At 43.2% G+C, this 144,179-nt stretch overlaps 1 protein-coding gene across 3 annotated transcripts; it reads right to left on the bottom strand.

Moving 5' to 3' along the window:
* Window positions 1-29,308: 29,308 nt before the first annotated feature.
* Window positions 29,309-140,181, bottom strand: MBOAT1 (membrane bound O-acyltransferase domain containing 1). 3 transcript variants are annotated; one of them, XM_027524803.1, is made up of 13 exons: window positions 139,782-140,102; window positions 81,899-82,044; window positions 80,961-81,038; window positions 71,779-71,874; window positions 61,276-61,331; window positions 59,042-59,096; window positions 56,964-57,147; window positions 54,710-54,902; window positions 47,742-47,845; window positions 45,315-45,379; window positions 43,238-43,370; window positions 40,412-40,563; window positions 30,475-30,656 (listed from the first exon to the last, which is right to left on the bottom strand). In XM_027524803.1, exons 1-13 carry the CDS (start codon window positions 139,866-139,868, stop codon window positions 30,533-30,535), a joined length of 1,473 nt encoding a protein of 490 aa, XP_027380604.1. In that variant the 5' UTR covers window positions 139,869-140,102; the 3' UTR covers window positions 30,475-30,532. The 3 variants fall into 3 exon arrangements, with proteins under 3 accessions (XP_027380605.1, XP_027380606.1, XP_027380604.1); XM_027524804.1 differs by lacking the exon at window positions 71,779-71,874 and having other exon boundaries at window positions 29,309-30,656; window positions 139,782-140,103; XM_027524805.1 differs by lacking the exons at window positions 80,961-81,038; window positions 81,899-82,044 and having other exon boundaries at window positions 29,309-30,656; window positions 139,782-140,181.
* Between the last annotated feature and the right edge of the window lie 3,998 nt (window positions 140,182-144,179).

The raw sequence follows: 144,179 nt of genomic DNA, 5'->3' as shown, positions 1-144,179 counted from the left end.
TGTTTCCATGCGTTGACTATTAGAAATAATGCTTCAGTGAATAAGGAAGTGCAGATATCTCTTTGGAATAGTGATTTCATTTCCTATAATTATATACCCAAATGTGGAATTGCTGGATTATATGGTAGCTCTGGACATGGAACAACAGACTGGTTCCAAATAGGAAAAGGAGTATGTCAAGGCTGTATATTGTCACCCTGCTTATTTAACTTATATGCACAGTACATCATGAGAAACGCTGGGCTGGATGAAGCACAAGCTGGAATCAAGATTGCCAGGAGAAATATGAATAACCTCAGATATGCAGATGACACCACCCTTATGACAGAAAGTGAAGAAGAACTAAAGAGCCTCTTGATGAAAGTGAAAAAGGAGAGTGAAAAAGTTGGCTTAAAGCTCAACATTCAGAAAACTAAGATCATGGCATACCAGTCCCATGACTTCATGGCAGACAGATGGGGAAATAGTGGCTGATTTTATTTTTGGGGGCTCCAAAATTACTGCAGATGAAATTAAAAGATCACTGCAGGCATGAGATTAAAAGACCACTTACTCCTTGGAAGGAAAGTTATGACCAACCTAGACAGCATATTAAAAAGCAGAGACATTACTTTGCCTACAAAGGTCTGGATAGTCAAGGCTATGGTTTTTCCAGTGGTCATGTATGGATGTGAGAGTTGGACTATAAAGAAAGCTGAGTGCCAAAGAATTGATGCTTTTGAACTGTGGTGTTGGAGAAGACTCTTGAGAGTCCCTTGGACTGTAAGAAGATCCAACCAGTCCATCCTAAAGGAGATCAGTCCTGAGTGTTCATTGGAAGGACCGATGTTGACACTGAAACTCCAGTACTTTGGCCACCTGATGCGAAGAGCTGACTCATTTGAAAAGACCCTGATGCTGGGGAAGACTGAAGGCAGGAGGAGAAGGGTATAGAGGATGAGATGGTTGGATGGCATCACCAACTTAATGGACATGAGTTTGGGTAAACTCCGGGAGTTGGTGATGGACAGGGAGGCCTGGCGTGCTGTAGTCCATGGGGTCGCAAAGAGTCTGACACGACTGAGCGACTGAATTGAACTGATGGTAGCTCTACTTTTAAGATTTTTAGAAACCTCCATACTGTTTTCCACAGTGGCTGAGCCAACTTACATTTCTACCAAGAGTGCACAAGGATTCCCTTCTCTTGACATTTTTGCCAACACTTGCAATCTCCTATCTTGTTTTTTATTTTTTTCAAGTGACCTTCAAACAGGTAGAAGTGATATCTCATTGCTGTCTTCCTTGATTTGCATTTCCCTGGTGATTAGTAATGTTGAGTATATTTTTACATACCTGTTGGCAATTTGTATGTCTTCTTTGAAAAAAACGTCTAATTCCTCTGCCCATTTTGTAACTCACATTGCTTACTTTGATGCTGTTAACTTGTTCTTTATATATTTGGACATTAACCCTTTATCAGATATATGATTTGCCAATGTTTTCTCCCATTCCATGGGTTGCCTTTTTGTTTGATGATTTCCTTTGCTGTGCAGAAGCTTTTTAACTTAATATTATCCTACTTGTTTATTTTTGCTTTTGTTGTCTTTATTTTTGGTGTCAACTCTAAAGGATCCTTACCAAGGCCAATGTCAAGGAGCTTACCCTCAAAATTCCTTCTGGGAGTTTATGGTTTCAGACCTTATAGTCAAGTCTTTAATGCATTTTGAGTTAATTTCTGTGTGTAGTGTAAGAGATTCTTTTCATTCTTCATCATTCATTCCATTTCATTCTTTTACATGTGACTGTCTACTTTTCCCAATACCGTTTATTGGAGAGACAATTCTTTCCCCATTCTATATTCTTGGGCCTTTGTTCTAAATTTCTTGACCATATATGCATAAGTTTTCTTGAGGCTTTCTCTATTCTGCTTCATTTGATCTTCGTGTTTGTTTATATGACAACAGCATACTGTTTTGATGAGTATGATGAAGTGTGATGCCTCCAGCTTTGTTCTTTTTTCTTAAGATTGCTTTGGCTCTTGGGGGTCTTTTGTGATTCCATAAGAATTTTAGGACCATTTGTTCTGTTTCTATGAAAAATGCCATTGGAATTTGCATTGAATCTGTATATTGCTTTGGGTAGTATAGACATTTTAACAGTGTTAAACTTTTCAGTCTTTGAGTATGGAATATCTTTCCATTTATTTGTGTCTTCTTCAGGTTCTTTCATTAATATCTTAGAATTTTCAGTGTACAGGTCTTTCACCTCCTTGGTTAAATTTATTCTTATATTTTCTTCTATTTGATGCAGTTTTAAGTGGGGGTGTTTTCTTAATTTCCTTATCTGATAGTTCATTATTAGTGTATAGAAACACAACTTTTTTGTACATTGATTTTGTATCCTTTATTGAATTTGTTTATTAGTTCTAAGAGCTTTTTTTGGTGGAGTCTTTAGAGTTTTCTATGTATAATGTTATCTGCAAATAGTGACGGTTTCACTTCTGCCTTTCTAATGTGGATGATTTTATTTATTTTCCTTGCCTAAGTGCTCTGGCTAGAACTTCTAATACAAAGTTTAATAAAAGTGGGGTGTGGGCATCTTTGTCTTATTCCTGATGTTAGAGGAAAGCTTTCAGCTTTGCACAATTAAGTCTGATGTTAGCTCTGGGCTTGTCATATATGGCCTTTACCATGTGAAGGTACCTTCCCTCTATAACTCTGTTTGTTGAAAGTTTTTACAATAAATGCATGTTAAATTGTGTCAAATGCTTTTTCTGCACCTGCTGAGATGATCATGGCTTTTTATCCTTCATTGTGTTAACATGGTGTTTCACATTGACTAATTACAGGTGCCGAGCCTGCCTTGAAGCCCTGGGATAAATCCCATTTGATCGTGATGTCTAATTCTTTTAACGTGCTATTGAATTAGGTTTGCTAATACTTTCTGAGGATTTTTGCACCCATGTTCATCAGGGATATTAGCCTGTAATTTTCCTTGTCGGCTTCCCTTCTGGTTTTAGTATCAGGATAATGATGGTCTTATAAAATATATTTGTAAGTGTCCCCTCCTTTTCCACTTTCTGGAAGATTTTGAGAAGGACTGGTATTAATTCTTCTTTAAGTGTTTGGTAGATTTCGCCAGCAAAGCCATCAGGACCTAGACTTTTGTTTGTTGAAAGTTTTGATTACTAGTAAGTGAGTCTGGGTGAACTCTGGGAGTTGGGGATGGACAGGGAGGCCTGGCGTGCTGTGAGTCATGCCGTCTCGAAGAATTGGACACGACTGAGCAACTGAACTGAAGGAGATTTAATCACTAATCAGTTTGTTCAGATTTTCTGTTTCTTCCTGATTGAGTCTTGATAATCACGATGCTGTGATCACTGACCTAGAGCCAGACATCCTGGAATGTGAAGTCAAGTGGGCCTTAGAAAGCATCACTACGAACAAAGCTAGTGGAGGTGATAGAATTCCAGTTGAGCTATTCCAAATCCTGAAAGATGATGCTGTAAAAGTGCTGCACTCAACATGCCAGCAAATTTGGAAAACTCAGCAGTGGCCACAGGACTGGAAGAGGTCGGTTTTCATTCCAATCCCAAAGAAAGGCAATGCCAAAGAATGCTCAAACTACCGCACAATTGCACTCATCTCACACGCTAGTAAAGTAATGATCAAAATTCCCTAAGCTAGGCTTCAGCAATATGTGAACCGTGAACTTCCAGATGTTCAAACTGGTTTTAGAAAAGGTAGAGGAACCAGAGATCAAATTGCCAACATCTGCTGGATTATCGAAAAAGCGAGAGAGTTCCAGAAAAACATCTATTTCTGCTTTATTGACTATGCCAAATCCTTTGACTGTGTGGATCACAATAAACCGTGGAAAATTCTGAAAGAGATGGGAATACCAGACCACCTGATCTGCCTCTTGAGAAATCTGTATGCAAGTCAGGAAGCAACAGTTAGAACAGGACATGGAACAACAGACTGGTTCCAAATAGGAAAAGGAGTATGTCAAGGCTGTATATTGTCACCCATATGCAGAGTACATCATAAGAAATGCTGGACTGGAAGAAACACAAGCTGGAATCAAGATTGCCAGGAGAAATATCAATAACCTCAGATATGCAGATGACACCACCCTTATGGCAGAAAGTGAAGAAGAACTCAAAAGCCTCTTGATGAAAGTGCAAGAGGAGAGTGAAAAAGTTGGCTTAAAGCTCAACATTCAGAAAACAAAGATCATGGCATCCGGTCCCATCACTTCATGGGAAATAGATGGGGAAACAGTGGAAACAGTGTCAGACTTTATTTTTCTGGGCTCCAAAATCACTGCAGATGGTGACTGCAGCCATGAAATTAAAAGGCGATTACTCCTTGGAAGGAAAGTTATGACCAACCTAGACAGCATATTCAAAAGCAGAGACATTACTTTGCCAACAAAGGTCCGTCTAGTCAAGGCTATGGTTTTTCCTGTGGTCGTGTATGGATGTGAGAGTTGGACTGTGAAGAAGGCTGAGCACCGAAGAATTGATGCTTTTGAACTGTGGTGTTGGAGAAGACTCTTGAGAGTCCCTTGGACTGCAAGGAGATCCAACCATCTCCTTCAGTCCATTCTGAAGGATATCAGTCCTGGGATTTCTTTGGAAGGAATGATGCTAAAGCTGAAACTCCAGTACTTTGGCCACCTCATGTGAAGAGTTGACCCATTGGAAAAGACTCTGATGCTGGGAGGGATTGGGGGCAAGAGGAGAAGGGGACGACAGAGGATGAGATGGCTGGATGGCATCACTGACTCGATGGATGTGAGTCTGAGTGAACTCCGGGAGTTGGTGATGGACAGGGAGGCCTGGTGTGCTGCGATTCATGGGGTTGCAAAGAGTTGGACATGACTGAGCGACTGATCTGATCTGATCTGATCTGAGGCTGTATGTTTCTAGGAATGTATCCATTTCTTCTGTATTGTCCAATTTGTTGGCGTACACTTTCCACAGCAGTCTCTAATGATCCTTTGTACTTGTGTGGCATTATAAGGCTTTTTTAAGTCATGAGTAGATATGGAAGGTTTCCATTTGCTTTTTATGCATCTGTTAAAATAATCAGTATTTTTTTTCTCCTTTATTCTGTAAGCATGTTAATCACACTGATTAGTTATTGAATACTGGATCAAATCAACATTCTCAAATATAACAATATGAGCAAGATTTATTATCTTTTTATATATTGTTCAATGCACTCTATTAATATTTTGTTAAGGATTTTTGAGTGGACTCAACTATAGTTTTTCCTATAATGTTTGTTATGTTTTGGTATCAAGATTATTTAGGCATTGGAAATTACCTTTTTGTCATTTCCTAATCTCTGAAAGAGTTTTTAAAGTTTACCACTAACTCCTTTTTAAATGTTTGGTAAAATTCAGCAATGAGAATTCTGAGCATAAATTTTCTTTATGGGAAGCTTGTTAATTATATGGGCTTTCCTTGTGGCTCAACTGGTAAAGAATCTGCCTGCAATGTGGGAGACCTGGGTTTGATCCCTGAGTTGGGAAGATCCCCTGGAGAAGGGATAGGCTACCCACTCCAGTATTCTGGCCTGGAGAATTCCATCTACTGTATAGTCCATGGGGTCTCAAAGAGTTTGACAAATAGTTACAGCATTGTTCGGATATTTCTGTTTCTTCTTGGATCCAGTTTAGTCAGTCACCACTAATAATGTATTGAGGAAAGTCACCACTAATAATAAGGAAGGTGTCAATCTTATCTAACTTACCTAACTTTAATAGATAAGTTTAAAGCTGTTCATAATACACATAAAGTCTTACAGCAGGATCTATAGTGTTGTTTCCTTTTTGATTCCTGATATTAGTTGCCTTTTCTGCCTGTTTTCAATCAGTCTATGGTAGAGTTTATGAATTGGCATCAGTCCTTTCCAAGAACCAACTTTTAGCTTTATTGACCTTTTTAAATAATGGGGACATTTAAACATTTGTTATTTGTGTATTTGTTTTTGGTTGTGCTGGGTCTTTCTTGCTGTGCAGGCTTTTCTCTAGTTGCCCTGAGTGGGGGCTGCTCTCTAATTGCAGTGTGCAGGCTTCTCACTGCGCTGGTTTCTCTTGCCGCAGAGCACAGGCTCCAGAGCACTCAGGCTTCAGTCGTTGCAGCACGTAGGCTCCGGAGTTGGGGCTCGCAGGCTCCAGAGCACAGTCGCAGCAGTGCTGGCCCATGGGCTTAGTTGCCCCGTGGCAAGTGGGATCTTCATGGACCAGGGATCGAACTCATGTCTCCTACACTGGCGAGTGAATTCTTCACCACTGAGAAACCAGGGAAGCCCTGATCTTTTTTTGATTGTTTTCTGTTTCTTTTTTTCTCTTTCATTTCCTTCTTCCTACTTTTTTTTTTTTGGTGGTGGTGGGGGGCTGCTATTTAAGCTTTTTTTTATTCTGACTTGTTGAGATGAATTCTTAGGTCATTTATTTTTAGATCTTGTTCTTTTCATTTAAAGCTACAGACTTGAGGCATGGTTTTCACTGCGTTCCCTTCATCTGTTGTAGCAGTAATGCCTATGTAGTTCTACATGCATAAGCCTGTATTTTATCACTTATTTTAAAAATATTGGAACTACTTTTATTTACATCGCATCATAAGTCTCTAAACGATTTCTTTTAAGCTATATCCACCTAGTCATTTAATAAAAATGGGGTGAGACGCTTTCAGCTTCCTGTTATCTGGAGGACAGAGGAGAAATAGGTGCACGCCTGCCGGTGCTTTTCCTTTGATCACACCTTCAGTCTCACTCTCCTACCCAAATCCAAGCCCTTGGAGTTATTTTTCAGCAGGATTTTCCAATCTCTGCTTTCTCTGAATTCTTACAGTATTCGATTTCCATCTTACTCATTGTGACACTTGCTAATAAGTATCTTCCAGTGTTACTTGTTTCAGGTGTGTGTTTTAAATTAGTCTGTTGTGATAGGTAGAGATTCTAGATCTTCAAATGTATTTTGTGCTTCCCTTACCACATTGCATGGTGCCAAACATGCGACTCACAGTCCTATCACCAGATACAGGAAGAGCCAGGGAAATTGACAGGGGCGTGGCCAACGGCCACCCACGTGCTCTCAGACTCACCTTTCTTGGGAGTGCAGCAGCTGCTTGTTGCAATCCCCCTGCATCTCTGCTGGGGACCCTCTCTCCCTGCTGAGCATGTCTGGCCAGTTTGCAGGACCTGCCAGGCTGCTGGGGAGTGGTCCCAGTGACAAACGAGAGTTAGTCCTTCAGTACTTCAATCTCCTGTTCTTGGGTAGGAGAACTCTGGGGTATGTTGTCCACTGTCTCCAGGGTCCCCAGCAGACTGAGCTCCAGTTGCCCACAGTGCTCATCCACTAATGAGTGCATCCGATATTAGATTTCGTCCCTCCCCTGTCTCACTTCCCCATTCCAAGTCCTTCCTGTTATCACTTCCCAAACAAATTGCTGTTGCTCAGCGTGACATCCCCGGCTCAAGGAAGGTCTGTTTCTCGGTAGACACACCCCAAGGCCATCTGTGGCCTTTCTGCCTTTCGAAAGGGATCATCCTCATTTGGAAATTTACAAGGTTTCAAAAACAAATTCTAGCGACAGTTAATTCAAGCTAATAGCACGAGAAGAGTTTATGAGACAATTTGTGAAATGAACGGACACAGTTTGGTGACTCCAGACCTGAGCCCAGGAGGACGGCCCAGGGTTCCAGTGTCAACCCCATCACTCACTGCATGTTTGCCCACAGGAAGGTCATTCAGTTTTTTCAGATCTCAGGTTCCTAACTTAAAAATGGATAGTAACAACTCATTCCAGTAACCTCATATTCTTGGTTTGGGAAGCAAAGGAGAGAATGTATGGGAATGGGTTTTTATGAACTGTCAATTACAAATAATACATGAAGTAAAATGGAATTGTTGTCTTTTCTCATGAGGTACTGAAAGTATTCTGGTAATGTTTAGAAAACTAATTGCAAGAAATAAAAAGTGGGAAAGAGGTGGGGGAAGGAAAGAACAAATTTGCCCAAAATATGTGTTGCTTCCTGATATTTTTCCCTCTGACAGTGAGGCATAAACTTGATTTGGGAATTTTATCCAAGTGCCTTGTAATGTTGAGGAACAAATGAGGTGGGAAGGGAGACCGAGAAAGATCGATCCACTTGCTGCATTGCTCGTCCTAGTAATCCTGGGCCCGAGGGGCAGGTGCCCCTGACCTACCTGTGAGAGCATGTCTATCAGACACAGAGGAGATCTAAATGCTTGCCAAAATATTTACCTGTTTCTTTCTAAATTAAGAAACTTGCCTAACTGCCCTCACTATAATACTGAATATCAGTGATAAAAGAGAATGCATAAAATGCTTCTATTAATATTTTCCTTTCAAAACTGGCCACCTAGCACTTATTATCCAGGGAACAAAACACTTCCAAGTTATAGGCCAAAAATAAGTTAGGCCAGACCAGTACAACCACAGGCTGGAGAGCTTAATCCTCGAAACAGGGACTCATTAGGGTGTAAAGGAAAATATCAAATTGCAGACCATTAGAAGCAATCTTCCTACTCAGTTCGTTTAACACTCATCTTGTACAGATGAGAAAATTGACATCCAAAGAGCTTAGATAGCCCTATGTCCCAATAACTTATTTCCACTATATCATCATTTCAGAAATCAGCTAGCTTAATAATTCACATTATGACTGAACTCATGTTTAACCTCTGCAATCTGACTGGTACTCTACATAAGAGGAAAAGTCCTGAGTTGGCCCACTCATTCCACATTCACACAGCAAATAAAAAGCAGAACATGTCTTAAAGCTATTTGCCCACAACATCTAAGCTTCTTTGAGTCCATACATCCTCTTGTTTTTAAGATAAGCAGAAGTCTGGGTAGATTTGACCCTACTGGAAGAGTCATTAAAAATCTGACATTTACTCTGAAAGATTTTCATTTACTGTTTAAAAGGAACATCAGAGGTTAAAGTGGAAATTGCTATGTATTCACACAGTGAGTGAAAGAATGTATGAATGAACCTTAAAGAACTGAAGAACAGATGAACGAATGCTTGGATTTTTAGTTGTCTGAGTTGCTTGCAATTACCTTAACTGTCCACAAGATGTCACTACTTCACCCCACTTTAGAAAAGCCATCCACATTCAAGAATTTTTGATCTTTTGGACACAGATGATTTCTCTCTTGTAATTGAAAGAAGCTCCGTCATTTCTAATACCTTTGGCTGCTTCCTTGTTTTCTCTTAAATCTACTGTGAAAGAGTCTGCAAAAATGTAGATGTTAATTAAGGCCTGAGACTGAATGGGCTAATGCTGGGAATCTTTAACCAAGAAGTCACCCTCTCAGGAGATTCCCAGGCTGCTCCAAGCCCTTCATCTGCTCAGCTGCAAGGCTCTCATCAGCACTTTTTTGTAATTCTACCAGCCTCAGTCCTTTGGACTCACAAAACAGTGATTTAGCAACACCCAAAAGATGGCACCTTGGGGTTTTAAATTGTGCTTCCTTCTTGAAATATTCCCTCTACTTTCCCTTACCAGGACTGAAGTTCCAATGACTAGTGAGTTATGTGTCATCTATTTATACAGCACACTCATAATTCAGATCAGACTTGTCCTGTGTTCACTGGGTTTTTTTTCCCCCTATATAATTAGAACCCAGTTTGCAAATCATTATTTCAAGTTTTTAAAAGTTTTAAACAGACCACACATACGTTAACCAGGCTTACAATTTCCACTTCAGCTATACTGAGCATTGACAAACCTTAAGTTTATTTTAAATACTTTATTATTCATATGAAATTTATTGGTACAAAAAGTGCTTGCAGATTGCAGATTCTTTAAAGGTCCCATCGTGTTTCAAAGTTGTGAACTTTATTAGTGCTCACTACTGAGACTCTTTCTCCTAATCTCTCTTTTAAAGCTGAAATTGAGATGAATAATCTTCAGTAATGGGGGATTCCCTGGTGGCTTAGCAGTAAAGAATCTGCCTGCCAAGGCGGGGGACACAGGTTAGATCCCTGGGTTGGGAAGATCCCCTGGAGACAGGAATGGCAAGCCATTCCAATATTCTTGCCTGGAAAGTCCCGTGGACAGAGGAGCCTGGCAGGCTACAGTCCATGGGGTCGCAAAAGAGTTGGACACGACTTAGTGACTAAACACCAATAAATCTTCACTAATGGCAGTTCATGTCTGGCCACCCTGAGAAGGCAGTGAACTCATTTCATTTAAAAAAAAAAAACTTCTGCTTAGTAGTGTTCAGAAGAGGAGTCCACTTTATAGAACAAGAAAGCTGTTTTGCTTTAAAGGCCCATATCTCCTCCACAAACACATCCTACTTACTGAGGAGCTCAGTGGGGGTCACTTGGCAGGCAGTGGGTTAAAAGTCTCAGAGAAGTTGGCCTCAGCCTCTGTGGGCTGATGAGCTGTGGGGTAAGTCAAAGTAATTTCAGACTAATAATAATTAAGAGTTCAGTTAGTAATTAATTTACCTTTTAGAAAATTATGAGCCAAGTTCAAGCCCACCCCCATTATGGCCTCACTGGTTTTCATTCCTCAAAGTGTTTACTGGAGCAGAGGAGGAAGGCATGGAGGATTTAGCGGCTTGTAGACCTGCTCACATTGTAAAGTTAAATAATACACAGAATTCCAAGCTCCAAAAGAAGTCTTGGGCTTTTGTACAAATCAGTGCCTATAAGAAGAAGAATAAGAAAAGTATTTTATAACTACAGAAGAAAATAGGAATATAATAAAATATCAACAGGTACTGGGATTTATGGCTGCTTTATTCTTTTTATGAATTTTAAAAATTCTGGGAGGAATATTTTTAACAAAGCAACAACCAATAGCCAACAATTAGGCTGTTTTTCAAAACTATGACACATTCACCCACAGAAGAGTATGCAGCCATTTAAAACAACTTTTAAGAAGTTTCTATAATAACATGGAGATATGTGAGATATGTTCAGATGTTTCTGAAAAGTCAGATGTGGGGGCACAGAGTTACTCTGATGGGCTGTGTACAGAAGATGATAGTGGCCGCCCCCAGGAACTGAAACAGGACTACTGAGGACAGAGTATTTTTTCACAATGATCAGATTGCCACAGAATAAAATTTGGTAACACCAAATCTGATGAGAATGTGGACAAAGAACTGCCAAACCCTGCAGTTCAGTTCAGTCGCTCAGTCGTGTCCAGCTTTTTTCGACCCCATGGACTGCAGCACGCCAGGCCTCCCTGTCCATCACCAACTCCCGGAGTTTACCCAAATTCATGTCCATTGAGTCGGTGATGCCATCCAACCATCTCATCCTCTGTCGTCCCCTTCTCCTCCTGCCCTCAATCTTTCCCAGCATCAGGGTCTTTTCCAATGAGTCAGCTCTTTGCATCAGGTGGCCAAAGTATTGGAGTTTCAGCTTCAACCTCAGTCCTTCCAGTGAACACTCAGGACTGATCTCCTTTAGGATGGACTGCAGGGTTAGGGGGAAATTCCTGTAACCATTTGGAGACCAATAACATACAGGCAAGCTCTAGGTCCATTTGTTCTTGCAATTCCACGTCCCTGCTTCTACCTTATCACCCCCGTGTACACAGAGAACTATGAAAGGATGTTCACCTCGCTTCGTTTATTACCATGGAAACACTGGGACTAGCCTGAAGGTCTGTGATGGGCAGAATCGTGGCCTCCCCAAATTCTTAAGTAAAGTCTAATCCCAGTACCTCAGAATGTAACTTATTGTATTTGGAAATAGGGTCCTTAAAGACATATTAATAGTTAAGTTGAAGTTATTGTGGCTGGGCTCTAATCCAATATGATTGTTGTCCTTTTAAGAGGAGATTAGAACACAGACCAATGCTGAAGCGGAAGCTCCAATACTTTGGCCACCTGATTGCAATAAGCCAACTCACTGGGAAAACCCTGATGCTGGCGAAGATTGAGGGCAAGAGGAGAAGGGGGTGACAGAGAATGAGATGGTTGGATGGCATCACTGACTCAATGGGTGTGAGTTTGAGCAAACTCCGGCAGTGGATGAAGTACAGGGAAGCCTGGCATGCTGCAGTCCCCAGGGTTGCAAAGAGACGGACACAACTGAGCGATTGAACAACAGCAGCAGAGCACAGACACAGAGAGAGAAGCCCCTGTGAAGATGGAGGGAGAAGACGGCTGTCTGCCAGGAAGGGTGGGAGACCGCAGAAGGTCCACTCTGCCGACACCTTGATCTCAAACTTCTGGTTTTGACTGTAAGACACACACTTTCTGTTGTTTAAGCCACGGGGATGGTGGGACTCTGATGGCAGCCCAAGCAGCTGAAGACAAAGCCCAACAGCAAGGGATGGATACATGAAGACTTGGTTATGCAGGAAACAAAAGCACTAACCACACAAATTGTAAAAGATGAAGATTCCAGCGACATGGAGCCCAGTGAGTGAACAGCCCCCAGGGACTTGGTTCCAGCAATGGTGACCTTACCCCTACGGGAACCCCAGAGGCCAGAAAAGCTTGGTCTTGCACCCTATTCAAGGGGAAGCCTGGGCGCTCAGAGACAAGGGAACTTGTTGCCTTTGGTTGTGACTAGTGCTGTTTACAGGAAAGTGAAAGTAGTCGTTAGTCATGTCTGACTCTCTGCTACCCCATGGACTGTGGCCCACCAGACTCCTCTGTCTATGGAATTCTCCAGGGAGGAATACTGGAGTGGGTTGCCATTCCCTTCTCCAGGGGGTCTTCCCCATCCAGGGATCGAACTCCATCTCCAAGGGCCGTTTCTAGGGCTGGTCTCTAAATGCAGGGGCCAGAGCCCCAAACCCAACCCACCTCTCCAGGCAGCCCCTCACCCTAGGGAATCAATCCTGCCAGAGGGGATGGAATCCATTCCTTCCCTCATTAGTTCAATGAACCATTGACTCCAGACCCTGTGAGTCAGCGCCTTGCTAGGCAGGAAGACATAAACACAGCATGGAGTTGTCAGGCAGCGGGCAGTCAGGTTGGGGAACAGACAAAGGAAACCAGGTCACTCGGGACACAGTGTCATTGGGTGTCTCTGAGAAGAATGCAGAGGCCCATGGAGGGTGACGACCAGTGAAAGAGCAACCAGCATCTGTTTTCTTGGCTGGAAAGGCCTGTCTTTTTTTTTTTTTTTTTTGCTTTGGGAAGTGCCCACTCAAAAAGGGCAAGTCCTCTGATGGTGACAGTCCAAGATACAGATCAGGTCACTCGGGAAGGGGTGGGCTTTCTGCTGTCCATAGTAGGAGACGACAGAAAGTTTGCTGCAGAGAACGGGCCTGATGGTCCATCCAGAAAGTTTCTCTGGGAGCGGCTTGGAGAAGGATGGGAGGGAGAAGGAGCCTGGTGACCCAGCAGGAAAGTTCTCCCAGCTTTTGAGGTTTTTCTGGGCCAGCACACCCACAGACGGTTGCACCCTGGGACTGCAGCTGGCAATGCTGAAAGGTCGTTTTGCCTGTGAAACACAAGACAATGGACAGAAAGGAGGCCTGCAATGAGTGGATGATTGTAGCTGGCAACTGCTTAGACCGTGTATATTTGAATGTCAAAAGTGCTTACTCCGGATGAATTTGCTTTGGGAACAAAAGAGGCCATTTGATCCGTTGGGCTATGTGGATCTAGAAAGGCATAGAAGGAAAAAAAAATGCTGTACTGTCCAGAAAAGTGCTCCCTGTCTGCCTCCATTGGCTGGGTCAGCAGTTCTGGAAAGACTGTGAGGTGGCTCAGAAGCTGATGTTAGGCCACAGCACGTGGAGGGCCAGCTGGTACCCAGAAGATGCAGATGTTCAGGTCCGTGGAAGCAGGACCAATGCTCACCTGTACTGTCTTAGGCCTTCCAGGGGCGTGTTCGTCCGAGGAATGGTCATAGAAAACTAAGATCGCTCCTCCAAGTCCTGTTTGTCCATGCAATGCGCAGAGCTGGGTGTCTGTTGGGGAGGAAGTGTGAACTTGTGGGACTTACAAGCTCTACTGGAACAAGAGAATTTGCTTCTACCCTCAAATCTGCTACAGGAGAGCTTCATGATGCCTCAGGCAGGTCATGAAACTCCCTGGGAATTACCTCAGATGTAATAGTCATAATAAACCAGTAACTCCCAACCCAGGAGTACTGTTTCCTGAGCACACCTCCAAACCAGCTGAACCAAAAGATCTGGGGGCTCCTCCTGGAGTCTGTTTGTAGCCAAGTGTCTGTTAAGGTGTCTGTTCCCTGCATATCTCTGAGGATCTCTCACTTCATAAGAAACGAGTTTCTAAGTACAAGGGTAACAGGAAGCCCCCCTGCCCCCCAGTAATTTAGGGGGTTCTCATGGACTTAGGTCGCTTCTGGGCTTTTCTTGCTCTAAGCTCTATGTCTACTGCATTTTCTGTCTATCCTCTTCTCTCCTCCCAACACCAGCCCCAAGTGAAGCACAAGGGATTCCCCCTTTCTTTAAACTGAAAAGTGTCCCTAGCTATGGCAGTAAGAGACGAACCTTCCAGAACAGCCCAACAATTCTGCTCTGTTCTTAAATGTCACCCTGATCAGTCAACCCTCTGGGAATTCCTCTTCTCAGGTCCCAAATGTCTGCTGCCTCATTCTTCTGCTCCCAAGCAGGGACGGCTAATCCCCCCAAAGTTCTGTTCCTTTCTCCAGCAAAGTAGTTTTTTTCCCCACAACATACATCGGGTCCAAAGGTCTAGGCCAACCTTTGCATATTTCACGTTAAACAAAATGTCTTGTAGCAGTAGCAGCACAAGCACAGACAGAAGCTTCAAAGTGCCTTCTGTCTCTCTTTTTAATATTTATTTATTTGACTCTGCCAGATCATTTTTTTCAGGGTAAAGTCTCTTTATTATAATATTGCAAATATTTTTTAAATCCATAAATTATTTTAATAAACATGTCAGTAATACTAGTCACTAATTTTTACTAAGTACTTACTGAACACTAGCCACTATTCAGAGCATTTTATGTATTCTCTTATTTTATTTCATGATAACCTAGTTGCTGTTCAGTTGCTAAGTTGTATCTGACTCCACGACACCACGTGGACTGAGCATGCCAGGCTTCCCAGTCCTTCACTATGTCCTAGAGTTTACTCAAACTCATGTCCACTGAGTCGGTGATGTCATCCAGTCATCTCATCCTCTCTCGCCCCCTTCTCCTCCTGCCCTCAATCTTTCCCAGAAACAGGGTATTTTTTAATGAGTCAGCTATTTGCATCAGGTGGCCAAAGTATTGGAGCTTCAGCCTCAGTCCTTCCAGTGAGTATTCGGGGTTGATTTCTCTTAGAATTATTGACTGGTTTGATCACCTTGCAGTCCAAGGGACTCTCAAGAGTGTTCTCCAGCACCACAATTCGAAAGCGTGATGACCTACTAAGGAGATCCAGTTGTTATTCCCATCTGATAGATGAGTAACCTGAAGCCCAGAGAGGTTAAGCAGCTTGCCGAGAGTCGTTCAGTCAGTATAGAGTTGTGCCAGATCTTAGTTGCAGGACGTGGGATCTTCAGTCTTCAATATTGTGCAGCATGTGGGATCTAGTTCCCTGACCAGGGATCGAACTCAGGCCCCTGCACTGGAAGCACGAGTCTTAGCCACTGGACCACCAGGGCAGTCCCTCAGTGTGCCGTCTCTTGACCAGAGTCCAGTGATTTGGTGTGGTTCCCACTCTACCAGTTTACTCCTTCCCTTCTAACCCACAGGGGCTTCCCTTGTGGCTCAGCTGGTAAAAAATCTGCCTGCAGTGCAGGAGACCTGGGTTTGATCCCTGGGTTGGGAAGATCCCCTGGAGAAGGGAAAGGCCATCCACTCCAGTATTCTGGCCTGGAGAACTTCATGGACTGTATAGTCCGTGAGGGTCACAAAGAGTCAGACCAGACTGAGCGACTCTCACTTTTCTAATCCATACAGACTGAGAGCAGAGCAAGGTTTCCATTAGCCTCCACTGATAGGATTTCTGCTGCTCCCTTAGATGGTCGCAGTCACTGTTTTTCTGTCAACAGCAGATCCATCCTTCCCATCCTGCCTCTTTAGCAGGATGTCCAAGAGACAGGGCCAGCCTACCTGCATTCAGAAACCACTGGACCAGGCAACTTGTAGAGTTACTTTCAGCAATAAATTTTTTTGTTAAAGGGATTGTTCACAAGGAGGCAGGATGACTTCAGAGTTACCTGGACCAGGATCCAAGCCCCAGCTCACCGACTTGAACAAGCTGGGTGACCTGGGGCAAGTTACTTAGTCTCTAAGCCCTGGCTTCCACCATAAAAATATCCTGGCCGAGGATATGAATGGCAAGTTTCCAGGCTGTATTAAGTAATGAATGTGAAAGGAATTGCCGGTAACTGCTAGTTTTCTTCCTCTCAGCATATGGGAGGTAGCCTCACATATGTTTTAGATTTTTTTAATGCTATTTTTTAAATTGAAGTACACTTGATTTATAATGTCATCTTCATTTCTGTGCAGCAAATTGATTTTTACATATTTAAACATTCTTTTTTGATATTGTTTCCCATTATGGTTTATCAAAGGATATTGAATATAGTTCTCTGTGCTATATAGTAGGACCTTGTTTATCCATTCTGTATATTTCAGCTTACATCTGCTAATCCTAGCCTCCCACTCCGCCCCTGCGCAACCCCCTCCTGTAGCAACCTCAGAGCTGTCCTCTATGTTTATGAGTCTGCTTCTGTTGTGTAGATAGCTTCACGTGTGTCATATTTTAGATTCCACGTATAAGGGATGTGATACGGTGTTTGTCTTTCTAACTTACTTCAGTTCGTATGATAATCTCTAGCTGCATCCATGTTGCTGCAGATGCCATCATTTCGTTCTTTTTTATGGCTGAGTAGTATTCCGTTGTGTATACACACCACATCTTCTTTATCCACTCCTCTGTCAATGGCCATTGAGGTTGCTTCCATGTCTTGGTTATTGCGAATTGTGCTGCTGTGCATACAGGATGCACATTATGTTTTTGAATTAGAGATTTGTCTGGATAGATGCTCAGAAGTGGGGTTGCTGGATCCTATGGTAGCTCTATTTTTAGCTTTCTGATGAGCCTCCATACCGTTTTCCATAGTGGCTGCACCAACTAAAATTCCTACCAACAGAGTAGGAGGTCCCCTTTTCTCCACATCCTGTCCAGTATTTGTATTTGTAGTTTTTTAGTTTAGGGGTGGGGTTACATTTATTTATTTTTGACTGAACCACACAGCATGTGGGATCTTAGTTCCCTAACCAGGGATCAAGCCAGTGCTCCCTGCATTGGGAGCATGGAGCCTTAACCACTGGACCATCAGGGAAGTCCCTGTAGAGTTTTTAATGATGGCCATTTTGACTGGAATGAAGTGGTACCTCACAGTAGTTTTGTTTGCATTTCTCTAATAATTAGAGATGTTGAGCATATTTCCATGTGCCTATTGGCCATATGCATTTCTTCTTTGGATACATGTCTGTCTAGGTCTTCTGAACCCTTTTTTTTAATGGTTATTTTGTTGCTGTTGTTGAATTGTATGAACTGTTTGTATATTTGGAAATTAAGCCTTTGTCAGTTGCATCATTTGCAAATATTTTTTCCCATTCTGTAGGTTGTCTTTTGTTTTGCTCATGGTTTCCTTTGCTGTGCAAAAGCTCGTAAGTGTGGTTAGATCTCATTTGTTTATTTTTGTCCTAAGAAAACATCGTATGATTTATGTGAGGAAATGTCTTGCCTATGAGATCTTCCAGGAGTTTTATGGTGTCGTGTCTTATGTTTAAGTCTTTCAGCCATTTTGAGTTTATTTCTGTGTCTGGTGAGAGTGTTCTAATGTCCATGTGACATTAGAGAGTGTTCCAATTTACATGTGGCTGTTCAACTTTCCCAACACGACTAAGGGAAGAGAGTGTCTTTTCCCATTGTAGAGTCTTGCCTTTGTTGAAGATTGACTGTGGGTATGTGGGTTTATTTCTGGGCTTTCTATTCTGTTCTCTTGGTCAGTATGTCTGTTTTCGTATCAATACTATGCTGTTTTGGTCACTGTGGCTTTGTAGTTTCTGAAGTCTGGGAGGGTATGCCTCCTATTTTATTCTTTTTCTTTAGGATTGCTTTAGCAATTCTGTGTCTTTTATGGTTTCATATAAATTTTAGGATTATTCTAGTTCTGTGAAAAATGTCATGGTTAACTTGATAGGGCTCACATTAAATCTGCAGATTGCTTGGGTAGTATGGTCATTTTAACAATACTAATTCTTCTAATCCAAGAGCATGAGGTATCTTTCCATTTCTTTGAATCATCTTAAGTTTCCTTTATTAATGTTTTATAGTTTTCAACATGTACATCTTTCACCTCCTTTGTCAGGTTTATTCCTAAGTATTTTACTTTTGGGGGGTGTGATTTAAATTTTTTTTTTAACATTGTCTTTCTGATATTTCATTGTTAAAGAAATGCAACTGATTTCCATATGTTAATCTTGTATCCTGCTACCTTGCTGAATTCATTTCAGTTCTAGTAGTCTTTATGTGGTGTCCTTAGGGTTTTCTCTATATTGTATCACATCATCTGCATATAATGACAATTTTACCTCTTCCCTTCCAATTTGGATCTTTTCTTTCTTTTTCCTGATAGCCTTGGCTAAGACTAGTGGGAAGACTTTCAGCTTTTCACTGTTGAATGTTGTATTGGCTGTGCATTTGCCATAAATAGCTTTTATTATGTTGAGATATGTTCCATCTGTGCCCACTTTGGTGAGTTTATCATTAATGGGTGCTGAATTTTGTCAGCTGCTTTTTTTGCATCTGCTGAGATGATCATGTAGGCTTTGTCTTTTGTCTATGGCATACCACATTGATTTGTGTATGTTGAAGCAAACTTGTGAACTTGGGTTGAATTCCACTTGGTCATGGTGTATGATCTTTTTTATGTTATTGGATTCAGTTTGATAATATTTTGTTGAGAATTTTTCAATCTATATTCATCAAAGATATTGGCCTGAAATTTTCTCTTTTGGTTCTCTTTGTCTGGTATTGGTATCAGGGTGATGGTGGCTTCATAGAGTGTCTTTGGGAGTTTTCCCTCTTCAATTTTTTGGAAGGATTTGAGAAGGTTCAGTATAGGTTCTTCTTTGTGTGTTTGGTAGACTTCATCTGTGAAGCCATCTGGTCCCAGACTTTTGTTTGTAGGGAGTTTTAAAATTACAGATTCTATTTCACTTCATGATTGGTCTGTTCAAATTATCTATTTCTTCTTGATTCAATTTTGGTGGGCTGTAGAAACTTCTCCATTTCTTCGAGGCTGTCTAATTTGTTGGCATATTATTGTTAAATAGTTATTCATAGCATTCCCTTACGGCTCTTTGTATATCTGTGGTATTGGTTGTTTATGTCCTCTTTTCATTTCTTATTTTGTTTCTTTGGGCTCTCATTTCTTCTCAGCAAATGTGGTGAGAGGTTTGTCAATCTTATTTAGCCTTTCAAAGAACTAGCTCTTGGATTTATTGAGTTTAAAATTTTTTTCTATTGCTTTTAAAGTCTCTATTTATTTCCTCTCTGATATGTTTTGTTTGTTCATTCTCTAATTCTTTTAGGTGGTAGGTTAGGTTGCTTGAGATTTTTCTTGTTTTTTGAGGAAAGCTTGTATTACTGTGAACTTCCCTCTAAGAATTGCTTTTACTGCAACTCATAAATTTTGCACAGTTGTGTTTTCATTGTCACTTGTCTCAAGGTATTTTTACATTTCCTCTTTGATTTCATCACTGACCACTGATATTTTAGTGACATATATTATTAGTCTCCGTGTAATCACTATCTTCTCATTTCTTTTCCTGTGGTTAATTTTTAGTTTCATGTCATTGTTAGAAAAGATGCTTGAGATAATTTCTATAATTTTAAATTTGGTGAGGCTTGTTTTCTGCCCTAATATGTGGTTAATCCTAGAGAATGTTCCATGTGCACTTGAATATGTATTCTGGGGGTTTTTTTTGGATGTAATGTCCTGAATATATCATTTAAGTCTAACTGTTCTATTGTATCATGTGGGATCTCTGTTGCACTACTGCTTTGCAGTCTAGAAGATCTGCCCATTGATGTGAGTGGGGTGTAAAAATCTCCTGCTGTTACAGTAGTCCTGTCAATTTCTCCCTTTATGTCTGTTAGTGTTTGTTTTATGTAACTGAGTGCTCCTGTACTGGGTGCATATATGTTGATAAGTGTAAAATCCTCTCCTTGCATTGACCCTTTTATCATTCTATAGTGTCCTTCTTTATCTTTAGGATCGTTGTTTTAAAGTCTATTTTGTTTAAGTATTGCAACCCCTACTTTCTTGTCATTTCCATTTGCATGAAATATCTTTTTCCATCCCCTCACTTTGAATCCATGTGCACCCTCTGCCCTAAAGTGAGTCTCTTGTCAGCTGTTTCTTTTTTATCCAGTCCTCCCGCCACTCATGTCTTTTGATTGGACCATTTAGCCCATTGGCATATAAGGTAACTATTGATAGATACGTATTTATTGCAATGTTAAACCTTGTTTTCCCCTTGATTTTATATTTATTTTTTGTCCCTTTATTTTTCCTTTTGTGGCTTGATGATTTTCTTTTGTAGTATGCTTCTGTTCTCTTCTTTTTGGTTATTCTCTGAATCTGTTGTATGTTTTTGATTTGTGGTTACCTTGTTTTTCAGGCATGTGAACTGCTTCCTGTATCTACTTGGTAGTCACATAGGCTCAAACATGTTCTGCTAAGTCACTTCAGTCGTGTCCAACTCTGTGCGACCCCATAGATGGCAGCCTACCAGGCTCCCCTGTCCCTGGGATTCTCCAGGCAAGAATACTGGAATGGGTTGCCATTTCCTTCTCCAGTGCATGAAGGTGAAAAGTGAAAGTGAAGTTGCTCAGTCCTGTCCGACTCTGAGCAACCCCATGGACTGCAGCCTACAGGGCTCCTCCATCCATGGGATTTTCCAGGCAAGAGTACTGGAGTGGGGTGCCATCGCCTTCTCCACAAACATGTTCTAGGAAGTGAAAAAAAAATCTACATTTTCTTACTCTCCTCTCCTGTACTTTGTGATTTTGATGTCCTATTTTATATCTTCACATTCATCTTTTTGCTGTTCATTGTGGTTATCATCACTTTTATATATATATATATAAATTTTAATCTGTGTACTGGCTTATTTGGGCTTCCCAGATGACACTAGTAGTAAAGAACCCGCCTGCCAATGCAGGAGACATAAAAGATGTGGGTTCGATCCCTGGGTGGGAAGATCCCCTGGAGGGGAGGGCATGGCAGCCCACTTCAGTATTCTTGCCTGGAGAATTACATGGACAGAGGAGCCTGGTGGGCTACAGTCCACAGGGTTGTAAAGAGTCATGCTCTACTGAAGCAACTTAGCACACTCTGGGTTATTTAGGTGACTTGCTTTCCAATTGTGATTTTCTCTTCCTAATAGATGCTTACTTCTTTTCTATTTAGAGAAACACTTCCAATATTTCTTTTAGGATAGGTTTAGTATTGCTGTCCCATCACTTCATGGCAAATAGATGGGGAAACAATGGAAACAGTGAGAGACTTTATTTTGGGGGAGGCTCCAAAATCACTGCAAATAGTGACTGCAGCCATGAAATGAAAAGACACTCGTTCCTTGGAAGAAAAGCTATTACCAACCTAAGCAACATATTAAAAAAGAGAGACATTACTTTGCCAACAAAGGTCCGTTTAGTTAAAGCTATGTTTTTTCCAGTAGTCATGTATGGATATGAGAGTTGCACTATAAAGAAAGTTGAACACTGAAGAATTGATGCTTTTGAACTGTGGTGTTGGAGAAGAGCCTTGAGAGTCCCTTGGACTGCAAGGAGATCCCAAAGGTCCATCCTAAAGGAAACCAGTCCTGAATATTCATTGGAAAGACTGATGCCGAAGCTGAAACTCCAATACTTTGGCCACCTGATGTGAAGAACTGACTCATTGGAAGAGACCAGATGCTGGGAAAGATTGAAGGTAGGAGAAGGGGATGACAGAGGATGAGACGGCTGGATGGCATCACCAACTCAACGGACATGAGTTTGAGCAAGCTTCAGGAGTTGGTGATGGACAGGGAAGCCTGGCGCACTGCAGTCCATGGGGTCACAAAGAGTCCGACGCGACTGAGCGACTGAAGTATTGCTGTATTCTTTTAGTTTTTGCTTGTCCAAGAAATTCTCTCTCCTTCTATTCTAAATTATAATCTTGCTAGGTAGAGTATCCTAGGCTGTAGATTTTCCCCTTTCAGGGCTTTGAATATATCTTGCCACTCCCTTTCTGGCCTGCAAATGTTTCTGGAGAGAAACCAGCTTGACAGCCTTATGTGGGTGGGGGGGGGGGTGGTTTCCCTTGTAATTAACTCTTTCTCTTCTGCCTTTAGCATCCTCTCTTTAACATTTGCCATTTTTATTATAATATGTCTTGGTGTAGGTCTGTTTTGGCTTATTTTGTTTGGGACCCTCTGTGCTTCTTGTATCTGGATATGTTTTCTTCTTTAGGTTTGGGAAGTTTTCAGCCATAATTTCCTCAAATACATTTTCAATACCTGTTTCTCTTTCTTCACCTACTGGAATGCCTCTTATATATAGTTTGGCACACTTTATCCCATAGGTGTCTTATATTGCTTTCATTTAAAAAAATTTATTTTATATTGGAGTATCATTGCTTAACAATGTTGTGTTAGTTTCTGGCGTACAGCAAAGTGATTCAATTATACATACACAAGTATCTATTATTTTGCAAATTCTTCTCCCATTTAGGTTACAGAATATTGAGCAGAGTTCCCTGTGCTATACAGTAGGTCCTTGTTGGTTATCCATTTTAAATATAGCAGTGTGTACATGCCCATCTCAAACTCCCAGTATCTCTCTTTCCTTCACCTTCCCATCTGGTAACCATAATTTTTTCTCCAAGTGTAAGTCTGTTTTGTAAATAAGTTAATTTATATAATTTTGCTTTTTTTTAAATTTGGCTTTCTGTCTACAGTCCTGAATGGGTGACTTCCAATATTCTATCTTCCAGGTCACTTATTTGTTCTTCTGCATTAATCATCCTGCTATTCATTGTCTTTAGCTCAGCTTTCATCTTGGCAAATGAATTTTCTAATTTTCCTTGGTTCCTCTTTATAGTTTCCAGTTTCATTTTACAGTTCCTCTGCATTTCTGTCAATCATCTTTCTTAACTCCTTCAGTGTCTTCATTATCTCCTTTTTGAAATCAGTGTCTGTTAGTCTGAAGAGGTCTGTTTCATTGTTTTTTTTTAGGGGAATTCTCTTGGTCTTTTAACTGGGAGTGGCTCTTCCGTTTCTTTATTTTGCTTGTATTTCTCTTATTCTGTGAGTTTAGGAAAAACAATTATCTTACTGTGGTCTTACAAGGTTATTTATATGTGGGAACACCCCTATGTAGCTTGTGCGGGTTTAATGTATTTGGGGTGAGGGCTGTGTTTAGTGTGGACGCTTGTCTCTTTTCTTGGCATGTGCTGGCCATCTTCCCCTTGATAGGGAGTATGCAGATGAGGCAACTGGTCCCCTGTCCTGGGGTTCTTGGCCGCAGGGGTAGCTAATGCATGCCCGCAGAGCACGTGATGGGGTCAGCAGCAGCTCCTCTCCTGGAGCCTGAGGGGTGGCAGGGACAGCAGCTTGCAATCATTCCTGGAGCTCCTGCTGCTGCTGCTAAGTCGCTTCAGTCGTGTCCGACTCTGCGCGGCCCCATAGACGGCAGCCCACCAGGCCCCACTGTCCCTGGGATTCTCCAGGCAAGAACACTGGAGTGGGTTGCCATTTCCTCCAATGCATGAAAGTGAAAAGTGAATAGCCTAACATAAGTTTAGGGATTAGACAAAGCTGACTGAAGCGACTTAGCAGCAGCAGGAGGGCTGAGCCTTCTCTCAGCAAACACCCTTCCTCCTGGGCCTCAGCACATCACTCACTGAGCCTAGAACTTTCCTGAAGATCTTTCGGGGTTGGGGGCTGGCTTAGCCACCCCACGACCTCTATGGGCAACGGGGAATGCACGGTCTGCTCCTTTGGACCGTCACTGCAATAACTGGTACTGGTTTGTTGCAAAGGCAGCATCCAATTTCAGAACAAGGGCAGGCTTTACTTCACCCAGACAAGAGGCTGCTGAGGGGTGCTGTTGCTCTCCTGGGGAACCTTCAGGCGCCAAGAGATGAGGTGGCTCTGAACTTACAGGAAAACAAGGACACAGCAACCAGTCACTGTGCGGTTGAGAATGCTGGGATCCCTCCAACCTCCAGCACATGCTCCGGATCTTGTCTTTCTGGTCCCACTGTGAGCTCTTCGAGGGCAGAGAATGGGTCTTCAGCATCTTTTACCTGCATCCTTTATGTGGCCAGACCTGACATTTGATAAATAAGCAAATGCAATAGTTAATGGATGGTGGGGGTGGTGGTGGGTTCAGACTATGTATACTGCCTACCTAAGTGATTATTTCACATAATGCGCTTTCAGAATTCCCTGAAAACACATGCCCTTATTTCAAAAACTAATTCTGACAAGTAGAAAAGATGTTTCCCAGCACAAAAATGACTCCATCAAAACTGTCAAACCCAACGATGCATTAAACTAATGCATTCAATCCTTCCTTCATTCAACAAACACTTACTGAATCTTCATTACATGTCCCGCACTATGCCAAGGGCTGGAGACAAGAAGAGAAATAAGATACAGTCTCTCACAAAGCTGGGCATCAACCACTTCTTTATCAACTTCCTATTGTGGTTGTAATGTGCGGCCAGTGTGGAGAAGGGTGTACAGAATGGACCTCTGCTCACTGCCTTGAGCCTACACAGTCCAGGGGGCACACCCACAACCTGTCCTGGGACCACCCACCAATTTCTCTTTTCTCCTCCCAATTCCTGCCTTTTTCTCTCTTAGCCTGTCAAAATCTCAGGCTGAAGTACTTACTGAGTCTTTGCAACTACTGAATAATGTTTATGTTCTGTATGGCAACCTTAAAACTAAAATAGAAGTAACTGAAAGATTCTTTAAAGTTTTATAATTTTCAAAAGTTTCGCACGCATGACTTCATATAATCCCATAATAACCCCTTTTCTATCCTATTCCTGTGTTGACTCTCCCTTCCCTCTCCCCACTGGTAATCACTAGTCTGTTCTCTGTATCTATGAGTCGGCTGCTTTTCTGTTTTATTCACTAGCTTGTTGTATATTTTAGGTTCCACGTATAAGGGATATCATTCAGTATTTATCTTTCTCTGACTTATTTCACTTCACATAGTGCCAAGTTCCTCCATGGTACTACAAATGGCAAAATTCCCATTCTTTTTATGGCTGAGTGGCGTTCCATTGTGTGTGTGCATGTTCTCTATGTATGTGTGTGTACACTGTATCTTTATCCATTCATCTGATAATGGACACTTAGGTTGCTCCCATACCTTAGTAATTATAAGTAAGGTTGCTAGGAACAAAAGATTGCATGTTTCTTTTCAAATTAGTGTTTGGGGGCTTTTTTGAATATACATCCAGAAGTGGAATTATTAGATCATATGGTAGTTCTATTTTTAGTTTTTAGAAGGATCTTCATACTGTTTTCCACAGAAGCTTCTCCAATTTACATTCCTACCAACGGTATATGAGGGCTCCCTTATCTTCACATATCTTCACATTCTTACCCACATTTGTTATTTGTGTTCTTTTTGATAGCCATTCTGACTAGCATGAGGTTGATTATCTCACTGTGGTTTTGATTCTCATTTCAGTGATGACTAGATCTAGCCTTTAGAAAAAAAAAACAAAACCCTAAAATGTATTTCTTTTAAACCTAAAACTCATCAACTCAACACATACTTATTAAATATATAATACATTTAGGATACCTTGAAACTCTTTGTTAAGTTGCTCAGTCATGCCTGACTCTCTGTGATCCCAAGGACTGCAGCACACCAGGCTTCCTTGTCTTTCGCAATCTCCTGGAGTTTGCTCAAACTCGTGTTCATTGAGTCGGTGACGCTATCTAACTGTCTCATGCTCTGCAACCCCCTTCTCCTGCCCTCAATCTTCCCCAGCATCAGGGTCTTTTCTAATGAGTTGGCTCTTTGCATCAGGTGGCCAAAGTGTTCGTGCTTCACCATCGGTCCTTCCAATGAATATTCAGAGTTGATTTCCTTTAGGATTGACTGGTTGGATATCCTTGCAGTCCAAGGGACTCTCAAGAGTCTTTTCCAGCACCACGTTTAAAAGCATCAATTCTTCGATGCTCAGTCTTCTTTATGGTCCACTCTCACATCCATACATGACTACTGGAAAAACCATAGCTTTGACTATATGAACCTTTGTTGGCAAAAGTGATATCTCTGCTTTTTAATACACTGCTTAGGTTTGTCATAACTTTTCCTCCAAGGAGCAAGTGTCTTTTAATTTCATGTGCAGTTACCATCTGCAGTGATTTTGGAGCCCGAGAAAATAAAAGTCTCTCACTGTTTCCATTGCTTCCCCATCTATTTGCCATGAAGGGATGGGACCAGATGTCATGATCTTCATCTTATGAATGTTGAATTTTTTTTTCAGGCAAGAAAAAGAAATTTGTTAGAGGGTAAACGAGAGGGTGACTGGCCCTTAAGGAGAAGAATGTTGAGTTTTAAGCCAGCTTTCACTCTCCTCTTTCACTTTCATCAAGAGGCTCTTTAGTTCCTCTTCGATTTCTGGCATAAAGGTGGTGTCATCTGCATACCTGAGGTTATTGATATTTCTCCTGGCAATCTTGATTCCAGATTGAGTTTCATCCAGCCCGGCATTTCACATGATGTACTCTGCATATAAGTTAAATAAGCAGGGTGACAATATACAGCCTTGACATTCTCCTTTCCCAATTTGGAACCAGTCTGTTGTTCCATGTCCGCTTCTAACTTGCTTCTTGACCTTCATACAGGTTTCTCAGAAGGCAGGTAAGGTAGTCTGGTATTCCCATCTGTTTAAGAATTTTCCACAGTCTGTTGTGATCCATTTAGTCAAGGCTTTCGCATAAACCTTCACATAGTAAACAAAGCAGAAGTAAATGTTTTTCTAGTATGCTCTTGCTTTTTCTATGATCCAACAGATGTTGGCAATTTGATCTCTGGTTCTTGTCTTTTCTAAATTCAATTTGTACATCGGGAAGTCCTCTGTTCATGTACTAATGAAGCTTAGCTTTAAGGATTTTGAGCATTATCTTGCTAGCATGTGAAATGAGCACAATCGTGCGGTAGTTTGAACATTCTTTGGCATTGCCCTTCTTTGGGATTGGAATGAAAAATGGCCTTTTCTAGTCCTGTGACCACTGCTGAGTTTTCCAAATTTGCTGGCATATTGAGTGCAGCACTTTCACAGCATCATCTTTCAGGATTTGAAATAGCTCAACTGGAATTCCATCACCTCCACTAGCTTTGTTCATAGTGACGCTTCCTAAGGTCCACTTGACTTCACACTCCAGCATGTCCTGGCTCTAGGTGAGTGGTCACAGCATTGTAGTTATCTGGGTCATGAAGATCTTTTTTGTACAGTTCTTCTGTGTATTCTTCCCCCCCTCTTCTTAATATCTTCTGCTTGTGTTAGGTCCATACCATTTCTGTCCTTTATTGTGCCCATCTTTGCATGAAATGTTTCCTTGGTATCTGATTTTCTTGAAGAGATCTCTAGTTTTTCCAGTTCTGTTGTTTTCTTCTTTCTTTGCATTGTTCATTTAAGAAGGTGAACTCTCTCCTTTGCCTTTCGCTTATCTTCTTTTCTCAGCTATTTGTAAGGCCTCCTCAGACAACCATTTTGCCTTGTTGCACTTCTTTTTCTTGAAGATGGTTTTCCATAGTTCTTCAGGCACTTGATCAGATCTAATCCCTTGAATCTATTTGTCACTTCCACTGTATAATCACAAAGGGTTTGATTTAGGTCATACCTAAAAACTAGGAACTCTACGGCGATAGAAACAGTCCTCATCTTCTATCTAAATATGGGTCCTAAATTGAAATTTTTTTCTATGGGTAAATGTTCTTGGGGGGCGCGGGGGGGGGGGGGAGGTATGAATCACTCTTCAATGTGTTATCCTTTTATTACTGAGTAAAGCCTCATAGTATCAAAAACTTGTCCCAGGATCTAGCACTGTCTGACACAGACAATCTATAAGCCCAGTCCATAGTCTTGACTTTATTCTATAATGAATAGTTGATTCTGGGTGGGTCACTTAGGGGACCAGTGGTCCCCACTTGCCTAGGACTCAGGGGTTGGCAGAGTCCCTGCAAAGCAGAGAGACGATAAACTCTCCTCTCACCACCAAAGTTCTTCTCTCAGAAATGAAGACACTTAAAATACAGTGAAACCTAGACATAAATCACATTGCAAGTTCAAGGATTTCATTGTAAGATGGATTATTCCACACACTCCATGCCAATGGTGATATAGACCATTTTTGCTAGTGTACAAGATTATGCATTTTGGTCTTGTACCTCAAAATATTCCTGTTGGAGGCAGACTGACAGATGTTAGGCACCTACCTTTTTCCCCTGCATCCACTAAGATTCCTTTCAGGACACTAAGAAGGGTTGCTAGAAGATTGAAAGAAATGTTTAGTCACTCAGTCGTGTCCAACTCTTTGCGACCCCATGGACTGTAGCCCACCAGGTTCCTCTGTGCATGGGATTCTCCAGGCAAGAATACTGGAGTGGGTTGCCATTCCCTTTGCCAGGGGATCTTGCTGATCCAGGGATCAAAACCAGATCTCCTGCATTGCAGGCAGATTCTTTATCATCTGAGCCACCAGGGAAGTCCCAGAAGTTACCTGGTTAAATTGGCGTGAGCTTCCTACCCTGGCCCAAATGTGCTACTTCTTAACTTCCACTGTCTCACATCAGGACTAGAGCTTAGGCTCTGAGCAGCACAGGGCCACCCTGGACTCTTTAAGGAACAAGAACATCATTTCACATTTCATTGTCCAAAGAGAAGCACCAGCATGGAAAGATCCCATGGCCAGCACCCTTCCTGGGACCACCGTGAATTCCAATCGTAGCTCAACCATGACGTCTGTGACTATGGGGCAGGTAGCAACCATCTTCCTGACTGTTTGCTCATCTATAACAGGAAGTTAATCCTATCTGCACTTAGGGGGATGAAGATCAGAAATCCAACCAAAAACCAAAACCACCCAAGCACTTGACATAAAGTATAGATGGAGCACATCATGCTCAAATTTTAAGCAAGTAAGACCTTTAAGTTTGTACACATTTGTTCACACACACACACATGCAAAATGCACACACACGCTTCAGAATGGCAAGATGCTACTGACACAATACGCAATGTTTTTCAGAAATATTTCCTTTATATAGAAATACAGTATTCATTTAGTAAGAAACTTTTTACCATTTTATTTGAACAAATTCTCTCCTCCCAAGGGTTTTGATTGAAAATACATCATAGCATGTTTTATCATTATTATTTTCCATAACATTTAATACCACATTTCCTTCTCCCACATAGAATATCACCTAGCAGAAGTTTCCCAAAGGAGCCATAGCACATTCATGACAAAGACAGGAAAGAAAAGAAAACCATTTTAAATCTGCTTTCAGGCAGGATGATTCAACTCAAACAATGTCAAATTTAATCAGCTTTGAAACTGAAAAATGGAAACCAGCCCAAGTGAACACCATGGCCATGATCATGAACACTCCCAAGATGTGAGGGAAGAGGAGAGAAATGTCTGCCTTTTCTTCCCAAACTTCAATGTAACTTTATTTTTTAAAAAATTACAAAAAGGTATCCTCCTGCCTTCATAGTGTGAAATTTGGGTGTTTTCTCAGGACCATGTGTGGGTAAGTGGAAGGCATGTACTTGTGCAATGGGGAACTGTAACCCCTCTGAGACCTCTTTGTACCTGGACAGGAGACTTTCTGATTTTCAATCTTGGCTCATTGCAGAAGAAGGTTACATCCCTCGGGGGCGGGGGAAGAAAACACAGCCGCCTTCAGGGCACATGCCTGACTTCAAGTCCATACAGGTGTCCGTTCACGTTGGTGATCTTGGCACATCGAGTTTTCAGTATTCTGCAGACCTCCCTTCACACAGTTCCTCCCCGGAAGTCTTCTGAGTGTAGTTAATGTGTTTGAGAACAGTAATGTCACAAGTCAAAGGATTGGGGGCTTCCCAAGGCACAGCCATCTTGGGTGTATTCTGGAAGACAAGTCATCTCAGCTTCCCCTTCTCACTTTGGGAGCAGACATTCAGGTTCCCAATATTCAGATTTCAGGGGCTGGAGATCATGCCAGAAAAACAAAGACCCAGATGCCCAGAATGCATTGTCTCTGCAAGTTCTGGCACTTTCTCCACATACCTCCATGCCACTAAAATGTCCTATAAAATATGAAATCAACTGGGCATGGCTGATTTAATGGTACAAAAAGGCTTTATAAAAATACTCCCTGCACTTAAAAAACAAAAACAAGAAAAAAATGCATGTAAACATCGCCTCTAAGTCACTGGAGAACTCTGGAGTCTTTATCTTGTCTGTCCAATGATTTGCAGTCTTAAGTGTTCAGCATTTTTTTTTTTTTGGTGGAGGTATCAATCCATTTTTTTATTAAGAGAGTTCAGAGTCTGAGGCCACCTTTGATTATGAGCTTGTGGTTTGATTGGCAGGAATAGAATGATCAGGAGACTGATGATGTGTAAGTAAAAGTACATAGACCTAGGAAGAAACATACACGTATTTCAAATGAGGATATACAAGGGAAATGTCACATGAAGCAATTACATCCTCCTTTGGCGCTGGCAGACCTAACCGCCCTCAGGCTTGCCTTGATCTACTCCACAGATAACTCCCTACAGTGGCTGAGCAGGCCAAGGATGGACCAAAACCTCAGAGCTGGGCAGAGCAAATGAACTAGCCCGTCTGCAGACAGACACGTGGTAATATCCCACTGATGTTATAAGCAGATCAAGAGCATTAACCCCACAGCTAGAAACTCACCATATTAAAAGTATAAGGATGCATGGAATGCAAATTTAAGCCCTACCCTATGCTCCCCTAACACAAAAGCAACTGACACTTTAGCCAATGTGCTCCACTAAGTGTCAGGGGTTCTTGTAGACATTATGAGCCCAAAGAGTCCAGATTTCAAAAGCCTACCCCATGACTCAATAATTTTCATCCAAACTAGAACACGTTTTGCTTTTGAGGTCTGTGGACTCACAGCCTAAGTGTGGGACTGGGCACAGTGCAGATGTTCAATAAATCTGTACACATCAATGAATGAAGTAATCAGGAACAGCTTTTATATGATTGCTGTATATCCATTTGGAAAAACTGAACTTTCCGTTTCTCCAAGGCTTTTTGAAGAGCAGAAGAAAATAATGTTAAGGGGCAGGAGACCCACAACTGATTTACATCTCATCTCCCAGCTTCTGTGATAATAAGGTCGGGTCAACAGAATAGTCAAGAGCTCCAGCAGAAGCAAGCATACCTTTTCTTCTTTCAATAAGTATGTAGTATGTGTGTGCGCTCCGCTGCTCAGTCATCTTTGAGACCCCATGGACTGTAGCCCACCAGGCTCCTCTGTCCATGGAATTTTTCAGGCAAGAATACTGGAGTGGGTTGCCATTTCCTCCTCCAGGGGATCTTCCCGACCCAGGGATCAAACCCGCATCTCCTGCATCACAGGGGATTCTTTACCACTGATCTACTGGGGAAACCCACCTAGAATGTAGGAAGGATTAAACTGGGATCTACAAAAACACACAGACTCCATCCCTTCTTCTGGGAATGGAAAAGACCAGTACAGACAGAATAGTAGCAATCTGGCCAGCAGAGGGGTGAACAGCCACAGGTGAGTGGTCATCTGACTTACTATTTAAACCAGGACATTATTGAGAGTGAAAAACGGTTCAACAAGGAAACACTGGCTCTGCAAGTATAAACTGGGATTCTCACATCTCACAGGCACATCTGCTGCTACTGCTAAGTCACTTCAGTTGTGTCCGACTCTGTGTGACCCCATAGACGGCAGCCCACCAGGCTCCCCCATCCCTGGGATTCTCCAGGCAAGAACACTGGAGTGGGTTGCCATTTCCTTCTCCAATGCATGAAAGTGAAAAGTGAAAGTGAAGTCACTCAGTCGTGTCTGACTCTTCTCGACCCCATGGACTGCAGCCCACCAGGCTCCTCCATCCATGGGATTTTCCAGGCAAGAGGACTGGAGTGGGGTGCCATTGCCTTCTCTGAGGCACATCTGAGGCATAGGCCATTCCAGCTTTCAAAGTCTGCTCTCCTAAAACAGACTTTGTTTTTACCTTTTGCCTGAATCATTTACATGTGGTCAAATCTACCCTGAAGCCGTTGTTAGATTACAATCAAGTATTCTGGAAGTCAAGGGGTTAAAATTTCCTTTGCAACCTCCCAGGAAGGTTTAGTAACCTATTTTGACATTCCATACCTCTCTCCAGTGTTAAAGAACCCTTCATCTTTTTTATTATGGAAGAACTCAGTTAACATTTGTATAGTGTTCTGGCACTGAACTAGGTGTCCAGATATACAGATGAATAGGGCACAGTCCTCCTCTCAAGGAGCTTGCTATCTACAGAAACTCCTACACAAATTCTAACATTCTTATACACTGAATTTAGTAAGCATTATCTAGTTAAAGACAACTTAGATTTTGCTTTTGAAAATGATTTCAGAGAAGGGTTCTGCTCCTAGACTAAATATTTCTGTCCTCCTTGAATACATATGTTGAAACCCCAACTTCCAATGTGATGGTATTGGAAGAAGTAGCCTTAGGGAGGTGATTTGTTTTAGAAGAGGCCATGAGGGTGGGGTCCCCATGATTAGTGTGTTTATTAGAAAATAACAGGAAATAGAGTGTGAGCTGTCTCTGTATCCTTCTCACTGTCCCTCAACCCATCTTTTTCGCTGTCCCTGTCTCCATCAGTCTCTCTCTCTGCTATGTGAGGACACAGCAAGAAGGAAGACTTCTGCAAGCCAGAAAGAGCTCTCATTGGAAACCAAATCTGCTGGCACCTTGATCTTGACCTTCCCAACTTCCGCTACTGTAAAGGAAAAAAAAAGTCTGTTGTTTTAAGTCACCTAGTCTATAGTATTTAGTCATAGAAGCCTGAACTAAGACAACTTCATTCTTTTTTTTTATTGGATTATAGTTGATTTACAATGTGTTAGTTTCAAATGTGTGAAAAAGTGATTCAGTTATACATATATTCATTCTTATTCTGTCCTTATATAGATTATCACAGAATATTGAGTAGAGTTCCTTGGGCCATATAGTAGGTCCTTGTTGGTTACCTATCTTATATATAGTAGTATGTGTTCGTTAACCCCAAGCCCCTGATTTAGCCTCCATACCCCCACATTACCCCTTTGGTAACCATAAGTTTGTTTTCAATATCTGTAAGTCTGTTTCGACTTCATAATAAGTCCATAAGTTCATTTGTATCATTTTTTAAAAATCAGATTCCACATGTGGGGGATATGGTATTTGCCTTTGTCTGGCTTATTTCACTGAGTATGACGATCTCTAGGTCCGTCCATGTTGCTGCAAATGGCATTATTCCATTCTTTTTTTTTTTTACAAATGAAAAGAACTGACCACCACTGTATTCCATTCTTTTTATGGGTGAGTAATGTGCTTAGTTGCTCATTATGTCTGACTCTTTGCAACCCCATGGAGTATAGTCCACCAGGCTCCTCTGTCCATGGGGATTCTCCAGGCACAAACACTGGAGTGGGTTGCCATGCCCTCCTCGGAAGTGTGTGTGTGTGTGTGTGTACCACATCTTCTTTATCCATTCATCTGTTGATGGACGTTTGTGTTGCTTCCATATCTTGGCTACTGTAAACAGTGCTGCAACACACATTAGGGTTCCTTCCTCTGCAATTTTTTGGGGAGAGTTTCAGAAGGATTGTTGTTAACTCCTCTCTAAATGTTTGACAGAATTTGCCTGTGAAGTCATCTGGTCTTGAACTTTTATTTGTTGGAAGATTTTTAATCACTGTTTCCATTTCAGTACTTGAAATTGAACAGGTTTGTTTTCTTTCCTCCTGGTTCAGTCTTGGAAGGTTGCACCTTTCTAAGAATTTAGCCATTTCTTCTAGGTTGTCCATTTTATTGGCATATAGTTGTTTGTGTGGAGAAGGCAATGTACCCCACTCCAGTACTCTTGCCTGGAAAATCCCATGGATGGAGGAGCCTGGTAGGCTGCAGTCCATGGGGTCGCTAAGAGTTGAACACGACTGAGCGACTTCACTTTCCCTTTTCACTTTCATGCATTGGAGAAGGAAATGGCAACCCACTCCAGTGCTCTTGCCTGGAGAATCCCGGGGACAGGGGAGCCTGGTGGGCTGCCGTCTCTGGGGTTGCACAGAGTCGGACACGACTGAAGCAACTTAGCAGCATCAGTTGTTTGTAGTACTCTTTTAAGATCCTTTATATTTCTGTAGTGTCAATTTAACTTCTCCTTTTTCATTCCTGATTTTATTGATTTGAGTTCTCTCCCTGTTATTCTTGATGAGTCTGGCTAACATTCATCAATCTTGTTTACATTCTTAAAGAAAAAGCTTTTAGTTTTTTTCCATTATTCATCTCTATTTCTGCTCTGATCTTATTTCTTTCCTTCTACTAACTGAATTTTGTCTGTCATCTTTCTATGCTTTAGGCCTGAGGATCATAGCTTCTCTTCTCATGTCTGCCCTCTAGTGGCTGACTTTGGTCCTGAGGTTTGTGCAGGTTTCCTTGTGGGTGGAGCTGGGTCTTGTCATTCAGGTGGTCAGGATCTTGTCAGTTCAGTTGTGTTCGACTCTGCGACCCCATGGACTGCAGCACGCCAGGCTTCCGTGTCCATCACCAACTCCCAGGGCTTGCTCAAACTCATGTCCATCGAGTCAGTGATACCATTCGACTCATCATTGGATGGCATCCTCTGTCGTCCCCTTCTCTTCCTACCTTCAATCTCTGCCAGCATCAGGGTCTTTCCCAATGAGTCAGTTCTTCGCATCAGGTGGCCAAAGTATTTCAGCTTCAACATCAGTCCTTCCAAAGAATATTCAGGACTGATTTCCTCTAGGATGGACTGGTGGATCTCCTTGCAGTCCAAGGGACTCTCAAGAGTCTTCTCCAACAGCACAGTTCAAAAGCATCAGTTCTTCAGTGCTCAGTTTTCTTCACAGTCCAACTCTCACATCCATACATGACTACTGGAAAAACCATAGCTTTGACTACATGGACCTTTGTTGGCAAAGTGATGTCTCTGCTTTTTAATATGCTGTCTAGGTTAGTCATAGCTTTTCTTCCAAAGAGCAAGTGTCTTTTAATTTCATGGCTGCAGTCACCACCTGCAGTGATTTTGGAGCCGAAGAAATAAAGTCTGTCACTGTTTCCATTGTTTCCCCATCTGTTTTCCATGAAGTCACATTCATTTTTTGAATGTCGAGTTTTAAGCCAGCTTTTTCAGTCTCCTCTTTCACTTTCATCAAGAGGCTCTTTAGTTCCTCTTCACTTTCTGCCATAAGGGTGGTGCTTTCTGCATATCTGAGGTTATTGATATTTCTCCCAGCAATCTTGATTCCAGCATGTGCTTCATCCAGCCCAGCGTTTCTCATGATGTACTCTGCATATAAGTTAAATAAGCAGGTGACAATATACATCTTGACATGCTCCTTTCCCAGTTGGGAACCAGTCCATTTTTCCATATTTGGTTCTAACTGTTGCTTCATTACCTGCATACAGGTTTCTCAGGAGGCAGGTAAAGTGGTCTGGCATTGGTTAGCATTGTGTCAAGGGGTGTGTTTAGAGGTGGCTGTGTGGCTGAGACTTCCCTGGTGGCTCAGACGGTAAAGAATCTGCCTGCAGTTCAGGAGACTGGGGTTCCATCCCTGGGTCGTGAAGATCCCCTGGAGAAGAGAATGGCAACCCACTCCAGTATTCTTGCCTGGAGAATCCCATGGACAGAGCAGTCTATAACCTTGGCGGGCTACAGTCCACGGACTTGGAAAGGGTCGGACAACTGAGAGCCTCACATAAGGACCAGGTGGCCTCAGTATGGCTGCTGACGGGCGGGGCGGTGTTCGTGGCCTGCTGACTGTCTGTCTGAGGCATTCCAGCACTGGAGCTGCAGGTCGTTGGTTACAGCCAGGTCTTGATGCCAAAATGGCGACCTCTGGGAGAGGTCAGTATTCTCTGGGGGCTTCTGCCGCCACTGTCCTTACCCTTCCCCCAGCCCAGTGAGCCGCAGCCAACCCCTGTTGCCACAGGAGAGCCTCTAGGACCCACAGGAGGTCCAGTCCCAGCTCCTATGGAGTTTACTACTCTGGGCTGGCTCCCAGGGGCACAAAACCTTGTCTGTGCCCTCCAAGAGTGGACTCTGTCTCCCCCAGTCCCGTGGAGCTCCAGTCCTGTACTCAGTCCCACTGACCTTCAAGGCCAAATGCTCTGGAGTCCCTCCTCGCAGGGCTGGACTTTCATGCTGGGGAGCGTGAGGTGGGGCTCAGCACTCCATCTTGTGAGGGAACCTCTGTGATATAATTACCTTGCAGCCTATGGGCTGCCCACCTGGTGGACATGGGCTTTGACTGTGTTGTGAAAGCACCCCTCCTACCGTCTCGTGTGGCTCCTTCGTTGTCTTTGAATATATCATGTGGGGTAGATTCCAGTGTCTTCGGTGGAAGGCTGTTCAGCACTTGGTTGTGATTTTGGTGATTTCCTGAGGGGAAGTGAGCGCAAATCCTTCCACTCTGTCGTGTTTGTGGAGACACAAGTTCTTTCATAACACAGTCAAATGTTCACTTGGGGCTCACTTACAACTACAAGGGAAAAAATTAGACTAAAGCAGGATTTTCAGTCGCTACAGATTGAAAAGTGACGAGACAGAAAAACAAAGCCCGTCTCACACTTAAATGTCAATCAAGGAAGGGTATCCTGAGAAATGGATTTGCATACGACTGCCAGTCATCTCCAGCTACTGAAATTACCCCCCAGAGAGGAACAGATCTGGCCAGACCCATCTCCATTAATTTCTTCTGCCAGATTCAGAGAGTCTCCTACGAGTTTCTGAAAAAGAATTGTTTTAAAAAGATTCTGAAAACACTTTTGAGAGGCAATCTATAATAGCCATTGGCAACAGCTATGCAGCTGTTAATCTAATTTTAATTACTTTGAATTTTAAGTCGAAAACTGTTTCTCAGTCACACTGCTGCTGCTAAGTCGCTTCAGTCGTGTCCAACTCTGTGCGACCCCATAGACGGCAGCCCACCAGGCTCCCCCGTCCCTGGGATTCTCCAGGCAAGAACATTGGACACATTTCAAAAGCTCGGTGGCCACCCTACTGGATGGCATTTCAGTCTCTGTAGAAACTTCTACTGGACAGAGCTGACCTAGGTAGGGAATTTAGATGGTATACATAAGCAAGGAGGAAAACACCGTACCACTTAGGCTGAATTACTTGAAACTGACAAAAGTGACAGAAATGTGAATTTCACTCTAAACAAAGGTTTGTGTGCGTTTTAAGTAAAGTAGGTTGTTTTTAAAAAGAAATGGAAATCTCCTGAGAGTGATCTGGCCTGATAATGATTTCTTTCCCTAAAGCTCCTGCCTACAAATAGAATTTGGCATGCTTAGTTGGTTAAATGCATGTGATCACAAACAAATCACCACTTGTGTGTGACTCCCAAGTGATAACATTCTTCCAAAGTATTTTCTCCTACAGAAATTTTTAGTGACTGCACTCCTCCTCTTGCTGTTTAAAAAAAAAAAAACTTTGCAAGTGAAACTTGGGTTTTGCTGTGTGACACCTGTTAAATTACTCACCCTCTCTGAGCCTCCATGGCCATAAATAATAAACAGGGATAGTGATACCTACCATTCTCCCTCAGCTCACTGCTCTACCTTGGATTGGTTCTACAGTCTTCCCACACTCGTGTTTCTCAGGGCTTCTTCCTATTACAATGGAGCTTCTCTGTGCTGCTCCCAGGGTTTGCAGCACAGCCCACAGTGCTCCATCCGCCCCGCTCAGCATCCCTACACACTCTCTACCTGCTTCACACTCCCCTGGTGCAGCCTCCAGGAAAGAAAGCTCAACGCTGCTTTCTCTCAAGAGTCAGATTCCTGTTACACGCACCATGTACATGTTACATGGTACAAAATCTCCAGACCGTTCACTCAAGGGTCTGATCTTCGTGGATATTTATAAATCTGTCAATTATTTCCTATCACTTCTATCAAGCGATCTCCTCCACGGAAGTAGGAATGAGCTCTCTCTTTTGTTCACCATCCCAGTCCCAGCTTCTAGAGCAGTGCCTAGCACGCTGTTCTGTGCTAAGTCGCTTCAGTTGTGTCTGTGCAACCCTATGGACTGCAGCCTGCCAGGCTCTTCGGTCCATGGGGTTCTCCAGGCAAAAATACTGAAGTGAGTTGCCATGCCCTTCACCAGAGCATCGTTACGACCCAGGGATTGATTAAATGATATTGAGTTAAATACAGGCACTTCTGCTATAATATGACACACATATTCCTGGGAAAAAAATATTGCATCTAGCAACATCATATGCTTAAAATGCCAGGGCTGGGGTGGGTATGTTTCGCCTCTCCCCAGTTCCTGTTTCTTTATCTGCATAGTAGCTTAGATTTTCCAAACACTGGGGGAACCCTCAGCCCCAGGCATCTGACTTCGGAATGCAAATCAATGTGTCTTGATGCCTGTTTAAAAAAAAATAACCTGTTTAACATAATTCCTTGTTTATCTCACAGTTCCACTTCTTTATAAAAGGTCATCTCCTCACTAGCAGCTCTCTCCTCTTTCATCTCTCCAAAGAAAACGGGGGAAAGAGCCCAGGGTTACCAGTTAGAAGCAGACACCTCAAAACTTATGAGAGTTTATGTAACCTGAGCACTAACAAAGACAATTAGCACCCAAGCCCAAAACTTGGACAGCCCAGGAGGATAGCTGGACTGGGCCTAAAGGCTGCTTCAGAGAGTGTTAAAATGTACAAGATGATAAAGGGCAAATGCTGGCTGGAGGGCACTCAGATAAAGTGAAAGTGAAGTCGCTCAGTCGTGTCCAACTCTTTGCAACCCCGTGGACTGTAGCCCACCAGGCTCCTCCATCCATGGGATTCTCCAGGCAAGAATACTGGAGGGGGTTGCCATTTCCTTCTCCAGGGGATCTTCCCAACCCAGGGATCGAACCCAGGTCTTCCGCACTGCAGGCAGACACCCACCAGGGAAGTACTCAGATAAGGGAAAAGAAAACAGAGCTGTGAGCAAGTGGGGCTGCTCGGAGGGAGTGGGCACAGGAGGTAAAACTGAGATGGTGCAGGCTTGGAGGGGGGGCACCTCTGGAAAGAGGAAGCCGAGCGCAGGTGGGACAGCTCATGGCTCCTACCTCTGTAGCAGCTGAACTGAGGGTTTTTTGGCTGAAGATTATAATTCTTTTCCCACTATTCCTGCATCCCTTGTCTAGAAAAGTCTGTATATAAACCAGTTTAACTTCCATGCTATCTGGACATAACGCCTACGACCTAACTGGAATTACAGAAACAGACTTCAACCTGAAAAAAAAGAATCCTACACCTAGACACTGATACCTGGACTGAGCAGTGAGAGTATCTTTGGTCATTCCTAACCGGTGTGTCCAGTCTCTGATATACAATAAGGCACGTTTGCATGTTTATTCCCAAGCCACTTTTCTGACTGTAGCTGTGGCCCAAACTTAACCTACAAAAGTTCCTGCAAATCAGTAAACGATGCAAGTCAGTATTTATCGAGTACAGACTACACTGGGCTGAGCCCTTTGCATGTCTGCCTCATTCAATCCTGACAAAGGTGTTTTGAGATGAATTCTATTCTTGCCTTCATTTTACAGTTGACTAAACACAGGTAAAAGAGGTTAATAACTTGCCAGAGGTCACACAACCACTTCTCTGAGAGTAGAGAAATATGGCTAATTCAACAGAGGAGTGAGACAATAAAAGTAATCAAGAAGAGGTTTGCGGTTCAGCTGGAGGGCTGGTGTTTGAATACAAGGGCCTGACATCCTTTCCCTAAAGGCCTCGTCTGTGGGGTGAATCCAGCTCCTGCCTGCTTCTGTCCCTCCTGGGGTGCCCCAAGGCCTCCAAAAGAGCCTAACCCCAGGAAAAACAGGTAAGGGCAGTGAACTCACCCTCTGAGCTTGTAATCCAGACACATGCCTTCAGAATTCGCTACCATAAGCATCCCTTACTTACTTTAGGAATGGTTCAAGGGCACTGTGCCCCATCTGCGTTACTGTCTGTTAGCATCTCCAGGACAGACACTTCCTCCTAAAGCCTTCTCTAGACATTTTCCCATTGAAACCGCACATAGAAACTCAGTACTGGCTGATTCAGCTCACCAGCTCCTAAGCCAAACACAGAGGTTACCAGACAAATTTTCTACAGAGCAATCGTGAGCAAGCGAAACTTACTTATATAAGCTGATGGTGGGTTCCACGGCCAACATAACGAAGGGGGCCACCGTGTAAGAGACGGCCAGCTGAGTGACAGCCCAGGTGACTATGTCATAAACCGCCTTGAGGGCTTTTGAAGAAAGGAAGTAATGTCTGTAGTTTTTCCTCACCTGCTCGCCAAGGAAGTTGGGGGGCGGGGTGCAAAAAATAAAAACTTTTATTCCATGCATGCATGTAGTATACTTCAGGAACACAGGAGATAAAAACTACCAACCATCTGAGTTCTATTTTCAACCAAAATTACCATTATCGTTTTGTTGTTTTTAAAAAGTACACATCCATTCACTGTAGAAAAATGTTTAAAGAACAACTAAGCAGTCAGATTTTTTTATAACATCTCCCCAAGAAAAGCATTGTTGAAAAACCCTTTCAAGTCTCTCTTCTATTCATACATATTCATGTTTACATTTCCAATGGCATCACTAGATGGTTAGCCTGTTTTTTCATTTAGCAACATAGCATGAACTTTTTTCTATGTCAATATTAATCTGACACAATTTTAATTATGGGAAACTTTGTAAACAATTCTGTGATGTATATCCTTGTAGAAAAAGTCTCTGCACTGTGTCTTATTTCCTTTAAATAACGGTGAAATATAATAGTGTAATAATGAGAGCTACCATTTATTGAGTGTTTACGGTATGCCAAGTCTGTGCAAATTCTTTATGGGTATCATCTCTGATTCTCCCAAATGTAAGCATCATTATGCCCATTTTACAGACAAGGAAACAGAACTCTTTGAGATGAAAAATGCTGGGTGTCAAAGGATTTGTAGGTCTTTGGACACAGATTTGGTTTCAGAAAGACACCCGATTTCCAGATGCCAGATCCAAAGACAGAGTTGAAACAATGGCTGGTTTAAAGGCAGGTCAGCAAGGACTCTTCCTTGGCTCTAAGGTCCTCTAGACAGAGGCTGGAGGTCCATCCATGGGCAGTACTGAGAAGCACATAAGAGATTTTATTAAGTAACTTCCTGGGCCTGAGACACTTCGTGACTGTTCGAGTTCATTCTCCCTTCGGCAGGGAGGGGAATGGAAACACTGTTCCATCAACCCTCTCTCCATCTCTTATCTGACTCATTTGTGGAAAACGTTCCAAGGTCACCGGACAGACTTTATATACTGGGTTGGCCCAAAAGTTCATTTGGGCTTTTCCAAAAAGATGTTACAGAAAACCTCGAACAAATTTTTGGGCCAACCCAATAAGTCAATGCTTTTATACCAATTAAGATCAACTGAACGAAAGACGTTTTAAGAAATAATACTCTGAATGTATAAACAAAATTCTAGCCTTTGTCTTTCCATCTGTTTTTTAGTTTTATGACCCAAGTTGGTATATGAATGGGAAAAAAGAAAATGCTTGCTTTCACCGCACAAGTATGTACAATATATACTTTTATTGTTCTTGTTTAGTCGCTAAGTCATGTCCAACTCTTTTGCGACCCCCATGGACTGTAGCCGAGCCAGGCTCCTCTGTTGCATGGGATTTCCCAGGCAACAATACTGAACTGGGTTGCTATGAAACTTTAAACTGTGCTAATCAGAATGATCAATTATCCATCTTGTTCACACAACAAACATTTATATAAATAAAATATTGGGTCAGCTAAAAAGGTGCATACAAATTTTTCTACAAGTGCTTAAGTTGTGAACTTTTTGGCCAAGCTAATAAGAACTCCATGGGTGAAGAACTTTTGTTCACTGCAGTAGCCCAGCACCTGCTAACACATAAAAGGGCTCCTGAAATACTCATCGAACAGATGAATTCAAGAATGAGTCAACAGCTAAAAGAAATGGGAAAGAAATCCTACTCTACCCACTTTCTCCACTGAACAAACAGGAAGATGTTATCCATTTATATGAGATGTTTCCCGTTTACACTAGATGTTACGTCTCTATTCCCAGTAGACCAGAGTAGGGACCACATCCCTTCTGTTCTCCATTTTTTCCTACAATACCCATCACAGCACTTGGCATGCAAGGAGGCACTCCATAAACATATTTAAAAAAAATGAGAGAGTGAATAGCTTTGTTGGGGCTCCTAAACCCATGTCTAAAATACCAGCTCAACAAATCTCATTAAAAGCTCTGTATTTGACAGAATACACTGACTTGTAATTACTTTTGTACATGTTCACTTCATTTTTGAGGACATTTTATTTTTTAATTCTGCTCTGCAGAATTATTATTATTCTTGCTCTGCAGCCAGCAAATCACAGGAACAGTCTAGGACAAACTGAAGGCTACTCCTAAAACCTAGAGAACTAAATTTATAAAATTCACAAAGGACTTTATACAAACTTAAATTGGATCAAACACGAGAGGTTAGAGAAATCTTTAAGAGAACAGTTCCTGTGGCTGCAATTTTTACAGTTCCTCAGAGATCAAATTATTTTTAGGTGAAAGATTATGAAAAGGACATTATGTATAGTATAAGCAAAATGAAGTTTTATGGAATCTCCATGGATGAATAACGATAGTCACCTGTAATTAGTAGCCTTTAATGATTAAAAATATTCTCATCTCTTAAGGTACTAAACATTGTTCCTAAAAGTCCTTTTGTTTTGCAAACACTCCCTGTAAGTAATATGAAAATGAAGTAGTTAACCATTTTATGACCATAAGTTCCTATATACTGAAATATTTCTCTAATGGGAAGACATCTGTTGATTTCTCAAAACATCACTCCCACCATGGTCCCCAACCTGCTGGGACCTAAAAGACAACACACACACACAGGCATCTGATTACTAATGAGAAGACCCCATAACCAGAGGAAGCTTACCGTTCTGGCTGCTAGAGTGACCAGGATTCCAGTTAAGAAGGTGAAGTAGTACCCAGGGTAGACACCGTGCCATAAGGCAGACAGGATGAAGGTCAGCACTGTGGGGTACCAGGGAACCCGCTCATAGCACACACTGAAGACAGGAAGGTACAATGAGCCACAGGTCAAACATATCAGGAATTTTTACCGACACCTGCATCTTTTTGGATCCAATCATGCAGAAATCACTTGATGATCCATTGATGGCATGCCTGCCTAACCCTCGTCAGGGACTTGCAGTGTAGTCCAAGCAGCCTTGAACTCTAGTTTTCTTAAACACTAAGAGTCGTGTCCGACTCTTTTGTGACTCCCAAGGACTATAGCCCGCCAAGCTCCTCTATTCATGGGATTTCCCAGGAAGGAATACTGGAGTGGGTTGCCATTTCCTTCTCTAGGGGATCTTCCAGACTGGAAAAGTGCCATTGGCTCTAAAACATTTAGAACCAGATAAGGGTCCTCATTTAGTGGAATTCATTTACTTTCCGCACTGGCCCCAATGCCACCTTAAAAAAAAAAAAAAAAACCACGGCAGCCTTCTCATCTCTCTCGGCCATGACTCCAGTACAAAATCAACACATCAGCTACAGGGCCTCTTCAGTTCTCAGCGTCCACTGGATTCCAACCCATGAATTTGCTTTAAAGAGCGAGGGCGTTATGAGAATCCAGGAACTGCCAGTAAAAACCCTGCAGATCTCTGGCTTCTTGGTTGTTTATTAAAACGAAGTGACAGGGGACTTCCTCCCAAATCCAGTCTATAGATTGGCAGTGGTACCCTGGGGAGCAACTACATGGCTTCCTAAATGAGACAGCCCAGATGAAAATAAATCCCAACAGTCAAAAGTAACCAAGCTAAAACCAAACTAAGGGTCACGGCTGTCTCTTTATGGGAAGAAAGGGAATGCATCTGAGGAAAGAAACAAGCGTGGAATTCCATGTGAAATATTTCTTCTTGAAATGAGAGGTACTTTGCATGGGTGTTTGTTTGTTACCTCTCTGGACCTTCTTGAATGAATGAAACATTCCATTTTCTAAAGTGATTTTTTAAAAATATTTCACTTTTTATATATATGTTCACATAAAAAATGTTTATGTAGAACAAGCTCCTAGTGGAGACTATACGATTCTCAATACATTGGGGTCATTCAATAGGCAGAAATAGAGGTTTATGCAAAACTGATTCAGAAAATTAAAAGCAATAACTTAAGGGCAAATTTTCAAAACGTACATATTCAGATGAATTGCATGAGTTTACTTTGGTAGAACTGTTATCCTTTGTCTCTTCTTTGACCCCAGTATTTTAACAAGACGGAAAATGCTACTTATCAAAAACAGTAGAACTGACAGTTTAATATTTTTATACTCTCTCTGCACTCATGTAATAGGAATATTCATGAGCTAGAGTCTGCTGCTTTGAGGACAGCATGTCATTAGTTCCATAAGAAGTAATATTTCTAATTTTGGAATGTGTAGAAAAACAAAAGGACAGAGAAATACCAAAAATACAAAGTTAAAAAGCATCAACATGTGGGGGGCTACCACAAAGTTTTCAATGCTACAGATAAAATAAACAGCAGTCTTCCGTGACATGATGCTGACATTGACCCTCCTTGACCCCTGAGCAATAGACTGTCCTCTAGGTAGGCAGCAGCGCATCACAGAGGTTAAGAGCCTGGCTCTGGAGGTGCACTGGCCTCATATTTATTACTCCTTAGCTGTGTGACTGGCAAGTGACACAGCCCTCTGTGCCTCACTTTCCTCATCTGTAAAATGGAGATAAGTACCATCACTTCCTGGGATTGGTACGAGGATTGCTGGTACATAGGAATGGCATTAGCAAGTATTTGGTACAGTGAAATTAATATACTACATTGTGACCTTCTCAAATTCTTCCTACTTTTTCGTTGACACAGCGTAGATGTTAATACCAAACCAAAGTGTCAGCTGACATGACCCAGCAGACTACGGCTGTTCACCTAACGCTGCCCATCTAAACATATCCCAGCGCCATGAGTAACAAGGTCGTTTTTGTTTTCCTTACCGCTTTAGCCAAGTAGCTGTCTGAATATTCCAGTTTTCTACGTACATTTTGAAACTTGTGGCAGTCTAGAAAGGAGAAAATAACACCTATCATTAGCTTTAAATATCCCCAGAAACGGAAAGTCCTCCCCAGAATTTCCCTGGCGACAGACTAGATGTGCTATTTCCACGGTGACAACTGGCTCGGGCAGCTCAGCTGCTCCGCTGTACACAGTCAGACTTTATGGGCTTCCCAAGATTTCCTTTGCAACTAAAACTTGGCTCGCAGAGTCTCAATTTCTCTCAAAATCTATTTTCAAATTATAGGATGACCAAAAGAATGTTTTGTGGGTTTTCCTTCCATTCTGGTTAAACACAAAACCCAATTCATCTGAATTTTAAAACTAAACCCTCTAAAATGGGATTTGCCACAGGAAAAGCTTCATCCTGTGAATTCAGAGCCCTTCCAGAGACACCTTGAATTCAGTTGCCATCGTTTCACTCTGGGGCCAGCCGTAAACTAGGTCAGTCTGGTGCAGTTATTCTGCAAGTAGCTATACAGGTTCAAACGCTTCCAATTGTATCTAGAATAGTAAGGAGATTTCACGCACGAAGGAGTCACAATACAGAAAAGAAAACAAAATATCACTCTTGCCGGCATGACACAGGTAGATCAACCATGCAGAAAGATTCCAAAATAAGTCTTCAATTGGGTTTTCTAATTAAAAAAAAAAAAATTTAATAAAGGCTGGTTGTAGAAAGCACATAGCAAACATTTAAGGCCTAGAATTCCTAATAAAGTTGGAAAATGTAGATGTCCCTGTTTTCTGTTTCAACCATAAAATCTTAGGCCACACGTTGGCCTAATGTAATATGTTTGGAAGGAATGGAGGAAGAGGGAGAACGCATCCGTGATGGACGGACAGGTTTCTGTACTATGAACTTCTAGTTTCAATACCCTAAGGCAGGGGTCTCCAACCTCCAGGATCTAATGCCGGATGATCTGAGGTGGAGCCGATGTAATAACAATAGATATGAAGTGCACAATAGATGCAACAAGCTTGAATCATCCTAAAACCGTTCCCCACCCCTGGTCCGGGAGAAAACTGTCTTCCACGGAGCTGGTCCCTGGTGCCAAAAGGTTGGGGGCCGCTGTCCTAGGGAGTTTTATTTATCCATTTAGCCATCGTCCATGGCTAAAAAATGCTATCCTCACAGAGCCAAAAGTGCCTAAATTAAATCAGACTTCCTTGGCGGTTCTACTTAGCTCCTGGCTGTATATCAGCTCCACTTCTTTCATCATAAATACATGACTCAGCATCACCCAGAACACATGCCCACAGTGAGAGGTCTCTGTCTTCAGGGCCACAGTGGAGGGGTTGGCGGGCAGCCGGAAATCCAGGGGACCCACTCTGAAAGCCCATTTACCCTCAGCATGCCCAAGTAGCCAGCCGGGGTCTGACAGTTTTGAGGACGAGAAGAATTTCAGTGGGAAAAGGGAGGAAAGTCCTAACACATCGCTCTCTGACATCATCTAGATTGAAAAACAAGAGAGAGGGGTTGTTCTGGAGGCTGGATCATGTCCATTCAAATGAAGAGAAGCCCCAGGTGTCAAGAAGGTGGAGGCCGTCCCCCGGGCCTCCCAGGGGGTGGGGGATGCCCACCAAATGTGGGCAGCAGGGGGTCAGTCTCCACCTCCTGGGCTTCCTGCCCTACACGGAGCTCCTCTTTCTGCCTAGACTCTCCAGTGCCATAGCCAACAGCAGTCATGAGTCTCTTGGCTGGAGAACCAGCACTTCTGCACGTTGAGAATCGTGCCCTCTGGCTGCAAGGAGGAAAAGGGCCAGAGGCTTGGCAGTCCTTTCAGCTCTGAGGGATGACAACACGGAGGAGATCAAGAAGGATGTGGCCCCACAGAGATCACCTCTAGAGATGGAAATGATAATACCGAGAACTGTGGTCCAAGAACAAAGCTAGTGAAAGAGAAAACACTCTAATTCTAGAGGCCTTAAAGCTGCGCACTGTTGCAATTCTTAAAAGCAGATGCATCGTGGAAAGGAACCACAGAGAACACTGGCAATACAAGCGCTAGTCTGGTCTCTGCAGAAAGGAGACTGTCACCAAGAGAAAATGACATCTGTACTTTCTAGTTGGTACAACAGGAGCGTAAACAACAAAAAGATTTTCCTGGCTCTTTGGCAGGCTTTCCGTGTATCATTATTACTACTAGAACCACTAATACCGCCAAGAAAGTAGGTACCATAAAATATATATATATATAAGGAAAAAAGTTCTGACATACAGAGTGTTTCAGAGACTGCTGGAGCCAGGATTCCCTGACGGGCTTTTTCTCGGACACTAACAAGGACCTCCCGTGTATACCACACTCACAGCACACCGTTTGCTTTACTCACAACGGCAGCGTCATTCACAAGCATGATACACTCACCTCAATTTTCCAGATGTTTAGGTTAGAAAGCAGATCCCAAGAGAAATTTCCATTCTTATCCACTCCGCTGAACCCAAAGCCAGCTGCATTATTCACTGCATCAGCTATGGTTTTTAAAACAACACATTAGGATGTGGGACAAAAGTCACATTGCTGCTTTCAAAGATAACTAAATGTCTGTCTAGCTTTAAGAGGAAGAGAGATGGCTGCAGTTTCCTTGAGAAAGAAACCAAAATAAATTTACAGGATCTCCTGATACTACCAAGAGTCAGAGCTTTGGCGCTTGGGTGATGTCAACTTTTATTCATTCATTTTTATTCATTCACTAGCATTTCATGAGCACCTGCTAAGTAAAAAGGAAGATGCTCACAGAATGTGCAGAATGAGAAAAAGAGAGATGAAGAAACAAAACAGAGAAATAGGAAGATATAGAGACCAACTAGATATAAGGGGGGAAAGGGAAAGAGGTGGAAATATTTACATATAAGCTCAGAAGACAGAAGGACCTCCATCCAAGAGTTGTCATTAACGATGGCATGACACAGGCTGATAGCATCACATCTGGAAGAGAATCAGCTCTGAAAGAGAAACTGAGCTCGTTCTGGATGTTAAGCATGACGTGTCAGTAGGGATTTCAGTTGGGACAGCCAAGATACAGTTAGAACAATTTAGAACTTACAAAAAAGAACAGTACCAGAGCTGGGAATTTGGAGGCAGCTGCCAGAGAGGCCACATGCACATACGCTAAGTCGCTTCAGTCAGTGTCCAACTCTGCGACCCATGGACGGGTCTGTGGGCTTCTCCAGGCAAGAATACTGGAGGGGGTTGCCATCCCCTCCTCCAGGGGATCTTCCCGACCCAGGGATCAAACTCACATCTCGTGTGTCTTCCGCACTGGTAGGCGGGTTCTTTACCACTAGCGCCACCTGGGAAGCCCGCCAAAGAGGCCACACATGGACACAATGACCAAAGCCACCCTACCGACAGAGTCGGCCTCAGCGCTCCTGTATCCACCTTTATTTCACTTCACTCAACTCTGTGAAACCATCCCCCTGCCGTATTTCATTTCTAATCCGTTCCTTAAAGATATTTTTTACACTCAAAGAGAGACCTGATGAAATCAACACACTTGTATTATAATGGCCAAGATTACTTTCTTTCAAGTTCACTCTGTTAGAATATTTCCTTCAGTTCAATTCAGTCGCTCAGTCGTGTCGGACTCTTTGCAACCCCATGCATCGCAGCACGCCAGGCCTCCCTGTCCATCACCAACTCCCAGAGTTCACCCAGACTCACGTCCATCGAGTCAGTGATGCCATCCAGCCATCTCATCCTCTGTCGTCCCCTTCTCCTCCTGCCCCCAATCCCTCCCAGCATCAGAGTCTTTTCCAATCAGTCAACTCTTCACATGAGCTGGCCAAAGTACTGGAGTTTCAGCTTTAGCATCATTCCTTCCAAAGAAATCCCAGGGCTGATCTCCTTCAGAATGGACTGGTTGGATCTCCTTGCAGTCCAAGGGACTCTCAAGAGTCTTCTCCAACACCGCAGTTCAAAAGCATCAATTCTTCGGCGCTCAGCCTTCTTCACAGTCCAACTCTCACATCCATACATGACCACAGGAAAAACCATAGCCTTGACTAGACGAACCTTTGTTGGCAAAGTAATGTCTCTGCTTTTGAATATGCTATCTAGGTTGGTCATAACTTTCCTTCCAAGGAGTAAGCGTCTTTTAATTTCATGGCTGCAGTCACCATCTGCAGTGATTTTGGAGCCCAGAAAAATAAAGTTTGACACTGTTTCCCCATCTATTTCCCATGAAGTGGTGGGACCGGATGCCATGATCTTCATTTTCTGAATGTTGAGCTTTAAGCCAACTTTTTCACTTTATTCTTTCACTTTCATCAAGAGGCTTTTTAGTTCCTCTTCACTTTCTGCCATAAGGGTGGTGTCATTTGCATATCTGAGGTTATTGATATTTCTCCCAGCAATCTTGATTCCAGCTTGTGCTTCTTCCAGTCCAGCGTTTCTCATGATGTACTCTGCATATCAGTCACACGCTAGTAAAGTAATGCTCAAAATTCTCCAAGCCAGGCTTCAGTAATATGTGAACCGTGAACTTCCTGATGTTCAAGCTGGTTTTAGAAAAGGCAGAGGAACCAGAGATCAAATTGCCAACATCCGCTGGATCATGGAAAAAGCAAGAGAGTTCCAGAAAAATATCTATTTCTGCTTTATTGACTATGCCAAAGCCTTTGTGTGGATCACAACAAACTGTGGAAAATTCTAAAAGAGATGGGAATACCAGACCACCTGATCTGCCTCTTGAGAAATTTGTATGCAGGTCAGGAAGCAACAGTTAGAACTGGACATGGAGCAACAGAATATTTCCTTAAAAATAATCAAATGAGCTTTTTAACAGATTAAAAGGAAAAATATGGTCATATTAACAGATGCAGAGATGACATTCCATAGAATTCATCTTTTCCTAATTAAAAACAAACATCCCCTCACCAAAACCCCTAAACCTTTGCAAACAAAGAAGCAAACCTGTTTAACTTAACAAAGCAATCTACAGAGTACAAATAAATAAAAAAGCAGCAAATGTACTTGATGCTTGCTTCCAACGTTTGACAGTTATGAGTAAAGCTGCTACAAACATAAAAAAATCAAACTAATGAAGTTGTAAAGCCTGAGATCTGGGGGAGATCTCAGAGCAACCCTTCCCATAGCTCTGTTCATTCCGTTTCTAGGGGAGTTCAGGTCCAGCTCACGCTAGACTTCTAAGGGCTAGTGGGAAGAAAAACCACCCCCTCGAAGTTTGCCTGCTTTCCTTTTGGCATCGTTGATGCCTTAAAACTGCTTATCTTACGCTTAGCTTTACTGTAAAATGATCTGGCTTCTTTCAGAGAAGGGAGGAAAGAAACTAGTCCTGAGATCTCTTCCTCCCATGCCGACTGGAGGGAAACTCAGTGGAAAAGGAGGAGGACACAGCCAGGGTGCAGCAGCTAAGAGACCACGAATTTACAGTGTGGGCACAGACGGCGAAGGACAGAATTAAAACCAGGAGAGGACGCACTCTTGAGGCCCGGGCTGATGGTGCTGCAACCAGCACAGCAATCCAGGCATGCCTTGTCCTGTCTCCAGCCTCAGATCTAAAACACACAGAAGAATAACAATTTTTTCTTTTGGGGGGGCGGAATCCTTAAATATTTTCCCAGGATTCTGTAAAGCATTCCACAGACATTTCTCATTTAGTGCTCACAATGGTGTGGAAATGGTGGTTCATACTACCATCGTCGTGGGAACGGTGATCTCCTGGGTTCCTTTCTCTACTTGGGAGCGGGGTTAATTCACAGCCTTGGGAGAGCTGTCTCAACTTCTAGGAACCTCTTCTCATGAGTAGATATTATAACAGTACCTATTTTAAAGGGATGCTGAAAGGATTAGACCGAATTGAAAATATGTAGAGTGCATAATACAGGGCCTGGCCCAAGTTAACATTCAAGAATGGTTAGCTGCCACCATCATCATTATTACTGCCACCCCCATCTTGCTAGTGAGAGGTCTAAAGCTTAGTGATGTTAACATTAAGATCACTCAATCCCGCCAGGTGTGCAGGACTTCCCTGGTGGGCCAGTGGTTAAGACTTCGCCTTCCAATGTAGGTTCGATTCCCCGGGTGGGGAGCCAAGATCCCACATGCCTTCAGGTCAAAAAACCAAAAGATAAAACAGATGCGATACTGTAACAAACTCAATAAAAACTATTAAAATGGTCCACATCAAAAAAAAAAAGAAAAGATTGCTCAGGTGGTAAACAGTGCCAGACTCTGAACACTAGGGCTGATTCCACCAGCCTGATTGGCTGCTGCTGCTGCCGCCAAATTGCTTCAGTCGTGTCCGACTCTGTGCGACCCCACAGACGGCCTCCCATCAGGCTCCCCCATCCCTGGGGGCTAGGAGCCGTCTTGAGAGTCCCTTGGACTGCAAGGAGATCCAACCAGTCCATTCTGAGGGAGATCAGCCCTGGGATTGCTTTGGAAGGAATGATGCTAAAGCTGAAACTCCAGTACTTTGGCCAGCTCATGTGAAGAGTTGACTGATTGGAAAAGACCCTGATGCTGGGAGGGATTGGGGGCAGGAGGAGAAGGGGACGACAGAGGATGAGATGGCTGGATGGCATCACTGACTCGATGGACGTGAGTCTGGGTGAACTCTGGGAGTTGGTGATGGACAGGGAGGCCTAGTGTGCTGTGATTCATGGGGTCGCAAAGAGTTGGACACGACTGAGCGACTGAACTGAACTGAAGAACCAGAAGAGGTGACTCTCAGAACTGCCGCATTTATACACGGTCAGAATTCCCTGCTCCCCTTAGTGCATCCCGCCACCTTTTATCCAAGACTGTTCTTGCCTTAAAGCAGTTAGAATCTCTAAGTTCACCAATCCAAAACCGGCTTCACTTGCATTGCACACGGCTCTAACATAACGGAAGATAAATTCATTGGACACCCCTATTTGGGCATCTGTGATCTTTAGAACACAGCCTGGGCTATAACTGAGTCTCACTAATTAGTACTAATTAGTAGGAGAAAAACCACTAGCCTCATATGCTAAGTCCAAAGAAAACAGCTCCATTCTTTCAATAGAAACGGAAACTAGAACTCGACGTACAGAGTGCAAGTCAGCTGGGAGTCATCGAGAGGCCAGCTTTAAGGATTAAATGTGTAACTGTGTATAATTAGTACATAATTATATGTAAATGGTGTTTGAAGGAGCTGCATAAAACAATTATTCGGTTAAGCAGTTTAAATATTCCCCGTTACACTATTCATTGCATCTTTACTTATAAATAATACAAAGGTTAATTTCAGACCAGCCCATGCAATCTAAACTAATACAAACTTCAAATTGAGGCCATGCAAATTAATGAAGCGTTTCTACTGAAGCTACCAAAAACAATGAAGAAAGGCTGGTGGGGAAGAAAAGACAGAGGTAAGTCCACAGAGAAAGCAATCCATGGCAAGGGTTATCTCTCTACTCTAAATATCTGGGGTCACTCCACAAAGGACAGAGCGAGGCCGGACACCCCTGTGCCCTGCAACCGCCTCCCCGCCCAGATTCCCGCCAGTACAACCCACCTCGTGTTAGACTTTCCCTACGAGGCCACGGAATGGCCTTTCTTTCCTCCTTAAATCAGGAGCCGATTTAGTCCAGAAGCCAGCCCATAAGCCCTGGGGTACAGAATGTGGGAGCAGGAACGGGAGGGAGAAGGGGGGAAGAAAGGGAGGAAAAGCGAAGAAGTAGAAATTAGGAAAGGAGTGAGAGATTCCATCACACACCCTCTCCAGGTTGGAGCAAAGCGAAAAGTCTACTTCAGTAGAAAAACACACCCAGTGTTCTGAGTGGTGCTGCATCCAGAGGAGGAGTAATGCCCACCTACTAAGGAAATGACTCTTCAATAGTAAAGCATCGGCAGGAAAGGCAATCAGATACAAGGAGCTGGGAGCCTCGCCCAAGGACCAGTCCGTACACGTCATCTCCTCTGCCATCCTGTCACTGCCGCAGCTCTGGGTATGCACTGCCTGGTGGGTATATGTGTCTGGGGCCCCACTGAGTGCAATGACCATGAGGGCTGAGATGTCCGACTTTGAGTTCCTCGTAGCACAGAGCCTGGTACTCAACAAAAACTCCTTGCGTTAAACTGAATGGGACCGGGAACAAACTTTCCCACACAGCAAATTTTGGAAAAGCTCTTACGTCTCTCTGTGGTCAAGTGCGACATAAATTCTGCATTGGACTGCACTTGTCTCTGAACACTGTGACCTTTAAAAATTCATTTGGACCAGAAGCAGGGAAGAAAGAGGAATAGGGATCACTGCTCTGTTGAAAGGATAGAGTTTCTGTTTCAGGTGACAGAGAGAGTTCTGGAAATGGATGGTGGTTATGCTGCATTGTTGTGAGCGAACTTAATGCCATTAAGTTGTACACTATGGTGGATAAAATGGCAAATTCTACATTATGTTTATTTTACCACAATAAAAAAATGATAAATGAATAAATCAGTAGTTATAAACTTGAATTGGGTGCTAAAAACTTAAGAGTATGAAATGAGAGAGCTCAGTTAAGTGCCGCACCCTTATGGAATATGGTCTACTAGGAACTAAGTTTAATAATCTACTTCATTTCATAAACCAAGTCACTGTTCCTGACATCAGGCCCCCAGGTCACTTGCAGCTAAGGTGTTCAACTTCCCCTCCTGAAAGTCTTCCAAATGCAAAATAGATATTCCCTATGGTTACCATGCCTTATCAAAATACTTTACCATTCTTGGTATGTAAATAGAAGGTTTATTGCTCACCTTAGCAAAGGTTTAAACTTTTCTGGTGTAAAACTCTTTAAAAGGAAAAGATATAAAAGCTTAATATTGACTAAAGTTACCTCACAGGGGAAAAAGAAAAGTATGATAATGCCCAATTAAGTTGAACTTTCTACCTTAAAAAAAAAAATCACTTGAAATCAGCTTCTTTCTAAAGCATAAAGCTTAACCAACTATTTCTTTAAAAGTTCAACCTAAATAAGCACATGTATGGGTAAAATTCAACGTGTATCCTGTATTACAGACAACCCACAAAAATTACAAGAAAGCCAGATCATTCTGGAATTTTCCCCTAACTTTCCATTACCCTAAATAGCCAAGTTTAATGGGTGGATGCAGCAGCTTCCAAGGTCTGACATCTGCTAATAACACTGGGTTTAAACAATAGCCAGGACTTTTTTCCTTATCACAGATAATTGAGAGGAGGGTTACCCTGGAAAGTACAGAGTCCCCCTGGCTCAACCGCCTTCCATTACACACCGGTCTTTTTTTTTTTTTTTTTTTGGTTTAAGTGATCCAAATGTTGCTCTGGCCAAGCCCTCCAAGAAGTAGCATTTTTTCCTCATGCATTCAGCGCCCTCCAGCAAACTCACCTAAGGTCCAGGCAAAGTAATACTTGGGCTTGGAGGCTTGCATGACAATGTATAAGTAGCAGAGTCGGGTCAGAAAGTTTGCTTCATGAACAAACCAGTCGTCAACCAGGGAGGTGACAGGGAAGGTCTTCGTCAGCGTCAGAAACAAAAGGAGAGATACCAAGGTCACGCACAGTTTGTGCATCACGGCTCCCTGGAAATGGGGGAGAAGAATGAAGTAACTATTCAGAAAACACTGGTGCGTGGAAAACAATTTCAGCAAAGGGATGCTAAGAATAAAGCTGCCCCATGGCTGCTGTAGTAATAGTCTCTAGAAGGAGAGGCAAAGGGCATTATTCCTCAGGGCACAGTTTCAGATGATGGGCATACATGCTGTATTTAGACGTAGGATTCGCCTCTGACACCCCAGGAAGGGATGGATCTAAAAAAAAAAGAAAACTCTTACCAGCACATTCTACCATCAAAGGTCAGGTGGTTTTATTACCCAAGTGAGAGACCACTTCTCAGTTGGGTCCGACTCTTTGACAGCCCATGGACCGTATAGCCCACCAGGCTCCTCTGTCCATGGGGTTCTCCAGGCAAGAATACTGGAGTAGGTTGCCATTTCCTTCTCCAGGGGATCTTTCCGACCCAGGGATTGGACCCTGGTCTCCTGTGTTGCACGCAGATTCTTTACCATCTGAACCATTAGGGAAGCCCCTAAACACATGCAAAATCAGTAACATTACAGGATGGCAATCTTCCATCAGAAAGAAAGAGCCACTGGCCACCTGGTTGGTCCTGCAGCCAGCAGAGCCAAGGAAATGGATCTGAGTCACCAGCAAGGAGCACAGAGGCTTAATAAGGAAGGATTCTGGGCACGTGATTACATGTCTGAGCCAGGACGTGGGCAGGTAGCTTTACAAACCCTTTCTGGATGGTTTCCATGCAGTCTGCTCTGGGGTTGAGATGTACTGAGGTTTTCAGTTCCCCTGGATGGAGTCATTTTGCCCAGATTCCCTGACATCCAGGAGATGTCAGCTAACACCCAAAGAATTATAGTCCCCAACTTTATAAAAGAGACTACTTTTATTTGTAACAGCGCCTGCCTCACAGGGTGGCTTGGGGTTTCAGCACAGGAATGTTTACAAGGGGCTAGGCACAGAGCCGGATTCCCGGCACATCACAGTAGAGCACAGCATGCTTTTCTAACTGTTCACCACTAGTGCGCGCCAGCCCCTCACAACCACATGTCTCTGGCCAAAATGCAACTTCAGAGCTTCATGCTCTCTGTGCACAAAAATGCAAGTCTCCTTGGAGGGCAACGTGAAGACTCTCTGATACCATTATTTTCCAAATAATGTGACACAGAACTCCTGTGACAGACCCTGTGTGTAAGCACCTGCGGTTACGCAGATGACACCCAGCCAGTGACCTCCCTCCTAGATTCTGTCCACAAAGGTCTCTGATTCACCATAAACTGCAGAGGACCTGACTGTGTCAAACTCTCAGAAAACATATGCTTAATCAATCATTTAAACTTTCACATACTTAATGTTGCCTAACAGTGGCATTTAAAAATATTTAAATTATCCTCAATTTCTCCCTTTCCAATGTTTCTCTTCCTTCCATTGATTACAAATTTTTCTTAAATACAGGATATCTGATCTGGATATGTTCAGCAGATTTGCAAAGTTCAATGAGTTATCCTCATGTTGATTAATTTGAGATTAATACACTTCAAATTAAAACATTATTTCAAAAAAACACCTTCAACTTTCTACAAGTCAATAAGATGAAACTTACTGACTATAAGGCATGCCAGGATAAAGCTGGTTTCCCTTGCCATAGTAAGGCTCTGCAATAAAAAAGCACATGTATTCTGGTTCCCACTCTTTCCCTCTTCACCATTTATGACATAGTATCCTTTGGCTGTCTATGAATTTCTATTCGTAAAGACACATTTGAAGGTGTTAACTACACAATTGTAGGTACATCATAGGCAGTAAATACTGGCTGGTTGGCAAGTAGATTAATTGCTGTAATATTTCAGGCCAATGAGCTTCTCTGTGAAATAAATTCCTGTTGCACCAACATGGAGAACTCCTGCAAATAAATACCAATATTGATATTTTAAACAGGGGGGAAAAGTTATGGGCCAAGCTTTCTGGTAAACTGTTTGGATTTTTAATTAGAACAATTAAAAGTGACAGCCCTGGTAGCAAAGCTCTACTTCCTAGACCTCTGGATAAATACTTGGCACTGAACAACTTACAGTAGGAGAAGGTTCTGGCAGACTGTGGAAGCCTTTTTCCTTCCAGTTCACTTCCAGCAACTTCATGTGTGTGTGTCTCCCCTCAATGAAGGCTATATAATCCTTGAAATTGTTACAAGGGCCTGCTATGACACTCATGAAGTTGAGAAGGTAGCTCACATATTCCAAAAAGGAGGGTTTTGCTCTGCGAAAATAAAGTGAAAAGTTGAAGAGTCTTCAGTCTTTGATTTTTCTTTCATATCTGCACATACGCCCGTTGTAAAGACAGGTGTTGTCTCTGTCGCTTGTTAAATGCTACACGCTCTTTCTTTGTTCCGTTTCTTTAAAAACCCACCTAAGAGTGAAATGTAGTTGAAAGGCAGTGAAGGAGGCGAGTGGCTCAGAGACGGCACGGCACTCTATGGCGCCCTCTGCTGGCTAACCGCAGCTCTACACGCGGAGGGCCAGACCGGGATAAAGGCAGCCTTGAGGCTGGGGAACAAACATTCTTTCTGGGCAACCTCAGCTGTCTGTCCACCCGAGAAAATGAAGGTAATAAACATCAGGCAGGGTGGGAACCCGGACTAATGGGACTTGGTCGAGATGGTGTGAGATGGGAAAACTCCCTCCCAACTGCCAAAATAAATACAAAACAAATGATGGGTGGAACTGGTTTCCGCTTGAAGAGGCCACACAAACTACTGCTGTAGCTGTCTCCTGTCTGCTTTGGCCTCCGGGCATGACGTCCCGGCCAACAGACAAGGGTGGCGGCAGGAAAACACTCTGCAGAGACCAGCTGTGTCTAGTGTGTTAACGGCAGGCTCCAGTGGTTAAGACTCCGCACTTTCAATGCAGGGGGTGTGCGTCTGATCCCTGGTCCGGGAACTAGCATCCCATATGCCTCACAACCAAAAATAAATGAAGTGCTGTGATATTGTCTGAGTAGAGTTGCATTAAAAATCGTAACATTGGAGAGCAAAAATAAGTACCAAAGGGCATGCTCTTCTAACGACAGAGTTGTGGGAAAAGGATTCCTCACAGGGTTAGCCCTCTAGCGTTTACACCGCTATGATGCTCAGCAAAGAAGTTGGTTCATGAGACTCTTGCGGTGGTTCTGTCTCCATCACTTCCAAGTCCCGATTCCTTAATGAAGGAATGAAGCGGGGACCCTCTCTCATACATCCCGGTTATCTCCTGCTACTCCCTGGTATTCTGGTATTCATTGGAAGGACTGATGCTGAAGCTGAAACTCCGAAACTTTGGCCACCTGATGCGAAGAACTGACTCATTGGAAAAGACCCTGATGCTGGGAAAGACTGAAGGCAGGAGGAGAAGGGGACGACAGAGGATGATATGGTTGGATGGCATCACCGACTCAATGGACGTGAGTTTGAGTAAACTCCAGGAGTTGGTGATGGACAGGGAAGCCTGGTGTGCTGCAGTCCATGGGGTCGCAGAATCAGACACTGAGCGACTGAACTGAACTCTCTGGTAGGAACTCTTCGCCGTGGCTGTACCACCCTCCCCCACATGCCATTTTACAGCCTTATCAGTGCTATTCTCCTCTTTACACGGCCTCCCTTCCTCTCTGATGCCCACCCCCTCTCTACTTCACATAACATTGGCCAAAATCCACCTTCAAACTTTAGCTTCCTCCTTCCTCCTCTTGCCCAGCCCATATTTCTCTCTCCAAAACTATATCCTATCTTTTTTCATGCCAGCATAATCATACTGATGGGCACAGGTAAGTGACTGTTTCTTGAGGATGTCCCCCAACTCCAGATACATGCCCAATAAAAATAATCCTGGAAGAAACAGAACAACCGCAGTGAAGGAGAATCCTGGGAAACTAAGAAAATTACAGAGCCACTGACCCTTTAATCAAGGGAACCTATCCCACAACTACACCCAAATCCATTTAAAATGACCTATGAACAAGGTTATCGTAGCTTACCACTTATAAAAGCCAAAGACAACCCAGTCTACCGATTGTCCATCATAAGTAGCTTCATTCCATAAACAATATTACATCCATATAAACAAGGAAGAGCTCTGAATACGGATGCCCAAAGGGCTCAAGAATATATCGTCAAACTTACTTTACAGCAAGTCGATGTTGCTCGCTGGAAAGATCTTCAGCCCTTCGACCTAGTCCTATGAAAAGAAACATTTAGAAATAAGAGGTTTCGAGTGAAGTAGATCACTACATCCTAAAAGAGGCTGATCAAAACTCCTTTGAAAGAAATGATTCATTTTTATTTCATCAGTCATAAAGAGTCTCTGTTTTCCTTTTTTTTTTTTAAGTGCTCTGGATCAAAGAGCCGCCAATAAGTACATGAGTGAGGAGGAAAGTCTTTATAGGTTCTTAGGAAGAGGGGAGGATTCGGAGGTTACCCTTATTTAATTCACCAGTATGAACAGGGATCTACACTGCATATATTCCTTACCACGCTGTATAGGTTTTCCCTGCTACATGAGACACACAAGCCTGCCTTTGCGGCCTGCACTCGCCTAACTGCCACCCAGATTATGCTGGGTACACACACCTGGTACACGTTGAGAATGGAATGGAATGGGAAAGGAATAGGGCACTTTCCTCTTCCAAAGGGAAAAAAAAAAAAAAAAAGGAAATGTAACCCTGAATGCAGGGAAAACACCAAAGAATTATCAGGAGGTTTTTCTTCTTTTAAAACGTACCCATGCCAGAACTCCCAACCAAATCACACTTGTGCCTCCTAGAAAATGCGTCTGTTAACTTACAGTCAAGGAAACCAAACTGTCATCTTAAAAGCAAAAGAATTCGACTTTAAAACTGTATATTTAGCTAAGACAGATTACGGTCAACAACCACCAACACAACTCAAAAACATGCCTAAGAGAAGGCAGAGTGTTTCTGGAATTTACTTGTTCCTCCTACACACAAGAAAGAAAAAAAGGCAAATAAACATTTTGCAGCATGTAAGGGATATTCTAAAAACAAAAAACAGGGTAAACTGAGAACGCTTTAAAAAGTAAATTTAGACAAAAAGCCTATGTATTAAAATCAAAAACAAGAAGCAATGTTGATTAAACAAAATTACACTCACTTTTTTCTAAGATCTCATCAAATAGTCCAGCTCTGGCAGTCTCAGGAGGGCTTCCCTGATAGATCAGTTGATAAAGAATCCGCCTGCAATGCAGGAGACCCAGGTTTGATTCCTGGGTCAGGAGATCTGCTGGAGAAGGCAGAGGCTACCCACTCCAGCAATCTCAGGAATTAAACTGATTTTAGCTTATTGACTTATGGCGCTAGTATGAGTCTATAAGCACGATCAAATGTTTTTCAGGTACAAAAATATTGACCAACTCTCACCATTTTGTCCAGGACTTTGCCAACTGGGGCACTAAATATCTCCTGTCCTGGGAAACCTTTGGATTCTGAGCAAACTCGGATAGCTGGTCAGTGTAGAAAGACTCCATCCTCAGAATAAAAGTACTCAGTTCTCTAGAGAATGACTAATCACCAAGTATGAACTGGGAATAAACAGGGTCAAAATGAAATCAAACCAGTTCTCAAGCTTTAAGTAAAAACAAGAAGACTCGCTAGTGGGGACTAAATCTTCCCAATCTGTCAACACATAAAGAAGTTTCAACAATCGGAAACCATTTGTTAGAGCCCTACAAACCCAAAGAAGACATCCTTACTAATCGCACCTGCTTCTCTTAAGCCCATATTGAAATCTTCCTCTTGCGTGGAAATGCCACCCTCCTTTCCTGGAACCGGTAGTAACACTGGAAATAATCACACGTTCTGGCCATTATCAGCAAGGGCCCAAGTGAAGAAAATGTTCAGTTTTTAGACAACCAGAGGATTCTTCCTCTTGCCAGCTTTTTATAGGTTCGGGCCAATCTCATTATATAATTTTCCAAGCCAAAAATAAAGGTAACTTAACTAGCCAATGCTGTTTCGTCTTTTATTACCTTCTGAGCTTCTCAGAGATGAGCCCAAAGGAAAAAGGATGCCATTTCTTCTTAACAGATTTGGAAATCAAGGGCAGAGAGTACCACAAAATTAAACTGAAATTTAAAACATCATACAGCTAAACCAAAAACCTACTGCTCTTGATGCAAATATTTCAGCAAAGGCTACAGATTCAGAAATGGAATGGTAGGTCACGGCTGGGAAAGTAAAAAGCTATGATTAATCTGAGTTGCAAAAAAAAATTTTTTTTTTACAAGATATAACAAGATCTGCCAGCCCTTGTCTAAACTTTAGGCTGTGTATACAGTGGAAAAGAAGAACTCTGAAGGTCAGGCTCACTCTTAGACCCAAAAGGAGGGCTGCTGTTCTCACCGTCATGAACTTGGAATGCCAAGGTTGTGATCTTCTGAGTAACAATCATCAGAGGCCTGAAAGGAAGATAGAAAATAATGAAGACTGGCCACATCGCCACGGGAGAAAATGTTTATTCCATCTCTGGCCCTGGTAGTTTCTCATCTTGACGGTTATTAAGTAAAATACAAAAACCATGGAATTCAAAACAATTTTCCCCTTCCAAATCACCTTGAATAAGTAGAACAAGTGAACAGCAAGATCACCCGGAAAAGTCTCTCTTGCATTTTTACTCGAAGCTAAGTTCCAGAAGCAACACTGCCAGCATCTGCTGGAGCTTGTCTGAAACGCTGAAGCTTATGCTCCATCCCCGACCATAAAATGAGAACCTGAATTTTAACAAGATCTCCATGGAATTCAAATGCACATTTAAGCGTAAGCAGCACTTGTCTGGGAAACACCCAATCCAGTGCCCTGGTACAACCTGGATGGGTATATATGTTGGCTTCTTCATCCTAATATGGTCTAACATGGTTTGTTCTATTTAAAAGCAATTCTTCCGTGTACACGTAGTAAAAAAAAGAAACACATTTGTAAAATGTAGCTTCCTGTAAATAAAGCATTTTGTGACCTAAAATAGCAACAATCTTAATTTGAGGGGAAAAAAAAGCTTAAGAAATGACACCCATGTCAACAAGGGTGCCAAGATAGTTCAATGGAGGCAAGAACAGTCTTTTCAGCAAATAGTGATGGGACAACTGGACAGCCACATAAAAAGCATACTGAAAGTAACTAAAAATGGTTCAAAGGCCCAAATGGAAGAGGTAAAACTACAAAACTCTTAAAAGAACACACCGGCAGAAAATTTCATGACGTTCAATGTGGCAACAGCTTCTTAGATATAACACCCAAAGCGCAAGCAACCAAAGAGAAAGAAAACGGATTAAATGGCTGTCATTAAAACTTAAATTTTTTGTGCTTCAAAGGACACACACCATCAATAAAAAGTGAAAAGACATTTCACAGAATGTACAAACATATGTGAAAATCATACATCTGCTAAGGAACCTGTACTAGACTACACAACGGACTCTTCCGAATTAAAAAGACAAAAATAACCAGTTTAGATGGCCTGAATGGACAGTTTAGATGGCCTGAATTTAGAAGGCTCTGAATGGACATTGATGTTAAAGAAGAGATATAAGCACATGAAAAGATGTTTCGCTGTCATCAGTCATCAGAGAAACGCAAATCAAAACCATGAGACACCACTTGGCAAGCACCAGGATGACCAGAATCAAAAAGACAGGTTGTTTTGGCCACAAGGCGGAGAACTGGAACCCTCATACATTACTGGTGGGAATTTTAAATGGTGCAGATGCTTGAAAAGCAGTCTGCCAGTTTCTCAAAAGGTTAGACATAGAGTGACCATATGACCAAGCAATTCCACTCCTAGGTATGTACCCATGATGTGTCCACACATAAACTTGTACATTCATGTTCAAAGCAACATTATTCGTAACAGCCCCAAAGGAACAACCCAAATAACCCAAATGTTACATAAGTACATTTTATTTATCCATCCATCAGATGATGGGTGTTTGGATTATTCCTTTCAGGCTGTTATGAAGTGTTGCTCTGAACATGTATGTACAAGTCTGTGTGTAGACATATTTTTCTTTCTCATCAACTGATGGGCAAATAAAACACGATATGTTTGTCCATCCAGGGCCTCCCCAGGAGGCTCAGCAGTAAAGAATCTGCCTGCAATGCAGGAGATGTGGGTTTGATCCCTGGGCCGGGAAAATCCCCTGGAGGAGGAAATAGCAACCCACTCCAGTATTCTTGCCTGTAAAATTCCCTGGACAGAGGAGCCTGGCGGGCTACAGTCCATGGGGTCACAAAGAGTCGGACATGGCTGAGCACAGCACACTCACACACACACACGTCCATCCAACAGAATATTCAATAATTCAATAAAAAACAATGAAGCACTGCTAATGCTCCAGTGTGGACAGACCTTGGAAACATTACGCCAAGTGAAAGAAGCCAGACCCAGTGGCCACACACTGTATGATTCCATTTATACAAAGTGCCGAGAATAGGCAAATCCACAGAGAAGTGAAATAGATGGCTGGCTGCCTAAGACTGGGGTAAAGGGAGGAAATGTGGAGTGATAGTTAATGCATACAAGTTTCTTTGGGTAGGAGGGTGATGAAAATGTAAAATTAACCACTGTAAAGAGTTAGACTCTGTAAATTCACTCTGCGTATATGCTAAAACCTGCTGAATTGTGTCCTTTAAATGGGTGAATTGTACGGTACGTGAATTATATCTCAATAAAGCTGCAGCTTGGTTTTTGCAATCATCTGGTCTAGCTCAGTACCTTTAATAGCTCTATTCTTGCCCCATAAGACAAGATAAAATCTCACCACCCAACTACCGTACCTTCCTCTAAAGTACCTCTACCATGCCTTCCAAGTTTAGCCTGGTTTTCTGATCTCCATCCTCATGGCTTCTTCCTGAATTTGCCATCTCTAACCCATATGTTCTGAGGGTTCATTTACATACAAAGCTGAGGTTTGGTCAGTGTCTATGACTGCATCCTTGAGATAACCTTAGGGTGCAGCACAGCCTCTGGGCCCTGAGCTCTGGCCACGCCAGGTGTGGGAGGATGGGATGGACACAAAGCATCCTTAGGCCAAAGCTGATGTGTCCACTGTACTCAGCCTCCTCTCTCTGAGGTCATTTTCTTCTTTAATTCCTCTCGTCCCCATTTCCATTTTCCATCTCTTTAAAAGAATAAACATGTAATATTTTAAATTACCAGTATAAGCTAGAAAGATACACTATTTTAAAGAGCGTGTCAACAAAGGCCCTTTGAAATCTTAACACCTACATCCAACTTTATATCTCATTTGCAAAAGCCCCACTGCCAAGATTTGAAACAAGAGTCCTCACACTGTGAAAGGTGAAGAGCAGGGGAAGTGAGGGGTCTGCCTGTGGAAGGGAGGGGTGGCTTGCTCTCCGGGACTGGGGAGAAATGGGAGTGGCGGACAGGGGTCCCCAGGGTGGTCACTCTAGGGCAGCAAGACAGCTCACAGCTGACACTGATTTTGATTACACTCTTATGTAGTGGGAAAAAAAAAATAACTGCTTCAAGAACATGGAGGTTTGGGTCCTAAAAATAAGATACATCAAAACTTTCTGTAAGAGCAATTTGGCCTTATAGACCCAATATAACCTCACAGCTCATCTTCTTGATATTCTACCAGACTTCTAACCCAGAATGTATAACAGATGCAGAGAGCTATTTATCTTGAAAGGGACTCACTCTAAGCATCACATTCCAAGTGGTTGCCAACTATGACCTTTTTTCCCCAAAGCCTTTTTATCCTGTAAGACTAAGTCTGAGGAATCAGTAATAGGACCTAAGCTCCCAGCCTTCTTTACACAAAGCCCAGCACAATTTTTTTTTGTATTCTGAGACACACATTCTGATGACCATGCACTTTGCAAACTTAGTTTCTACATTTCATTTAATTTATAACTTCATTTTTAAAGGGTTTATAACATTGATATATCCATAAAGAAAATGTGTCACAGTATTAGCTTGGTCTTCTCTCTTTACAGAAGACAAATGGATGGATAAAGAACATACGGTGTGTATATATATATAATGGAATATTACTCAGCCATTAAAAAGAACGAAATGATGCCATTTACAGCTACATGGAGGGACATGGACATGATCATACTAAGTGAAGTAAGGCAGAGAAACACAAATATCATATCACTTATATGCAGAATCTTACAAAATTGATACAAATGAATTTATTTACAAAACAGAAACAGACTCACAGACTTAGAGAATGAATATGGTCACCAGTGGGGAAAATGAGGTGTCGGGGGCGGGGCGATAGATTGGGAGGGACATGTACACAATGCTATAATTAAAATAGATAACCAACAAGGACCTGCTGTATATAACTTAGGGAACTCTATTTTGTAATAACCTAAATGGGAAAATAATTTGAAAAAAGGATACATATTTATAATTGAGTCACTTTGCTATACACCTGAAACTAACATTGCTCATCAACCATATTCTAATATAAAATTAAAAAAAAATTTTTTTAAGAAATGTAACATTTGTTTTCCTTTACCAGGGAGTTAGATTTAATGTATTTCACAATTAGGCACACGTTCAGCAAAGCATTTAGTATCTATTCCCAGAAATAATGGGCATGAGAAAGCAGCTCTCTGATTGGCTGCTGGGGGTGCGTAATTGACGGGCTCCAGCTCCATCCTCTGGTTCCATCGCCTTGTTGGTGCTGAACCCACACCTCCTGAGGTTGTGTCCAGTCAATGACTGAGCACAGCTGGGTACCCAGCAGGCCCTCCAGGCCAGGTATGGTGCTCCTCAGCTGGGGATCCGAGCTCGAGGACTTATCCCTGAACTTGCTGAAATATTACAAGAACTGCACTGCAGTCCAAGACCTCAGTCCCCTCCTTTCCTGTCCATCTGAGGGGTCAGACATGCATGTCCATCTGATGGCTCCCCCAGATGGAAGAACCTCCCTGTTCAGTTACCTCCATGTTTCCCCTCACAGGTATTTCACCCAACAAATCTCATACTTCTGTTCCCACCTTGGCATCCACTTCTCACAGAACCCAGACTAATAAAATGCATAATAGTAAATATCTGCATCAATGTAAATGAATAACAGTTATTCCACATGAAATCTGTACCTTTAGGTCTATGTAAGAATCATATTGTTATCATTCTTGATGAAAAAAAATCTCCCTTCTAGGGGGGCAAAAGAAAGAAGCTATGGGTCAAATATTGTTACTCATCACCAAGACTATACTTTCAATAATATAGTGTTTCTGTTTGAAGTATCTGAAGAAAGTTCTAGCAACTTAAATAAGAAACAACTCACATGTGGGATCATGGGCTTATAAAACACACTGGCAACCTGTAGGAAAGGAAATGGGGTTAGACTCCTCCTCCATTCTTACTTTCCTGTGGCTGTAAGGAATGGAGCCATACGCTCCTGCTCAGAGGATGTCCATTCTGAACACTCTTTCATTCATCAATTTATTTAAGCCAATGGGTAGATCAGATGCCAAACTCAGACAGCACAGCTTACTGAGACGTCAGAGTTACTGACTTAGGATAAAACTCAAATATCATAGTACCATCCATGTTGCATTTCAATCAAAAAGTAATATAATCTAAGACACAGACCCCCTATTTCCACTGGGCTGATCAGGTCAGTGATTGGGATTATAGTAAACCAACAGAGGAAAACATCTCCCATGGAACAACAGGGCAAACAAACTCTCCTACCCCAGGGGGTGTGAGTGAGTGGTATTTCTAGAATGCCCAACAGGATAACCAGGAACACAAATGGCTGTTGTTCCACTGGTGTAGGCTGCAGCTCACCGTGAGAAGCATGCACAGTGTGCATTCAACTGTATCATATTTACATGACATTTAGAACTTATTATATAAAATTAAAAAAAAACAATTATTGAAATCAATAAAGACCACTCCCCAACCCTAGACAGAATCACTGTCTTAGTATTTATTTCCCTCCACTCTTTTTTCCCCCACACATGTTCACATTCATGAAAATGGAATCTCAATACATGTATTTTTTGGTGTGGTTTTGATTTTCCATTATATTGTAAGCATTTCCAGTGTTATTAGATATTCTTTGAAGGCATCCTTTTAATGGATGCATATTAGTACCAGAATTTATTTTTTAATTTTTTTGGCCACACCATGTGGCTTGTGGGATCTTAGTTCCCCAGCCAGGGACTGAATCTGTGACCTGAGCAGTGAGAGCACGGAGTCTGAACCACTGGACAACCGAGGAATCCCCGTTTAGTATCACAATTTAACCACTCACCACTTTTGGACCCTTTAAGGATGTTTCCAATTTTGCACTATGACGGACAAGTTGCACTATTCATAAGTTGAACACACATATGAATAAATTTGATTTCCTTCAGGTAATTCAGTTCCTAGGAATTCATAATAATGATATAAACTTTTAAAAATTTCTTGCTTAAAATTTATGGCTAAGTTGCCTTCCAGAACAGTTGTACCAATTTATACTCCCACTAGCAGCATATAAAAGTTCTCATTTCATGATGTTTTCAAAAAAACATGAGCAACTCAAACTGCCATCCTGATGACAGGGCAATTATCTGCCTGAATCTGGCCCTGTCTGCAAAAGGATTAAGGTTCCTTCTTGCTGTTTCCCTCAGAAGAAAACTCGATTTGCACCCTTCTGTGAGCAAAAAAACAATCAGTTCACTATCACAGACTTAAAAGGAATCAAGTATCAGCTTTATTACAAGTAATTGTTGAGCTTCCCCAGGGAGAACAGTTAAATCTTCCCGTATTTTTAATAACCTGCATTCACAGAGAAAACACGGAGGGCGCTGGCCCCGTGTGTACTGACACAAATGACATCAACATCACTAATAAAAGTGAATCTTGCGTGTCACGCTCGCCATTCACACCAGCTTTGATTACTTTCAGAATGATAAAATTTCAAGACCCAGAGTAATCTGAAGTACAAGTTTATGTGCTCCCCCAAATTAGAAACACATATACATCATTGCTGGAGAAGGGAATGGCAATCCACTCCAGTGTTCTTGCCTGGAGAATTCCATGGACAGAGGAGCCTGGTGGGCTACAGTCCGTGGGGTTGCAAAGAGTTGGACACAACGGAGCAACTAACACACACACCTCATTGTAACAACACGGACATAATCCAATCTTGGTCACCTCCTCTCTGTGCTCTTGCTCTAAACAACAGTGTTAGGCACATAGGTTTGCACATGTGCTCAGAAGAGAACAGCTATCACATCAGGCTGCTGCCTTAAAACACCAAGTGTAACCTCAAATCACTGCTTGACTCCTCAACAAAATCCTAAATAAGATTCTTAGACCAACATAAACAGGAGTGTTAAATTCCATTCTGAAAGAGAACTGCTGGTTGCTTGCATGTTCATCATGAGAACGGTTTCCTACTGGGGCTTCCCTGGTGGCTCAGACAGTTAAGAATCTGATGCACGTTTGATCTCTGGGTTGGGAAGATCCCCTGGAGAAGGGAATGGCAGCCCACTCCGATATTCTTGCCTGGAAAATTCCATGGACAGAGGAGCCTGGTGGGCTACAGTCCATGAAGTCACAAAGAGCTGGACATGACTGAGCAGCTAACACAATGAGAACAGACCGTCAGAATCTCTCCTATTGACCATGTGTGATGTAAAACACTGTGTCAATTTCCGGTTAGTTTGTACCTCTCCATTTACGTTTCTGACATTACCCAAGAAGATGGATCTATATCAGTGAGGCACTGTGCATTTAGGGTGACAGGGAAAAAATAATGCTGCTGCCTAAGAATGCCCTATAATTAAAAAAAAAAAAAAGACACATATCTTCCAGGAACTGAATAAAGTATGGTCACTTGCCAATTAGGGCTCTAAATCACCTTCAATGTACAGGAGCAGACACATTTTCGTTGTCTCCTTTCCCTAACAGAAGTGTCCTTTCTAATTCAAACAGTCTGCACTTTTATATGTAAAGAAGAGATTTCTTAACACAAGCAGACCCAAAAATGCCAGAGGATAAACACCACATAAGGAAATGTAGCACAATTTCGCCTACGCCGTTGACAGTGGAGTGGACAGGAACTTCCATCCTCCAGTGCTGTCAAACCCCAAATCCACCCCGTTTCAAAAACGCATGACTGTCTTCCCATAATTTGCCCTCTATCCTTCCCTTTTGGTAACTTTCCACAATTGCAATTATACTAAAAATGACGTAACAACCGTTCGAGAGTTTTACGGACAAAACCACTGGAGATGTCATGAAGGCAGGGAGGAATGTGGAGAGGGAGGCATTGTGTCCTGTTTGACCAAGAGCTGGGGACTGCAGTCAGCAGATATATGTATGAAATCAGAACAATGGATATTTATCTCCTAGAGCCACCATAACCTCTCCCAGTTCTGGAGGTCAGAAAGGCCACAAGCGAGGTGCTGGCAGAGCTGGGTTTTTCTGAAAGCTCTGACGAAGAATGTTCCATGCTTCTCCCTGGCTCCTTGGGGCAGACGGCAGCCCCTGGAGTCCCTTGGCTTGTGGCTGCATCACTCTTATCTCTGCCTCCGTCTTCACGTGGCCACCCTCCCCCTGTGTATCTCTCTCTCTCTTGTGGACATTTTATAAGGACACCCGCCATGTGAATTTAGGGCCCATCCTAATCTAGCATGCCCTCACACTAACTAATTACACCTGCAAAGGTCCTGTTTCTAAATAAGAACATATTCTGAGGCTCCAAGTGGACACGAATTAGGGGAACGCTCGTCAAACCAGTTCATGGTGACGCGCTCAACATGCGGCCTCCCTACACAAACCTGGAAAGGGTAACTGCACATGCATTCTTCCTCAGTCTTTCCTCACCTTTGTCTCCTATAATCGCGCCTGCCATCTACAGGTTCTCAGTCAGGTCTGCTGAATGGTGAATGAAGGTACCTTCCAAGGCAGAACCCAAGCCACTCCTTGGAGTGTGGATCTGATCGATGATGGCTTTGCTCTTACACAATCCCCATCCACTTTCTCTGGAGTGGTTTTCTCCAACACGGATTTAGAAGGTAAGGGGAAGCAAAGATGCTTGCAAAGCAATCTTAATGCAAGATTTTCATGTTTATAATCCTGCCTCACACCCTTTTGGCTTTCTCAAATACTAGAGTATTTAACTCATTCATTTAGTGAACACCTATGACATGCCAGGTGTTCTTCCCTGGTGGCTCAGATGGTAAAGTGTCTGCCTCCAATGTGGGAGACCCGGGTTCAATCCCTGGGTCGAGAAGATCTCCTGGAGAGGGAAATGGCAACCCACCCCAGTATTCTTGCCTGGAGAATCCCACGGATGGAGGAACCTGGTAGGCTACAGTCCATGGGGTCGCAAAGAGTCGAACACAACTGAACGACTTCCCTTTCGCTATGACAGACCAGAAGCTCTTCTAAGTATGGGGAACGGGGGACATAGTTCTGGGGTTAAACCAAAAAAACTGAAGTCTATTGATTAAACTCTAAGGAGAGTTATGACCACCATTTTGAAATTACTTTTAATGCTATAACTTTGCGACTGTGTTGCTAATCTTTGTTGCTCCCACGTTTTCCATATTTTGCTAGCCATACACATCATTGAAAAAAAACAGAAAGAAGTTTGTGAATCTGTTTCAGGAAAACTGAAAAACAGTGGTCCACAATCTTGGAGGAAAGGAATAAAGAAAGGATGCAACTCAAAGAGAAAAAGGCAAAACCCAGAGGACTGAGGGTAAGAGGAACTTATGCCCAGAAAGCCAGTCTGAGACCAAACTAGGGTTGTGGAAGTTTCAAGGCAACAGGTTTTGTGTTCCAGGCAACACTTCGCCTCCTGAAGTCTCGTCACAATGGGAGAGTTTAGTTGCACAACTGGGAAGTTCATACAAATGAGTGGTAAGTTGTAGCCCTTATTTCATTGATTACTCTCTACCAACTCAGCCCATGAAAGGCAGGTCACCTCAGGCCACCTGCGTAGATGAAAAGCGAACTCCTAAGGAAGTGACGTGGAGAATACATGACCTGTGAGGAGGAGGATCTCTCCTTTAGTGCCTGTTCCTCAAGATTCTCAAAAAGCTGTTCCTGAAAGAGCATCAACAGAGCACAAACTGTTCACTGATTCACCATCACCTTCACCAGGCGACCCACTAGGAGAGGGGTGGCCCCCCGGGTGAAGGCTGCAGTGACAGACAAAATTTTACAAGGATGGAGACCCCTGCTATGCATTACCCTTCTGGTTGCCAGAAGTCTGGGGGAGGTGGGGAGGGGACCTGGGAAGGCCAGAGCAGCCAGGGGTCACTCAATGGGGCTCACAGAACAGCTGTTGGATTGGCCAAAAAGTTCATCTGGCTTTTCTGTAACAGCACATGGAAAAATCCGAATGAACTTTTTGGCCAACCCAATGTTTATCAGCTCCTATGGAAGAATTTTGTGTTATTAACTAGTAAGAGATAAAACACCAATGCTGTATTTGGGACCTTAGAATAGGGGTTGGCAGACTTTTCTGTACAGGGCATGATAGGAAATATTTTGGCTTCTGTAAGGTCATATGGTTTCTGTCATAACTACTCAGTGCTACCACCATAGTGCAAAAAGCAGCCGCAGATAACAAATACATGAGTAAGTGCCTGGGCATGTTCCAATATAACTACAGAATCAAGTGGCAGCCCAGACAGAGCCCACGGCACGTGGTTGGCAACCCTGCCTTACGACAACGGCAGAGCTCACCATCCTACGGAGCAATCAAATCACCGCCCTCAACCTCACGTGCACCGTCTCACCAAATGATTTAACCAAGTCACTGATGACTCATACCTGTGTTCTCGATCTTTACAGACCCCAGGGGACTGAGTCAAAGTCAGCCACCCAACCACCCCAACGCAAATGAAGATACTCACCCAGAAAAATCTGTAGTGAGAATTCCGTAGTGGAAGATGTAGATTCGACTGATGTGGCAGATTGTAAGGTAGCCCATTGCTACAAAAAAGGAGTATCTAGAACCAAAAAAAACCACCGACGATCAGATCATTGTGCATGCAGTCAATCGACTTTCTCTTTTCTCCCTCACCCACCACATGCGATTAGCCGCCAAGTCCTACCTGGTCCACCTCCCTCCCAGCACATCCCTGCTCCTCACTTGCACACGCACGGCTCTCAGCCCTTCATTTTTCCTCATCTGGACCACTGCAGTCGTTCTCAACTGGGGCAGCATGATGGAATCACCTGGGGAGTAACTGGCCCCACCCCCGGATATTCTAATTTCATTGATAAGGGATACATGTGGCAGGTGTGACTACAACGTGCACCCAGAGCTGGGAACCGCGGACCTGTAAGGTCCTGCACTCAGATCCTCCTCTTCACAAGCCATCCTGTTTACACAGTGATCTTCCTAAAATATAAATCATCCTGTTGCCAACCACTCCCTTCCTGAAACACTTTGTTCCCTTGGCTTCCATTCTCCTTGTTTCCTTCCCAGCTCTCTGGTCAGTTCTTCCAAGGCTCTTGCTCAGCCTATCTTCCTCCCTCTACTCCTTAGGCATCAGCAGTCCCAGTGCTCTGCTCAGAACCCTCCCTGCTGATGCCTGAGGCTTCAATTTCCACCTTCTCCTGTTCACTCCCTGGCCTCCTTCAGAGGATCATCCTATGGTATAAACCAGCAATGTACACACACACATGCATGCATGCCATTAAGAACATTCATCAACTTGTACACATAAAGATATATGATCATCTGATTAACCACTGTCTCCCTTACAAGCCGGAAAGCCCCATGAGAATAAGGATGGTCACGTGTGTTTCATTCACCACTAGCTGAGACTGTCGCCAGTGTTGAATGAACACACAATAAATGAATGTTTCTTGACTTAAAAGCCACAGGGTTCAACCCTGGTTCAGGAAAACCCCACCTTCCCTGGGGCAACTAAGCCCACCGCTACTGAAGCCCATATGCCCTCGAGCCTGTACTCCACAACCAGAGAAGCTCCGGCAATGAGAAGTCCATGCACCCCAACTAGAGAGCAACCCCCACTGTCTGCAATGAGAGAAAGCCTGGACACAGCAACGAAGGCCCAGCGCAGCCATAGACTGATAAATAAAGCCGTTTAAAAAAGAGTTTTGCTCCTCCACCCCACGCCTACTCCCTACTGTCTAATCACATCAAAACTCCTGAATACAGCATTCCAGCTGCTGCACATGCTAAGCTCTACCTTAACAGTTCCTTTTTGGATCACCTCCAGCCATGTTCTATGTCCATCATGTGCTAAACCACACCGGACTGCTCCCTTCCAATTAAATCCTGAATTTTCAGGCCAGATTTCCTTCTCCTTCCTCTGTCTGCAACTCTTTGCTCCCTCATATGGTCTATCTGGACACAAATTATCTGATATCAGTTCAGTTCAGCCACGCAGTCGTGTCCGACTCTTTGCGACCCCATGAATCGCAGCACGCCAGGCCTCCCTGTCCATCACCAACTCCCGGCGTTCACTCAAACTCATGTCCATCGAGTCGGTGATGCAATCCAGCCATCTCATCCTCTGTTGTCCCCTTCTCCTCCCGCCCCCTATCCCTCCCAGCATCAGGGTCTTTTCCAATGAGTCAGCTCTTCACATGAGGTGGCCAAAGTACTGGAGTTTCAGCTTCAGCATCAGTATTTCCAATGAACACCCAGGAGTGATCTCCTTCAGAATGGACTGGTTGAATCTCCTTGCAGTCCAAGGGACTCTCAAGAGTCTCCTCCAACACCACAGTTCAAAAGCATCAATTCTTTGGCGCTCAAATTTCTTCACAGTCCAACTCTCACATCCATACATGATCAATGGAAAAACCATAGCCTTGACTAGATGGACCTTTGTTGGCAAAGTAATGTCTCTGCTTTTGAATATGCTATCTAGGTTGGTCATAACTTTCCTTCCAAGGAGTAAGCGTCTTTTAATTTCATAGCTGCAATCACCATCTGCAGTGATTTTGGAGCCCCAAAAAATAAAGTCTGACACTGTTTCCACTGTTTCCCCATCTATTTCCCATTAAGTGATGGGACCAGATGCCATGATCTTCGTTTTCTGAATGTTGAGCTTTAAGCCAACTTTTTCACTCTCCTCTTTCACTTTCATCAAGAGGCTTTTTAGTTCCTCTTCACTTTCTGCCATAAGGGTGGTGTCATCTGCATATCTGAGGTTATTGATATTTCTCTCGGCAATCTTGATTCCAGCTTGTGCTTCTTCCAGCCCAGCGTTTCTCATGATGTACTCTGCATATAAGTTAAATAAGCAGGTGACAATATACAACCTTGATGTACTCTTTTTCCTATTTGGAACCAATCTGTTGTTTCATGCCTAGTTCTAACTGTTGCTTCCTGACCTGCATATAGGTTTCTCAAGAGGCAGGTCAGGTGGTCTGGTTTTCCCATCTCTTTCAGAATTTTCCAGTTTTTTCCAGAATTTTCCAGTTTTTTCCAGAATTTTCCAGTTTCCTGTGTGTGATTGTGGTCCACACAGTCAGAGGATTTGGCTTAGTCAATAAAGCAGAAATAGATGTTTTTCTGGAACTCTCTTGCTTTTTCGATGATCCAGCAGATGTGGGTAATTTGATCTCTGGTTCCTCTGCCTTTTCTAAAACCAGCTTGAACATCTGGAAGTTCACGGTTCACATATTGCTGAAGCCTGGCTTGGAGAATTTTGAGCATTACTAGTGTGTGAGATGAGCACAATTGTGCGGTAGTTTGAGCATTCTTTGGCATTGCCTTTCTTTGGGATTGGAATGAAAACTGACCTTTTCCAGTCCTGTGGCCACTGCTGAGATTTCCAAATTTGCTGGCATATTGAGTGCAGCACTTTCACAACATCATCTTCCAGGATTTGAAATAGCTCAACTGGAATTCCATCACCTCCACTAGCTTTGTTCGTAGTGATGCTTTCTAAGGCCCACTTGACTTCACATTCTAGGATGTCTGGCTCTAGGTGAGTGATCACACCATCGTGATTATCTGGGTCATGAAGATCTTTCTTGTACAGTTCTTCTGTGTATTCTTGCCACCTTTTCTTAATATCTTCTGCTTCTGTTAGGTCCATACCATTTCTGTTCTCTATCGAGCCCATCTTTGCATGAAATGTCCCCTTGGTATCTCTAATTTTCTGAAGAGATCTCTAGTCTTTCCCATTCTGTTGTTTTCCTCTATTTCTTTGCATTGATTGCTGAGGAAAGCTTTCTTATCTCTCCTTGCTTTTCTTTGGAACTCTGCATTCAGATGGGTATATCTTTCCTTTTCTCCTTTGCTTTTCATTTCTCTTTTTTCACAGCTATTTGTAAGGCCTCCCCAGACAGCCATTTTTCTTTTTTGCATTTCTTTTCCATGGGGATGGTCTTGATCCCTGTCTCCTGTACTGTGCCAGGAACCTCAGTCCATAGTTCATCAGGCACTCATCTATCAGATCTAGTCCCTTAAATCTATTTCTCACTTCCACTGTATAATCATAAGGGATTTGATTTAAGTCAAACCTGAATGGTCTAATGGTTTTCCCTACTTTCTTCAATTTAAGTCTGCATTTGGCAATAAGGAGTTCATGATCTGAGCCACAGTCAGCTCCCAGTCTTGTTTTTGCTGACTGTATAGAGCTTCTCCATCTTTGGCTGCAAAGAATATAATCAATCTGATTTCAGTGTTGACCATCTGGTGATGTCCATGTGTAGAGTCTTCTCTTGTTTTGTTGGAAGAGGGTGTTTGCTATGACCAGTGTGTTCTCTTGGCAAAACTCATTAGCCTTTGCCCTGCTTCATTCTGTATTCCAAGGCCAAATTTGCCTGTTACCCCAGGTGTTTCTTGATTTCCTACTTTTGCATTCCAGTCCCCTATAATGAAAAGGACATCTTTTTTGGGTGTTAGTTCTAAAAGGTCTTGTAGGTCTTCATAGAACCGTTCAGCTTCTTCAGCGTTACTGGTTGGGGCACAGACTTGGATTACTGTGATATTGAATGGTTTGCCTTGGAAACGAACAGGGATCATTCTGTTGTTTTTGAGATTGCATCCAAGCACTGCATTTCAGACTCTTTTGTTGACCATGATGGCTACTCCATTTCTTCTAAGGGATTCTTGCCCACAGTAGTAGATATAATGGTCATCTGAGTTAAATTCACCCATTCCAGCCCATTTTAGTTTGCTGATTCCTAGAACGTCGATGTTCACTCTTGCCATCTCCTGTTTGACCACTTCTAATTTGCCTTGATTCATGGACCTAATATTCCAGGTTCCTATGCAATATTGCTCTTTACAGCATCGGACCTTGCTTCTATCACCAGTCACGTCCACAACTGGGTATTGTTTTTGCTTTGGCTCCATCCCTTCATTCTTTCTGGAGTTATTTCTCCACTGATCTCCAGTAGCAAATTGGGCACCTACTGACCTGGGGAGTTCCTCTTTCAGTATCCTATCATTTTGCCTTTTCATACTGTTCAAGGGGTTCTCAAGGCAAAAATACTGAAGTGGTTTGCCATTCCCTTCTCCAGTGGACCACATTCTGTCAGACCTCTCCACCATGACCCGCCTGTCTTGGGTGATATGGCTTATCTGATATGGCTGGGCTCTAATGTCACCTAGCATAGTCTTGCTCCATCCACCCCACCCCAACTCCCAACACAATTCACTGCTCAACTGCCTGTGTTTCTCCAGTGCTCTATGCTAACACATCATCATAACATTAAAATTACATGTATCTGTTTCTCCAATTCATTGTAACCTTAAGCACCCAAACTCTCGGCCACCAAGAGGTTCACTTAACTGTTAGTTGCAATGAACTAAACTGAGAACATTAAACACCTTGGAAGAAAAGCTATGACCAACCTAGACAGCATATTAAAAAACAGAGACATTACTTTGCCAACAAAGGTCCGTCTAGTCAAAGCTATGGTTTTTCGAGTAGTTATGTATGGATGTGAGAGTTGGACCATAAAGAAAGCTGAGCACTGAAGAATTGATGCTTTTGAAGTGTGGTGTTGGAGAAGACTCTTGAGAGTCCCTTGGACTGCAAGGAGATCCAACCAGTCCATCTTAAAGGAAATCAGTCCTGAATATTCATTGGAAGGACTGATGCTGAAGCAGGAAACTCCAATACTTTGGCCACCTTCTGAGGAGAACTGACTCATTGAAAAAGACCCTGATGCTGGGAAAGATTGAAGGCAGGAGGAGAGGGGACAACAGAGGATGAGATGGTTGGATGGCATCATCAATTCGCTGGACATGAATCTGAGCAAGCTCCAGGAGTTGGTGATGGACAGGGAAGCCTGGCGTGCTGTAGTCCATGGGGTCACAAAGAGTCAGACACAACTAAGCAACTGAACAGAACTGAACTGAATGGTTCAGGAGCCCATCATAAACAGACAGACATAAATTCACAAGGATGATTTTCAAACAAATGTAATAAAACTGGGAAGATGTATATTCTGATACCGAATGATGTTGAAATTCACAAATTCACATTAAAATAACTCATCAAGACTAAATCAACCTCAGGAATAGTAAAGAAAGGATAATAAACATTCATCTGGTAGCAAGGGAAAGCAGGATGCTAAGCCAGATACAGTAAAGCACTCTATAACTTTAGTTCTCTTCATTATTTGCAAGCAAAGATGTTACCACACAGAAATGACTTTTCCCTCCCTGGGTTCAACCATAACCCCTTCCAGACCAAGAAGATGGTGCACAAAGCAAATGTTTAAGAAAAAACTCCCTTATGAGCTGAAGTACTAGAATGGAGTTAGACCTTTTCCCTCTAGTACCTGTCCCCCCTCCCAAGCCAGTTCACAAGGGTCAAGGCAGTAGCACAAAGAAGATTGGAGAGACTTTTCCAGAATCATTTTGAATCAAAAGGAGCTACGCCCATGCCTTCCTGGGACCCTTCACCCAGAGAGAAAAGCAAGTTCAATTCAATTATTATACTATGACCCACCTACCAAGGGTGGGGCCAAGTACTGAGTCCCCAGACAATAGAGAAATACATTCATTTCCCCTGAAAAACCTGAATCCAGGAGCAGCAGACAGAGCATGTATTCTGGGCCCAGACCAACATGAGTTCAAATCCAAGCACTGGCCAAACTCATCTGCAGGTGTGAGAAGTCAGGCCAGTAGTTACTTTAGGAAGGAAGGGTGTGGTAGAGATTGGAGCATGAATGACGGTGACACAGTCCTCGCTGACCTTCGTGGCAGTTGCAGGGGTGCACTCACTCTGTGAAAACTCACTCAACTGCAGAGCCATTTGTACACCCGGGGCTTTCCAGGTGGCACCAGTGGTAAAGAATCCGCCTGCCAATGCAGGAGACACAAGCAATATGGGTTTGATCCCTGGGTTGGAAAGATACCTTGGAGTAGGAAATGGCAACCAACTCCAGTATTCTTGCCTGGGAAATTTCATGGACAGAGGAGTCTGGAGGGCTACAAAGGAGCCAGACATGACTGAATGACTGAGCACGTACACCCATTCACCTCTCTGAACTTTCATCATTTTCCATCTCAGGAAAAAAAAAACTATACCCTATCGAGTTCTCCTAGAAAGAATATATTTGCCGTAATGATAGGAAATAGTAAATGTAATTGTATACTGATATACTCAATAAGAGTTTATATATCAATTTAATGAAACATATTTAAGAGAGCTTGGCCTCAAAAGTTGGTAACTGCATCACCAAGTTCCCACACGAGGCCTTCCATCCCAGGAGGTACTGTATTCTGTTCCAGTGGGTTCATATAAAGTAAGTGAACACCTGTGATTTTTGCCCAACAGAGTGGCCTGGGAAGTAAACAGCATCGGTACTTCATGAACTCTCTAGATAAATCCTGAATAACAGGCAGCTCTGCAGTGGGTTAGGTCCACATGGCAGCAAGTACCACCATCTTCCCCTCCTATTCCCAGCTATGCATAGAACACAACTCATAACTCAGGGAAAGGCAGAGGAAAACACTTCACAAAGAACCCAGCAATCTTGAAGCAAACTTAAGCTCAAACCATCCCCTGGTGGCTCAGTGGTAAAGAATCCACCTGCCAATGTAGGAGATGTGGGTTCAATCCCTGGATCGGGGAAAATCCCCTGGAGTAGGAAATGGCAACCCACTCCAGTGTTCTTGCCTAGGAAATCCCATGAACAGAGGAGCCTGGCAGGCTACGGTCCATGAGGTCACAAAGAATCGGACAAAACTCAGCAACTAAACAACAAACACCACGACAAACCCCACATCGCATAGGCGGGAAGCCCGACACGCAAAGAAGCCGCCTGGCTTTTCCAACCTCATGCTGCTGGAAACAGCCAGGTTTCCTGACCCCTGCCTGGTGTTCTTTCCCAGCAGCAAGAGGAAACAACTTCCCTCCATGGGGAAATGTGAGCCACTCCTGACTTCGGCAGTCCTGGCAACCACACAAGCACAGAAAAAGGAGAAGAACTTGTTCTGGCATTTTTTTCTTTCCAGTCTTAGGACACGGCCCTCTGCTACCACAATGTTATCATGAAGAAATAGTCAGAGCCTGCCCGTGAAGGGCTCTCCCTACCAACACCGGAGGATTCCACTCCTGGCTGGAGACTAACACAGCAAGCCTGGAAATACAGCTGGACTCTCTGAAAAATGGACCTCCCCTCACCAGCATCACACAGATGCAGGGAGAACTGACAAATTATAGTTTGTAAGGTAGCTGGAAATCTGCTTTAGAGATGTGACATTTTTATTCATCATTTAATTCCAGTGTCAAGTGGAGGAAAAGCCACGCATTTTTACCTCCTACTGAAAAAAAAAGCATTTTGTCATAACATGAAGCATTTCCCAAATCCATTCTTAACAAATTATAGAAATACCGATTTCTTATTTCCCTTCTGAAGGAATGACTCTATCCTCTTTAAGGAAGACACTTAGCAGAGAGATGACTAGAATTCAAATTTCCCAAGTTCATTCGAACACAAAGTTAAGTGACTATCCAAGTTAAAAGCAGGCAAAAATATTTTCCCTTGCAAACCAAAATTTTATTGGAAGTAATTACAAGATGATACACTAAAAAATTAAATTCCAATTCTTTTAAGAAGGAAAACTATTGTGCCAATAGTCTTATTAATCAAAGAGTTTTCCGAGGTTGAAATAAGGCATTTGCTTTTCCAGAGAAGTTATCAAAAATGAAGCCATTGAAGCATGAATGTGTTTTCAAGTATATTCAGCCATTCATTCCACAAATATTTACTGAGTCTTTACTTGTGCCAGGTATTGTTCTAGGCTCTGAGGCTACAACAGTGGAGAGAAAAGTCTGTGTTTTCACAGAGCTCACATTCCAGTGTTACTGAGAGGCTGAATTAATTCTGAGGTTTCAGAAAGACCACAGGAATCAGAGACAATACAAGACAGCCACTCCAGGTATTTTCCTGGATTGTCCAAGCATGCAGCCTTCAAGGTAGAATTAAATTACTTCTGCACTTTGAAATCAAAATATCATAGTAAGAATATTTCTTCCCTTTTTAACACTTCTTTGGGCACATTTAAAGTATCCAAAGTTTTGACACATGTCATACTCAGAAAATCAGAGCCAAGTTCAAGATAACAGACATATCCATCACCCCCTCCCCAGGCTGCTTCACACCTCTCATGATCCCTTTCACATCTCCCTGAGCCATCTTGCTGCCAGTTACCCCAATCTGATTTCTGTCACTACAGCTTAGTTTGCTTTTTTGAGAAGAGAATTCGTGGGATCTCCTTCATCCAGCACATTGATGATGAGATTCATCCATGGCACTGTGTGAGGCAATCACTCATTCTTTTTCATGGCTGAGTAGTATTCCATAAGGTGACCACTTTCCAGGTTGGTGCCATGACAAATGAGGCTGCCTAATTCTGATAAACTCTCTTTCCCCTGAGTCCCAGTTTGCATCACACTTTTTTTTCCCAAACAGCTTTCTCCAAAGACCCCCAGAATTTAAGGTTTTCCATCCCTCCCTTCAGATATCCCAGAGAACTTAGGATATACCATATGTGGCTAATGGAGAAGGCATCTCTTCATCCTGGAAACAGATTTCAAAGATCATGAAAGAGCTCACCTTGCATTGTTCATCCCCAGGGTCTTACCTGTGAATATTGGATATGCTTGCAGTGACCATGATTCCATAGCACATTAACACCAGCACAAAAAGATGCACAGAATACCTGCAGGACATTGTGGGGAGAAAGGGAGGACACCAAACGTATTTCATATTAACATACCTCTTGGCTGTCTCCACCTCCACTCCCACCAAAAATCAAGTGATCAGTCAACTCATGTTTATTTAAGAGAAAATAAATCAAGTATTTTCATTCTATGCAAATAAGATACCTTGAAACGACACTAGGAAGTCATGACATAGATCTCCAACTGCAGAGAAGAGAGTTCTTTCTAACTTTAAAGTATCAAGACCAAAACTGAGCTGCCCCAGACACCAACACTTTGACCTTGGGGTGATTCAAAATACTCATCATCCTTTCTCAAATTTTCACTGGAGGAGGAGGAGCCATAAGCTACTACTCTGAACAAATTCCCTCAAGTTGAACTTCTAGAAATGTTTATTTCTAGAACTTCTTCCCCAAGAAGTATCCCTCCCATGAGATCTGCCCAGCTTACCTAGCAGAGAAAAGGCTTTCCCTGCTAAAGGAGGACACATTCCCGAAGACTGGCCCTAAAACTTTTCTTCTACTCTAAGTGCAGGATTAATGCCACTATCTCTAGCAGTGATGCAAGAAAAACACCAATAGCTATAACAGTTAGGAAAAGTTCCTTGCTAGGAAAATTCCATTTACATGATCTTGGGTGAGATCAGCAGAAGTCTAATTTTAAGAAAAATTCACTGAATTAACTTCTATTAGAGTCAATTTATTGGTTTCAGTTTCTGGAGATTCCTGCAATATCCCCATTATTTTACAATAAGAGTAAATGTCATATTTTTTCTTCCTTAGTGTCTGGGAAATGCCAAGAATATCTCCACAAAACACTCAAATGATAAACATTTAGAACGTAGGAGGTTCATACTCACCAGCCAAAACAAAAGATGACAAAATAGATGCCAAAAATGGTGGCAAATGCATGCCGGACAGCAGGACTGGTTTCACCGGGACTCAAGTAGAGGCGGAACCAGAAAGCAGCACACAGAGCAGAGAGCTGGCAGGCCACGAAATTCACCTGGACGGGGAAGTGAGAATCAGAACCTTTGCTGTTTGGCCCAAGTGTGGATTTTCTTTCCCTCCTCCTTGCAGACTCTACATCAAGATGCCTCTCAGACATGGATGTTTTGCTCGGTAGAGCACTCGTTTGGAGGATGTTAAAAGATAACCATACCCTCATCTGGTAGAAGAAGTGACCAACCCAAAGGTTTCTTCTCCAGTCCTTTAAGATGAGGCAAAGCTGCTTTCCCATCGACAAACTGGAGACTTCTTATTGGAAAGAGCCTTAGTTGACTGTGAGGTCACTTTGCTGAGCGTCTTCCCTACCCTCAGCCCTTAGCATTATCCTAAGATAAAGAACGTATTCTTTTTGAGATGCCGATGAATCAAATCCTTGAGGCTTCCCTCACTGTGAAGTGAAGTGAAGTAAAAGTTGCTCAGTTGTGTCCAACTCTTTGCAACCCCAAGGATTACACATGGAATCTCCATGTGAAACCCCATGGAATTCTCCAGGCCAGAATACTGGAGTGGGTAGCCTTTCCCTTCCCCAGGGGATCTTCCCAACCCAGGGATCGACCCCAGGTCTCCCACATTGCAGGCAGATTCTTTACTGGCTGAGCCATAAGGGAAGCCCAAAAATACCAGAGTGGGTAGCCTATCCCTTCTCCAGCGGATCTTCCTGACCCAGGAATCAAACCAGGGTCTCCTGCATTGCAGGCAGATTCTCTACCAACTGAGATATCAAGGGAAGCCCTTTCCCTCACTGGTACCTACCCTCACTGGTACCTAAGAAAGCAAATGCTTTTCCAAAACAATCACCAGTTGGTTTGCGGGGGGCTTTAAAATTTTTTTTAAAATATGGACTGTTTTTTTTTTAAGTCTTTATTGAACTTGTTATAATATTGCTTCTGCTTTATGTTTTGGTTTTTTGGCCCTGAGGTATATGGGATCTTGGCTCCCCGACCAAGGATCAAACCTGCAACCCGCTGCAGGGAGTGAAATCTTAACCAGAGAAGTCCCTCATCAGCTGTTTTCTGACTCTAATTTTTCTCATTTTAAATTAACACCAAATAAGAGATTGCCCAAATCCAAGGGGGTATTTCAAAGACGCTCAGAAAAAGAGACAGCCCTGTATTAAACTTTCAATATCAAAACTATCTAGTTATGTAAAATAGGCACTATATTTCCTTAGAAAAATCTCAATGACCTCTCTCTCAAAAATATTTTACCTAAAAGAAACTATAAAATATTTATAATTTCCTAATACCCTTAGGTATGCAGAGTACATCATGAGAAACGCTGGGCTGGATGAAGCACAAGCTGGAATCAAGATTGATGGGAGAAATATCAATAACCTCAGATATGCAGATGACACCACTCCTATGGCAGAAAGTGAAGAGGAACTAAAAAGCCTCTTGATGAAAGTGAAAGAGGAGAGTGAAAAAGTTGGCTTAAAGCTCAACATTCAGAAAACAAAGATAATAGCATCCAGTCCTATCACTTCATGGCAAATAAATGGGGAAACAGTGGAAAGAGTGAGAGACTTTATTTTGGGGGGCTCCAAAATCACTGTAGATGGTGACTGCAGCCATGAAATTAAAAGACACTTGCTCCTTGGAAGAAAAGTTATGACCAACCTAGACAGCATATTAAAAAGCAGATATTACTTTGCCAACAAAGATCCGTCTAGTCAAAGGCTATGATTTTTCCAGTAGTCATGTATGGATGTGAGAGTTGGACTACAAAGAAAGCTGAGTGCCGAAGAATTGATGCTTTTGAAGTGTGGTGTTGGAGAAGACTCTTGAGAATCTCCTGGACTGCAAGGAGATCAAACCAGTCTATCCTAAAGGAGATCAGTCCTGAATATTCATTGGAAGGACTGATGCTGAAACTCCAATATTTTGACCACCTGATGCAAAGAACTGACTCATTTGAAAAGACCCTGATGCTGGGAAAGATTGAAGGCAGGAGGAGAAGGGGACAACAGAGGATGAGATGGTTGGATGGCATCACCAACTCAATAGACATGAGTTTGAGTAGGCTCCGGGAGTTGGTGATGGACAGGGAGGCCTGGCATGCTGGTCCATGGGGTCGCCAAGAGTCAGACACAACTGAGCGATCAAACTAAACTGAACTGATACTCTTAGGAAAGAGCAAGGGACTTAACACAAAATATATTGAAAGGTTTAACCATTAAATTAACCCTAGAGAAAAAAAAAATTAACCCTAGAAAAGTACTTTAGACTTTTCAGAGTATTCAGAATGAAAACTTCAGCATCAGTTTGCTTTTAGAAGGGATCAAGGACATAGTATCTGAATAAATCAATTCCTTTTGAAGTGGTCTTTCATGGCTCTTCCAGCCATTAATGGTCTCTGATTCCACATCTGACCAGCATCTTTTCCCTGAACTCTTGGTGCCCAAATGCAACACTTCACAATGGATTAAAAGTTTCCCCCCTATACACAAACACAACCCACCCCTCCAACCTTCTTCCCAACAATGAGTCTCTAGTCAGTCCTCAGATGTTCCAGAGCAAACTGGAACCTCAGGGTTCCAGAGCAACCTATTCTAAGGCGAAAGTGAAAATACACAATGGCAGCACTTAGTTCCAGCAGGAAGGTTCTGGCAGAATTACTTTTCAATGACTAGAGGAACATCCTAAAAGGTACACCCTGAACCACAATTAGATACCACGTCACACCCATTAGGATGGTAATTACTTTAAAAACAAAATAATGAGCATTGGCAAGGATTTAGAGAAATTAGAATCCTTGTACACTGCTGGTGGGAATCGAAAATGGTACAGCTGCTATGGAAAACAGTACTGTGGTTCTTCAAAAAATTATAATACAGCAATTCCACTTTGGGGCGTATACCCAAAAGAACTGAAAGCAGGGTCCTGGAGAGATATCTGCCCACCAGGTTTAGAGCAGCATTATTCACAACATTCAAAAGGCAGAGACAACCCAAATGTCTATCAACAGATAAATGGATAAGTAAAATGTGGTATAAATACATACAATGGAATATTGTTCAACCTTAAAATGGGGGAAATTCTGACACATGCTACAACACAGATAAACCTGGAAGATATTATCCTAAGTGAAATAATCCAGACACAGGACAGATATCTGATTCCACTTATATGAGGTACCAGGCTTCCCTCATAGCTCAGCTGGTAACGAATCCGCCTGTAATGCAAGAGACCTAGGTTTGATCCCTGGGTTGGGAAGATCCCCTGGAGAAGGGAAAGGCTACCCACTCCAGTATTCTGGCCTGTAGAATGCCATGGACTGTATAGTCCATGGGGTTGCAAAGAGTCGGACATGACTGACTGACCTTCACTTCACTTCATATGAGGTACCTAGAAAAATAAAATTTATCAAGACTGAAAGCAGAATGGTGCTTGCCAGGAACTGAGGGGTGGAGAGAATAGGATTATTACTGAATGGATATGGAGTTTCAGTTTTACAAGATGAAGAGAGTTCTGGAGATGGATGATTTGGAAATAGTTACATGACAGAGTGGGTGTACTTACTGCCACTGAATTGTACTACACACTTTAAAATGGGAAACCCTGTATCATGTATACATTACAGTTTTAAAAATATACACAGGCTGGAGCACAATATCCATTTCTTTCTGTTTCCTAGTTCATATCAATACTGGTAGCTGGTAGGAACTATGACCATCTCTCCAGCCAAGAGTGGCTACCTGGCAACAATTCATACACGAACATTGTTACATCTTTCCTCCTTTCCTCTCTGAAGGGTTAACAAAACTAGACGTTATATTTTACATACAATGTTACATTTCAGAAATAAATCCACAAACGGGTTTGATTTAATCTATGGGATCTACTTCCAAATAATCTTACAGGGAGGGAGAGTGGAGTGAGTATAAGTCAGTGGCCCTCAACTCGGGAGGGTGTGCTCCCCAGGGAACACTTCCGGTTGTCATAACCAGGACGCGGGGAGGGGTGCAGTGCTCCTGGCATCTAGTAGGTAGAGGCTAGGGATCCTGCTAAATATCCTACAAGGCACAGGAGAGCCTCCCATCCAAAGACTTTTCCAGTCTAAAATGTCAATACTGCTAAGGTGAAGAACCCTGGTATAGATGAAACCAGGCTGGCCATGAGTTTAAAATTGTTGAGGCTGTGTGTTGGGCACTTGAAAAGTTTGCTCTACTGACATCTCCATGTTCACCTTTATGTTTAACCTTTTTCACAATAAATAGGTTTTTAAAACGACACAGCTCCAGGACTTCCCTGGTGGTCCAGTGGCTAACACTGTGCTCTCAGTGCAGGGGGCCTAGGTTTGATCCCTGGTCAGGGAGCTAAACCCCACATCCCACAATGAAGACCCCATGTATCGCAACTAAGATACATCACAGCCAAATAAGTTAAAAAAAATTTTTTTTTAAATAACACAACTCTGGAAAGCAAGTCACTGACCTGAGATAATACAGATTTTAAACCCTCGTGATTCCAAGTAGTTGAAATGAAGGTTTCTTTATCCTCATCAGAGAAACAGCTAAATTAATGAGGAAATACATATTAATATATGAACAAACCAAAACAGTAAAGAGATGATGCCTTCCTAAATAGGAAAAGAACCACCTTTTATGAAATGATCAAACTCCTGAAAGAAGAAAGCCAAAAGTGTCACAAATACAAGAGAAAAGGATTTCCCTTCAATAATAATCAGATTAAGTACTTGTCACCTCCCAGTCCCTGACCAGAAATAGAACCAGGGCTTCCCTGATGGCTCAGTGGTAAAGAATCCACCTGCCAATGGAGACACGAGTTTGATCCTTGGGTTGGGAAGATCTCCTGGAGTAGGAAATGGCAACACACTCCAGTATTCTTGCCTGGAGAATTCCATGGACAGAGGAGCCTGGTGGGCTCGTGGGCTACAGGCCATGGCGTCACAAGAGTCAAACACGACTCAGAGACTCAACAACAGTCTTACCGGGCTGCAAGACCCAGCCTCACCACTTACAGGGTGAAGAGTTACAAAGCTCATTTCATCTTGGCTCCTAGAGCATGTGGTGGAGGTAATAACAGTAGTACTAGGGACTTCCCAACTGGTCCAGTGGTTAAAACTCCACGTTCCCAATGCAGGGTTCAATCCCTGGTCAGGGAACTAAGATCCCTCATGCCACGTGGTATGGACAAAAAAAAAAAAAAATAGTAGTTGTCCTTCTCAAGTTGTTTTGAGGACTAAAGAAGTTAATGTAGAAGATTGCTCAAAACAGTCCTGGCACTGACAAGTACTTGCTATTACTATTATTCTATATCCACTAAATTATCACAGGAGGAGGAGGAGGCAACAGAAATGAGATGGCTAGATGGCATTACCGACTCAATGGACATGAGTTTGAGCCAACTCTGGGAGATAGTGAAGGACAGGGAAGCCTGGTGCCCTGCAGTCCATGGGGTCAGAAAGAGTTGGACACAACTTAGCCACTGAACAATAACAACACACAAACTGCGCATTCGATAAACTTAACACACAGTCCCCGGTTAAGTCACAGCACTAAACTGCTGTGTTGTTAAGAATTGGCTTCCCCAGTCTCTTTGTTGGCCTTGGACTGATTCCCTTTCCCACCCATCATTCAAGCAGCTGCCTAAGCCCTCCACATTCCTTTCTTCCCCAGGGACAAGCCATGCAGCCCAGGATGAGAGAGGCAATCCCTGGGTTTTCCAGTTCCTGAGTCGAGCTTTCTAAACCTAAAGCAGAGATAAATCTGAAAGTCAAAACAGTCTCCAGAACCTTAGGAAAGTTTTTCTTTTTCCTTTTTAATTCTGAAAGCTTATCTTCATAGCTGAAGAGCAAAACTGAAGAATTTAAAGCATGGAGTTTTACCATAATCCCAGAGGGGAGAAAAGCTCTTAATGATATAAGAGCTATTTTTCAGCACAAAAGTTGATAAAAGTGTTTGGCCAGCAGACTGAAGGAGAGATTCCATGGGGTTGAACTAGCACTTGGGGCTTCCCCAGTGGCTCAGCAGTAAAGAATCTGCCTGTAATGCAGGAGCTGCGGGTTCAATCCATGGGTCAAGAAGATCCCCTGGAGGAGGCCATGGCAACCCACTCCAGTATTCTTGCCTGAAGAATCCCATGGGCAGAGGAGCCTGGTGGGCTACAGTCCACAGGGTCACAAAGAGTTAGACATAGCGACTTAGCATAGAACCACACAGGACCAGCACTTAGACACCCGGACAAAAGGGTAAAAGGAAAGATGCTCAGACCATTAAGTGGATGGGATTCCTAGAAAAGCCTAGAGGAAGCATGCAGGTATCACAGTAGAAGAGATGGTTGCCTGGCTTCTCAGAATGCAGCCGGGGGAGATGGCCAACTGTATAGAGAAGCACTCTAGAGGAACACAAAGATGGAGTAGAAACCAGCAAAGTCCCAATGGCACAGGCACCCGATGCCTGCCAAGAACACAAAAGCCTGCAACTCATTCCCAGGTGTAGAGGGAGACAAACCTTCATAGCCTTAAACAGGAAGTGAGTTGACTAAAACTGGCAATTCAGCTTGAAAACTAAATTAAGTTTAGTAGGGAAAAATGTTTAAAGTTCTATTTTTTTGTATTATCTGTCTGTGGCTGTAAATCTTATTTTTTTAATATTTTGCTTTATATTGGAATATAGATGATTAACAATGTTTTGATAAGTTCAGGTAAACAGCAAAGAGACTCAGCTATACATCATAAACATGTATCCATTCTCCCCCAAACTCCCCTCCTATCCAGTCTGTGTGACTGTAAATTTTAAAACCACAATTACCTATTAGAAATGTGCACCAAATTTTTAATACAAACACAAAAAAGACACCTCAATATTATTTCTAATGGCAAGAAGAAGCAAACTAAAAGTTCAACAATTAGTAAAGACACTGGTTAACATGTGAAAAAAAAGGATACACCTGGCACCATAGTCCTTTCAAAAGGAATATGGTAGATAGTAGTTACTACAAGTAACACTTCTGACCAACTCCTGGAAATTTATTCATTGGAATGACAAAAAGCTTAATGCCAAAAGATAGTATTTATGAGACAAAATGAAGCAAAATCTACCTACATGTAGGATAATAGATAGTAATTAATGGTACTGTTCAGTATAACAGTATTAAAAATGGGCCTTACAAAGCACCTATAATAAAATGAAAAACATTTGCTATAACTAATAAAAAGCAAAAGATAAAACTGTATAGATATGTACAACTATATTTTAAACAATAGTAGCATGTGAAAAGGCAAAGACATGTAAAATTGAATATGGCTGTTTTATCAGGATGGCAGGGATCTTGGCAAATTCTTTGTAAACTTTTTTCCAATTTATAATTGCAATTTCCATATGGAATTTCTCATACACACAACACCACACACAATCAGGGCGCTTAAACTCATAACAATTCTTATTTAATTCTGCTTACTCTATCCTCAGGGCTGCATTTATTAGCACTTACTATATATATCAAGTTTAGGGAGGAATTAGGCATAAACTTGAAAAAAACTTCATCTTAAAGAAAAACGTGCTTTTTACAGGCAGCAAAATGTCAGGAGTTAACCATGAAGATGGGCAAAGAAGATGAAAATAGATAGCTTTACTTTTAATAAACCCTTCCCTGGTGGTTTCAGATACTAAAGAATCTGCCAGCAATGCAGGAGACCCAGGTTTGATCACTGAGTCAGGAAGATCCCCTAGAGAAGGGGATGGCAACCCACTCCATTGTTCTTGGAAATCCCATGGACAGAGGAGCCTGGCGGGTTACAGTCCATGTGGTAGCAAAGAGTCGGACACGACTGAGCAACGAACACTTTTACATGTTCATATTGAAAAGGAAGGTGTGCCAAATTTTTGTTTTTCTACTGATGCCCTCCCTCTAGAGCAGGAAAGCAAGCCGCATTTCCATTCGTGATGTCCAACAACACGCCCTTCACAAGGAAAGCATTGCCCAGGCCGTTCTGCAGAAGGAAATGGTATAGCACAGCTGTTTTGATCAAACACAACCCGTATTCAGCAAGACCTCAATTTCCACCACTCTCGCAAGATTTCAAAGTCACGGCAAGGAAATAAAACATGTGCCCAGGGAGGTGGGAGGGAGTTCAACGGACATATGAATTCAACATATCTATGGCTGAGTCATGTATGGCAGAAACTAACACAATATTGTAAAGCAATTATCCTCCCATTTAAAAAAAAAAAAAAATACATGCCCAAGGGTTTGACTTATTTCACCAAAGGCCCATCACTTAGTGCTTAGTCGCTCAGTCGTGTCAGACTCTTCATGACCCCATGGACTGTAGCCCGCCAGGCACCTATGTCCATGGGGATTCTCCAGGCAAGAATACTGGAGTGGCTTGCATGCCTTCCTCCAGGGGATCTTCCCAACCCAGGGATGGAACCAGGGTCTCCTGCATTGCAGGCGGATTCTTTACCAGCCACAGGGAAGAACAATCACAATGAGCTGCAATCTTCCAGTGGAAGTTTTTGATCTTTCTGCTCTCATGTGCTGCTTGAAAGGCATTTCTTGGGGATTTATGTTCCAAAAAAAAAGCCCCCAAACTTTGCCAGGAGCGCAAAACACTGCCTTCCTCCTAATGAAGAGATGCAAGCTGGCTATTTTTAACAAACAGCAAATATTAACAATCCAAAATTATTTCCCTACCACAGTGATTTACCGGCAGCTCACCAATGAGACAAAGGCAGCTGTTCAGGCCTGGAATGTTTTTCTCAGCAGCACTGCCTTATATGCCCCAAGACGAAACCAACCTAATTAAACAATTCCTTATTTAAAGGCAAGCCGTCCCTCTCTCACAAACAGTGCTCTTTTGCATTGCCTCCTACAAATGAATGTGGCTGGGGAAGAGAACAAAAAATGCAATTCCTTTCTGTACCACAAAACAAAAAGTGGCTGTACCATACTCTTTAGCTACTTTGCACTTTCAAAGACATCCTTGTCAGACTTTAATTCCAAGCTCCTTGGGAGGTCAGCAAGAAACACCTTCAAATCTGTGATAAGCCATTTTCCAAGCTTGTAGGTAAGCAAACAGTACTTAAAAGTGATAATCAATGTGCAAATTTATAACCAAACTCCTAACTGATATTCCGTCTCATTGTAACAACACTATTTTTTTGAGTGCTTACTAAGTGTCAGGCAGAGTAATAAACTTTATACAGACGAAGTCCTTTCAGCTTCACAACTTTATGAAGTAGCTTACTCCTGCTTTACACAGGAGGAAAAGAAAAAACAAAGGCTGAATTCACAAAGCCAGTGAGCAACAGAGCCAGAATTTAAAACCTGGCCTATGTCCCCACTGAAGATACTATATCACTTCCTTCACCTTCAAATAGTCTGCCCAGAAATACTATCACTCTGGGGAGAATTCAGTAGCTGCCTGTATTAGTTTGCTAGGGCTGCCATGTCAAAGTATCACAGACTGGAGGGCTTCAACAACAGAACCTTGTTGCCTCACAATTCTGGAAGCCCCGAATTCAAGATGGCGGCAGGGTTGTTTTCTTCTGAGGCCTCTCTCCTTGGCTTGCAGACGGCCGACGTCTCCCTCCCAGAGGGTCTTCCCAAAGACCTCATTTAACTCAGTGACCTCTTGAAAGATACTATCTCCAAATACAGTCACGTTCTAAGATACTGGAGGTGGTTGTTTGTTATTCAGTCACTCAGTCATGTCTGAATCTTTGCGACCCCACGGACTGCAACACACCAGACTTCTCTGTCCTTCACCACCTCCCGGAGTTTGCTCAAACTCACCTCCATTGGGTCAGTGATGCCATCCAACCATCTGGGAGTTAGGACTTCAGAACTGGGTTTTTGCAGGAACATAATTTGGCCTGTAACACTTCCCAACAAAAAACCCTTGACTCAAAGACAAGGAATGAAACAGACCTCATTTTCCTTGTGCCTGCAGGTGGGAAGTTAGCAACACCCAAACCAAACTGTGAGGGATGCCCCCTCCTCGCCTGGAGGTACGTCTCAGCCCACTGCAAACGGGACTGAGAGGGCTTCCCAACAGTGCCCTGGCCTCCCTGCTCCTACTTAGGTCAAAAGCTCATTAGCCCACAAAGGGTTCACACTTGTTGAGAAAGTTCATGACCCCTCAGCCTTTTGTTTCGAACACACACGTGTAAGTAGTAACAATTGGCACTGATTGAGCATGTATGTGTACTGAGCAACACAAATACAGGCTGTTTTTCTAAATGTATGTGCTCAGTCACTCGGTTGCTTCCGACTCTTTTGCAACCCCATGGACCGTAGCCTGCCAGGCTCCTCTGTCCATGGAATTTCCCAGGCATGAACACTGGAGCAGGTTACTGTTTCCTCCTCCAGGGGATTCTCTGATTCAGGGATGGAACCCTCATCTCCTGCATCGGCAAGGAGATTCTTTACCACTTCACCCCTATCATCTCACTGAATCTTCCCAACAATCCTCAAGGATTACTGAGGAAACTAAGACATAAAGTAAATGGCCCCAAACACTCAGCTCCAGGGCAGCTCCAGGAGTTAAAGCGAGATGCTTAGTCATTGCCTGTGGTTGTCTCCCAAGACGTCAGGCTTGTCCAGGGGGAGGCTTTAATTAAGCTGCTCAAAGTCATTTCCAACAACTCTTCAACTTGTGCAAACTTTCTCTCTGAGCTTTTAAAAAAAAATTTTAATATGGACTATTTTTAAAGTTTTTATTGAATTTGTTACAATATTGCTTCTGTTTTATGTTCTGGTTTTTTGGCCCTAAGGCATGTGGGATCTCAGCTCTCCAACCAGGGATTAAATCCACACCCTCTGCATCAGAAGGCAAAGTCTAAACCACTGGACCACCAGGGAAGTCCTGCTCCCCAACTTTTTATACTCACTTAACAAGCCTCTTTCCACTAGTTCAGAGTAAGTCATCCAGTCCTTCTGGAATGAGATAACCCTCCCTGGTGGCTCAGCAGTAAAGAATCCACCTGCAATGTAAGAGACGCAGGTTCGATCCCTGATCCAGGAAGATCCTTTGGAGAAAGAAATAGCAACCCACTCCAGTATAGTTCCCCGGGAAATCCCATCAACAGATGAGCTGGACAGGATACAGTCCATGGGGTTGCAGAAGAGTCGGACACAATTTAGCAACTAAACACCTTCTCAGAACAGTATCCTATATACTTGTTTAGGGTTTAAATTGTACAGGAAGACTCATGGCTGACCTTATTCTGTAAACATCATGCCATGCATTTATTATAATTTACAATGAAAACCCTTTAGAAACTGACTCCAGTGTATACAAAGGGGAAAATACTTAAGCCACCTCTTTAGCCATGGCAAAGAAAAACCTTAATATAGGTGGGTAGTATCTTTTAAGGATATCCCTCTAGCTTGCCTCCCACCTCATAAACCACATCCTTATAAGCCCTGGCCAAGTAGACAGGGAAGACTGGATAGAATTCAGGATTATTTGAGGAATCCTGGGAAACCTTGCCCATAAGCATGCTGTCATCCACCTCCCTGGAGATACCATTTCCCCATTAGAATTAATTTCATTGTTAGTCAGTTAATAATAGCTAGTATTTAGAGTAGTCTTCCCTGGTGGATCAGATGGTAGAGAATCCGCCCGCAATGCAGGAGACCTGGGTTCAATGCCAGGGTCGGGAAGACCCCCTGGAGAAGGGAAAGGCAACCCACTCTGGTATTCTGGCCTGGAGAATTCCAGAGAGAAGCCTGTTGGGCTACAGTCCACGGGATCACAAAGAGTTGGACACGACTGAGTGACTAACACTATCAGTATTTAGAGGGATGGCTAAAAGCTTCATTTGGGTTTTTCCATCACATCTTACAGAAAAACCCAGATGAACTTTTGACCAACCCCATATATTCCAGCACTGCTCTAAAGTCCTTCTGCCTGTAAGTCATAGATAGGTTACAAAATTTTCCTAAATATCACACATTTAAATGGGGGTTTAAACTCAATATCACACACCTAGTAAGTGGCAATATGGGGATTTAAACTCGGGGAGACAGGGTTCAGAGTCCATCTGCTCAGCCCCCCTAGAATGATTCATTTAGTTCAATCTTCTCATGTAATTCCAACATCTCATTTTTCAGATAAGAAAAGCGGAGCCCAGAGATGGCCAATCACTCAGCCAAGTTCATAGTCACCAAGCAACAAACTGGCCTGATTCCAGTCCAGCGCACCCTCCCAAAACTCCCCACCAGCCTTGGGTGTAGGGGCTTCCCTGGTGACTTGGTGGTAAAGAATCCACTTGCAACACAAAAGATGCAGGAGACGCAGGTTCGATCTGTGGGTCAGGAATATGCCCTGGAGAAGGGCATGGCAACCCACTCCAGTATTCCTGCCTGGAGAATCCCATGGACAAAGGAGCTTGCTGGGCTACAGTCCACAGGATCACAAAGAGTTGGACATGAACGAAGCAACTGAGCACACGCATGCACACCTGGGTGTGGGGTGAAAATAAAACAAGGTGCAGGGGAGCCGACAGGCCCATCTAGAAACAAGTTCTCAGTGAAGACCCCTGAACTGCCAAAGGGAAGGGGGACACCAGCTGCTGAAGGCACCACTGAACACACAATGCAATATTTGCAGACAACTTTATGGTATTTTTAATTGAGATAAAACTGACATATAACATTATATTAGTTTCAGGTGTACAACATGTGTCAGTAGCTCAGCCATGTCCGACTGTTTGTGACCCCATGGGCTTCAGCCCACCAGGTTCCTCTGTCCATGGGCTTCTCCGGGGAAGAATATTGAAGTAGACTGCCATTTCCATCTGCAGGGGATCTTCCTGACCCAGGGATGGAACCTGCATCTCCTGCATTGGCAGGCGGGCTCTTTATCAGCTAGGCCACTAAGACTCCCTTACAGGTTTACAATGTAATGGTTCAGTATTTGCAAATATTGTAAAATGATCAACAGAGTAAGTCTAGTTGATATCCATCACCACACACAGTTACAACTTTTTTTTTCTTGTAATCAGAAATTTCAAGATCTACCCTGTAGTTACTGTATAACACAGGGAACAATATTCAATATCCTGTAATAACCTATAATGGAAAAGTAATCTGAAAATATGTATATATACATACATATATGTGTGTGTGTATATATATATCATGAAGTGAAGTATGAAGTGTTAGTCACTCAGTCATGTCTGACTCCTTTGTGACCCCATGGACTGGTGCCTGCCAGGCTCCTCTGTCCATGGAATTCTCCAGGCAAGAATATTAGAGTGGGTTGTCATTCCCTTCTCCAGAGATCTTCCCGACCCAGGGATCTAACCAGGGTCTCCTGCACTGCAGGCAGATTTTTTACCATCTGAGCTACCAGGGAAGCCCATATGTATCTCATAGCAACTCTCAACTAGACGTTTTCTTATAAAATTAATAAATGCTCATTTGAACAACTGAACAATACAGAGAAATGCAAGGGAAAAGCTCAGTTTCCCCATCACCAAAACCTTCCACACACCATTCTTCTTAGCAACTACAATATGTGTTTAAATACTTTTTTCTATATTTACAAAAATATACCCATATACATGGTTTCTCCTTTTAATATAATCATATAAAATCATATAAAAGTCACCTATAGCTCAATTTTTCACTTAAAATATGACAGACATCTTCCCAAGTCTGCTCACACTGAGCTGTTATACTGTTTAACACTGCATGATATTCCAAAACACTGTTGTTGGAGGAGAGGGGAACACTTCCCACTTCATAGATTTCCACAAGGAAGAATAATCTCCACTCCCTTCCCTAGGAGGGAAAATACAAAAGGAGAATTTCCACCTTCTCTCCACTGTGACTCCGCACTTCCTCCTATCCAGGGAGGGAGGAAATGACTAGCCCAACTGGTGAGTCTGAGAGGAGACACTGGGTGTGCTGGACTCACTTGGAGACTTCGGTCTTTAGTGGCCAGTCTGCATTCAGACAAGGACGTTCTCTGATCTGTGCTCCCTCCCCTGCTGCCCTTCCCCCATCACCACCAGTAGTTGGGAGCATAAGTCCATCTCATTCAAGAATAAAGAAATAAGAAACACAGTCAATCAGCTTTATCACTAATAAAGACAATTCTTTGATCTCCCTCTGTCCCTTGGGTCTTATTTCCTAATTGGTTCGCTTCCCAGGTGGCTCAGTGGTTAAAAAAATAAAAATAAAAAATCCGCCTGCAATGCAGGAGATGCAAGAGACTCAGGTTGGATCCCTGGGTCGGGAAGATCCTCTGGAGAAGGAAATGCAACCCACTCCAGTATTCATGCCAGGAGAATCCCATGGACAGAGGAGCCTGGCGGGCTACAGTGCACAGAGTTGCAAAGAATCAGATACAAGTGAAAAATTGAGCATGAGCATGCATGCATGCTAGCTAGGAGAGGAATTGTTGATTAGTTTCCCCAAACTCCAAAATTAGGAATGCAGAATAATTTATGCCAGCATTTTCCAACTGCCAAGTGGTTTCCAGTTTAGGGTCATTACAAATAGCATGATAAAAAAAAAGTTCCTTGTACATGCATCCTTACGTACTGGTGATTTTATGTCTACAAGATAAATTCCTAGGAGTTCAGTCAAATGAAATGTTTATTTAAAATTTTAAATAAAAATTTGAAGCAATTTTTTTACTCCCACCCTCCCACGAGTTACATATGAGCATGTGTCCTTACCCTCACACTTGGATGCTATGAATCTGTTCCATTTTTCCAATCAGGTAAAGAACTAGTGGAATATTCATTTCAATTTGCATTTTCCTGACTACTGGTTGAGCATCTTTTCATTTATTATTGGCCTTTGGCCAATGAATCTATTAGCCACAAGACTCATTTTCATTACTGTAAAAACAGCGTGATGAGATGAGTTAAAGCATTCAGATTTGATCAATAGGACACTGTCCCTCAGAGTCTGTGGGGATTGGTTCTAGGACCCCAACAGATGCCAAAATCTGTGGATGCTCAAGTCTCTTACAGAAAATAGCCCAGTACTGCCAGCCCTCCTTATTCTCAGTTTCTGTCCATTTTTTCTGTCCATGGATTCAACAAACTGCAGATCTGTAGACAAAGCAGCAGACTGTAATGAAAGCTAGTGGTGTAAAGAGTTAAGACCACAGACTCTGGAGCCAGACTGCTGAGACTTGAATACTACCCTAACTCATCCCACAGCTGTACAACTTTGGCTAGTTATCTAACCCCTACCCCCAATTCTTCTGTAAAATGTGGATAATAATATAGCTACCCTCATAGAATTAATACTTAATATTCACTGAGTCACAGATTTAATGACTTAATACTTGTAAAGTGATTTGCATGGTGCCTGTCCAGCATGAAATACTGCGTGTGTGCTAAATGGCACCTCTCTTATTTTCCGTCAGGCTGTCTACCCAATACAGCAACAAGGAGAAATGCTCAAATATATTCATTAGACTTGATCAATTTCTCCGCACATCCTTCAGTAAAAAATATATAAATGATGACCACCACCCCTCCATCTCTGAGGACTTTCCAGGTGGCGCTTGTGGTAAAGAACCCGCCTGACAGGTTGGTCTGGAAGTGGCTTTTCCTCCTTTCTCCTCTGTCCTGGAGTGGAGAGGTTGATAGAGAACTAAGTCAATCAAAATCCTGCCAGGAGACCCACCAGGGCAGCTGCTGACTTCCTCATGGGTTGGGAAGATCCTTGAAGGAGGGCATGGTAACCCACTCCAGTATTCTTGCCTGGAGAATCCCATGGACAGAGAAGCCTGGCGGGCTATAGTCGATAGGATCGCAGAGTCAGACACAACTGAAGTGACTTAGCCCACTGATGGTCTACCAATGCATAAGTTCCGATATAGCCGGCAAGTGTGTTAGTTTTCAGTTGTATCCGACTCTTTGCGACCCCATGGACTGCAACACGCCAGGCTCCTCCATCCATGGGATTTTCCAGGCAAGAATACTGGAGTGGGTTGCCATTTCCTTCTCCAGGAGATCTTGTGGATCCAGGAATCAAACCTGCGTCTCCTGCACTGCAGGCAGATTCTTTACCCACTGAGGTACCAGGGAAGCCCATAGGCATATTTGCAACCTGTCCTAAATGTAAAAATGAAATTAGCCCATCTTCACCCAAATGAGATTCAACTGAGTTGACGATGGTGCTTTAAAGAGGCCACATTCATTATCCTAACATTTTTTTAAGATCTCATTATTTAAAATTCTTAGACATTACACATTTGAAATAGTACAATCAATCAAGAAATATGAACCGAATCAGCATGGAGCATGAATCAATTATACTATGATCCTATAGTGTCATTTTATTAAAAAAGAAAAAAGAAAAAGTAACTACACACACATACACACATACATGCACACACTGTGTTTGGTTACTTCATGTCCCTAGGGAGGCAGTAAGTACAAATATCGTCAGTGGTTTCCCAGCGGGTACAATGGAGAGGTTAAATAAGGTGTATTTAACGAGAGAGAGGAAAACACACTCCCAAGTCACCTCTATCCCCAATAACCTATTGCTGCCTCCTAAACAAAAAGCCTGACTTGAGCAATTTCTTTCGTGGTGGTCTGTGAACCCTTCACCATGTCAAAGAAAGTGCACTCTACAGGTAGATCTGCTTTCTCATCACCCATAAAACTATCTACTATTTAAGACATCACTGTGAATGAGATCTTTAGGGAAAATGAAAATGCAGAACTCAGAGCTATATTTTCTTATGCAATTTCCCTAGGGTGTGACCAATTATCTCACACAGTTATGAAATTCTCAAATGTCTTGAAACAATTAATTTTCACTTCAAGTTGAAAATAAAACATAGCACCATTTAGCTTTCATAAAATAAAGCTCTTGTGGGGACAGGTGAGATATAACACAAAGTCACAATTCCAAGAGTGGAGAGACCCAAGCCCTAGGGGCCACTATACAACCAGGGAACATCAAAATGGGAATACCTGTGATTCCGTCTGGTCACTAAGTCCTAAGCTATTTACAATTCCTATTAGGTAATCACCTTCTCTAAAATATGTGTTAATGATCAAAGGGAGACTCCAATTTGGAGCAAGAGTCAAAGGAACTGTGCATCCCTTATTTTAAAAGAAAAGAAAATGCCTTAGCCTATAGAAAACAAGACAATGGTTTTCAAAGGCATAAAACAAATTCCAACTAACTACAGGTTAAAAAAAAAATTGCAAGTAGTAGGTAAGCTTTTCTTTGGTGCTTATTAATTCTCCCACCTATAGGTCACGGGGAGGGACCTAGTGAAGGGATTTGTATTTTTAAAATTTAATTATGGGGCTTCCCTGGTAGTGTCATGGTTAAGAATCCGCCTGCCAATACAGGGGACATGGGTTCGATCCCTGGTCTGGGAAGATCCCACATGCCACAGAGCAGCTAAGCCCGTGCGCCACAGTTTCTGAGCCTGAGCTCTGCAACAAGCCACTGCATGGAGAAGCTGGAGCACCGCAATGAAGACTAGCCCCTGCTCACCACAGAGAAAGCCTGCGCACAGCAGTGAAGCCCCATCACAGCCAAAAAGAAATAAATCTTTTAAAAATTTAATTACAAAGAACCCCTAAAATCATACTGTATTGCTTAACCTCCACTACATGCCACAGGGCCTTCCCTGATAGCTCAGTTAGCAAAGAATCCGCCTGCAATGCAGGAGACCCCGGTTTAATTCCTGGGTCCGGAAGATCCCCTGGAGAAGGATAGGCTACCCACTCCAGTATTCTTGGGCTTCCCTGGTGGCTCAGTTGGTAGAGAATCTGCCTGCAATGAGGGAGACCAGGGTTCGATCCCTGGGTTGGGAAGATCCCCTGGAGAAGGAAAAGGCTACCCACTCCAGTATTCTGGCCTGGAGAATTCCATGGGTCCACGGGGTCTCAAAAAGTCAGACATGACTGAGCAACTTTCACTTTCAGTGCCATAAATTACAACACTCTCTAACACTCTAAAACAACTGCTGTGACCAAGTCACCAACCATCTCATCGGCCAAAGCCGGTGAGCAGGACCCAGGAGCTGCCGTGAGCTTTCAGCAATGTTTGACGCAGAGCATTATTCTTTGCTCTTTCTGCTTGACTCCCTGACATTCCTAGGTGGTCTTCACCTTTGAGAGCTGCTCTCCTGCCGCTCCGCTTGAGACGGTGCCCTCTGGGGGGGCCATCCCAGGCCAGCTTCGCTTCCCAAGCCAAGTTATACAGCAGAGGATCTCTCACACTCCTACGCCTCCGATGACCAGCAGATAACTTCCAGATCTCTTTTCTTCAGCCCAGATGTCCCTCCTGAATCCCCAGGCATACACCCTGGTGCCTACTGGAATCCTCATTTGGATAAACCACAGACACCTAAATTTCATGAGGTCCATAAGAGCTTATCGCTTTCCCCTTCACCTCAGCCTCCCCTCTGAGGGTGGGCCCTTCAACCACCCAACTGGTTAGGCCAGAAAGCAGAGAACCTATCCTTTTCCCTTAAATCCTATTAATGGAATCAACCTCCTGACTCTATTCATTCTACCTCTGTCTCTTAAATCCATCTGCTTCCCTCACTACTTCTACCTTAATTCAGGTCACCCTTCATTTCACCTGGACAATTTCAACAGCCATTGAACTCATCTACTGCTTCTGACCATGCCCACTTCCTTCTCCCCTCTTCCTCCAACCTTTTAATCACAGCTTAGAAGTCACCTCCTCCAGGAAGGCTTCCCTTTTGACATTCCTGCAGTATCCTAAGCTTCTGCAGTCACAGCACTTCTCCAACTGTGTTGACCTCATTACCTGGGCAAACAGCTTCAAGAAGGCAAAGGTTGCGTCTTTACTTTTGATCAAAGTATCCATTTTGTTGTTATTCAGTCGCTCAGTCGTGTCCAACTCTTTGTGACCCCATGGACTGCAGCATGCCAGGCTTCCCTGACCTTCAGTGTCTCCTGGAGTATACTCAAACTATGTCCATTGAGTCACTGATACAATCCAACCATCTCAACCTCTATCATCCCCTTCTCCTCCTGCCTTCAATCTTTCCCAGCATCAGGGTCTTTTCCAATGAGTCAGCTCTTTGCATCAGGTGACCAAAGTATTGCAGCTTTAGCTTCAGCATCAGTCCTTCTGATGAATATTCAATATATAGCAGGGTGCCTACTATATATTGGGTTCTCAAAATTGGAATGAATGAATGAATGAATGGTAGGCTCAGGAGCAAAGGAGGTTAGCCAGCATGTTAAGAGGGTAAGAAAAGACAGATAAAGGAAAAGGAAAACAAGTAATAACAAGAAAAAACAAGAAAACAAGTAATAAAGGAATCTGTAGATCATGCTTCCTCTTTATTCTGTAAAGAATACAGTTCCAGGCCTCTACCAGGTATTCAGAAACTGCTAAAAGGCTGATATACAAGAGTGGACTGTTTTGGGGCCATGGGTGACTTTGCCAGAAGTATTCTTTGAGTTACAGGTGTCACTTTTTAAAATGACCAATGTTATTTCTTATTCAGCTATTTATATGTAATTAATACAAAACAAACTTGATAATCTCTTTCCAATTTGATCCTTCCTCTCAACTTCAACAGAAAACATTACAGTTAACCCCATCAATAACAAACTATGGAAAATTCTTAAAGAGATGGGAATATCAGATCATCTTACCTGTCACTTGAGAAACCTGTATGCAGGTCAAGAAACAACAGTTAGAACCAGACATGAAACAATGGAATGGTTCCAAATTGGGAAAGGAGTATGTCAAGGCTGTATGTTGTCACCCTGCTTGTTTAACTTACATGCAGAGTACATCATGCTAACTGCTGGGCTGGACAAATCTCAAGCTGGAATCAAGACTGCTGGGAGAAATATCAAAAACCTCAGATATGCAGATGACACCACCCTTATAGCAGAAAGTGAAGAGGAACTAAAGAGCCTCTTGATGAAAGTGAAAGAGGAGAGTGAAAAAGTTGGCTTAAAACTCAAAAGAAAAAAAAGAAGTTCATGGCGTCCGTTCCCATCACTTGATGGCAAATAGATGGGGAAACAATGGAAACAGTAACAGACTTTATTTTCTTGGGCTCCAAAATCACTGCAGATGGTAGCTGCACCCATGAAATTAAAAGATACTTGCTCCTTGGAAGAAAAGCTATCACCAACCTAGACAGCATATTAAAAAGCAGAAACATTACTTTGCTGACAAAGGTCCATCTAGTCAAAGCGATGGTTTTTCCAGAAGTCATGTACAGATGTGAGAGCTGGACCATAAAGAAGGCTGAGCACTGAAGAACTGATACTTTCAAACTGTGGTGCTGGAGAAGACTCTTGAGAGACCCTTGGACAGCAAGGAGATCAAACCAGTCAATCCTAAAGGAAATCAACTCTGAATATTCATTGGAAGGACTGATGCTGAAGCTGAAACTCCAATACTTTGGCCACCTGATGGGAAGAGGTGACTCACTGGAAAAGCTCTGATGCTGGGAAAGATTGAAGGCAGGAGAAGGGGACAACAGAGGATGAGATGATTGGATGGCATCACCAATTCAATGGACGTAAGTTTGAGCACACTCTGGGAGACAGTAAAGGACTGGGAAGCCTGGCATGCTGCAGTCCACGGGGCTGCTAAGAGTTGAACATGACTGAGTGACTGAACAACAACTAACTCCATCAATACAATCCCCAGGAGCACTGCTGACAGCAGGGAATTCTTTTACATTTTTGAACTGAAGGAAAACAAAAAAGAAGGCAATAAAGATGCTGTGGTATAAACTGCTATGAAAAATCGATTCCTAGGGATGCCTCAATTTTCTGACACTATACCTGCAGAATCAAAGGAGGATCTGTTGCCTTGCTTTCTCAACTCTTGCTCTTAAAACCAAAAAGGAGGTGAAATTGGCTCTTTTGCCTTTCCGAATCTGTAGGTAGCAAATGCCTTGTTTCCTTGTTCCAAGAAAAGTTAAGTTCCCAGGACAGCTATAGTGAGAAGTCCTGCAAACACATAAATGAAAAATACGTGTGTGTGTATGTATAAAATCTTGAAGCACATCTATAATCGTATACTTAATAAACATTTCAATATGAAAAGATGCACATAAACATATGGGGAAAAACGCTAAAAGTGTAGAAACGTATAAATATCTTTTGGTTTCCTAGATGGACTCTATGAAGAAAAGGTAAGTTCTCCATGTCACACAAAATTGGAATTTTGTGGTCTCTGAGTAGTAGAAGCTGGTCTTTTCTAGATCTCTGTTCCCGTATAAGAAAAATGTCTTCTGAAACTTAATCCAGGATTTGAATTTTTAAATTCCATAAAATAATCATAGGGATTCAAACTGGTTTTTAAAAGACACCACAATTGAGTGGAAACATTTCATCAAAAACGATTAATGACTCATTTTGGAAAATATCTGAAATAGAGTCAGAATACATTTGGCTGTTCATAAGTAGGAGGACACAAAGGAGATTAAAAATTTTGTTTCACTTAGGAAGAGACAGACCAGAAACTGGGCAAATCTTTAAATATGAGTATTACATGAATAACTAGGCAGTGCCAGTAAATATTTAGGGATAGAGGGTTTAAAACACAGAGAAAGGAGAAAGACAAAAATGTTGGGGTAGGGAAGTAAATAAACGACAAAGAGAACATGGTTTAACTGCTGCTTCTTACAACAGGGGTCCCCAACCTCTGGGATCTAATGCCTGATGATCTGAGGTGTAGCTGATGTAGTAAGAAATACAACAGAAATAAAATGCACGTGAATCATCTCGAAACCATGATCCCCATCCGTGGAAAACTTGTCTTCCACGAAACGGGTTCCTGGTGCCAAAAAGGTTGGGGACCGCTATCTTACAAGACGGTTCTAAAAATCAGATGAGGTCCTAGAATTGGCAGAATAAACAATTCAAATGCTAGATAAAGTCTACTTTTCCAGTAGAATGTGAGGGTCTTATGGGCAGAAACTTAATGACTTATTACTCTTTGGATCCCTGGCACCTAGCACAGTCCCTGGCATGTGGTAAATATTTACTCTCTGTAGAACAAATGAATAAATAAGAAAAGGCCCATAAAAGAAAGCTGAAGAAAATCTAAGACAGAAAGGAGGAACACTAAGATGGCCGCCAAGAGTATCAGTCAGTGGCGCCCACAACTGGTGGTTCCAAAGAACGACTCTAATTTCTCTTGGCTTCACAGTAGATCACAGCTATGTGAGTCAAAGGAAAATTAAATCCGGGCTTTGCTAATAAGAAGACTGCTTGATTTCTTTTTTCTCTCAAGTTGAAAAGCAAAGGCCAATCTACCCTGATGTTCTCACATTCCACCCACCCCTTCTCAATGCCCAAGGAACCTGTCCTACACATCAATACACACCAGGCCAAGTGGGGAGAAAGTGGGGATGCTGAAGCTGAAACTCCAATACTTTGGAGTTTTGAAGAACTGACTCATTGGAAAAGACCCTGATGATGGGAAAGACTGAAGGCCAGGAGGAGAAGGCGATGACAGAGGATGAGACGGTTGGATGGCATCACCAACTCGATGAACATGAGTTTGAGCAAGCTCCAGGAGTTGGTGATGGACACGGAAGCCCAGCGTGCTGCAGTCCATGGGGACACAAAGAGTCAGATACATCTGGGCAACTGAACTGAACTGAGTCAGGGGAGTGGGGAGCAGCTCTCTCTCCATCCTGTGGGCCAAGCTCCACAGGCTACTGTGGTTGGTAGCCTACCTACCTGGTTGATCCCAATAACCTGGGGCCACTCTCTTACTCAAATGAAAAATGGGATTAATAATATCTGTCAGGACTTCTGCAGAGATTTGCATGTTTTACAAAGAGCAAAGGGTTTGAAGGAAATCTTAGAAATGATAGCATGCTAACTAAACAAATCTGTGATGATACAAGTTGAAATACAGATGGTGCCCCCCAGATCCATCATGGTCCAAGAAAGATACGGATATATACACACACGTGTCTACATATATGTATACACACACACACACACACACATATATATACCCATATGTATTTCTTATGTATGTCATTTCTATAGACGTATACACACATACACACACACTTCCAGGTGGTGAAGAATCCACCTGCCAATGCAGCAGACTTAAGAGACCTGGGTTTGATCCCTGGGTTGGGACGAGCCTCTGGAGCAGGAAATGGCAACCCACTCCAGTATTCTTGCGTGGGAAATCACATGGACAGAGGAGCCTGGTGGTCTACAGTCCGTGGGGTCACAAAGAGCCGGACACAACTGAGCACCAGAGCACATGTGCACACACACACACACTGTGCACAGATGTCAGTGGGCCACCTCCCCCAGGTTGTAAGGACATACTTGTTCTTAAGATTAAGAACTGAGCCTCAGAATATGGTTCCTGCTGTTTAGTATACTTGAAAGAGGAAAATTAAGATATCTGAGACAGAAATGGGGAAAAAAGTGTTAGGAGTCCAGGAACCCAAGCCACCAATCTATGAAAGGGTGTGCTGCACAGCTTCTCCGGTCACCTCCAGACACCACCCCTGACACCACTCAGGGCACCAGGTCCCCTGCTGTATGCACCACTGGGAGGTGACTCGGGGCTCAAGAAGAAAGAGTTGCTTCTTGTGAGCATCTTGAGGAAATCAAGAGTACTTGAAAACAGTTCCAGTCACGGGATCCTTGCTGAATAAAAATAATACCAAGCAGCCAATGACGGAGGGGTTCCCAGGTGGTTCAGTGGCAAAGAACTTGCCTGCCAGTGCAGGAGAAGTGGGTTCCATCTCTGATCTGGGAAGGCCCCGTGCAGGAGGAAATGGTAACCCACTGCAGTACTCTTGCCTGGAGAATCCCATGGGCAGAGGAGCCTGGTGGACTACAGTCCATGGGGTCACAAAAGAGCTAGACACAACTTAGCAACTGAACAACAACAAGCCAATGATGAGGAATTTTCAAAGCAAAAAGTTAGCTACTACTTTTAAATTCCTTCGATTTCTATTTTCATGTCTGACATGATGGGGATGTGCCAGAAGGGCAGTGACATCCACAAGAGGCAAATTAATTCATCCTGGACGTTATCATTTAGTAAGACAGTCAAGAAAGAGAGTCCCCAGCAAAGCCACACCTTGGTAAGTTCAGGATGCAGGGTAAAGATGTCTGCGGGCCAGGAGAAGAAATAGAGACGTATCCAAAAACCAGTCCCTCCCCTAAAAGCTGGTCTCTTTTAAGACCCCACAAAAACAGCCTTTTAATTAATAAAAATAGCAAAGCCAGAAAGGCCCTAAGAGAGAAATTATCTGTAGCAGAGACACTGCTTTCTCTTAAATGGAGAATTTTAAGTTTAGGTTCTTAACAGAAACTCGTCTTTTCTTGAAACTCAAGAAAAAAAAAATCACCTGTTGAAAATGATACACGTAATTGCAACACATGCTGAGTAGACAACAGCCTCATAAGTGTTGTTGGCAAAGAGCTATTTGAAGTTTGACTATGGGGGTGTGTGCATTTTATATTTTGTTTGTTTTACGATTAATACAATGCAGTGGTGTAGTTATAAGCTAAATTTTTTTAAAGTTGAAGCTTTAAGCAGTCCCAAAGTAAGATGCAGAAGAGATACTGACATTTACCATCAATATTTACTCCATTTCAAATATGATAAAAGGTATAGCATCATAATTTTTTAAAGATTTTTGGGGGGGAGTGGACCATTTTTAAAGTCTTTCTTGAATTTGTTACAATATTGCCTCTGCTTTACCTTTTGGTTTTGAGCCCCAAGCATGTGGGGTCTTAGCTCCCTGACCAGGGATGGAACCTGCAGCCCCTGCACTGGAAGGCAAAGTCTTTACCACTGGCCCACTGAAGTCCTATAACCTCGTAATTGTTAACTATAAAAAATGGGTAGCATCGGATAGTTCATAAAGCTATCTGCTAGTAGCTCAGTTGGTAAAGAATCTGCCTGCAATGCAGGAGACCTGGCTTCAACCCCTGGGTCAGGAAAATCCCCTGGAGAAGGAAATGGCAACCCACTCCAGTACTCTTGCCTGGAGAATTCCACAGACAGAGGAGCCTGGCAGGCTCTATAGCCCATGCGATTACACAGAGTTGGACATACTGTGGAACGAACTTTCACTTTTCACACATTTAGAAACACTGAAAATTTTGACAGTCTAGCCTGTCATCAAGAATGACCTGCCCTTAGTCACTACCTGGAAGAAAATACTAATAAAGACTTTAGTTGTTGGTATTTCGACAATTAACAATAGGCTGGTGCTTACTCACCTTTAGCCAGTGAATTAGCCTGTAATTGTCAGGCCGTCACCTTCTCTCTTGCTTCATGAGCTTATTAAGCAGCAAAAAGAAGGGTTCAGAACTGTCTTGAGGACATTATAATAACAAGAATGCCTATTTAAAAAATCCAAGATATGTTGATATGGACAATACACCAAAGCACAACATTGGAATTGCTCGTGAAACTTGGCAAAGGTTTCTGAGACATCATCCTAAAATGTCAGCTTTCTCTAAAACTTTCTGCTTATCTTCTCACTTTGTTCCCCGCTGCCCAAAGCTTCAGCCTGTCTGTTGCCACCACTACCACCTGGCTTTCCTCCTTCCTTTTACTCTGATGCCAGCTTCCTTAGTCCCTGGCAGCAGGTTCAATGGCAACAGGGCAGATTAGCGGGCATCAGGTGTCACTCACAAGACTCAGGTCTTGCAGTTGTCTAAAAGATTTTAAAGGTGCAGCTGAGCATTAAAGCTACTTTCTCTCAGTGTGGAGGGGAAAGTCCTTTGGGTTTTACATGTAATCATTCATGTTTCCAATCTCCTGGATCCAATGCCTGATGATCTGAGGTGGAGCTGATGTAATAATAGAAACAAAGTACACAGTAAGTATCAGTCAGTTCAAGTCAATCCTGTCCGACTCTGCGACCCCATGGACTGCAGCACACCAGGCTTCCCTGTCCATCACCAACTCCAGGAGTTTGCGCAAACTCATGTCCATCGAGTCAGTGATGCCATCCATCCAAGCATCTCATCCTCTATCATCCCCTTCTCCTCCTGCCTTCAGTCTTTCCCAGCATCAGGGTCTTTTCCAATGAGTCAGTTCTTCATATCAGGTGGCCAAAGTACTGGAGTTTCAGCTTTAGCATCAGTCCTTCCAATGAATATTCAGGACTGATTTCCTTTAGGATGGACTGGTTGGATCTCCTTGCAGTCCAAGGGACTCTCAAGAGTGTTCTCCAGCATCACAGTTCAAAAGCACCAATTCTTTGGCACTCAGCTTTCTTTATGGTCTAACTCTCATATCCATACATGACCACTGGAAAAACCATAGCTTTGACTAGACAGACCTTTGTCAGCAAAGTAATGTCTTTGCATTTTAATATGCTAAGTTGGTCATAGTTTTCTTCCAAGGAGTGTCTTTTAATTTCATGGCTGCAAACACCATCTGCAGTGATTTTGGAGCCTAAGAAAATAAAAGCTCTCACTGTTTCCATTGTTTCCCCAGCTATTTGCAATGAAGTGAAGTGACAGGATCAGATGCCATGATCTTAGTTTTTTGAATGCAGAGTTTTAAGCCAACTTTTTCACTCTCCTCTTTCACCTTCATTAAGAGGCTCTTCAGTTCCTTTTAGCTTTCTGCCATAAGGGTGATGTCATCTGCGTATCTGAAGTTATTGATATTTCTCCTGGCAATCTTGATTCCCACGTGTGCTTCAGTCTGGCATTTGGCATGATGTACTCTGCATACAAGTTAATAAGCAGGGTGACAATATACAGCCTTGACATACTCCTTTCTTAATTTGGAACCAGTCTGTTGTTCTATGTCCGGTTCTAATTGTTGCTTCTTGACCTGCATACAGATTTCTTAGGAGGCAAGTAAGGTGGTCTGGTATTCCCATCTCTTTCAGAATTTTCCACAATTTGTTGTGATCCACATAGTTAACGGCTTTAGCATAGTCAATGAAGCAGAAGCAGATGCTTTTCTGGAACTCTCTTGCTTTTTCTATGCACAATAAGTGTAAAGCGCTTGAACCGTCTTGAAACCATTCCTACCTGCCCGCTACCTCCAGTCTGTGGAAAAATTGTCTTCCATGAAACTGGTCCCTGGTGCCAAAAAGGTTGGGGACCGCTGCTCTAGAGTCTATAGTTTTTTCAGTGGTGTAAACATAAAAAAAAAATTACTCACCTCAAAAGCCTATTAAGCCAAGATGCAATTTCCTGTCTCCTATTGTGGTTTTTCTATTTGTTTGACATTTAAGTCAGACCATTCCAGGGCACAAGGCAGAAGTTCCTGCCTCCTGCTACCAGTTTTCCAGGGATGTAAATTCTATGGGGAAGAGGAGGCGGCAGGCAAGGGGCACCATCACAGAATGACCAGGAAAGTCCCTCCAGTGTGCAGGTAATGTACACACAGTGGTTACTGTGTATTCAACGAATGGCCTTCCAAAGCCACCCCCACATGACACCATTTTTCTTTAGAGCAAAAGCTGAACCTGCCATGGCTACCTACTGTTAACACTATGAAGATTCCACGGTTGCAATCAGTTCAGTTCAGTTCAGTCACTCAGTCGTGTCCGACTCTTCGCAACCCCATGAATCGCAGCACGCCAGGCCTCCCTGTCCATCACCAACTCCCGAAGTTCACTCAGACTCACGTCCATTGAGTCAGTGATGCCATCCAGCCATCTCATCCTCTGTCGTCCCCTTCTCCTGCCCCCAGTCCCTCCCGGCATCAGAGTCTTTTCCAATGAATCAGCTTTTCGCATGAGATGGCCAAAGTACTGGAGTTTCAGCTTTAGCATCATTCCCTCCAAAGAGATCCCAGGGCAATACTTGGCCACAAAAACATGACAGTGTTAGAAAAGGACCACAGGATTCTGGGAAATATTTAAAAAGTAGTCGTTGCTGTTCTTCTAAACGTGATGTCCCTGCCAAGCACACCTGGTGTCAGAGTGTGGATACCCATTGCCTAATCTTGGACCAGACACAGACTAGGTCTGAGACAGGCTCATTGTGGGCTGAAGTCAACAACGATTATGCACTGAACATTAGACAGTCATTAGCCCCTGAGGTCCTAAGCTTTCCAATAGGAAAAATCAGGAGATCATATTAATGATCCATAATATCCTTTCTAACTCAAAAATACTTATAAATGCTTTCTGTGCTTTGGCTGGATAAAGTGACTCAGCCTAAGGCTGACTGACATCTGACAGGTGATGATGAACTGACCCACTTCATGTAAACTGATCCACTTCATGTAAAGACTATACCAACAGCACAGGAAATAAATTCATTGTACTGACATCAAAACAATGAGTGGAGCAAGGTCATCCCACTGAACGGCCAGTCTTAAAAGTGTAGCTCACCAAACCTACAGTGGGTGCCTGGTTTCTATCAGGGATTTGCTGAGAGTTAGACTTTACATTTCCCCCCCTTGGCCATTCTGCACAGTATGTGGGATCCTAGCTCCCCAACCAGGAACTGAACGCATGCCCCCTGAGGCACAGCTCCCTAATCACTGGACTGCCAGAGAAGCCCCAAGAGCTGGATTTAAAAAAAAAAAAGAAAAAGCCAATAGCTTCCTTCAACAAATCAGAGAAGCCAAGCGCTGTATCTCCCTCCCTCCCTTTGGCAGCCTCTGCGGTTGCATCATGCCCGCACATTGCACCCATCACATCCTGTCTGGTCCCCTAAGTGTCTGCGTTCAGGTCACCTCCACTCTAGACTGTTTCTTCCTTGAAGAGTGGATCCTTATCTAGATAGTTGTGGCACTGCTCAAAAACTAGACACTTCTCAGGCTCTTTTCAATAAAACTCTGATGTAGTTTAATGTCACTGAACCTGCTTTAATTCCCCCCAATTCCTTTTTCCAATCACTTCCAATCCCTCCACACTCTCACTACTGGCCATCTTCCTATGTTACCCGATTCTCCTGTCCTTCCCCATGAAAATGTCCTGGCATTTTCCACTGTTTTCCCCTTCCTGTCATCTCTCCAGGGCCTCCCAGTGTGGACACTCAGGCCTCATGGGCAGCTAACTAACCCCCTGCTTGTTCCAATAACCATCTGTAGCCCTGGATCTCCTACACCCCACATTCTGCTCCTGCCCAACAGAATCAGCTGCTCTGGTATTTTGCTAATTAAACTCAAAAATCATCTGCACTTGATGAATCAGCCCACAAAGTTTCACTCTGAGCTACGCTAAACGTTATTTAAATGTCTAGCCTTTAAATAGGACACCAACGCTTCTTTCTACCACTCAACAAACACCAATTACTTGTTAATGTTCATCTTCTAACTTAAAAACCTACAGTGTATCCACAGACAAGCGAATTTAATGAAAACTTCTATTTAATAAATGGCATACCCTTATGTAAACTTGTGTTTTCCACCTGGACGTTTAGGAAGACTTCAACAGAACTTAAAATTTAAGAATGAAAGAAACTGAAATGATCAGAAACCACTCCGATGTCACCCAAACTGAGCCTGTGCTTGTACCTGCTAAGTCAATTCAATCATGTCCAAGTCTCGGCAACCCCATGGACTGGACTGTAGCCCACCATGTTCCTCTGGCCATGGGATTCTCCAGGCAAGAATACGGGAGTGAGTTGCTGTGCCCTCCTTCAGGGATTCTTCCCAACCCAGGGATCGAACCCTCGTCTCTTATGTCTCCTGCATACCGCTAGCACCACCCAAGAAGCAGTGAGCCTAAGGAGACATATAATGAAAACAGAAATAGTAGCAAATGATTGCCTTGAAATGATCAGTTTTAGGCAGTGTTAACGGCAGGCTGAAAATAGAAACCAGATAATGTAATCTTGTCTACTTCACAGCTGCCAAAGGACTGGCCTGTTGAGGCTGTTTCCCATTTTGGTGGCTGCAGTAGAGAGGTCTGAATTAGGGGTAACACTCTGGTCACTGCTGTGGTGACCCTCCTCGTTAAGTACCCCTCCCACCAACACAAGAGTGATCAGAGCCACTCACAGGGGGCAGGGCCATCTCAGTGCAGGAGGAAGCACAAGTCTCAGCCCCGTGTCACCTCTTTCCTTTTTAAACATTTCTTTTCTTTCACCTCTTTATTATCAGGTTCCCTCTGTCTTCCTTCTTCCTGCTCTGACTTTGTTCTTTAGGGGGGGCCCACACTGCATGGTATAGGGGACTCTAGTTCCCTGACCAGGGATGGAACCCATAACCCTTGCACTGGAATCACACAGAGTCTTAACCACTGGCCCACCAGGGAAATCCCTGCTCCCATTTTATTCTATTTTCAACTGCTGGCCTTTTCTCTCCATCTTATTTTCTTCTCTCTTGAACTCTAAGGTGGATGAAAAGTCATCACTTAAATGTATTCAATTAAATAACTAGTCCCAGAGTTCAGGATGGTGCCATGGTAGAAAAAGGACAGGCGCTCTGGTTCCCACCTTCTAGAGAAAGGGATAAAGCAAGTATCAATACAACAGACCAAAAAGCACATATTCGTGCATGCACGCTAAGTCGCTTCAGTTGTGTCTGACTCTCTGCGATCCCCTGGACTGTAATCCGCCAGGCTCCTCAGTCCATGGGATTTCCCAGGCAAGAATGCTGGCGTGGGTTGCTATTTCCTTCTCCAGAGAAATCTTCATGACCCAGGAATCAAATCCATGTCTCTTATGTCTTCTGCATTGGCAGGTGGATTCTTTACAACCAGCACCACCCAGGAAGCCCCTAAAGCATAAGGCATCATCTTGTCCTCAAACACAGGAGACAGGAAGCCCATGGGCATCCAGAGGAGAGAGCTCACATCTCCATGGGGACCAGGTGATGAAGGAGGGGCCATCCAAAGTGAAGACTATGCTTCCAACACAGAGCATGACTCAAGGGCACAGGTGTGTACGTTCACAACGCCTCAGACCATTGAGAAACTATGTTACACCTACACAAATTGAAGGAAGGGATTAACAACACGCACATCTATCATCAGGATAAATCAGCTCAGTTCAGGTTGCAAGAGCTCTCACATTTACGGTCCCCAGCTCTGTTTGAGCTCTCTCACTATCAAAGACATTATCAAGCACCCTAGCTGACACCTGTGCACGTCTCAACTGATTCACAACCCACTGGAGGGGGCGAAAATGAAACTCTCAAACCCCAATATTTATTATGGAAAATGATGGAGAATTTTTCATTGGTGGAGAAAAATTCAGGTAACACAATGGCAACAGTTGGTATTATATTTATAAAAAAGAACAAATTGACACACAGAGCTCTCCAGACACCGGAAACCCCCTGGCCTTATCTCCCACCCCTCTGCAAAGGGCCAAGGATATGACTGCAGCCAGAGAGAAATCCCTGTCCTCTGGACCCCTCTTCACTCTCTCACCCAAGGAGCCTGCCAGGTGGTCCTACCCTCCAGGCTAGAATGTAACTAAAATAAACTGTTATCTAGTCCACGGCTTGGCTTCCCTTGTGGCTCAGCTGGTAAAAAATCTGCCTGCAATGCAGGAGACCTGGGTTCGATCCCTGGGTTGGGAAGATTCCCTAGAGAAGGAAAGAGGCTACCTGCTCAAGTATTCTGACCTGGAGAATTCCATGGACTGTATAGTCCATGGGGTCGCCAAGAGTCAGACATGACTGAGCAACTTTCACTACAGTCCACAGTACCATGATCTAGACAATGTGTTTACAGAAAGGAGAAGTCTGCCAGGATTTTATTAAACAAGGGAAAAACGACAAAATAGTTGACTACATGAACACCAAATAGGTAAAGAGGTACTACAACCAGCCCATCCGGGTACAGACAAATGATGCAGCTGGGCCTATCTGGTCAGCCTGGCTCAATCACCATGACCATGATGTCCACCAGCAGACTCAATCTATTTCTGATTCAATTCTGAATTTGCAGAGAAAGTCTCCTATGTGGGAGATAAAGAGAATGACTACCCAATATCAGTATTTCTGTTCTGCTTACCAGTTATATTCTGTGTGTGATCAGTCGCTCAGTCGTGTCTGACTCTGTGACCCCTTGGACTATAGCCTGCCAAACTCCTCTGTCCAAGGAATTCTCCAGGCAAAAATACTGGAGTGGATAGCCATTCCCTTTTCCAGGGGATCTTCTCAACCTGTGCTTCCCATATTGCAGGCAGATTCTTTACTGTCTGAGCCACCAGGAAAGCCCCTATACTACTATAGGTATCTAATATTTTAACATAATGGCAATTTGTGTGTGAATCTATATTCTAGCTATGTTTGAGTTCTCTGTAGTCAAGGAACAAGTTTTACTCATCTCTGTAAGCCCAGCACCTAGGTCAGAGCCCAACACACGATAATCAAAATTATACTCCCTATAGTCTTAGCATTTTCCCTATTTTTTCATTTCATTCCTTTAACAAAACCATGACGCAGGTCCATTATCATTTCCATTCAACAGATGAAAAGTCTTAAAAGGCAGTGAGGACAGATGGCCAAGAGGCACATGATTCAACATTGCTAATTATTAGAGAAATACTAGAATACAAAACCACAATAAGATATCACCTTGCACCAGTCAGAATGGCCATCATCAAAAAATCTACAAACAATAAATGCTGGAGAGGGTGTGGAGGAAAGGGAACACCTCTATACAGTTGGTGGGAATATAAATTGGTACAGACATAATAGAGAAGAATATGGAGGTTCCTTTAAAAACTAAAAGTGGAGCTACTGTACGAGCCCACGATCCCACTCCTGGGCATATATCCAGAGAAAAACATGGTTCATAAAAGGATACATGCACCCCAATTTCATCACAGTGCTGTTTACAATAGCCAAGATACGGAAGCAGCCTAAACGTACATCGACAAATGAATGGATAAAGATGTGGGATGTATATACAACGGACTATTACTCAGCCATTAGAAAGAATGAAATAATGCCATCTGCAGCAACATGGATGTACCTAGGGATTATCACACTAAATGAAGTCAGCAAAAAAGGCAAATATCATATGGTATCACTTATATGCAGAATCTTTTTTAAAAAAATGATACAAATGAACTTTTTTACAAAACAGAGATAGACTCCAGACTTAGAGAATGAACTTATGGTTACCAGGAGGTGGGATGGAGAGGGTGGAGGATAGACTGGGAGTTTGGGATTAACATGTACACACTGCTATATTTAAAATAGATAACCAAGAAGGACAAGGACCTACTGTATAGCACAAGGAACTCTACTCAGTATTCTGTAATAACCTAAATGGGAAAGGAATTTGCAAAATAATAGATCCATGAATAACTGAGTCAGTTTGTTGTATACCTGAAATTAACAACAACATTGTTAATCAACTATGCTCCAATATAAACACTGAGTTCAGTTGGTAAAGAATCCACCTGCAATACAGGAGACCTGGGTTTGATCCCTAGGTTGGGAAGATCCCCTGGAGGAGGGAAAGGCTACCCACTCCAGTATTCTGGCCTGGAGAATTCCTTGGACTGTATAGTCCGTGGGGTCTCAAAGAGTCGGACGTGACTGAGCGACTTTCACGTTTTCACTTTCACCTATAAAAACTGAAAAAAACAAGGAGTTAACACCAGCTCTGACTCCCTGTCTTTGTACTGGGTCACATCCATAAATGATTGAGAGGAAGGAAGACGGTGGGGCAGGAAGGTGAGAGGCCTGGAGTTTGCTGGAAGCTTCAGCTCTGTCTTCATCTGTAGGTAATCTATCTCCTCCCTCCCACCAGGCTCACTGCCCCAGGGAACAAGAGTCCATAACTTTTCAATATGATCATGGGTATTTCAACATGAAGCCAGCTCTTCTAGATTCCACACATAAGTGAGATCATACAGTTTTTGTCTGTCTGTATCTGACTGACTCATCCCACTTCGCATAATGCCCTCAGGGTTCATCCACTCCTGACAAATGGCAAGACTTCCTTTTTCTTGGTGGAGGGGGGTCGGGGGAGGGGCTGAACAGGAGGATGCGGATGCAGATATTTCTTTGACAGTGATCTTATTTCCTTTGTAAATATACCGAGAAGTGGGATTGGTCAATTATACAGTAATTCTATTTTTAGTTTTCTGAGGACTCTCCACACTGTTTTCCATAGTGGCTGTACCAGTAAGTCTTCCATCTCCAATGATGCTTCCAACATACCTCTTGCTGCTGCCTACATTCTCCAGGTCCAAGCAACTACAAATCCATATGTCCTGAGGGTCACCACCCTTCCTGCAGCCCAGAGTAAGAGAATGAGAAACAGAAGGCGAAGCAATACTGTGACCCTGTGGGGAATGGATAAGCACAGCTTCTTGGAAGCAAGTTTACCGGGCAAGTTATTCCCTGGTTGTTCGCTGGATCTGAATCTGGAGGGTCAATAAGGTCAGCCTGAAACATCATCATTTTTAAGTAGAGCCCTGACGAAATCTTTGAAGAAGTAGCACAAATTAGAATATTCTATCAAAGTACACCTTGAACAATGTAAAGGAGTTTAAACTCTGAGTAGGGGACTTAAGAAAGCCATAAGAGAGAGCAAGCATCTACTTCCAAAAGTAAATAAACTAATCAGGAAGTCAGGAGAAAAACCATAGTGCCTTGAGTAATTCCCGATTAACTTACTTTCCAGGTAATCAGACAAGCTCCACACTCCAACAAATGGAAAGCAGAGCATAAGCCATTCAGTTTTAAGCAAAACTTGCAGCCTGTAAATATGGTTATAAAACTATTTACCAAGTTGGTTAGAAATATTTATTTCAAACTTAAACATCTTCAGGATAAAAATAACTTCCTATGTTTATTCCGCTAAGACATCTTTGAACATCACAACTTGCTCATTCAGATGTGAATATAAAGTCCTTCCCAGGACATAAGAGAGGATTCTCAAGATTCCTGGAATATTTAAACACCAACCAATGGCAACTCTGGGCTTTCCTGGTAGCTCAGATGGTAAAGAATCTGTCTACAATGTAGGAGACCTGGCTTCGATCCCTGGATCAGGAAGATCCCTTGGAGAAGGGAGTGGCAACCCACTCCAGTATTCTTGCCTGGAGAATCCCATGGACAGAGGAGCCTGGTGGGCTACAGTCCATGGGGTCGTAAAGAGTCGGACACAATTGAGTGATTAAGCGCAATAACGGAAATCTGTGTGCAATAACCGTAATCCAGGGATCTAGTCTTTTCACTACGGTCATGTTTTACTAATTCTGAAGACACGAGCAAAACAGTAAACACACCATACAGGAAACAGCATGGACTTTGGAGTCTGACAGCCAGTTCTGCCACGAGTTACCTAGGGTGTCCTTGGACTACTGCTGTAATCTCGAGGAACCAAGCCCTTCCTGTCTGTAAAATGAGGAAGTGGGGAAGATAACTGTTAGGATAACTGTGAAATTTCCAAAACAAAATATATGGATACATCTAGTACAAGCATCTAAAGGGCTCTCCCACAACTTATGGGGAGTGTTCTCCAGGGCAAATTTTACTGCGGTTCTATAGAGCTCACTTTCTTCTTCCTACTTCCCCTACAAACACAGTTCCAACTTCTTATTTTACAAATTTAAAACAATTTAAAAAGCCAGAAGGGGTTAACAATCTCTATCTTCAGCAAAGGAGAGAAGGAATAACAGAGTCATGACACTAAGAGTTAGGCTCCTGGATTAATATGAAAGAATAAGGAGTAAAAAAAAAGAATTTCCGTAAGTCAGGTCAAGAGACGAAGAAACTTGGCACACTGGCTTTCTACCTAAGTTTAAGAGTGAAATGGGAACACTATACAGGCATACCTCTTGATTGCACTTCACGTCTCTGAGCTTCACAGGTAATGTTTTTTTACGAATTGAAGGTTTGTGGCAACCCTGTGTAGTCAGATAATGGTTGGCAATTTTTAGCAATAAGTTATTTTTTAACTGAGGTGTGCATATTGGTTTTTTAGACACAATGCGATTGCACATTTAACAGACTACAGTATAGTGTAAACATAACTTTTGTACGCACTGGGAAATCAAAATGCAATACTCGCTTTATTGCAGTCGTCTGGAATTGAACCCCCAATATCTCCAAGGTCTGCCTGTGTGGGGCATAAGTGGCAACCCTGTGAACTGGAAGAGTACCTAGAGAAAATGACTCAAGGGTGCTCAGAGAGGCTTTGGAATCTTTGTGGGAACAGACATGGCAGACTAAGAACAGTAAACAACATAACAGATATCCACATCTACAAATGCTCAGCCTTAGAAATAGCAAGGTGTCTGATCACCATGGGAGACCCAACTTCCCCGAGTGAGCAAAATTTAGAACAAGTCCCCAAAGGAGTAAATGCTCAGACAAACCTATAGATAATACACAGAGTATTTTTCTGCCCCAGAAAGGCATTCTTCCTCTTTAGGACTCCCAGCATCCCAGGAAGCTCCTGGGGGTATGTTGAGTCCTTATTTTTTTCTCCTTCCAGTTCTATTGAGATGTTATTAACACACAGCACTGTGTAAGTTTCAGGTGTACAGCGTAATGATACGAATGACATACATCACAAAACAATTATCACAGTACATTTGGGGAATATCCATCACCTCTTAGAGATACATAATGAAATAAACAGAAAAAAAAAAACCTTTTTTCCTTGTGATGAATCCTACACTCTTAGGATTTACTCAGTGAACAACTTTCATACATAACATACAGCAGTGTTGATTATTGGAGAAGGCAACGGCACCCCACTCCAGTACTCTTGCCTGGAAAATCCCATGGACGGAGGAGCCTGGTAGGCTGCAGTCCATGAGGTCGCTAAGAGTTGGACACGACTGAGCGACTTCACTTTCACTTTTCACTTTCATGCACTGGAAAAGGAAATAGCAACCCACTCCAGTATTCTTGCCTGGAGAATCCCAGGGACGGGGGAGCCTGGCAGGCTGCCGTCTATGGGGTCGTACAGAATCGGACACGACTGAAGCGACTTAGCAGTGGTGTTGATTATATTTAGCATGGTGTACATTTCATCCTGAGTATTTATTTATCTTACAACTGCAAGTGTGTTCCCTTTGACTACCTTCATCCACTCCCCACCTTTGGTAACAACTCTGATCTCTTTTTCTATGAGACTGCTTGTTTGCTTTGGACACATAAATGACCTACAACACTATGTAAGTTTCATTTACACCATAATAATTCCATATTTCTGTATATTTCAAAACGATCACAATGAGTCTAGTTACATCACCATACATCAATATTACATAGCTATGACTATATTCGCCTCTCTGTACATTTTATATCTGTACTCACTTATTTTAGAACTGGAAGTTTAGATTTGTTAGTTTCCCTCACCTATTACTTTCCCCTCTCCCCACTGGCAACCGCCTGTTTGTTCTCTGTATCTATAACTCTGTTCTGTCTTCTGTTTTAGACTGCACGTATAAGTGACATCAAATAGCATTTGTCTTTCTCTGATTTATTTCACGTAGCATAATACCCTCCAGGTCCACCCATGTCGTCAGAAACGGCAGGATTTCATCCTTTTTGTGGCTGAAAAATATTCTATTGGATTTATATACTATATCTCCTTTATCCATTCATCTATTCACAGGCACTGAGGTTGCTTCTCTATCTTGGCTACTGTAAACAATGCTTCAGAGAACATCGAGGTACCTATATCTTTTTTTCTAACTAGTGTTTTTGTTTTCTTGAGTAAATATCCAGGAGAGGAATTGCTGAGTACACGACAGTTCTATTTTTTCCATTCTTTGAGGAATCTCTGTACTGTTTCCCACCGTGGTTGCACCAGTTTATAGTCCCATCAACAGCACATAAGGGTTCCCTTGTCAATCCTTGTTATCCTTTTGAAATAGCCATTCCGGCAGGTGTGAGGTGGTATCTCACTGTGGTTTTGATTTGCATTCCCCTGGTGAGTAGTGACGTTGAACATCTTGTCGCGTATCTGTTGGCCATCTGTATGTCTTCTTTGGGACAGTGTGCATGCAGACTGCCTGCTCCTTTTCTTTGGCACCCAGACAGGGACATGAACATCTTCACAGGTCACTGCGATGGCTAGCGACATGGTAGTGACTATCATTCCAAAGCCAGATAGATGAATAGATGGAAGAGATGGCATTTTTATTTTTTAATCAGGACAGGAGATCATAATACACATACTGTTCTACAACTTGCTCTTTTCACTCAATATGATGACTATCTTTCAACCTGACCTCATTTTCTCTAATACGTGTATCTAATTTCATAGCTTGAGTATACTATAATTCAATCTAACTATTCTGCTATTGCTTATCATTTAGGGATCTTTCTGTCTTTAAAAGTCCATTGAGAAAAGGCGCTCCTTAAACCACTGACTTGTTTGTCAGCTGATACTAAAACTAGAACCACTGTGGACTGACAGCTGGATAAACAAAGAACGCAGAGCAAGCAGGGAGGGCTATCAGGAAGGAAGGGAGTAGATCCTGATGGCAGGAGTATCATCACCACACCGCCTCTGCTTGAATACTTAAAAACTGCCAGGGACGGGGCACTCATGAACTTCCATGATGACCAATTCTTGTATTGACACAAATCTCATCAATAGGAAACGCTGTGACAAATTGAAGCCTACTTCCCTAAAGTTTCCATCCCTTGAGTTCAATTCTGCTGAGGACACAGCATAATTACATGCATCAAATATCTGAACACTACTACGGGATCCTATCTAAGGCTTTTCTTCTCTAAGTTAAACACCTCTTCTTCCTTCAATAATCCTGTTCCCAGGAACTAGGTTCCAGGGCTCTCACCTTCCTTCAGCTCTTCTTGTTTTCTGAGGTCTCTCTTTTATAAGTAGGTCTCTCTTTTATAAGTCTTTATTGCATTTGGTACAACGTTGCTTCTGTTTAATGTTTTGCTTTTCTGACCACAACGCCCATGGGATCTTGGCTCCCCAACCCAGGATCAAATCTTCATCCCCTGCACTGGAAGGCAAAGTCTTAACCACTGGACCACCAGGGAAGTCCCTCCAATGTCACTCTCAAAAGCTAACACGTAGCATTAAACACTGAGGGGCTTGTGACTCAAGCAGCACAGAGTGAACTGCTGTGACCATCCATCCCTCCACAGCATCACCGGCTATGGACAGGAGAACCTAACACATCCCCTGGGTCATTTTACCACATGCCACAAGCCAAAGAGTTCAGTTTAGTTGAGTCACTCAGTCATGTCCAACTCTTTGCAACCCCATGGACTACAGCACTCCAGCTTCCCTGTCCATCACCAACTCTCAGAGCTTCTCAGATTCATGTCCATTGCGTCGGTGATGTCATCCAACCATCTCATCCTCTGTCATCCCCTTCTCCTCCTGCCTTCAGTCTTTCCCAGCATCAGGGTCTTTTCCAATGAGTCAGTTCATCGCATCAGGTGGCCAAAGTCAAAGAGGACAGCTACAAAACTTGCTGTGTGTTCTAACTCATTCCCAGACTTACCAAATACTCTTGAATACTCTCTAATCAGCCCTGCTTTGAGGAGGCACTTGAAGCCCTTAGGCATAAAACACAAGAGTGGATAAGAACCCAAAGTTCCTGAGTCCCAATCCTGGCTCTACTGTAGGCCAGCCACGGGACCTAAAACAAGTCACTTACCACATAGGAGGTTGTGTGGCTTAGATAATTCATATGGAGTGCTTAGCACAGTATGCAAGAAGCAATCATTGCAAAAAGCTCAAGAATTCCATGGACAGAGGAGCCTGGCAGGCTACAGTCCATAGGGTCACAGAGAGTCGGACATGACTGAAGCAACTTAGCACACATGCGTAACTAGGTTAGCACAGAGACCAGAAGTTGAAAGCAGAATTCTTGCCATATGACAGAATAAATATACATGTGGCCCATACCTCCTGAGGAATTAAGCTGTATTTTCCTCTTCTTTGAAGAGATAGAAGTCTTGTCTTTTATATATCTAAGTGGCTGATAATAAGTAAATACCTGAGCTTCGGTGTCTGTTTCAGAAGACAATTGATTTTTCCTAATATCCCACAGGTACAGCCACACTGCTGGCTGTGAACATACCCAAACTAACTAACCCCGCCTCTTCATTGATAAGAAGTAATGTTTATCAGATAAAGAGTGGTTCCTATGAGAGGTTCTTTCTCACTTCCTGGATACACTAAATTTACTTATATTTCAGCTTGGATCCACTCTTTCCCATTTCACTACAGTCAAAAAAAAAAAGTTTCCCCCACCCCTCCCCTAGCTGTCATCCTTGTCTTTACTCACTGCCTTCTTCTGCCCCATCTTTTCTGTCTTGAAGTACTAAATTTTTTCACCCCCTAGAATCCTCAAAATTGAGTCTTTTCTTACTCATCACCAGATACTAACTGAAAACTCAACTTCCCCTCCAAACACCACCTACACCCACCTCACTTAATCTCAGTGCTGTGACATGAGCACTGAGCATGTATTGTTCCCTCTGAGCCTCAAAAATGTGATGGAAGGGGTGATGGGGAAGTGACAGCAAGCAGCATGCACATAATTGATGAACAGTTTACTAAAATCTTCCCCATGGATCACCCGCCTCATTTGAAATTCAAACCACTCTTAATGTACCTATAATAGCTCATTTTACAAATAAGGGATCAGGCTCAGAAAGCTTAAATAGGTTGGCCAAGGTCATGTGCTCCCGTCAAGTCCGACTCTGCAACTGCCAGGCTCCTCTCTCCATGGAATTTTCCAGGCAAGAATACTTAAGTGGTTTGCCATTCTCTTCTCCAGGGGATCAAAGCCGCATCTCTTACATTGGCAGGTGGATTCTTTACCACTAGCGCCCCCTGGGAAGCCCCAAAAGGTTACACATCTACAAAAGACTGGCTCTAAGTCTAAAACCCAGCTCTTCAAAGTCTACTGCAGCATTGCTCCTACTACAACTGAGCTAGGGTGAGTTCACAGGACAGAAGTCAGAAGGAAACACAAATATCAATTACACAGCCTGGGTCTAAAACGTGGTCGACTTTTTACAGCTTGCCCTCCATAATTCTTTGAGAAGAGTTTTTTGCATGAATTCTTTTGGCTTAAGCAATAGACACTTAGAATGGTTCTGCTGAATGGGCAACTGAGATGCAGAATAGCACTCCCAAGGTCAAAACTTAATGAGGAAATACCCTCAACGAGCGATGGCTAATGCCTGGAGAGTTTCGTTCGGAGGTGGAGGTGGGGGCTTGGGGGAGGGGGGTTCTGCTGTTTTATGTTACAAGACGAGAAATACTTGTCTTACTAAACAATTATTTGTTCATGAAAATCACCTGATGAGGAGCTGGAGGATTCAGGATAAACCAAAGTTCTTTGCGTCTTTACTGAAAGTGACTTAGATGCATGCAATGATGTTAATAAATCTGACTTTAAAGCAAAAGTGAATGTAAAGAACAAACACGTACCAGGGTAACTGTGTGTTTCCTTTTCATTCTTCTGGCTAGAAAATTCTCTAAAACCACACTGGTCCCAGTGTTCACAGACACGGCACAAGTAATGATCCTTGATTAAAAACAAAAAAGGCAGGGACTTCCCTGGTGGTCGAGTGGGTAAGACTCCACAATCCTCATGCACGAGGTGTGAGTTCTACCCCTGGTCATGGAACTAGGTCCCACATGCATGCCCCAACTAAGAAGTCTACACGCTGCAACTAAAGATCCCAGTAAGACCTGGCACAGCCGAAAATAAATAAATATTTTTTAATTAAAAAATTTTTTTAATTAAATAGCATTAGGTTTTAAGTATAAACTATGTTTCAGAACAGCTTTAAAGAAAAATTGCAAAGATAGTACAGAGAGTTTTCCTATAGCCTAACCCTATTTCCTTTATTATTAGCATCTTACATACAAAGGTTTCATGTGCCACAGTTAATGAACCAATATCCATACATTAGTATTAACTGAAGCCTGCTCTGTATTCAGATTTCCTTAGACTTGCCTAATGCTCTTTGTCTGCCCCAGGACACAACACACATTAGTTGTTCTGTCTCCTGAGACTCATCCTGCTTATTAAAATGGTCACACAGCCTTGTGAAGATACTAAAAAACATTGAACTGAACACCTGAAATGGGTGAATTGTAAGGTACAGAATCCCAGATTAGAAAGAGGACATTAGTTGAAAACCTGGTGGAATTCAAAAAGTCTGCAATGCGTTTAACAGTTATCAGTGTTGATGTTTTACTTTTGACAAGGGTACCTAATGAGGAAAATTGGGGAAGGCATATACAAAAACTCTTTGTACTATCATTACAAATTTTCTGTACATTTAAAATTATTCCAAAATAAATTTGGGATTTTTTTTTTTAATTACCATAGAACGTGATCTATTATTATGAAGCAAAGAGCAAACCTTAGACGGTATACCAGTTGCTTCTGGAAATATTGGTGAGACTCTTAGTATTTTCATTCAAGCTAAAGAGAGGATACCTATAAAATGACATGACAAAGGATTTCTCTGAGGCCATCAAGTTCAAGGCCATCTTCAGGAAATGACATGCATCAGTGGCACACCCCTGATATGGTTACCAAACCAGCATTTTATGGTCCTCCTTGATCACCACCATTCCACAGTCTGCAGCTGTGGCCACCTTTAGTCAACTCTACTCAAGTTCACTTTCTTTTGTTCAGGAACCTTCAATTCAGTTGTCCTTATAACCATTTTTCCTGCTCCTTTCTAACTATACCATATCCTCTAGAAACTTTGCAACAGAGAACCAATCTTGATACATATAACTCTAATAAATACTTGGGGGTTGCCAAGCATACAACAGACGGTGTTCCAGTTCTCATTAAAAAAAGTGGTCAATTTCTAAATCACTTTGACAGCTTACTATTGTCCTTCAGTGTCTCTCGAAGTTTCAAATAGCGAAGGTGCACAGTCATAATTCATTATTGCTCAAGACAGTGAAATTGGGCCCCACCTTGTACTCTGATGAAAAGATTACTTTTAGTTTATAGCCTCCTTTCAGCCTTCTTTTAAATTAAGATAACTAGCCATCAGATAAAGGTATCTATAAAGACACTCTAAATACCTCTATAGAAAGATAAAACACGTAACTCAAGATTTGCAACTAGGTCAAGCTCACTATGAAACTGAGGTAAATGATAACTCAGTAAGGCTCAGACTACAAAACAGCCTTTCATTATATCCTTTTTGTAAACTCCACCCCCAGACCCCAGTCATTAAAAAAAAAAAAAAACGTAAATTTTTTGTTGTTGTTCTTCCCTCCACAGGGTAGAGAAAGTGGACCTCTGAATACAATTTCAAATCCAATTTGATTTGCTTCCTTTTGAATCTGCAGGCAAGTTAACACTTACTGTTTAGAGATGAATGGGCAATTTTCTTTTGGGATAGAGAAGGGAGGAAAACCAGCTCAACATCCCTAGTAAACAAGAAATAGAAGCTCTTTTTCACACACAATTACACCAGTATGTATTTGTGCTTCAGATTCACTTTTACTTTAAAGTCAGATTTATTAAAATCATCACATGCATCTAAGTCACTTTCAGTAAAGATACAAAGGACTTTTGGTTCACCCCTAATCCTCAGGCTCATCAGGTGATTTTCACGAACGAATAATTGTTTAGTAAGATAAACATTTCTCTCCTCAAACATGTGAACAAGAAATAGAAGCTCTTTTCGAATAAATTACTCTTATTTCCAGAGCAAAGCACACAAACTTCTAAGGCATTCTGACCGGACTCTAACAAGGAGGTGGAAGCAAAGCAATTCCAGAGCCCTGAAGTTCTATTCACTTCAGCCAACACGCGTGGAAATGCGCACACTTCGTTGAAAGAAATAAGAAAGGAACATATACAGGTGCAATTCTTTGAGCTTCATCCACTGAAAAGGAAAAAGAAAAGGGGGTCTTCACCCTCAAGAAGAGTTCCTTTACAATCTGAAACCAAGCCTTCCCTCTACTGTTGAAGATCTTGGAATCACAGAATTTTAGAGCTGCACTGGACTTCAGGAGCATCGTTTCTGGCAGATGGAGAGAGCAGAAATTCTGGAGACGGGCCATGGACCTCACGTCTGAGAGAGGCAGAGCCATTTGAATCCCTGGGCCACAAGGAACAGATGATCCTCAACGTCCTCAAGCCTAAGGCCAGAGTGGATCTCTCTCCCTCCCAGCAGAAACTGGAGGCAAACCCCATTCTGCCCCTCCTCCTGAGCTCCGCACTCAACCGCCCAACCTGTCCCACTGGAGGGGGTCCTCACTCTACACATTCCTGGGGACCATGCCAAAGTGGAGGACCCCGCCCCGATTCCATCACCCACCCCCAGCAGCGTTTTTCAGCCTTGGCTAAAGGACGAGGTCACTCCTGGAAGCACAGAAACAGAACTCTCAGAAAAGGCAGAAAGGAAGTCGGCATTGCAAGAGCTCCGTAGACACAGATATGAATCAATTCCTAGGAGACACTGTTTTTTTTTTCTTTTTTTTTTTTAAAAGAAGAGTGGAGGAACCTACGCTCTCGCTTATATCAGAAAAGACAAAAAGATTCCATATACATGGATGTCTCCCCTACCTCTCAAAGGGTGCCACTGGCTGCCAGTGGGGAGGGAATGTGAGCAGCTTCAAACTAGGGGGAAGAGGGATAAGTGGGGGATCACCACTGGGACTGACCTTTCATCCTACCCCCCCTTTTCTGCCTTGTGATTCTGACACTAAATACATAAACTACCTAGTCAGAAAACTAATTTCTTAAAATCTGTATTTACACAAAGTAAAAACCCCCAAAATGAGCTAATCAAACACAAATCATGTTCAATTAAAACAGATAAATATTTAAAATAAGTGAAATTAAATTTTTAGAAAGACAGAGCAACAAATCATGCAGGGGTGGGGATGGGTGGGGGATGTCTTCGGAGGAGACGTCTCAACCCAATGACACTCAGAGTTAAACCACTTCGTGACATTTCACAAGATGACTTTTGAATTTAGCAACTTCCTCTAGGCCTTAGCAACTTTATGTTGTATGTACCTCTGCCGACTCTGTTTCAGAAAAGAAGCACAGAATGAGGAATGAGACAAAAGCGAGGGGGGGACAAACCACAGAATTTTTTAATTACTTGTTTGAAATATGAATTTAGAACTGAAGAAAACTTTTCCAGTATAACCCTGCTCTTTTTTTTTTTCAAATGAAACAAGAACCCAAGCTTTGTGTTGTTCTTTTGGTAGATAAGCTGGAGTATGGAATATTTTTAACACTAGGATGGTTGGGAAACCCTCAGCACCAACCCCCTTTCCCACCCCCCAGAAATCCTAGTTCAACACTTAGAGATGCTTTAATGCCGTGTGGACTTTCAAAAACATACTTCAGAGAAGATTAACCACTGACAACAGTTATAAGCAGAGCCCTTCTACTATAAGGAAGTTGGTAAATGATTCACCAAGTACATATTTTTTGGCCAAGTAAAAACCCATTACAAATGGGTTAATGAGTTCATCTTGTGGCACATGGTCATGTAACTGAGCCCTAAGGGACAGTGGTCTTTTAATAAAGCCTATTTTTAACCAGTATAAACTATGTGAAGGTGATTTTCCCATTGATTATTCTCTATCCTTTTGCTTTTCTGGCAAAACTACTAGAAATTGTCATTAATAAGTCTGCAGCAAGTTTTTCCTTTGTCTTACTTACTGAAAGGGTTGACTTACTTAAAATAGAAAGCTTCTAAAAAGTACACAACCAAATACTGTGATTAAATTACACAGACTGAATTCTTAATTTTTTTATAAGTTGCTGCCACAAAAAGATATTTCCAGATTGTATCTGCTTTGATATAATCTTTTCATGAAATTTTTTTTATGAATGTAATTCAGAGGCCATGCTTCAAAAATACTCAAGAGTACTGGGGTATACTGTACTTTTTGTATAAGTGACTTGACTTCAGACTGGGAAAGGGATTTCTACATATTGTCCACACAAACATGAAACATTCTGACCCCCCCAAAAGATGATGATAATATCTGCATTTATGATATTACTATATCATATAGTAATAGATCTATCTAGGGTAATAGATCTATCAACTTCACACAATGAAAACAGGAATGGAGAATGTTATACTTACACAATCCAAGATTCACATTTCACTATCAGCAACTGGGCTGTTAATTAACTTTCGATCAGAAATTAGGCCTATTCAATCTGAAATGCAGGGTCCAAATAGGAAATAGATAGGCCTAACCCAGTGGTTAAAGGAACTGGCCCCTTGGTTTCTCATCACTTAGTCATCCATTCCAACGCAAATATGTAAATAAAATTCCACTACAATGGAATCAAGTGTGTTTAGTTTTTACTTCACACGCCTAAGCATACCAAGATGACCACGACTCAGCCTTAGTCACTGCCCACAGAGAAAGTTCATCTTTTCTCAGTGCCTTTGCTCAGTTTCCTCTTCCTGGCATATTCTGCCTGTCCCCCCGGCCCCATCCCTGCACTTTCGCTCCTGCTTCTAAAGCAGGAACTCCCAGGAAGAACACTCCCCACACACATCATTTCCCAGAAGAGGCCCAGGGGTCCTGAGGCCTGGGTGCACACATTTTCTGTAATAATTAAGCATACTGCATTGTAAGAGTTTACACATGCTTATAAATCTGCCTGCTAGAAGGCACAGGCCCTAGCTCATCTCTGTATCCCTCTTCCAGCCCAATATTTGGTAGCCAGTGTTCAATAAGCAACCACAGAAAGAAGCCTCTCAGAGCGAGGCAGGGCAGAAAGACCAAGAAATATCTGAGACACAAGAGGCACCAGGTAAGGAAAGAATGAAATATTGCCATTTGCAGCCACTTGGATGGACCTAGAGTATACCCTACTAAGTGAAGTCAAAGACAAATATTATATAATATCATTTATATGTGGAATCTAAAAAATAATACCAATGAATTTATATACAAAAAAATGAAACAGACTCACATAGAAAACATTTATGGTTACCAATGGGGAAAGGGTGGGGAGGGATAAATTATGCGATTAACAGATACAAACAACTATACATAAAACAGATAAGAAATAAGGATGTACTGTACAATACAGGGAACTATATTCAGTATCTTTTAATAACCTATAATGGAATAGAATCTGAAAAATAGATATAACTGAGTCACTTTGCTGTACAGCTGAAACTAATACAATATTGCAAATCAACTATGAATTTTCTATTTAAAAATGACAGAAACAGACACACAGAACCAATATGCAGACCAGTAGAAACACACATTGTTGTTCAGTCGCTCAGTCACGTCCCACTCTTTGCAACCCCATGGACTGCAGCATGCCAGGCTTCTTTGTCCTTCATTATCTCCTGGCGTTTGCTCAAACTCACGTCCATTGAGTTGATGATGCCATCCAACCATTTCATCCTCTGTTGCCTCCTTCTTCTCCTGCCCTCACATCTTTCCCCGGTTCAGGGTCTTTTCCAATGAACTGGCTCTTAGCATCAGGCGGCCAAAGTATTGGAGCTTCAGTTTAGCATCAGTCCTCCAAATGAACACTCAGGGTGGTTGATTTCCTTTAGATATGCATATACAAAGTCAATAAACATAACTCTTTGGACTACTGTCATAATCCTTCCCCCGCAAAAGAGGTACATGTGATATGGAGAGAGTGCTGTGGAGAAACAAAGAAAATAAATGGGGGGTCATTTGGCCCTGGGGGAGGGGGAGTCTATAAGGGAAGAGGGGAGAGCAAGGCCAGGGTCACAGAAAGCAGACAGGAGGGGATGAAACAGGAAATGAGCATCAGGATGAGGGCTACTGCCTGCGAGAGGGCAAGTGTGAACAGAAGCTGGAAGGTGTAAAAGACACAGGGGATCTGAGCCACAGGAAAGCACTGTCTGCTGCGCTGACTATACAGAACCCAGGAAAGCATGCTGGCATGTAAGGAAGTGACTACAGCAAAGCCTGCAGAGGCCCAGGTTCAAGTCCTGCCTCTGCCCTCGCCCAGCCCTAGGGCTGCAGGCAAGTTACTGAAGACGGGTGAGTGCTTAGTCGCTTCAGTCATGTCTGATTCTTTGCGACGCTATCAACTGTAGCCCGCCAGGCTCCTCTGTCCACAGGAACCATGGGATTCTCCAGGCAAGAATACTCGAGTGGGATGCCATTTCTTTCTCCAGGGGATCTTCCTGACCCAGGGATTGAACCTGCGTCTCCTGCATTGCAGGTGGATTCTCTTCCATTGAGCCACTGGGGAAGTCCCACTGAAGACCTGTAAGCCTGTTTAAGCATCCAGCATGTGGAGTTGCTGGTGTCTTTAGGGCAGACAGGTAAACTGAGGCCAAGTCAAGAAGAAACACATCTTGTTCCATGACAGGCAGGCAGAAGCTCCAGGACCCACCAGGCCTCTGCCTTAAATTCCAGAAAGCATATGGCCACACCCCCCTTCAACGGTGGTCAAATCAGGCCACCGGACTGTGACACCAGCCAGCACTGGCCATTCCTGCCAGTACCCCCTGGACCTACCCGAGTCCCTTAGGATAGAGTCGTCATTCCTCCCACACACAGGGCTGGACTAAGGAACATTGCCCAACGCCACCCACCCTGTCCTCTTTATTATATGGAATTTGGGGTTTATAATATAGTCTTTCCCTCAATACATCTCACCGTTTCATTATGCTCACGCTAAGTCAATTCAGTCATGTCCAGCTCTTTGTGACTCCATGGACTGTATCCCGCCAGGCTCCGCCAACCATGGGATTCTCCAGGCAACAGTACTGGAGTGGGTTGCCATGCCCTCCTCCAGGGGATCTTCCTGACCCAAGGAGCGAACCTGCGTCTCTTACATTGCAGGCGGATTCTTCGCCGCTGAGCCTCTGGTTATTTTAAAAGCCGCCTTTCATCTCCCAAAAGCAATCTCTTCAGAACCACAAAGGCTCTTTCCACTCTCTTTGTGAACAGCTCCAAGAAAGACTGCAAGGCTTAGGGTCAGTTGCTGGCCATGGCCTTACCAGGCCCCTGGGCCCCCAGGGGGCACTTTCCCTGCCCTGCCGAGCAACCTGCCTCTCATCCCCAGCCTCCTGCAGGGTGTGCACACTTGCAGCTAAGGACTTCTTCCTCCGCTTCCATGATTCATGTTCCCACCACTGACCTCCCTCCCACTTTTGACCTCTGCTCTGCTCCGGAAACCTCAGAGTCTTCCCAGCTCCTTCCCTCAGCTCTCGGCCTGGTGGGAGAGCTGTCTGCCCCCAGTGTCTGCTTTCCCATTTTACTACCACATGGGCAAGGAGAGAGAAGAAAGTCACTGCTTGTCCAGACTCCCCCAGTGCTGCTCTGGACCATTTTTCTTCCACCATCCCCTGTCATTTAGCATACACTTGCAGACTAAAAGCCCTAAGTGTGTGTAAAATCAGCCAATCATGTGAAAGTAATACCTCTGCCCTTATTTATTAGCCTGAATAGAAAGAACTCTAAAATGGCCTTTTTTAAGAAAGCATTTGAGTGCATTTTGTTTGGTCTTGTATTCATGAAGTGTTCTGTTGTTGTTCAGTCACTAAGTCGTGTCCAACTCTTCCTGACCCCATGGACTGCAGCACGCCAGGCTCCCCTGTCCCTCACTATCTCCCGGAGTTTGCCCAAGTTCATGTCCATTGAATCGGTGATGCCATCCAACTATCTCATTCTCTGTCATCCCCTTCTCCTCCTGCCCAATCTTTCCCAGAATCAGGGTTTTTTCCAGTGAGTCAGCTCTTCACATCAGGTGGCCAAAATATTAGAGCTACAGCATCAGTCCATCCAATGAGTATCCAGGGTTGATTTTTCTTAGGATTGACTGGTTTGATCTCCTTCCTGTCCAAGGGACAATCAAGAGTGTTCTCCAGCACCACAGTTTGAAAGCATCAATTCTTAAAGTGTTTAATTAGCACCAATTATGAACTGGACCCCTAGGATGGGGCTGTTGGAGGGAACGGGGGTGGCAGGCACCAAAAACACACAGCAGGTATGTTCTGCTCCCCTCATCAGGCTCAGCTGCTGCCTCTTTCTATAAAGGGGGTAGGAGAGCTCCTAACACCCTTCGAGAGAGGCACCATCCTTCCAGCCAGGAAGTGCCTCCCCTCCAGACCCAAGTGTGGCTCCTCCTAACCCTGGGTAGGATGCACCCTGCAGAGCAGCTGGCCGAGAGCCTGAGAGCAGAGCTGGTCACGCCCTCTCTGGTCCCTCCTAGTTGTCAGCATCCACCAACCTCCACATTCCTGGAGAGCTTCGGTACCACACCTCACATCCCCGGGCACCTGGGGAGCTTCAGTGTTTAGGAGGACAATTCCTCAAACCCCCCTAGTTCCTGGGCTTGCTAAACTGAATCAATTTCCATTCCTTCTCCCAGGGAAGCTTTGCTAGGGATCTTCAACTTGAATACCCCGGCGCCTGGCTCTCTCACTTCCCCAGCACCTGCTCCTCAAAGTCCCTCCAATCTCCTAATGTTTCCCTTCTCACTGTCACCACCTCTAGCTACTTGTCAGCATCTCTCAACACCCTTACTTCTTAACGTCTCAACGACTTTCCCTTCCAACTGTCTATTTCACTTTTGCTCTGAGAAGGCGCTGCTGAAAGAGAAAAATCACAGACTGGCACAAATCCTAACACTTTTGACTTTCAGTGGGTTGATTATACCCAGCAACCCATTCAACTTACCCCAGGCAGCTCCTTCTCTGCTCCCCTATAAAGACCACCTGAAACATCCGCTCATCCTCAAAACCCCGGCTTCACTTCCATCCCTTCATCCCTCAGCCATGACCTCCCACCCCACTTCACAAGATGAAAATCCTTTCACATTAAACCCTTCAACGCTTTCCCTTTGATGTGAGCAGTGCCTCTAAACTTCTGTTGTCAGGAGAATCACCTGGGCAGCCCCTTCACTCGGACAGGTATTTGGACTCACTAGGCCTGAATCGACTCCCAGAAGCATACATGGCAGTAGATTCGGATGCTGGTCCATCCACCAGATTGGAGGCAAATCAGTCTAGGACATGGATCTCAAACTCCAGCCCTCGGGCCAAATCCAGCCCCTGCCTGTTTTTGTGTGGCCTGCATGTTAACTATGTGTTTTTACATTTTTTTAAGGGTTGTAAAAAAAAAAAAATCAAAAGAGGAGAATTTTGGACTTTCCCTTGTGGCACAGCAGATAAAAATCCACCTGTCAATGCAGGGGACACAGGTTTGATTCCCTGGTCTGGGAAGATTCCACATCCCACGGAACAACTATGCCCATGCAATTCAACTACTGAACCTGTGCTCAGGAGTCCAGAACCACACCTACTGAGCCTGTGGGCTGCAACTGCTGAAGCCCAAATGCCCTCGAGCCCAGCTCCACAAGAGAAATCACAGCAGTGAGAAGCCCCCACACCATGACGAAGAGTAGCCCCCAACTAGAGAAAAGCATACAGGAAGCAACGAACACCCAGAATGGTGAAAAATAAGGTTTTTTTTTAAAAAAAAAAAGAAGGGAATGCCACAACCCATGTAAATTACATAAAATTCAAATTCCAGTGCCCATAAATAAAGCTTCAGGAGAACACAGCCAGGCCCAGTGATTTACATACTGTCTACGGCTGCTCTGAAGTGACAAAGGCACAGTGACGTGGATGCCACAGACTGCCTGCAAAGCTGAAGATGTTTGCTGTCCGGTCCTTTATGTAAAAAGCTTGCCGCCCCCTGGTCCGCAGGATGAAGTGCAGACACCTCACCAGAGCCTTCCAGCTTCTCTGTGATGTAACCCCCGCCCCCCTCCCCAACCTACGGTCCCACAGTCTTCACAAGCGCAGCCGCACCGCCACTTCAGTGGGCTCAGCGCCTCAAATGAAGTGCAGTTTCACACTTCCCCGTTTCTGTACGTGCTGTTCTTTCTACCCACCTTGCCACACAAACACTTCTTCGTCCTTCCAAGACCCAATTCATGTTCCTCCCCACCCGTGAGATGCTCTCTGACAACCAAACCTCACCCGACTCCCCACTGCACTAAACTCATCTGTATCCCAATTATCTGTACACAGCAGTGATTCTCAAACTTCTTGCTCCCAGCACCACCAGGAGGGCTCATGAGACCACCCTCTGGCTGGGTCTGCCCTGCAGAGCGGCGGACGGGGTGCCAAGCAGAGAGAATGGACATTTCTAACAAGTTTCAAGGCTGATGCTGCTGGCCCAGGCACTGCACAGAAGCAACACCAGTTGACTTCTGTGTCCCCCGCCCCAATCGCTAGTGAGTTTTTTGAGGAAGGGCCCAATTTTATTCACTTTTGAATCATCCCAGCCTCACTTGGTTCCAAGAATTCCTGGAATACGGCAGAAACTCAAGATTTGCTATCTGTGGTCTAACCTCATGAGCTTCCTCCTGGGAGTCAATGATTTTCACTCTCGGACAATGAAAGGGAAATTGAGTGGGGAGAGGAGATCTGGCCTTGCAGGAACCAGTGAGGCCAAAGAAATAAATGAAAGTGGCTCTCTGCAGGACCGACGTTTTCTGGCCTGCCAAATGCATCCTGAGCTGGGGTCAAGCCCTAGGGTGGAGAGCAGATGGTTCAAATCAGAAACCCAAGGGTACAGCCTGGAGGCACCACCAACAGGGGCGATGTTCAGTGGCAGGCCCTCTTCCCACAAAGGCCCATCCACTGTCCACTTGAAAAACAAGATTCTCTATATCAACATCTGATCACATACACCATTAGCATGGGCCTATACTGTTACTAATGATAAACATTTGTTGAGTACTTACTACTTGTTTGGGCTTCTCCTGTGGCTCAGCTGGTAAAGAATCCGCCTGCAATGTGGGAGACCTGGGTTCAATCCCTGGTTTGGAAAAATCCCCTGGAGACGGGAACGGCTACCCACTCCAGTATTCTGGCCTGGAGAATTCCATGGATTGTATAGTCCCTGGGGTCGCAAAGAGTCGGACACGACTGAGCGACGTTCACTTTCACTTATTACTTGTTTAGAATACAAAGGGAAATAAAACCTGACCCTCAAGAAAACTTTAGTTTGAAACTCAGCACACAAATGTAGAAGGACAGCTAACAAAATAAAGTAACATTTACTAAGTGTCAAATACAAATGGTGTCAAAGGTAAACAGTAAATTCTACAGGAGTCCAAAGTGTCCTGTGGCTTTCCCGTCTCCATTCCACTAAGGTACCACGTGTAAACCTCAATCCTAAAGGAAATCAACCCTGAATGTGCATTGAAAGGACTGATGCTGAAGCGCCAATACTTTGGCCACCTGATGCAAAGAGCTGACTCACTGGAAAAGATCCTGATGCTGGAAAGATTGAAGGCAGGAGGAGAAGGGCAACAGAGGATGAGATGGTTGGATCTCACCCACTCAATGGACATGAGTTTGAGCAAACTCTAGGAGATAGTGAAGGCCAGGGAAGCCTGGCGTGCTACAGTCCATGGGATCGCAAAGAGTCGGACATAACTGAGTGACTGAACAACAGCAAACCTCTATTAGCACCTACACCGGTTCATCAGGACATAGTACTTGTATATTAATATTTATGTGGGTCTTTTGTCTCCTTTATAAGTGTATAAACTCTTCTAGGACAGAAACCTTTTTTTCTTAATCCTTATATTACTACAACCTGACCAAGTCCCTGGCATTACAAGTGTGAAATAAATATTTAATAATGACTGTGGAATGTGAGTTAAGCCTTTAACCAAGGGCAAGGCTTATATAAGACAAGAATTGAGGGTTGGGCTTTCCACAGACAGGCAAAGGAACCAACCAGGTGACTGAAAACTCCAGGCAGGTAGAGAAACTTTATGGTCAGAGGCTTCAGGGTCAGACTCTTTGCTACCCCATGACTGTAACCCGCCAGGCTCCTCTGTCCGTGGAATTTCCCAGGCAAGAATACTGAGTGGGTAGTCATTCCCTTCTCCAGGGGATCCTCCCAACCCAGGGATTGAACCTGGTCTCCTGCCCTGCAGGCAGATTCTTTACCATCTGAGCCACCAGAGACACGGGTAGGAGCATCATACCCGCATATCACCATGAGTTGAGAAGGCCAGGCCTTGAGAGCTAGTCTTCACTAGCCTTTTAAACTGTAATACAAGCCTATAGGAAGAGGCCTAAACCTTGACAGCTTTAACCTCGGAAATCACTTCCTAGATTCTTATCTCCTGGTCTATTTTTCCTTTGCCCCTTTTTTCTGCTGATGTCAATTAGGGGGAAAAACTGAAATCCAGACAAAGAATCCTAATTTAATAATGAATTGATACTTTATGCAAATACAGACAAATTTGGGGGGTTTCAGTTGGTAAAAACATAAGTCTTGGCACTCAGAGTTCCCCAAATTGCAAAGTCCTTAAAGCCAGGAATTCCTCCTCTTGCACAGCTCCTCGGATATGATCAAGTGACACACACATTAGGAATGTCAGCATTCTGGTAGCTGAGTCCATTTAGGACTAGTTGAGTCCTAGTCCATTCGAAGGCTGGGACAGTTTAAAGATGGATCTTGTCATAGCCCACAACCTAAACAGAGTGGAGAGGGCATGAACAGATGATTTAAACAGAAAAGCAAATAAGAAACAGAAAAGCTCCCTGCCCAAGCTCCACATCTGCTCAACAGAAAGGAACTCATTCTAGAAACACAGTTTTCAACAAACTCTTGTGTGAGGCACCTGTGAAGGCCCCTACATCCTCCATTTCCTATACTCTGGATCTGGACTGCTAGGCTCCAAGTCTCTAATTAAATAAGATGATTTTGCATTTAACCTCTTTCAGAGGAGTCCAGGCTAGTCAAAGTCCCCAGAAGCTAAAACTAGAGACTTTTCCTGAGTGTAGTTGCAACGCACATGGGCTCCCCCGAGGAGCTAACAGAACAGATAAATGAAAGAATCGGATGAAAAACAGAGCTCTTCACTCACATAGCAGAATGCTCAGCAGATATCTCAGGTGTTGCAAATAATAAACGACTTGACCCAGGGAGACCTAGAAGCCAAAGACATTCTCACAAGTGCAATCAATTCAGAAATTAACAAACACATGTGAAATGCTAAAACATTAAGGAGAGGATTCACTGCCGCCTTTAAATGGTATATGAGGCACTACTTGGGCAACTTGAGATATGTTTTATCATTCTTGGCAAATTGCAGGCCAATAAGAAGGTACTCTTTAATGGGCCAGGAGCAAATGTATATCAAGGACTGGGCTCTTAGCCTAGGACTGTCCTCCAGAGCTGGCTCCACATTTCTCATCCCATTTCTGTGGCCCAGGAGAAGCCCCTCAGACCACTTCACCTAGGTGCTCTAGGCCAGCCACCCACCAGGGGCCATGGCAAGAGATGCAAAGGTCAGGGGATGGGGAGCAGAAGGGCCAAGTTCTCTGCTTCGCCCCTGCATCCAGCAACAGGACTTTCTCCCTTTTCCCCTTCAGCGCCCAGTCTTGGTACATGAACATCCTTTATTGGCTCCTATAGTGCCACCCACAACTCTTAAGTAATTCAGGGAAGTTTCTTCATTATAAGCCATTGAGTTGAATTGTCTCCTGCCAGGCCCCTGCCTGATACAAGGACCGTAGGGCACTTTACATCTATATAAAATGTCTCAACTCCCAGAGGTAGGTCCTTTGCCATCTCCCACATTACACGTGAGGACCCTAAGGCTCCAGGTTGGTAGAATACCAGCTGACGGTCACAAAGGAAGATTTCTGGCAGACCAGGAATTACCCGCAAGTCAGTCTAACATCTAAAAGGCCCTTGAAAGTGTGAGGGAGAAAAACACATCAAGCTTCCAAACCCTCAAGCCACAGTTTCGCCTCAAACCACATTGTTTATGGTTTGGGATTCTCCCTCGGCCTAAATAAGCCAGCTGGGGTACTGCCCTTTATGGGTGTCTTCCACCAAGAGTCACTGTGATTGGACCCAACTGAAGGGCAGTAGGGCTCCCTAAGATCTAAGAGATCACAGGTGTGCCTTCCTTGTCTATAAGCCCACATTTTTCCTTCAGTGTACCCCCAAATCCCTCCCCTCTCAGTCTTTTGTTCTTTCTTATAAATTAAAACCAGGATTCCTTTGCCAGAAATCCAGGAGACTCAAGATGAGAGTGGAGGCAGTTACAGGGCACTTAATAACATCCATCCTAGGTACCTCTTAGCCATCAATCTCCAGGATCTATTAACAATCTCTCTTTCCATACAAAAAAAAACACCCTCCCTGGATTCCTCTATTCTCTAGTTGTGCTGTTCTGCTGCAAATGGAAAGTGCAATTAAATTGTGATGGAGGGTAGAGGGGTTAAGTATGAAACAAACTCCCCAGAAAGGAAATTCGGCTCTGAGTTAGATTTCATTTCAGGGCTAGAGAATTTGCTGCTATTGCTGCCTTTGCAGGTCCCTGGCAGTCACTACATCCTCACTACAAGAACAGGCACTGGCAGCTGGAAAAAAACCCTCCTGACCTTCGGGATTTCACAACTGATGAGAAGGCAACTGTCAGATCAGGTGGAGTTCTGAATCAAAGCCTCAAAGGGGGCCAGGTAGAGGGTGGCTCGGAAAACAGTCTGAGTAAAGCAAACATCCAGCTCTCACTTCCTCATTGCTGAAGGAATGGGAGTGGGAAGTGCAGCAGGTATGCTCTTGTGTGAAGGAAAGAATTTTTAAAGTTCACTAGGCAACAGGTGACTTCCCCAGTGGCTCAGACGGGAAAGCATCTGTCTACAATGCGGGAGACCAGGGTTCGATCCCTGGGTTGGGAAGATCCCCTGGAGAAGGAAATGGCAATCCACTCCAGGACTACTGCCTGGAAAATCCCATGGGCAGAGGAGCCTGGTAGGCTACAGTCCATGGGGTCGCAGAGTCGGACACAACTGAGCGACTTCACTACTATTCACTACTACGGAACAGGCAGAGGAAGAAAACTGGGTGAAAACTCAGCAGGAAACAGGAGTATGCAGGCCCTCCTCCAGGACGCCTTACTCAATTCCATTTAAATAACATACAGCTGACCCTTCAACCACACAGGTGTTCATCTGCCTATAATTTACAGACAGCCTCTTGAATCCTCCGTTCCTAGACTGCAGATTTAAGCAGCTTCAGTACTGGTACAGCGCTGTAGTACTTACTATTGAAAAATATCCACATATAAGTGAATCCATGCAATTCAAATTTGTCTTATTCAAGGGTCAACTGTGTATTTACTGGCTCACTACTAAACACAGGGCAGATCTAGCCTGTAGCATCTAGAGAGACCAAAAAATTGGGTTAAGAGCCTCAACGCTTAGAAAAATTTCTTACCTGGAATTACTGTTTGTTGCTATTTTCAGTTTCCGTCCAAACACCTGCAGCAGCCTCTCTCTTCTTCCAATAACCTGTCCTACTAGGGAGCCTGGACCCTCGAGGACGGACTGACTGAATAAACCACAGCCCTCGGAAAACCACAGCATCCTGTGTCCCTCCTCCCTTGCGGATGGAGATCGCACGGCACAAAATAACTGTCAACCCGATTTTCCAAGCCTCGCTGCCCGAAAAACCCGGGTCTCTCATCCCCAAACGGTAGACTACTGCTTAGACATCACTCAGGCTTACTTTCTAAGTAGGCTCAACTAACTTAAAAATAATGAAGACTTGAGTGCAATGACAGAAGGAACACGATTTCATTTATCAGAAGGCTTTAGAACTGGCTTACAGGAAAGGAGGCAACCCCAAACTTCAAACAAGACCAAAAAAAAAAAAAGTTTATTCGAACCTGCTGTGCAGGGTATACACATACTTACAGGAGAAAAACATCAACTCAAACAAACAAAACTCCACCTGTCTAGTCTGAAGCAGGGAAATCTGCTTGGGGGCGGGGACGGGAGGTAGATAACATCCCCCTCCCCGCTTCCCCCGGCTTCCCTCCCGCTCCGACTCGGGGAGGGTGCCTGCGCTCACGCCCCAGCCGCGGCCTGGCCGCCCGCCCGCAGTTACCTGGTCCAACGGGATGCCCAGGAGCTCGCTGAGCGGGTGCAGACAGGTGGAGCCCGTGGTGCGGTAGGCTCCGCTGCCATCCTGCATCTTCGGGAGGAGCCGCCCCCAGCCCCGGCCCCCGGCTCGGCGTCCTCCTGCCCGAGTGCGCGCGGGCGGCCGTCCCGAGGGTAGCGCGCGGCCGCCAGGCTCCGGGACACCGAGCTGCGAGCCGGAGGACGAGACGCGGCGCAAAGTCTCGGGGCGCAAAACTTGGCGTTCTGCGCTGCGGCTACGGGCGCGGTAGGAGGGCCGCGGCCCAGCGCGCTCGGCTTCCCGCTCCCCTCCTCTCGCCGCTCATTGGCCCGGCCGCCCGGGACGGCCCGGGAGGCGGGGGGAGGGAGGGTTGAGTGGGGACCAGAGCCCGGCCCCGCGAGCGCCACCCGGCCCGCCCTGCCCGGGCCGCGCGGGGCGGGAGAGGCTGCCACGGGCGCCGCCGCCTTGCCCCGCGCCCGGCGTTGCGCAGCCCCGGGCGGGGGTGGGGCGGGAGGAGCCAATGCTCTTCCTTCTCCGGAGTTCCCCGTCCTCTCCCCGCCACCCGAAAACGACCTCCTCCAGGGTCACCCAGGCGGGCGCCTAGAACTCGGGAGCACCCTGGCCACACCCTGTTTTGGTTCCGCCGCAGTCTCAGCACCCCCGCCCTCCCGGTTCCCTCTCGGGTGAAGGTTTCCTGTGCTTTCCCCGCGGCCAAGAGTTCATCTGCCGGGGGCTGGAAACCCAAGGACACCCCGATGCTCCCAGCCAGCGCCCCATCACCCACCCCTTAAGGGGAGAGTTTCCTACACCCTGGGTTTGTGTCGCAGAAGCTCAGAAACTGGGACTGCTAGCTTCTGACCTTGGGTGTCCGGCCCCCCGCGGACTGTAAATTCTTTTCACTCCTGCAAGAAACGATGCTACTGCGATACTGGGTGCTCTCTGATCACTGTTTTGCCAGCACCGGTTCTAAAAAGGGGTTACCTGGCCCCCTTTGTCCCCAGAAGTGTATCACTGGTGCTTGGGAAACTTTTTCAGTTGATACAGAGATTTTGAGAATCATAAAAGTCTTGCTCTTTCCAGGAACTGCTGTAATGCTTGCTGGACTTTCAGGAAAGCGGTGTTGAAATCAAATGGGTAGGAAAAAAAAAAAAAAAGAGTTGGTGTCAGTCCCCAGGCTTCACCAGGTAACCAAGCTCAATACTTTGCATTAGCAGTTTACCTGGGAACGGGCACTGAGCCACCCAGCCAAGGATTAGTTGGTGGAGAGACCAACCAAACAGTGGGGCAGTCCCTCTAGAGCAGAACTAACTGTCCTCCATGTGACCCTCAACTTCAAATCCAACTGAAGGCCTGTCAGACACTCCTAACACCTTTCCCTCCAAGGCTCAGCCTCACCCTGGCCTTCTGGAAGAGTTTCATCACCAAAAAGCTGCACAGAATTTTAGATGGTCAGGCCAGAGTTTCTCAACTCTTGTCCTCTGTTGAGGAGGAAAAAACATGTCCCAACCACCGCTCCTGGTCCCCATGAAGATATTATAGGCGGCCACTATCACCACGCTCCTTCACTCACGCAGTGCACACACACACACACACACACAGGCATACACTTGAGGATCAATAAGGCTGTGTGTATGCGTGTTAAGTCGCTTCAGTCGTATCCAACTCTTTGCAACCCTATGGACTATAGCCCACCAGGCTCCTCTGTCCATGGGATTCTCCAGGCAAAGAATACTGGAGTGGGTTGCCATGCCCTCCTCCAGGGGATCTTCCAACCCAGGGATTGTACCCCAGCCTCCTGCATTGCAGGTGGATTCTTTACCATTAATGCCACCTGGGAAGCCCCAATGAGGCTAGACAGGCTTATTAAATACCACACAGTTCTAGAAACTGACCAGAATTGAAACAATGTTCCTTTTATCTTCAGCAAGACAACAGCTTACATGAAGTATTTGAGGGCAGAAAGAGTCTGAAACCTCAAAAAAAAAAAAAATCACTTAAATGTGAACTGCTAGAAAAGAAAAGTAGGCCAGTTTGGGTGGTGTTTATGAAGAAAACCCTCAGACCATTCATAGTTCTCCACAAAGCTATATTCTTCAGACTTCAAAAAATAGTCCTCACATTGACATAGGTTTAAAAACAGAAGATTAACCCTACCTGGATTTTCTTCTCAACAAAACACAGATTATCATCTAGTCTAAAATTTACCCTTAAAAAGGCAGGAACTATGCTTAGATCTTGAAAACAAAACATCACAGAACTTAAATCTTAATAATCCTGTCCTACTGATAACTGTAGTACAATTAATCCTCAAAGAACTCCTAGGAGACGCAGCATCAAGAGAAGGGATCAGTAACACTTGGTGGTGGTGGTGGTCGCTCTGTGTACAGTGTGTGTGTGTGCACACGTACTCTGGTGCTGGTGCTCAGTTGTGTCCAACTCTTGGCGACCCCATGGACTGTAGCATGCCAGGCTCCTCTGTATGTGGGATTCTCCAGGCCAGAATACTAGAGTGGGTTGCCCTGCCCTTCTCCAAGGGATCTTCCTGACCCAGGGATTGAACCCACATCTTCTGCATTGCAGGAGGCACCAGGGAAGCCCCAGTTATACTACAGGTTAATTCACTTGGGTTCTGGAAGATGGGCTATGATTCTAAGATGCACCATGGACTTAACACTCTTTTTTCCTTCCCCTTTGTTTCCATCCTCTGTGAATCATACATTCATCATAATAATTATTATATGTTAGTTATATCTCTACAAAAGCTCTCTCATTTACCAGTGACAATATCCCGTGTGGTAGTTATTATAATCTCTATTTTACAAGTGAGAAAACTGAAGTTTGGGGAGCTTAAGTGTCTTGATTGTGTTAAGGGAGGTTGAATAAAACATGTCTGTCTGATTCCAGAGCCTGGGCTCTCAGTCATTTGTCATTTGCCTCTTAAAACAAAGCATTTCTCTCTCTATCAGGAGGCCTGCTCACATCCCCGCAGGCTTGTCATTCCTATGGGCAAAACACTGCATTTACTGTTCAAAAACGAGGTGGCTGGGGTGAGGCTACAGGCGCTTTGTCTCACCTGTTTTCTATCTGCAGTAAAATGAGGCTTGATATCAAGGTCAAGTTTTTAATCTCCTTTATGAAGCTATGCTCAGAATGTGAAGTCATCCAGAAGACCCAGCACTTATCCTGATGACTGGTCTGAAATTAAAGGCCAGACAAAAAAGACCTGAAAAAGAATCTGGCATGTTTCAAGAAGGCAGCTTGATGCTATCGACTGATGAAAATCCAACACCAGTCTCATGCCAACACAGACCCAGCCAAATATAAACAACAAAATTAAATTAAAATCATCCTCAAAATTTACAAAGGTATAACCCCCTCAAGAAGATAGACTCTTATGATTCAATAAAAAATAATTATCACAAACACTAATTAAACCATCTAAAATGACATAACCCACATAAAAATAAATTGCCATGCTAATAATACCACATATTTGTGTATATTCTGTATTCACAGAGAACATTCATTTATATCATCCCCTTTGATCCTCCCACCAACTCTAGGAGGTTGAAAAGGCAGGTGTTACCACTTTTATTATTATGTCATCATCATTTCCATTTTTGTTCATGAAAATATGAAGTTTCTGGTAACTTGCAGCTAGCTTATCCACCTAGTAACCTGCAAAAGTAGGATTCAAACTTAGCTATTCCATTGTTCTTTTTTATCACACAGAAATCTTTTTTATTATACTAGGAGTCCACCTTCAGGAAAACAGCAGAAATTGTTGCCTGCCAAGGGCATTAAACTCCATGCGTTAATATTTGAGATCGGATCAGGAGAATGGTCTAAAGTGACCCACGATGGGTACCACTCTTGCTTTTAAAGCTGTTTCCTTAAGCATCATCCACATGAAATTGTAGGGAATTTATATTTTGCAATCAGTGCTTCACTTCACGTTTTTAGCTCAACCATTCTGCATTGGCTTGGAGCATCTATTTCCACCTACCTGCCTAACTTATTTTCTGAGTTGCAATCACAGTTAAACATTATTTTCATATTTCTACATGTTCAGAAAATTAAGATAACTGAACACATGCCAGATTTTTCTCTTACTATTTCATAACATAACATTTTCCCCTGAGAATAGTAGTATCATTTAGTCATTCAAGATAAATCAACACAAATCCGCTCAGCCTACTAATCTCTACTTACATCAGGGAGATGCTGTAAAGACAAAAGAATCCAAAATAATATGCCAGCCTCTGAGAGGAACCAGTTATGAGAAATACAAAGCAGAAGTTAGTCACTGATAAGCAAATGCAGAAATAAAACCTGCTACAAAATGCCATTCACTAAAAGTACACAGAGCAATAAATATGATTTTGC

This window comes from Bos indicus x Bos taurus, chromosome 23 (assembly GCF_003369695.1).
Source record: "Bos indicus x Bos taurus breed Angus x Brahman F1 hybrid chromosome 23, Bos_hybrid_MaternalHap_v2.0, whole genome shotgun sequence".
Taxonomy (NCBI): domain Eukaryota; kingdom Metazoa; phylum Chordata; class Mammalia; order Artiodactyla; family Bovidae; genus Bos; species Bos indicus x Bos taurus.
Note: the sequence above shows the minus strand (reverse complement) of the source record. Positions and strands in the feature narration are given on the sequence as shown.

What these genes read in the sequence shown, in the direction of transcription:
- MBOAT1 (XM_027524803.1), bottom strand. Translation starts at nt 139,868, where the DNA reads ATGCAGGATGGCAGCGGAGCCTACCGCACCACGGGCTCCACCTGTCTG. An exon ending in AGCATATCCAATATTCACAG is followed by an intron (nt 71,875 to 80,960) that starts GTAAGACCCTGG and finishes TTTTGGTTCTAG; the next exon opens with ATACTCCTTTTTTGTAGCAA. An exon ending in ACAGCTACTTGGCTAAAGCG is followed by an intron (nt 43,371 to 45,314) that starts GTAAGGAAAACA and finishes TCCTGTCTTCAG; the next exon opens with TGTGTGCTATGAGCGGGTTC.